This window comes from Strongylocentrotus purpuratus, unplaced genomic scaffold (assembly GCF_000002235.5).
Source record: "Strongylocentrotus purpuratus isolate Spur 01 unplaced genomic scaffold, Spur_5.0 spur5_scaffold_21, whole genome shotgun sequence".
Classification (NCBI taxonomy): Eukaryota; Metazoa; Echinodermata; class Echinoidea; order Camarodonta; family Strongylocentrotidae; genus Strongylocentrotus; species Strongylocentrotus purpuratus.
The window spans coordinates 25,928,691-26,039,720 of record NW_022145607.1 but is presented as its reverse complement, the minus strand read 5'-3'; the positions used below and the strand labels follow the sequence as shown (position 1 = coordinate 26,039,720).

Below are 111,030 nucleotides of genomic sequence, written 5' to 3'. Positions count from 1 at the left end.
TATTACTTCGGTCATTGGATTCAATTGCTAATCTGCCTATGAGCGTGCACACGCTCCACTCCCTGGGGAGCATTCCGGCCAGGCTTTATTTAACAAGCGCACACATGCCAATCCATTCACATTTACTTTCACATCCTATCGGGTACTCATTTAACTCCTGGGTGGTGAGTGGCGAATATAGATTAACCTTTTTTTTAAAGCAAATTTGTTTTATTTCTCCAGATGTATAATAGAAACCATAACATACAATTGAATAAAATAAACGTGTTCAATATTGATTGCTTTTAAATAAACATAAGTAAACAAAAACTTATTTGCAGCATATATAACTTAGCAAGAAAGTAAACGTATAAGTACCTAAACATAATATATATGCCAATTGTAAATGTTATTCACCTACACTGTTGGTCAAAATGGTGGAATAATTATTTTTACCCCAATTTATTGAATGATTTTGACAATGATTCATTCCTAATAGGTGTCGTGGATGAGTGGATACGTCGCCGAAATCGGCAGCCTAGCATAGCCGGGTAATGTTGGAGCGCCTTGAGGACCTTGTAAGGTCGATACGTGCGCTATATAAGAATCAAATATTATTATTATTATTATTAATAGTTCTAAATAACAGTGTACATTCTCAGATTTTATTGAATGACAATTGGGGAGTGTTTATTTTGCAGGACTGCTAAAGCATGTGGATGCTACAATGCTTATCAACTAGGGGACATACGTCCTTAAGTCATAACTGAAAGTAATGGGGATTAATACCTCATAAAAGGGCACTATTATAGTTCATCGACACGTTTTTGATCCTGGGGGCTCACAGTAACGAGGCTATTGCTTAGCCAACGAATCATGACTGTGCGCAGCGGGCGCTAGGGTACGTCGACGCCCCCGCAAAAACCAAAAAAACAAAGAAAATGCAATAATTTTTCAATAATTCATTGCATTTTGACCCGACCCCAACATTAAAAAAATCTTCTTGGTGGGCATGCCTTGAACCATAATGCATGGCCCTACAGAGCAATTTTCCTGTTGGGGACTGGGGGAAATGAAATGAATTATTGGAAATTTATTGCATTTTCTTTGTTTTTTTGTTTTTGTGGGGGCGTCGACGTACCCTAGCGCCCGCTGCGTAGAGTCATGATTTATTGGCTAAGCAATGGCATCGTTAATGTGAACCCCCAGGATCAAAACCGTGTCGATGTGGTATATAAGTGCCCTTTTATGAGGCATTAATCCCCTTTTATGAGGCATTAATCCCCATTACTGTCAGTTATGAATTAAGGACGTAGGTCCCCTAGTTGATTGGCATATTAGCACACACATGCTTAAGCAGTCACGCAAAACAAACACTCCCCAATTGTCATTCAATAAAATCTGAGAATTCATACTGTTATGTAGATCTATTAGGAATAAATCGTTGTCAAAATCATTCAATTAATTAGGGTAAAAATAATTATTCTACCATTATGACCAACAGTGTATATAAAAACAAAACTTAAACAAATCTGGAGGTAATTTTAACTAAAACAATGCCTGCTCCTCCCTGCCCCCTTCCTGCCCCCCCCCCCTCCCTCACACAAACACCCCCACCCACCAACACACATACTCACCCCCCACCCCCCCCCCCCCCACACACACACACACACTACTCACTCAGTGGATGTCTGCTAACATTCTCAACTCAAGAAAAATATACTAAATAAGTAAGTTATACGGGCCGCAAAATAGAGTTACACTTTTAACAGGCTCACGGTGGAGAAGAAAACAAATCTTAATCAATCTTAAGCTGCTCCCACGTTAAGAAATGTGATCCCAGCTTTCCCATTCTAATTGCTATTTTCTTTTCTCCTCATCCCTATACTTTAAAAAAAAAAAAAAAAAATCATCTTTTCTAAAGTTGGTACTCGCCCCCTCCCCCCGATCTTCACATAAATGTAACATACTCTACCATGAAAATGATAGTATTACACATTTTTATTCTATATGAACTTCCTGCCAATCCAAGAAATATATCCATTCTAAATCTTTAATTTCATCTAACCCAAAAAGTTGAACTAAAGCCTGCCATATCGTTTGAACGCTCTCGCAAGATAAAAATATTTGTTTGTATGTTTCTATTTCCTGCTTACAAAACGAACATAAATTATCACCAACAAAACCAAATCTATGAAGAAACTCATTAGTATATATGGCTCCATGCAATAATTTAAATTGAAATTCTCGTTGTTTTCTAATGAGTATAGTATTTTTTGGTCAAACAAATATTTCTTTTAATTCTTTATCTATAAAATCATAATCATTTTGCCCATCCCTTACCTGCAAATCATACGTTTGATGCAGTGCTTTGATAAAATAATCATAAATTGTTCTTGAACCAACATCCAAAAACTGTATTTTTTTCCTGAAATATGGAAATAAGTATTAAAGCTTATAAAATCAACTTCGAGGAATTGTATTAACCCTGAATCATTCTTCCATAACCTGGGTATCGCATCGTAAATATCAATAATCATAAGCAAATTATTACCTTTCATACCGAGGTTCATAAAATAACAGACTTAACATGGCCTTTCTCAACCAAGTGATTCAGTTGAACGATCCCTCTTTCAAACAAGTATCTATCAAATATACTTTTTCCATTTATACATATATTCTGATTATTAAAAATAATTGGATTAATATAACCCTCCAAATATCTTGAATTACTTGTCTCTTGCCATGCTTGCAACATTTCCATATAGTATGGTGGAATATCTAAAACGAGTTTAATCTTTTTAAAATCATAATCACATACAAAAATTAATCTACCACCCACAAACTGTAAGCAATGATCAAAAAACAATTTCCATCCCAAATTTTTCTCTCTATATAAAAGACGTTTTATTCACATTATGCGCTGTATTTTAACAGACATTTCAAAATTAATCATTCTTAATCCTCCAAAGTCATAATCCTGATACATTATTGCCCGTTTAATTCTATCTTTCCCCCTCCATATAAATTCAAAAGACATTTTTGCAACTTCTTTGTATACACACATACACACAATCGCACACATACACACACACACACTCTCTCAGTTAGAGAGGATTTTTGTGACAAGTAAACCAGCATATTTTCTAAAGCAGTCACTATTGTGACAAGTTTGATGAAGGAGGTCAAAGTCAATATAAAAAAACGAAGGAGAGTTACGTGCAAACAACCAGACAGTGTACAAGGTCAGTAACATGCACTTTTTTAATTCATTGGGCGGGCAAAAGGGCGCTGTCTTGCGATTAAAGGAAAATCCAACATTAAAGACCTTGTCGGGAGTAAAAATTGAAATAGATGAAGTATATATCAACTGAAAGCTTATGAGTCATAGATTACTATAACATAAATTAGATACTATTTTATTATCTGTCAGAGGAGTAGCAGCTCTCTGAAAATTCGAAATCAAAAGCTTTTGAAATCGGAATTTGTCGACTTAATAACCAGCTATCGACTTCTTGACATCATCATCGTGGTCCGATGACATATCCACTAGGCCACGACACCTCTACGTTATGTCAATTATGCTGGTTAACTTCCCACGAATTTTTTACCTATATCAATTATTATTCAAGGATTACATTTGAACAATTCTTATTCATCAATTTTAATTTTCCATAACCGTCATTAAAATCTACTTTACCAGTTAGACCAGTACAGACCAGTTTTGAAAACACCCCCCCCCCCCCCCCTCTCAAAAGAATGAAATGGAAGCTCTTATTACTAATCAAGTGAAGAATATGTTTTGACTAATACGTGATGATACAAATTTTGCCGGGAAACCGCAAACTAATTTATACATTTGATAATTAAAATTATCATATCGATCCGGCCTGGATAGATGTCGCGAATGCACTTCAACATTGAACATTTGGGCATATTTTTCTGCTTTTTTGTGAATTTATGTTGTAGTACTGTCATCTAAACAACCGAAGGCAATATCTTAACAATATTGAATGGATATTCTGCAACCCAAAACCTTTCAACCGCCATTTTACCACTACCGGTCTATATCTTTAACAAAATTAAGTATCACAGTGCATACACAGTGGATAAGATATTAAAAAATATTGTCCACAAGAATAAAGCTATCCTGTAGTTCCTTTTTCCAATTACGTATATGTGTATCAAAAAAAAAAAAAAATGTTCTATTCATTTTTGTTCCATCATACCAAGATGCTGGCGTCATTGACAACCAGTCCGTTCGCCAGCGCGGCTACACTTAAATTTTCTACAACATCGTACTTTACCGGTACTTAGCCAGCGACACTCCCTGTCAATTGATGCAGACATCTTGGTATGCTCCTATGGGAATTGCCATTGCGTACGGGTAGTGAAAATGTTATACAAATATTGCTAAGTGTATGAATATTTTTTTTTTTTTCATAATAAGTTTCAATTTAATTAAATTACGTTTTTTTAATATACACAAGACTATTTCATTGTGTTAACTTCCGGAGCCTATGACCTACAAGCATTGCTTTCTCTTCAGGCTCCATCATATTTCTTCCCTTATTCAACTTAGTCTTATGTATCATTCTTCTTTTTTTTTTGTATAAACGCATGCTAAAATGAGTTCAAAATGTAACATGCTATATGTAATGATGTACTATACAACATGTGAGAAATATGAAAATAAACTGAAACTGAAACTGAAACTGAAACGTAAAGCGCTGATATCATCTTATTCCGGTATTGAATTTTAATCGAATGCCTTACCCGAGTGAATTTTCATGAAAATATAATCAATTCTGGATTATTATTAAAAAATTAAGAAGAAAAAAACATAAATTATAAATTATATTAGTAAACCCTTCGTATTGTGGTCCCGTGGCGCCAATGTGACGTTATCTATTTTTGGTAAATTCATCTTCCCATGCTCCCACCTCCCCCCCCCCCCTCCCTACACACATACACATTCTACTCTCTCTCTCTCTCTCTCTCTCTCTCACGCAAACGCACACACGCACACACTCACTTCACTTCCTTCTCTCACTCTCGTATCTCTTCATGTCTTGGAGACATCTGAAATCTGAGATCCAATGGCGACGTCTGAAATTTGATTTTGTCTGGATTTCGGTAAGAGAGGATTTTCGTGACAAATCAACCATCATATTTTTTAAAGGAGTCACTTATAATGACAAGTTTGATGAAGAAGGTCGAAGTCAATTTAAAAGTGAATGGGAATTTCGTGCAAACAACATGAGCAGTGCAAGGTCAGTTACATGCACTTTTGTAATTCTATTGGCCGGCAAAAGGGCGCTGTCTTGCGATTAAAGAAAAATCCAACAGTAAAGACCTTGTCGGGAGTAAAAATTGAAATAGGCATAAATGAAGTACGGTGTGCATATATCAACTGAAAGTTTATGAGTCATTGATTACATTGAATCAATTATATACTATTTTAGTATCTGTTAGAGGAGTCACAGCTGTCTGAAAATCGAAATCAAAAGCTTTTAAAATCGAATGTTGTCGACCTAAAAACCAGCTATCGACTTCATGACATCATCATCATCATCCATGGTCCTGCGACATACCCACTAGGCCACGGCACCTGTACGTTATTGTATTATGCTGGGTAAATCCCACGATTTTTCACCTATCCGATATCAACTCTTATTCAAGGATTACATTTTAACAATTCTTATTCATCAATTTTCCATGACCGTCATTAAAATCTACTCAAAATAAATTTTTGAAAGATATTTAAAGTTGATATATTTGAAAGTATAGACCAGTTTTGGAAACGCCCCTCTCAAACAATGAAATTTAAGCTCTTATTACCAATCATGTGAAAGAATATGTTTTGACTAATACGTGATGATACGAATTTTGCCGGGAAACCGCCTACTAATTGATATATTTGGTAAATTATCATATCGATCCGGCCTGGATAGATATCGCGAATGCAATGCAACATTAAACATTTGGGCATATATTTCTGCTCTTTTGCGAATTTAGGTTGAAGTACTGCCATCTAAACCTCTGAAGGTAATATTTAAATAATATTGAGTGTATACTTTGCACCCAAAACCCGTGGCCCGCAATTTTACCACTACCGGTCTATATCTTTAACAAAATTAAGTACCAGAATGTATACATACTGTAGTGGATAAGGTATTACAATATTGTCCACAAGAATTTAGCTAATTCCTTTATCCAATTACATATAGCGTTGACATCATGTTATTCTTGCATTGAATTTTAATCGAATGTATTACCCGAGATAATTTTCACGAAAATATAAAGCTCTGGATCATTATCAAAAATTAAGGAAAACAAAAATCTAAATAATATTAGTAAACCTTTCGTATTCTGGTCCCGTCGCGCAAAAATGACATTATCTATTTTTTGGTAAATTTGTTTTGTCGTCCCATGCTCCCACCCCCCCCCCCCCCCCACACACACACACACACACACACACACACATACACATTCTACTCTATCTCTCTCTCCCGCTCTCTCTCTCTCTCACCCGCTCTCTCTGTGTCTCTCTCTATCTCTCTCGCTTCCTCTCTCTCTCACACAAACACACACACATACACACGCACACACTCTCACTTCACTTTCTCTCACTCTCTCATTTCTTCATGTCTTGGGGAGATCTGTAATCTGAGATCCGATGGCAACGTTTGAAGTTTTATTTGGATTTCAGTTACAGAGGATTTTCGTGACAAATCAACCACCATATTTGTTGAAGCAGTCATTAATATGACAAGTTTGATGAAAAAGGTCGAAGTCAATTTAAAAGTGAAGGAGTGTTTCGTGCAAACAACCAGACATTATACAGGGTCAGAAACATGCACTTTTTTAATTCTTGGGGCGGGAAAAAGGGCAATCAGTCGCGCTTAGAGGAAAATCCAACATTAAAGACCATGTCGGGATTAAAAGTTGAAATAGATGAATTATATATCAACTAAAAGCGTATAAGCCATATATTACAATACTATCAATTACATACTATGTTGACATCTGTCAGGGGAGAAACAGCCCTCCAAAAACTCAAAATAAAAAATTTTGAAAAACGGAAGTTGTCGACCTAAAAAAACAACTATCGACTTCATGACACCATCTCACCTGGAGTATGCATATTCACAATGACTGTGCACTAATTAACTACGGCTCATCACCTCAGCTATATAGACTTGTCGATTGGGTCCACATGTTATGACGGCAATTCCGACCCCTGTTGATCCTTCTTTTGGAGGGGTGCAGAAAATGAGGTTTGTTGGCAATATGGGGAGGCAGTCATAGTTATTCGTTTATATTTGTATTCTACTTTGAATCAGGTCTCCATTGATATAAAATTGTTTTTTTTTTCATCGGATAGGGTCTTTGATAGACAACTACTCTTAGAGTAGACTAAAAGAAAACAAGAAAATCAGATAAACAGACTGGTGAAAGCTTAAACGAAATTGGACTAAAATCAGAAAGTAAAATAGTTAAAAGTGGTCATCACTATGGGCACTTTAAATTTACAAAATCGGTAAAATAATCGTCATGTAGTGCCGGACAGCGTTCCCCTTTTTTTGTCGTAACACAAATATAACTAAAGTGTAATTTTTTTTCAAAACGTAGGACTCAGGGGGATCTTTTCTTTTTATAATACCTATAAGCACGATAAGAATATGTTATTCATAATGTTTTTTAAAGAATTGCCAGAAGGGTGAAGGCACTTAGGATAAAAAAGAAAAAGCTATATATTTTGCACACGACGTCAAGTAAACGACTTATCCATCTACAGGTAATTTATTTTAAAAAAGAATAATGATTTCCACGGTGTAGTTATCATCAATGTCCAAGTGCAAATCATATTTCTCACATCTCTCTGAAAATCATGGATTAGGATAGCGAACAATTTTTGTGATCTGATTTCTAAGTTAACACTACCCCCCCCCCCCCCCTTCTAGAATTATTTTGTCTGCCAGCATATCGTACTAAGATGGTCTCGAGATGATCTGACAAGGTTACACACATCAAAAACTGTTTTAAACTCCTCTTCACTCATATCTCTTGACTTCCTTTTCAGGGTGAAGTTCTATGAGTGACACGCATGCAGTTTTAAACTAGTGAAGATCATGAAGATTATTATTTTGTAGTTCATAAATTATCCAGGTCAGCTAACCTTTGCAAATGTATTTTGTGAATAAGGGTGACTCGCCCTTTAGGATGCCGATTTGAAACTATTTATTTAATTTTTTATATTTTTTGATTGATATGATAAATAGGATTTTTTTTCTTCATTTATTTCGTCATAAAATTAGCATGATTCATCTCAAAGGCTGCGTCAAAAGAGTTTCGCAATCGGCCCTCTATAAAAACAATTTGAAGAGGTAACAAGCTTATTTTCAGCTCGTCTGCCCTAATATGAATGAAGGCTAGAAGTGTAGATGACATTTACATTACTATTAATAATGTTAATGGTAATTATAATAATAATAATAATGATGATGATAATAATAATAATGATGATAATATTGATAATAATGGATAATTTTACAGAGCGCATATTCACCATGCAAGGTGCTCAAACTGCTCCGGCTCTGTTAGGCTACCGATATCGGTTATCGCAGCATTCACCTACCGGTGTTTATTTAATACATGGGTGAAGAGTGGCAACTGTTGATTAATATTATGGCAAAGGACACTTATGCTGAACATGGGCTCGAACCCTCGACCTTCTCATCTCCAGTCCAGGGTTATAACAACTCGACGTTGACACCTTTACAGTGTTAAATTGGCGTGCATGTGTAATTAAAATCAAGCGATTTGAATCGTGATAGGGAATGTGACAACTTAATTCCATAATTCGATGAAACATTAAACATTTTGGTAAGATATTTTATGAATAAAAAAGCAAAAACAAAACAAAACACTGAGCAACAACAACAACAACAGTATTAACATTTTATAAATATCGACATTAATGCTAGGACATGGGTTTACAGTTGCCTGAATATTTGTCAATATCGAACCAATACAAAATCAGAGAAGCAGGCTGGTTAAATTTTGAATGATAACGGACAAAGAATAAGAAAGTAATGAATTTTTGACAGATGTAATCCCTGTAGTACGTTTAGGCACATCAAATTGGCTGAATCATTAATGTCACTGTGACGTATTGTCGGACAACTTTCCCATTTGTTTCATTACACAAAATTATTAAAATGTAAATTATCTTAACATTTTTGCCTCAGGATGGTCTTTTCCTTTTAGAGGACATATTGAAATAAGGTAGGCTTATCCATAATATGCCTACACTAGTGCCCCTAATGAGAAGGCACTAAAGAGAAAAACATAAATTAATTTTGTTTGTCTATACAAACGGGTGATCATGACTACGTCACAGTCGACTGACCAAACTGCCAATTTGAGATTCGCATAGATTTAGTTATCTCTTATTTCAAATATTCACAACTCAATTCGAATTATTTCAAATTTTTCGCCATTTCGTTTCCATTCTTCTTCTGCGTTTTGGCAAAAGAACTTGGCCATGACCGTAATAGTACTTTAAACCTTAGAAGTAGATTCGAGATATTAGTGGTTCTCTCTCTCAAGAGAAATGCGAATCCCTCTTATATTTTGAAGGCTGGTAAAATAACCTCGAGATCTTCTTTGTTCATCGATTGACACGTTGGAGGACATTGTACTTTCTATTTTTTTAATATTTGCTGGCAAAGAACTTGTTTTCAAGGATAGGATTGATGATACTGAAATCAACACAAAGTAACGTTTTCTAATGATTTTCCAGAGAAATTTTGAGATTTCTGGTTTTTTATTATTATCAGCATCATCATTTTTTTGTTTAATCATCATTATCAATATCACTATTATAACTCTTATAGTTACTATCATTATAATTGTTAGTATTATCAGAATCTTCATTATTATAATTAGCATATTCTCGTTATTGTTATCATTATCATTATTATTACTATTAATATTTTTATCACTTTTTCAATATAATTAATATTATTAATAATATTGTTATTATAGTTTATTCAGTGAGATCTGGTGCTGATACACATCTTCTAACAGGCTGATAGTGGTGAGCTTAGAAGTTTCTAGTTAATCTTAAAGGTATTACAAAGTTTTGGTAAATTTCGAAAAACGGGTGGATAGTGAATCTTTACTATTTTGATGTATTTGGATGCCCCTGTGGATGTATTAAAAGCACTAGAAATGTGAGCCCCTAAAACACTTCTGCTTTCGAGAAATATTGAATATAAAGATTTACAGGTGCTTACCGGTAAATTTTGATAAATTTCAAATAGCTCCTACGTATGAGGCGCCGTTTGTAAAACAATTATATAGACAAATTATATGTTATATAATCATTATTTAACAAATAATAACCATTATTTACATATAATGCAAGAAAATGTACATTTTTATTTGTATATAATTCTTAACACATTTTTATTATTTATAAATAATGACAAAGAACGTTTCATTATTTATATATAATTGCCATTATTTATAAATAATTACAATTCACACTTTCATTATTTATATAATAAAAAGCGTATTTCAATTATATAATATATAATGAAAAACACATTTCCATTATATAATATATAATGAAAAGTCATTTCCATTATATAATATATAATGAAAAGCGTATTTCCATTATTTAATATATAATGAAACGCACATGTCCATTATATAATATATAATGAAAAGCGTATTTCCATTATATAATATATAATGAAAAGCATATTTCCATTATATAATATATAATGAAAAGCACATTCCATTATATAATATATAATGAAAAGCACATTTCAATTATATAATATATAATGAGAGGCGTATTTCCATTATATAATATATAATGAAAAGCACATTTCCATTATATAATATATAATGAACAGCGCATTTCCATTATATAATATATAATGAAAAGCGCATTTCCATTATATATTAAATAACGATTGTGTATGCAAATGTCAATGGTTGGTAACGCCCATAATATGAATATTCATGAGCTTGACTGATATTATTATCCTCTATTCCAGGCACCTTTCCATTTTGTGTTCTTTGTGCATTCTTATCAGAAATCCTACGTGCGGTAAATAAGTCTCTGTATCCCCATTCTCCTTCTTATTTGTATGCAGATTTGGTTATAATGATTGATAACTGTAATCATCCTCATTATTTTAATAAGAATTTTTTTCTATCTGTGATGGAAGTTTTTATGTACGATTGCCTGATCTGAAGACAAGACTTTCGCTGCATGCATATTTAATGTATGACGTCACCCACACAGAGTGAGAGCTCGAGGTTTTCTTTGAAAGGTTGATGGTGAGTACAGCTGTAATTACGTTCAAATCTCGTAAATTGAATCATATTTATAAACATATCTGCTGTAGGTATGAATCTGCTTATTTGTCTGTACATTGTGAAGTGGTTTAAAATGGTTATATCTGATGAATTTAGGAGTAATCTACACTCGAACTTTTGATTCGTTAATTATTGTCGTGAGAATATTTCAGCTCGATTGCCATCGTCACTCCTTGATCCTTGGCCCAAACTATCGGGCGAGACCCTCTCTGAAAATTAGATACGAGTAGGCCTATAGGGTCTATAGGCAGATCACTTCACTAGCGCGAGCTGCATCAATGATCCAAGCTTTTTGTTACTTTTAGGTCCAACTGTTGAAAAACTACTTTCATAGTTGGGTCAGAAGAAAGTTAATAGCTAACACTAAAAAGCATGGTCACAGTTGACATGAGTTGTGAACAAGCGCCAAAATTTGGACCAGATACCGAGATAGTTAATAGACGAGTACGAGAGTAGAAAATTTGAGGCCTAGTCCTACAGACCAGTAAATAATTGGACTACCTGTGAACGGGCGCGGATCCAGGATTTCTTAGGGGGAGCCCAAATTTGAAAAAAATCTGCACCACCCCACTCTTTCATGCAGGTTCCGCTAAACGTTTCTCTAAGTGAAATTGGCGTGGTGTCTAAGGGCGAAGAACCTGCGGGGGTCAAGGGGTGGAACCCCCAGAAGCTCAGGGGTATAGGCATTTGATTGCGGTCAGATGAGCATATCAGCTGCATACCTTATTTGTGACACTGGCAGGACACTAATTGGCGTCACTATTCTTTCTTTCTTTATGAATTTGCCATTGTCCCACAAACGCATTACAAAGTATAATTTATTAAACATTAAGGAAAAATCTCGGAAAATTATGTCATTTCAGCAACATTTGTAAATCACCGGTATCGAATTAGAAATAAACCACGTTTGAATTATATTTGGGGGGCATCTGTCAACCCCCCCCCCCCCAAGTCCCCTTCCCCATCAGTACGCCAGTGCCCCTCCCCCCCCCCCCCCCCCCCCGATCTACACGTAACTGATCTCCCCTACCTTTCTTCTTTCTCTTTTTTTCTTTCCCTTTCTCTCCTATTTCCCTTTCCTTTCCCTTCCTACTCTCTGTTTTAGGTTTGCTAGGGGGAGGCAAGGGCCTTTTGGCCTCCCCCCCCCCTCCCCGATCCACACATTGTTGGCGGGATTAATCGCAACTGTTCTCCCCTTCTTATCTCTCTTTTCTTTTCTTTTTCCTCTTTTTTGTTCCCTTTTAGCTCTCCTCTATCCCTTTCCCGTTCCCTTCCTTCTCCTTTTTTTTTTAGGGGGGGGGGGAGGGAGGAGGAGGCAAGGGCCTTTGCCCCCCCCCCCCCCCCCCGAACTACAACTTGTTGGCGGGAAAATTGCAACTGATTTCCCCCTTCTTTTCTTCTTCCTCTTTTTTCCTTCTCTTTATCCCCTCTTTACTTTTTTTCTTTCCCTTTCCTTCCTTCTCTTTTATTTTTTGATGGGGGGAGGGGGAGAGGTTACAGCTGGGAGGCAAGGCCCTTTCGGCCCCCCGATCTCCTTTTCCCCATTTTCTTTTCTTCTTCCTCTTCTTTCTTTCCCTTTCTCTCCTTTTTTCCTTCTTTTCCTTCTCTCTCTCTCTCTCTCTCTTTTTTTCTCTGTCATATATAGATCTAGGTCCATATCTATTTTGCGTTTTTTCAATTTGATAGAATGAACAGTTACAAGACATGCATCTAGATCATCTAGAGACTGTAGATCAACTAGATCTGGATCAAGGAATTGAATAAAAATTTCAATGTTAGATAATGAAGGAGGGCTTTTTTGGTAAAGAGAAAATCCAAATTAAAATAGAACAGTTAATTCTGCAAATGCTCATCAATGTTTAAATGATCATGCTCATTTCCTTTTATTCTAAGAATTAAATCCCCCCCCCCCCCCCTCTCTTTTACAGGAAAATGTACAGAGACACTAGTCTTGTCGCAGTTAATGCATGCAGTACCAAATGCTTGCTTTCTTGGAGTATGTGCTTGAAACAAGAATGTCCTGGAGAAAACAGACCACCACAAGAGAAGGTAAACATTTTTACTTTTGATCTAACTTGATCTGTTTATTTTTTTCAAGTAAAACAACATTTTGAAATGAGTGAGGTCAAGGCCAAGCTGGAGGGGATGCGAAGGGCTGGTTTGAGAAGTATGTATTAATGGGATGGCTATGTATGATTCCACATGAAAAAATTTGAGGCCTAGGCCTACAATGTACATGCAAGACATTTTTATGTTACAACAGAGATACATGTATGATGTAGGTATCAATGTTTAACTTTCATTCTCTTCTCTTTTCATTCAACAGACATACATGTACAGTATGGACTATGAAGTTCTACTTAGCCTCTTCAATGAACTGCTGTAGCTGCGACTGGGTATCAAAACCTTGGTATTATAAACTTCATAACCAGTGGCGGAGATATGTTGTTAGCCAGGGGGGAGGGGTCAGTGCCCCCCCCCCCCCACTTTTTCAAGTACCCCCAGTATGCCCCTTTTATGGCCTTTTCACATAGGTAAAGTGCCATATTACTTTGACAAGTTCCCCTATTAATTTGTAAAATTGCCCCTTCCCCATTTCACCTCTGATAAGTGCCCCTTATCCTTCGACAAGTTCCCATTATTCTATGCAATAAGTGTTCATTTTCCATTCTCATAACTGCCCTTTTTAATCTCTAGTAAGTGCCCCTTTTCAACTACGAGAAATGCCCCTTTTCACTTTTGATAAGTGCCCCCTCCATCTCCTGATTAGTGCTCTTTTCATCTCTGATGAGTGTCCCATTTTGTCTCTAATAACTGCCACTTTTATTTGACACGCCCCCTTTTCCTTCCTAATAAATGCTCTTTTTTCTGATCATAAGTACCCCTTACCCTTCTCATAATTACCCCTTTTCATCTCTCATAAGTGCCTTGTTTACTTTAACATGTGCCTCTTTTTCTTTTTAATAAGAGCCACTTCCCCATTCTCATAATAGCCCCCTTTCACCTCCAATAAATGCCCCTATTAAAATCTAATCTGCACCTCCCTTTTTGTCTCACCTACGAGCAAAAAGTGAGACATAGGCGCTGCTTTTCCGGTGACGGCGGCGACGGCGTCAACATCAAAAACTTAACCTAAGGTTAAGTTTTTGAATTTTTGATATAATTTTCAAAGTTTAAGTTTTTAGTCAATGAAACTAAGACTATAGGGTTATCAAGTATTCCCAATCACGTGAGAATTCCCATTCTGATAAGTGCCTTTTTTCATTCCTGGTGAGTGCCTCTTTCTGTAGGTCTAAGAAGTGCCCTATTTTCACCTCTGATAATTACCCTTTTTACCTGACACATGCTCCTTTTCCCCTTATCCCTGTAGTGTCCCCTTTTCCTCTCATCATTAAACGCGCCCCTAATTTCAAGCGACTAAGAGTAAGTTCCCCCAAAGCTCGCTCGCATTTATAGATGATATAATTACGTTACTTATTAAAGGTCTTTTCAGTCTTCCATTGTGAGAATGTGCTTATAACCCCATCAGGATTGGGTTTTTCCCTCTTAATAAGATGCAATTTTTTGTACTGCGACCTCACAAAACTTAAAATTTTCCTCGCTCGCAAATCAATTTGCATACCATCACTCCAAACTGATACTTAAGCAATATCTTGTATGGTGTATAAAGAGAAACAAATGTTGAAATCGTCCCTGAAAATGTAATCACAATGTAGGGGTATATACCATTGTCTAAAAAAATGGATATTTTCGCTTTGAGATTCCCTTTTTTTCCAGAAAGTGTCCTATTTTGTTGGTGCCCCCCCCCACTTTGGAAGACGCTCCGCCACTCCTGGGGGGACACATCAGTCAAAAGCGCGCACAGGGGGGGGGGGGGGGGGGGGTTGAGGGGTAATGCCCCCCTCCGAAGCTGAAATTTTTGAACCTGGATTTGGTCAAACTCCCAATAGATAAATATCATTCACAATTCTCTTCAAGCAGTACGTGTAACTTCACCTTGCAAGCAGTATGTTTAATTTTTTAATCACCTTGTATATAAGGCCCTGTATTTCAGCTCAAATTGTTTAGTGATTGTGGACAGGCGAAGCAGGAAAGTAGAAAATTTGGCCTTCATACACACAACCACACCAGTGACACCATGAAACAGAAACACTATTACAATGATTACCGGTACTGAAACATAGTTTTCAAACTACCAAGGAGAGGTAACCAGGAACCAAGGTATAATACAATGATGCAATTTTACCCATGTTGTAGTAGTACATGGTAGTAGTAACTATGGATATCCCGCCTCTTCTTTTATGCACATCCTTTCCACTGCTATCGCAAGTTTTAAAAAAAGGGCCCAATGTCTGCATAACTAAGCAAGGTAGGAGTTCATTAAAAACATGATGTAAAACATTAAGTATATCACACCAAAGCATCTCAATCTGACAGCACGATGTGGAGAAAAGTTAATGGTGTAGATAAATACACAAGAAATATGTTCATCGGCAGTCTAAGTCAATCATTTATAAAACTGAGGCTTTGCCAAGGCATCCATTTTAAGTATGTGTCTATAGGGCAAATAAGATGTAGTCAAGTACTCAAGTTACCATCTGTCAGACAAGATCAAACTTTTGGAATATAAGAGTTTTGGGGAGGGGTCATCTTTTATCAATTTCTGTTTATTGATAATAATTATAACATTTGGGAATGGGCCTATGAGTATGATTTATATATTGTATAAAACAAGCAACTGTTAATAAAAGGTCTGATATACCTTTGTGCGTGTGTGGACCACGGAGTAACCATCACACTAAAGGATGTTATATACTATTGTACAGTATTATTGTTTCTCTGGAAAAAATTGCAATCATTGAGTCATAGGTATTTTTTTTTTTTTTTTAAAGAAATCAGCATGTTTTTATAATGTGTTTTATAATAAGGGTGCAGGTCATGATACAATACATTCCCTGGAGAAAAAAACAGTGCTCAGATTTAGCCTAAGTATGCTTTGTTAAATTTTTAAAGAAAAAAGTAATCTACAAATGGAAGTAGCAGATGAGGTCATTTGTGCTTAATATTTGACCATCGATGTTATAATCTGTAAACATATTAGTTTGTTGTAATAAAATGAATAAATTAAACATGTTTATTATCTTATATACAGTATTCCCTTCATATCTTTTCTTTTTAGTGTGCATATATGGTTGGATAAATGGAATCATATGTGGAAAAAATCTGGAAACAGAACGTGAGAGTTCAGAGAGAGAGAGAGAGCAAAAGAGAAAGGAAAGGAAATGAGAGAACTGTTTAATGGTGAGAGATGTTGATGTCGTGAAAATGAAAAATTTATAATGCAGTGAGACAGCGAGAGAGAAAAAAATTTAAAAATCCATCTTATAAATGCGTTAATCGCCTCGCCGCTATGCGGCTCGTGGGCGATGCTCTGCATCGTCATAGGGACAACCCCCCCCCCCCCCTTAGCAAAAAGCTAGATCCGCCCCCCCCCCCCCCTAATAGGCCCTGACAATGAAATCTGGAGAACATACAGATTCACAAGGGCTGGACTACTCGGTCTCGTGGATCAAATAAAGAAATAATGGAAGTTATTATAAAAGTATGTTTTTCTCTCTTGTTATGATAATTGGAGAAAAAAACCCTGTTAATTAGATTATATTAGTTTTAGCTTCAACTGTTTGATATCAATATGCATGTGGGCACAAATAGCAGCAACTACGGTAAGTGATATCTACGGTATTCCTTGAGCTGCGGTAAATGATCTTATTGTATATGCCACTTACTGGTTTTCCATAGACCTGTGCACAAATGTTATCATATAATGCTATTTTAAAAAAATTCAATAGGATGGTGTACAAATCGAATATATTATGCCATTCTTTCCACTTAACTTCATGTTATTCAATATCCGTGTCATTCAAACAATACAGGCAAACATTCCCTGATGTCATTAAGTTTACATCAATCTATCTTGCTTCTCTCCTTACAAACAAGCCATCTTCATTGGAATTCACATCCTGAATTCCAATGAAGATAGACATCTCTCTTGCATTGTACATGAAATATCCATTCACTGATCTCCGCACGAAGTACCCTCAATTTTACGCACAGAAAGCTCACACTAACCCGTAACCAAAACCACCCTGAAATGATGACAATATTCAAAAGATCAATTCATTTGTAATCAAGTGTGGATTTTAATTCATTTGATCCCTTGATAGTCTGGGTTCGGTATACCGAAACAGGGGAGGGAGCAGCTTGTGGCGTGGAACCATAAGGACCAATGAGGTTCTTTTGGGACATAGTTTATATAAAATTACCAAGCTGAATCCTACCCTAATACCAGTCACATAAATCAATGCTCAACTGAGTATTTGTTGCATTTTCCTCAATCATGACTTGTTGAGTTTTGTGCAGAAGTGCTACAATCCATTGTTTGAGAATGTATATAGCGAGTAGTCCAAATCAGGAGGGTCGCAAACTCCTTCTCAACCTCCATTGTTACATCTTGATTCCTGAAGAGCCTTGTGATTTGAGATGAACTTGGGAGAAGTTCCCACGTTGTTTTGGAGGCACACGCTCCTTGTGCTGACTGCTCCTCTTCAGCAACTACTACAGACAAGTCCACTTGTATCTTTGTAACCAATTCCAATAAGCCAGCTGTTCATGAATAAAATGTTAATTGAAAGAAGAAAAAAAAATCCAATATTGTTACAAGCACTTTAAGATCTAAAGCTGACATCACAAGTATATTTCTTTTTCTTCTTTCTTGTTGTTTTTCTTCTTCTAGTAATCTTCAAAGGGCTATTAGTTTTATATAAATTCACTGTTTGCTCAACAGGAGTACATTCCTTATTTTCCGTGCCAACGAGAGATCCCAGATCTCATTATGGTCTGAAATGAAATACCATATTGCCAAACATGTATTTTATTACTAATATACTACATGTCTGAGTAAAAGATCTAATCAAACATTCCGATCATTGTTTTAAAGACCGTCAATACTACTGGGCCAGAAGGGATTAGACCACCCAGCCAGGTCACTGACAGGTGGCTATCTCATCAACTCAGTTCTCAACTAACATAAGAAAGAGAGGATCATGGGGGACCAACAGACACCGATTGGGGAAGTTTTCTATATAGAGAGAGCAAGTAGGACAGTGGGGCTTTAAGAATAGCAATTAGCATTCATAGAAATGACATAGAATTTACATCCTTAAACTTTAAGCTTTGAAAACCTCGTTTTGATTTGAGTGTAACTTTTGAGTTATTAACAACCAAAAGTTTCCAGTGATTTGTTTTTGTTTCACTTTTAGTACACAAACATATTTTTCTTTATCACACTTGCAGGATATAATCATATAAGATAATTTGATCTTGTACTGCTAGGCTGCCCCCCCCCCTCCCCCTCTATTATACGAGTGTGAAAAAAGAATACAATTCTTTGTAGCCTTTCTTAATCACTATTCAAAATTTTGAACTTCAGTTAATGTTGTTTAAAGAATATATTATGAAAGTGAGATGGATTGCAGGTGGCAAGGGTGTATTGGTTGAGAATTGCAGGTAATAATTCATGCTCTACTATGAGCCAACTTACTTCACACACTATCATCTTGCAGCAGGGTAAGGTTTTTACAGAAATTTTAGAACTTGCAATGGGATGTACTTAAATATCAACTTTGTACAATAGCAGTATGTAGAAAGGAATTTAGGATAACCTGACTTTGGGTCTGCCAATGCTTAACACAAGCTTTATTTCATCAAGATATATGGTTATTGCTCAAGTTGTGATAGGGTTTTAGATTAGCTTTAGGGTTAATATTACGTTTAGCTATGGATCCAGGATTAAGATTAAGAATTCATTTTGTGTTACAACATAACCACTAAACAATAGAGCAGGTCGTAAAAATCAGATACACGTTTCACAAACTGGGGATCAGCGTATTTTTAGTTTACTAATACAAAGGAAGATTTTTAAACTGCCAATGATGAGTATCAATACATACAGCTCCACCAGCACCTGGAAAATCTGATTGTACGACACTTGTTCCTCAAGACATTTGCTTAACATCAATTTCCTACACTATTATCCAAATACTGAACTTCATCCCGGGATCCAACACTAGACCTTACCCTACACCTAACCTCAATCCCAATTGCAACCCTCGGCCTAACCCTACACATTTGACAAATAAAGCCTTGAGCAGTCGTTGCAGGAGCAAATGTTTGGTCACTCGAAATGCCATGACAGGCTCAGTTGCTATGACTTTATCTGTTTCTTTACCAGATTTTAAAAAAACCATTGTAATATTCATTATTAATTACCAGTCCATTGTGCTTTGCTCCTAATATGTCAGGCACAAGAGGCCATCGCTTTCAGGTAAGGGGCAGAACATCAAGAGTGGAACCTCAAGGCACCCCCTGATCTGTCAACAGGAAGCCCTCCTTCTCAATCCCTGGAACAGAATTATAAACAATTCAATAAATATTAACCAAATTTGAAATAAATAGCACTATTTAATATTTTAGTTGTCTTTAACAATTACTTTTTCAGCAAAATTTGAAGGTCAATTGTTTTTGTTTTTTTGCTTGTCGTTCCTTTTCATGTATTGGACCCCCCCCCCCTTTTCCCCCTGCACATGAGCTTAAAATGTTAATTCTAAAAAGAGAAACACTTCAGCAACGTGTTAGTAGACATGTGGATTCATACATAGCCATCCCATGAATACATACTTCTCAAACCAGCCCTTTGCATCCCCTTCAGTTTGACCTTGACCTCACCTATTCAAAATTTTGTTTTACTTGAAAAAACTAAACAGATCAAGTTAGATCAAAAGTAAATATGTTTACCTTCTCTTGTGGTGGTCTATTTTCTCCAGGACATTCTTGTTTCAAGCACATACTCCAAGAAAGCAAGCATTTGGTACTGCATTAACTGCGACAAGTCTCTGCATACATTTTCCTGTAAAAGAGAGGGGGGGGATTTAATTCTTAGAATAAAAGGAAATGAGCATGATCATTAAAACATTGATGAGCATTTGCAGAATTAACTGTTCTCTTTTGGATTTTCTCTTTACCAAAAAAGCCCTCCTTCATTATCTAACATTGAAATTTATATTCAATTCCTTGATCCAGATCTAGTTGATCTACAGTCTCTAGATGATCTAGATGCATGTCTCGTAACTGTTCATTCTATCAAATTGAAAAAACGCAAAATAGATATGGACCTAGATCTATATATGACAGAGAAAACTTAATCGTGTTTACAGCAAACAAAAATTCAAAGATAGAGCCTAGAGCAGAGGCAAATTAGGCTAAGCCAACAAAGAGTTTAAGAAACACACAGGCACCACTATACGTACCCCTGTATACAGTGTAGTCTAATTTGGGGGGATCGTGTTTTAATTTGTTAGACAGCTATGAGACTCTGTACGACTAAGAGTATCACATTCACAGGCAGGCACGGATCCAGGGGGCCGCCCCCCCCCCCCCCCCCACCCGCAAAAAATAAAAAGAGAGAGAGAGATAGAAGGAAAAGAAGGGAAACAGGAGAGAAAGGGAAAGAAAGAAGAGGAAGAGGAAAAGAAAAGGGGGAAAAGAAGGAGATCGGGGGCCGAAAGAGCCTTGCCTCCCAGCTGTAACCTCTCCCCCTCAAAAAATAAAAGAGAAGGAAGGAAAGGGAAAGAAAAAAAGTAAAGAGGGGATAAAGAGAAGGAAAAAAGAGGAAGAAGAAAAGAAGGGGGAAATCAGTTGTAATTTTCCCGCCAACAAGTTGTAGTTCGGGGGGGGGGGGCAAAGGCCCTTGCCTCCTCCTCCCTCTCCCCCCCCCCCCCCAAAAAAAAAAAAAAGGAGAAGGAAGGGAAAGGGATAGAGGAGAGCTAACGGGGAACAAAAAAGAGGAAGAAGAAAAGAAAAGGGTGATAAGAAGGGGAGAACAGTTGCGATTAATCCCGCCAACAATGTGTGGATCGGGGAGGGGGGGGCCAAAAGGCCCTTGCCTCCCCCTAGCAAACCTAAAACAGAGAGTAGGAAGGGAAAGGAAAGGAGGAAAGGAAAATAGGAGAGAAAGGGAAAGAAAAGAGAGAAAGAAGAAAGGTAGGGGAGATCAGTTACGTGTAGATCGGGGGGAGGGGCACTGGCGTACTGATGGGGAAGGGGACTTGGGGGGGGGGGAGGGGTGACAGATGCCCCCCAAATATAATTCGAACATGGTTTATTTCTAATTCGATACCGGTGATTACCGGTGATTTACAAATGTTGCTGAAATGACATAATTTCCGAGATTTTTCCTCAATGTTTAATAAATCATACTTTTTAATGCGTTTGTGGGACAATGGCAAATTCATTCATAAAGAAAGAAAGAATGGTGATGCCAATTAGTGTCCTGCCAGTGTCACAAATAAGGTATGCAGCTGATATGCTCATCTGACCGCAATCAAATGCCTATACCCCTGAGCTTCTGGGGGTTCCACCCCTTGACCCCCGCAGGTTCTTCGCCCTTAGACACCACGCCAATTTCACAACGCTCTACTTGATCGTAAATACCTCCCCCCCCCCCCACCTACTTAGAGAAACGTTTAGCGGAACCTGCATGTAAGAGTGGGGTGGTGCAGATTTTTTTGTCTACCCCCCCCCCCCCCCCCCCGGTTTTTGCTCATTTCGCCACTGCCGGTGTCACTATTAGTATTACGTACTAATATTTGGCTTGCATAATTTCAAATTTGGGCCCCCCCCCCTAAGAAATCCTGGATCCGCGCCTGTTCACAGGTAGTCCAATTATTTACTGGTCTGTAGGCCTAGATCTAGGCCTCAAATTTTCTACTCTCGTACTCGTCTAACTGTCTCGGTATCTGGTCCAATTTTGGCGCTTGTTCACAACTCATGTCAACTGTGACCATGCTTTTTAGTGTTAGCTATTAACTTTCTTCTGACCCAACTATGAAAGTAGTTTTTCAACAGTTGGACCTAAAAGTAACAAAAAGCTTGGATCATTGATGCAGCTAGCGCTAGTGAAGTGATCTGCCTATAGACCCTATACTCGTATCTTATTTTCAGAGAGGGTCTCGCCCGAAAGTTTGGGCCAAGGATCAAGGAGTGACGATGGCAATCGAGCTGAAATATTCTCACGACGATAAATAACGAATCAAAAGTTCGAGTGTAGATTACTCCTAAATTCATCAGATATAACCATTTTAAACCACTTCACAATGTACAGACAAATCAGCAGATTCATACCTACAGCAGATATGTTTATAAATATGATTCAATTTACGAGATTTGAACGTAATTACAGCTGTACTCACCATCAACCTTTCAAAGAAAACCTCGAGCTCTCACTCTGTGTGGGTGACGTCATACATTAAATATGCATGCAGCGAAAGTCTTGTCTTCAGATCAGGCAATCGTACATAAAAACTTCCATCACAGATAGAAAAATTTCTTATTAAAATAATGAGGATGATTACAGTTATCAATCATTATAACCAAATCTGCATACAAATAAGAAGGAGAATGGTGATACAGAGACTTATTTACCGCACGTAGGATTTCTGATAAGAATGCACAAAGAACACAAAATGGAAAGGTGCCTGGAATAGAGGATAATAATATCAGTCAAGCTCATGAATATTCATATTATGGGCGTTACCAACCATTGACATTTGCATACACAATCGTTATTTAATATATAATGGAAATGCGCTTTTCATTATATATTATATAATGGAAATGCGCTGTTCATTATATATTATATAATGGAAATGTGCTTTTCATTATATATTATATAATGGAAATACGCCTCTCATTATATATTATATAATTGAAATGTGCTTTTCATTATATATTATATAATGGAATGTGCTTTTCATTATATATTATATAATGGAAATACGCTTTTCATTATATATTATATAATGGAAATGTGCTTTTCATTATTTATTATATAATGGAAATACGCTTTTCATTATATATTATATAATGGACATGTGCGTTTCATTATATATTATATAATGGAAATACGCTTTTCATTATATATTATATAATGGAAATGACTTTTCATTATATATTATATAATGGAAATGTGCTTTTCATTATATATTATATAATTGAAATACGCTTTTTATTATATATAAATAATGAAAGTGTGAATTGTAATTATTTATAAATAATGGCAATTATATATAAATAATGAAACGTTCTTTGTCATTATTTATAAATAATAAAAATGTGTTAAGAATTATATACAAATAAAAATGTACATTTTCTTGCATTATATGTAAATAATGGTTATTATTTGTTAAATAATGATTATATAACATATAATTTGTCTATATAATTGTTTTACAAACGGCGCCTCATACCTACGGCCGTACAATGGTAGCTGCGACCATGAAAATCTCAGAATATGTAGTTGTGCTTTATAATTTCCGAACGGGAATATATAATCGGTCGATTTTAGTCAAGAAACATTGTTTTATAGGTTGGTTGGTTGGTTCTTCGTTTAGATGGCGCTCTTCAATCTCAAAGATTATTTGCGCCAGTCAATTTCGTGTATAGCTTTGGCGTGGGCTTCGGAAATCAAGCCGACGAGCGACTTTCCTTGGTGAAATGAAATTAATAGTGATATGGTTTTATATAATAAAAAAAAAAAAAAAAAAAAAAGCTGCAATATTAAAATTGCATAAAATGCACATAAAAGGCGAGATGGGAGTTAGTTGCAATTGTTCATGGAAAAACCGCAAATACTTCATTTTATATATTATTACAGGATCGACATAAGTTAAGGGGGTCCCTGATAGCTTTAAAAGCTATCTAAAACGATTAGTATCGTATATGTAACCCAATAATTCACGAGTAAAAATTGGGTTAGACATCAATAATTGTTTCAGATTGGGGTTGTTCAATTTAATCCTTTCTTTTAAGAGACGTCTATCTTTGTCGTATTTTGTACAATAGAAAATAAAATGTTTAATTGTTTCATCTTCCTGACAAACTTCACAAAGACCAGTATATCGTGTTGGTTAATTTGAAAAAGGTAATAATTTAAACTACAGTTACCTACTCTTAGTTGTTGTATCAAGCATTCTTCTCTGCGAGATAGGCCTTGTCTATGTATGGGCTTTGAAACGTCGCTATGCAAAGCATATAAAAATCTACCGTGTTCTGCATTGTCCCATTCTGCTTGCCATAATTTGTTATAATGGATCAAACGAGAGGCTGCCAATTCACTTCTTGTATTAGCTTAATTAGCTTGTATTAGCTATAGCTTAATTAATATCTTGACCTCGAGAGGGAGCTATACAACATGATGTGTTTATTATTTACAATTTCATAAATTTAGAGTCCATTTAGACCTCGACAACGATAACTGAATATTGTAGGATCGCATATGCATCCAATATGTTCATTTGAACCAAATTCATGACCCCATACCAAAACAATGAAACAAGAGAAACACGCCTGAAATATAGGAGGGGAAAGAGAGAGAGGAAGAGAGACAGAGAGAGAGGGGGTGGAGAGAGACATAGAGAGATAGATAGACAGATAGATTCTCTTTCGCTCCCTCTCTCTCTATCTGATAGAGAGAGAGAGAGGGAGCGAAAGAGACAGAGAGAGGGAGTGCCAGAGAGAGAGACAGAGGGGACGAGAGAGACAGAGGGAGAGACAGAGACAGAGGGAGCGAAAGACAGAGAGAGAGAGAGGGAGTGAAAGACAGAGAGAGACAGAGAGAGAGACAGGGAAAGAGAGCGAGAGAGAGAGAGAGGGTTGGCATAAGGGCAGATTTGGCAGATACACACATGTCAACTTTCCAGTTTCAATGTTTCAATGTTGCAAACTATCACTAATAAAATATTGTTAGGCAATTCATCAATATTTAAAGACTTGAAATAGGTATATTGGGCACATGAAAAATTATAATAGAGTCGAGATGTGCATGCTTTGTCTTGATATATTAACTGTAACTTGCCGGTTCGGCCCAGTCACGTACATCAAGCCTAGCTAAAAGACTGTGATATTAACTTAGCCACATAAACTCCCCCAAAAAGATTAGGAACTCGATAAATATAACGGGAAAATGTAGAAAAATATTGCATTGTATATTGCATTCTATGAAAACGTAATAAAAAAAAACGAAGGTAGATGGGAGGATCCTGATTTTAAGTGTTTTCGATTTAGGTAAGTCCATGGTCTGTATAATAAAGGCCTTTATACATTTACTGTGGATGCACGTACATACCTGGCCAAAGCGATATAGATCACAACCAAGTTGGCTGACCTGGATAAGTATAGACTTTCGGGTTGTACGTGCGTACTATGTTTGCATGAACGTGTTACCATCGGGGGGGGGGGGGGGGGGGGGGTCAGTGGCGGATCCAGTGGGGAGGGTTTGGGTGGGTTGGCGGGGGCCCGTGCCGAATTATTGGCCGGCGCGATTTTCAAATTTTCGGGAGCTGACTAAAGACTGCAACACATTTTTAGGCTCTGGAGGGCCAAACAGTGCAGCGTTTAGAATAATAAAATGCACCCCCCCCCCCCCCCCCCCCCCCCCAAAAAAAAAAAAAAAAAAAAATATCGCTCCTTCGCATAGTATTCTTCAATATGTACTAGAAAATATTGTAGAAAATCTGAATTCCTTTAGTACCCCGTGATTCAAACAAAATACAGATTTTCCCTCGTTTTTCGTCTCCCCCCCCCCCCCCCGTCATGAAAAGAATTCCCCCCCCCCTCCCCACCCCCTGGACATTACCGATTAAGTGAATTTGAAGTTCACCCGTAGGCCTTAGTATTATTGTGATTTTAACTTTTACAATTTCATGGCTTTTTTTATTTTCAAACTGTTGACAGTCCGATTTTCTAATTTTGTTTCTGTTTTCTTTGAAAATTGTTTGCTAGGTTGGATTTCCCATATTAACTTTGGTGATTCTTGATGAAAATGATAATAATAATGATCATGATAATAATTATAGTTTGTATAGGCCTATATAGCAAAAAAAACTTTATAAGAAAGAAGGGAGTGGGGAGAGAGAGAGCGTGCATGGAGGAGAGAGGATATACTGGGGATATGGGACAGGGGGTAGAGAGATCAAGAAAGAGAGAAAGAGAGAGGGAGAGAATGAGAGGAATAATAATTATTGGTACATAGGGATTACGGCAAAAGGAACCCCTTTTCCAATAAAATGAGCATAACCCAAAATGTCCTTTTGGGCCTCCCTCAAGATATTAAAAAAAAAAAATATTGGAAAACAAACACGACGATAATAAGTTTGTTCAACGGAGCGGAACATTACGTAATCATTTCAGAAGGTAGAACAATCTCCCTTTCTAGGGACGTCGAGGCCTAGTCATAAATAAATAAATAAGCATTACACGTGTGAAAGAAATGCTTTTATCCTTTTAGGGAAATTAGGCTACAAAGGCTGTTCATATTATCGGGCGGGAGGGGAATGAGGTGGCCAGGTAGGGGTGGCGAGGTTTTCTGCAAAGTAGGTTTAATAGGGGGAATGAACTCCTATCATTCTAGGCCGTTAACAATCTGTCTTAGAAAATAATATAAAACAGTTTGTTTCCTCTCAAAACAAAAGTATTGATCTACACATTACTGTAATTTCATTTCTAAAATGAAAAGCTTTATAATGTACTTCTTTTGCACATGTTTTCCTTTTTTTTGTTGCATTGTAATAGTTATTGTTTAGTTTTGGAAAGATTTTATTATGCGGAAAATTGTGAATGATTTGTATCTTCTGTTTTGAGTGGAAAAATAACAAGAATACGTGGTTTTAAAATTTAAAAAAGTATCTATATACAACGCACCGCGCTAGCTATAATTGTTACAGGGGGGTGCAACTCCGCTTCTGCATCCGTCTAGCCATGGGGAGATTTTGGAGGGTCAAAAGTGCACACTGCTTCCATTTATCGTGTATTAGCCTATGAAGACGACAAATGTTTAGTGCACCAGCGAAATGGGGATTTTGGACTGCGCGCAGCGCGCAAAATATTTAAATTAAAATTTTGAATATTCATGAGCTCTTTTCCACTTATTAGCATATTATCGCAATGAAAAAAGACAATGCGCATGCGTTAATATCGACAGAATCCTAATTGGGCCGGATAAATGTAGAACAAAGGTCAGAGTTGGGGAGGTGTGTGGGGAGGGGGGGGGGGGGGGGAGACTTTTAAATGGTTGACTTAGTTGGGGCCACAAACTTCACTGTCACCAGGATGGAAAGTACATTTTTTTTAAATTCAGTTCAGTTAAAAGGCAAAAATAATGACCCCATTTCACTCAATTCATTTTTTACCTCTTTTTTTTTCTTTCGTTTATTAACTTAGATATTTTTAAAATCAGACAAATTGCACTGATCATTTAGCCCACTTAACAAGTGATATTTTCATATTTTTAGTGTCCAATTAATGAATCATTCTCACCTCGACTTCAATGATCTTCATATTGTGCCCCATCCCCAATGAAATTTCAATGTTGTCTCGTTCTTTTCATTCTTGCATTCGTCGCCACTGATTTTTTTTTTAAATCCCCCCCCCCCCCCAACAGTAACATTTTCAATACAGGGACCCCTTCTAATAGTGACATTTCCATAGGCTCTATTACCCAAATTACCTATGCTTTCATCATTTCGGCATCGACTTATTCTTTATTTAACCCCCCCCCCCCCTCATCTTTATTGTAAACCATTTTTTATACTGCATTTATTCATTAGTCTTGCCCACTCTCTTGTTACATTTCCGCTTTCTCTCTCATTAGGAAAGATGGTTAAATCTATCTCGCTGATGCAAGATAAAAACAAACATCAAAAGGTTGAACACCATACTCGATTCTACACAAGACTGCATCAGCCCCCATCTCACCTCAGTCATACAGCATTATCATTACAGAGTGCCTACATCATCATAATCACCAGCATCATCACATTTCACAAAATAAGAAAATGAAAAGAACAGAATGAGCAGTATTAACTCATTTATCAACATATTTTGTTTCTATAAAGTCTTTTTAAATCCAACATGACATCAACAAAAGGATGAAAATGGATGGGGGGGGGGGATGCTGTCTCTTGAATTCAAATCTTTCAGTTGTAAAAATTTACTGTCGATTTTGAAGAAAAAAATATTCAATAATATCAACATGCGATTTTATTATGTAAAGCACAGGTATATACTGAGTTTTATGAGTACTTTATCTAACATTGGACATTATTATTGTTGTTTTTACTACTACCTGTATTATCATTATTTTTACTGCTATTATCATGATCATTGTCATTATTGTTACTATTTTTAATATTGTTATTATTATTAATATTAATTATATTAATACAGTCTTACTATTGAACTACATCATTTTACCCCCCCCCCCTTCAATTTACTATCCAGTTCAGCATATCCCTCATATTGCTGTCAGAACTTGACTTAAGATTAAATATCAAAAAACTATGTTACATGTACACGCATTTAAAAGAACAAATGATTACTTTCATGATCCTCGATATATCTTCTTCTTCTTCTTCTGGTAATCTTCAAAAGGCGTTGTAGCCTATCACGAAGATGAACTAATACTAAAGATTACAAGTGGTGTGAGGAAGACAGATTGTTTCTAAGTGGAATAAGGAGAGTAGATGCCTCAGAAGTAGTCCCTGGCAGTTCTCTGGACTGTCAGCATGCACTATATTTGCTGGAAGTCAGTTCCATTAACTTTGGGACAGAGTGTTGGGCAAATGCAAACTTGTCTACCTATGTCGCTTCTGGCTTGGTGCAACTGGAGGGTCATGTCATGGTACTTCCTGCTCGTGATTTGTTAAAGCCTGTCTGTACTAGTTTGGCCAGGGGGATAAGACCACCCTGCAAGGTCACTGACAGGTGGTTATCTCATCAAATCAGCTCTCAATTAATATAAGAAAAAGAGGATCATGGGGGACCAACAGGCACAGATTAGGCATTGTTTGCTATATAGAGGGCGCAAATAGCTATAAGTAGTGCAGTGGGAAAATTTTCAAGGAAGAGCGGAGAGACCATTGACTATCTTGCGCACCATTCCCAGTCTTCCTGCAGAGTGCCTTGTAGTTGTAGATATAGTAGGCAACTAAAAGGTGCTGATCATCTCAGTCAAACTGCTGCTTCTCTTGTGGTCCCCATTGTGAAGAAGCGTCCTGGACATCTGAGATGTTGTAGGGATCCCAGACACCGGAACAGTTCTCAAGATGAGGGTGGACTAGGGACTTGTACAAAAGAAGCCTGGGTATCAAATCTTCTGGACAACCTGAATAATCAAAACAAAAAGAGAGAAATCAAATAAGATTAAAACTGCTGCATTATATTGGATTTTCAAAAATAGTACCTCGATCCCCACTTTTTTTAGGTCTTGCATTTTAATTTTACTAAAAAATGATAAACGTATGTCTATTTGAGTGATAGGGCCTTTTTTTAAAGAGAAGAGTAAAGGTTTAGATGTATTTCCAATTATTCTAAAAGTAATTTCCAATTTATTTTAAGTTATTATTTGCTAGACTTTTGTGAACAAAAGTTTGTTAGATATAATGTAATATTTAGAAAAAAATGCCTTTGAGTGTGTCTTTTAATATGCTGAGAGAATTAAACTGTAGCAACACCATAGTTTGTCACCTAAATACAGCTAGAGAATAAATGAGAATTACAAGATAATAATGCAACACAAGATGACAGTTCCCCAAATCTTTGTATATAGTCCAAGTCGAGTGCGGTGTTCGCATGGGCTTAGATTATACAGCCTGAATATTTTCGAACTTCATACAAACATACCTTGCCAGAGTTCAACTTAGGTGTCTTGTTCCTGATTAGATCTACACCATAACATTTGATGATCAGGTCCTGGTGCTCTTTGTTGCACTTCTGTGATCATTATCTGCTTCTTTGTTCCATAGGATCTACAATTAAAAGAAAACAGAAACTTAGTAAGGTTCCTGCTAATATCAAATGCATGCATTAGTTATCAGTTTATTAACTTTGTTCATGTCCTTAAGAGAAAGAAATATCCATGTCATATGTAGGGTTGGATCCAGAATTCTCACCAACATAAAAGGGGTGGCATAAAATCCTGAAAATAAACCAATTATTGAATTATTTCAAACAAGGCACAATGACATAACTAAGAGCGAAATCAGGGGAGGTGGGGGGGGGGGGGGAGAGATACCTTTTTTGTTTTGTTTTTGTTGTTGTTGGTAGATCTAGCCTAGATCTACATTCAAACTAGTCTAAGCTGAATCTGGACCTGGATCACAATAATGACACATGCGCAGGACTAGTCTAGTAGTGGAGCAAAACGAGCCTAGACCCATGGCTATGGAAGTCTTTGCTAGGCTTTGGCATAACACAAGCTTAGATATAATTGCCCATTTTTAATATTATTAGTAGATCTAGACCCTACTAGGGGGCTTTTAGACCTAGATCTAGACCCGTCCCTAGGCCACATCTGAATAAGGGGGCACAGAATGATTGTGCACCCCCCCCCCCCTCCATAACTTCCACATTGACCCACCTAAACCAGGCATTTATTTAGTCTTTTTTTTTTTATTAGAATGCATTAGGCCTAGGCCTAGAATCTAGCCCTAGATCTAGGCCTAGATCTAGTAGATGCGGGGTTAAATGCTGTTTATACTTAGTTAAGTGCTAGATCTAGACTAGACGGTAGACCTAGCCTAGCCTAGATCTAGGCTCTGCTTAGCCTTAGCCCGAATTTTTCTGTCTCTTTCGTTCGTTAGCCTCCGATTTGGGTAGGGTCGGCTAAAGAGAGGAGCCGACCCTACCCAAATCAGAGGCTAACGAACGAAAGAGACAGAAAAATTCAGGCTAGACTAGGCTATGACTTTTTATGTATACTAGGCTTTACAGTAACACACTGTAAAGTTATAGCCACGCCAGCTCAGGAAACGCAGTCGCTTCTTGGTGGAGTGTTACAGCCGGCTAGCACCGGCGAATTGAAAATCATAAACCGCTCGACGAGATCTCGTCGGCTTGGACTAGCAATGAGCCATTTGCGCAGTCAACAACAGGTCCACATCTACGACCGATTACTATCGGTAATCAAGCTATGAACTGAACTTAAAACTAGAAATTTAATTCGTCATGGGGACGAATTAGGTGGTCTGTCTTCAAGTCTTATGATAGATTATAATATTTACTATATTGAGAAAGGGAGAAGTTATATAGACATGTAAACAATGATGATCATCATGATGATCATGATGATGATGATCTTGATAGTAATGGTGATGATGATGATGATCATCATCATGATGATGTTGATGAGTATCATCAACAGACTACGATGACAGACTGAAAAAAATGAGAGAACATTTAGATAGTATTTAGTCTCAGCTTTAACATACTCAAAAATCAACAAAAATCAAGCCGAAATAACGGCGATATTGCTCGCAAAAGACAAGAATGTAGAATCCAGATTTGAGAAAAAGTCATCTTCCTTAAGGATTACACATTCAAAAAGTAATGGATCTAGTGATAATAGGGTAATGATAAAGTAAATATGGTTGTTTATTACATTATTTGCGATTCTACGTGTTTTAATATTTAAAGGAGATGGTACAGTGAAAGGTCAAAAAGAAAAAAAGTGAAGAAAAAAAATTGTTGGAGACGCCCGGACTCGAACCAGGGACCTCGAGGTCGGAAGTCAAGTGCGTTACCGATATACCAAAACATTTCCCATAGAGATTACACGTAAACGGAAAATGGAATTATCAAATCCCACTTTGTAAGTGAAATATGAGCATGATCCCGGCATCTGATCGAAAAATAAAGGGCACACTTGTGATAGCTTATTGTCTCAGCTACAACATACTCAAAGCTCAGCGTAAACAAAGATAAAACGACGGAGATATTGCTCGCGAAAGACGAGAATGTAGAATCCAGTTTTGAGAAAAAGTCATGTCCCATAGAGAATACACGCAAAATGTGAAAAATTGACATCCCTCCTTTAATCGCAAAAATACGCCATGATATTGTTGTCAAAATGAATTATTGTGTTAACTGCATTTGTAGAGAATATTCTAAGGTAGAACATATCAAAATTTGAAAGAAAAGTGATTAATATTTACAGAGATACAATCAATTTTCCAAAAATCTGCTGACGTCATAATATGCAAATTGATATTTTGAGTTCGGAGGCCATTATGATGACGTCATGAGTTAATTGAGGGTCAAATGAGACATGAAATCATATCTCCAACTCATGGTTTTTCCAACCATGATATAAAAATTGGGGTCAATTGACTATCTGAAGAGCTATTTTGATTTTTAAAATGGGATGTTTTTGATCAAATTTGCATTATATTGCCCATAGCAGCACGCGCGGATTTTGAACTTTGACGCGCGCTCACGGCCTTATGAAAGGTCAAGAGTGACTGAAATTAATGTAAATTGTCATTTACGGTAAGAGGAATCTAAATCATGTAAACAATTTGAATTTGACCTTTTCCGCGCGTTATGAGCGCGCGTAACGCGCGCGGTGACACTTACGGACGGAAAATTTTGAAATGCTTAAAATGACCTGATTCGTACTCTCCTTTAATAGTTAAGTGATTTTGAGCATATTAAAATTTTGACGCGCGCGTACGTGCGCGTCATGACCTTTATGTGACCTTTGATGACATGACTTGTTGATCCTTGACCTGAAGTATATGTGATATGAATATGAATGACCTTTGCTTATGCATCATGAAGATATGATGGATAACGTGATTTCACAAAATGGCGCCTGGATGACGTCACGATGACCTGATGACCTTGAAAAGGTTACTGTCACGTCTCATGACAATGACCTATGACTGTGTCAAAATTGAAAGAAATTAACACAACCGATCTTGAGTTAACCGATGAACAAAAAACGGGGAGAAATAAAAATAAACTAGAATTTAATTCGTCACGAAGACGAATAAGGTGGTCTGTCTTCAAGTCTTATGATAGATTAAAATAGTTACTGTATTGAGAAAGGGAGAAGTTATAAAGACATGTAAACAATGATCATCATGATGATGATGATCTTGATAGTAATGGTGATGACGATAATGATGATGATGATGATCATGATGATGTTGATGATTATCATCAACAGACCATGATGACATCAGACTGAACAAAATGAGAGAACATTTAGATAGTATATAGTCTCAGCTACAACATACTCAAAAATCAACAAAAATCAAGCTGAAATAACGGCGATATTGCTCGCAAAAGACAAGAATGTAGAATCCAGATTTGAGAAAAAGTCATCTCCCATAAGGATTACACGCAAAAAGTAATGGATCAAGTGATGATAGGGTAATAATAAAGTAAATATGGTTGTTTATTACATTATTTGCGATTGTACGTGTTTTAATATTCAAAGGAGATGGTAGAGTGAAAGGTCAAAAAGAAAAAAAGTGAAGAAAAAAAATTGTTGGAGACGCCCGGACTCGAACCAGGGACCTTGAGGTCTGAAGTCAAGTGCGTAATACCGATATACCAAAACATTTACCATAGAGATTACACGTAAACGGAAAATGGAATTATCAAATCCCACTTTGTAAGTGAAATATGAGCATGATCCCGGCATCTGATCGAAAAATAAAGGGCACACTAGTGATAGCTTATTTTCTCAGCTACAACATACTCAAAGCTCAGCGTAAACAAAGATAAAACGACGGAGATATTGCTCGCGAAAGACGAGAATGTAGAATCCAGTTTTGAGAAAAAGTCATGTCCCATAGAGAATACACGCAAAATGTGAAAAAATGACATGCCTCCTTTAATCGCAAAAAAACGCCATGATACCTTTGTCAAAATGAAATTTTGTGGTGACTGATTTGTAGAGAATATTCTCAGGTAGAACATATCAAAATTCGAAAGAAAATTGATCAATATTTACAGAGATACAATCAATTTTCCAAAAATCTGCTGACGTCATAATATGCAAATTGAAATTTTGAGTTTGGAGGCCATTATGATGACGTCTTGAGTTAATTGAGGGTCAAATGACACATGAAATCATATCTCCAACTCATGCTTCTTCCAACCATGATATAAAAAATGGGATCAATTGATTATCTGAAGAGCTATTTTGATTTTTAAAATGTCATGTTTTTGATCAAATTTGCATTATATTGCCCATAGCAGCACGCGCGGATTTTGAACTTTGACGCGCGCTCACGGCCTTTTGAAAGGTCAAGGGTGACTGAAATTAATGTAAATTGTCATTTACGGTAAGAGGAATCTAAATCATGTAAACAATTTGAATTTGACCTTTTCCGCGCGTTATGAGCGCGCGCAACGCGCGCGGTGACACTTACGGACGGAAAATTTTGAAATGCTTAAAATGACCTGATTCGTACTCACCTTAAATAGTTAAGTGATTTTGAGCATTTTTAAATTTTGACGCGCGCGTACGTGCGCGTCATGACCTTTTTGTGACCTTTGATGACATGACTTGTTGACCCTTAACCTGAAGTATATGTGATATGAATATGAATGACCTTTGCTTATGCATCATGAAGATATGATGGATAACGTGATTTCACAAAATGGCGCCTGGATGACGTCATGATGACCTGATGACCTTGAAAAGGTTACTGTCACGTCTCATGACAATGACCTATGACTGTGTCAAAATTGAAAGAAATTGACACAACCGATCTTGAGTTAACCGATGAACAAAAAACGGGGAGAAATAAAAATAAATAATAAATAAATAAATAAATAAATAAATAAAGAAAGAAAATTCTGACGAAAACAGGTGATCTGTCGTTGACAGACCACCTAATAATAAATAAATAAATAAATAAATAAATAAAGAAAGAAAATTCTGACGAAAACAATAGGTGATCTGTCGTTGACAGACCACCTAATTATGAGATGTGCTCTAATGAAATAACCTACGGTAAAATCCTGATTGTTTTAAAAAATATTACCGTCGATGACTTATATTAGAGTTCATTCAATCAGTTAATATTCTTTGGTCAGAAGAAAGAAAAGAGGATGGGGTAGGGGGTTAACCGGGTAATACGTTGTGACAATGCGGAGAGCCCCTCACTGCAATGACGAACACATCACAATCATTTCAGAGACCTTCACACAAAATGGATCTTTACTTAGAGTCTACTTTTCTTGATATCATAGGGTATCACTTCGATGTCAATGTTCGCCTGAAGATTTTCTGCTTCACTGAGATGTACTTGACAAACTTCTATTATAATAGAAATTCACTTAAAAGAAAAATGTTTCATTGTTCGTAATTGAATAACTTGAAAGTTGCAGTTCATACAACCGCCATTTTCGTGGTCAAATCGTAGGGAATTCTGGGAATGCAAGAAATGTTTTATGCATGTCCTAATACATAAAACATTTTGTCGATGGCCAATCAACAAACAGTAGTTGGCGTATTTTTTACGTCATTGCTCATGAATATTCATTGACCCTCCAAAACCGTCGTTCAAATCGGACAAAACCCCCATAATGCATCCAATGCAAAACCTATGGAATGTCAAAGGTCACGATTTTAGTTGGCCCTCTAGTCCTCCTACGGAGGACATACTGTGTATGATCCATAGAGATATATACTTAATAGTATATATCTCTATGGTATGATCGAATCTCTTTGAATTGTTACTAATAGAGCGCCCTCTACAGGTTATTTTACGAGAATGGCAGAATCTCTGAACTCAGGCGCTTCGAATACCGAGGTTTGTGATTCATTTTGTTCTGTTAGAAATAGTCTACTTGTAATAATTCGTTACCTTAATAGTATTTAAGAATTTAGTTGATGTTTACGGTATGAAATCATGTAGTGATGTTGCTTTGAAAGGTTAGTAATGCCTCTCTCAATATGGTCCTGGGTTTCTGTATGCCCCATCTATTGCAAGATATGTTGGCATTAACAAGTTATTTATGATTGATAATTCTGACACTTCAGAAACAGATCCAGCAAACCATAGTAGTCAATGCTTGTTTCGCAATTTAACCATTTATTTATGTCCATTCCTGCGCCAGTTCAGAAGTCGATCCACAGTCAGTAAGGACGCTGGTCTGAGAATAAGGATCGTCTTCATAAACGCGGACCGATATTCATCCTCAAAAATAAGGATCGCAGACGTTTCATATTTTTGATCGGCACATTGGCAATGCAAAAAATGGATTCCATGATGATTTTCTTGGTGCATTTTACACTGACTTTGTACAGAGACCTTCACATTATGAGCAATAAAATCCTTGGGAAGACGGACAACCCATGAAAGTAAATGGTGAACTAGGGTTATTTTCCCCCAGGGAATCCATTTTTGGCATTGCAAGTGTTTAATATTTTTTTTGGCTCCCGAAAATTTGAAAACCGCAGCCCCCCCCCCCCCCCCCCCCCCCCCTGGAGCACCAGGGGAGGGGGCCCGTCTCCAAAAAATGGTAAAATTAACTCTTTTTTTTCCCAGTCGCCCTGACTTTATTACACTAAACTAATTACATTTATCATTCTCCCCAAATATGTTAATGAATTATCATCTTCTCTTGAAATAGGAAACTGAAGATACTCAGGACTTTGATGGGCAGGAAGCTGATCAAGATATTCCAGTCGAGAGTGCTGATAAGAGAAAGAGATTCTTCAACAAAGAGTGTAAGACATCAATTCTTTACAATTGCATTTTGAATATGTTCATGTACCGTTTGGATGTTGTAATATTCCATTAAGATTTGGTTTATTTGAAGTTCGAAGTTTTATTCATTCCACATTTTACATAGAAAAAACAGTTTATATTCTTTCTTTTTTTGTACAGGCGTATATTAATATAAGAGTAGATTTCACACAAGAAAAAAAAACAGAAAAAAAAGAAAGAATTCAAATTAAATATAATGTACAGAAAATAAGTACGAAATTTCGAAATATGTATATATAACAGGCTAGGTAGAACAATGTAAAATGTGGGGAGCTTAAATAAAAGGCATAGCTTGTATGTGAATAGGCTCCTGTACTGAGTAACACAATATAGTAGGTCTGGATTTAAAAGGTATTATAGGAGGCGAAAACGAGGAGTAGTATAGCATGAGATTCTAGAGACGTACAAGGAGAGTGAATTTGAGAAGAAACGAAAAAAAGAAATAAAGAGTAAAGAGAATAATATAATAATGATAAGTAGAAGAAGGTGAAGAAGGAAAGAAAGAGGAAGACGAAAAAGAAGTGGAAGAAGAAGAATAAGAGAAAGCAAATTTGACGAAATCAATGGCATTGTAAAATAACAAAAACAAAGTCTGTATAACCACCTGTACGATCCAGCGCGACATTAACATTACTTTTATACATACTTACTCAAAAGAAAAACCTGAGCTTTCGTTTAAATGAATTAGTGGAGGGGCTTTCAACTAGTTTGTTATTCAGGCTGTTCCAGAATTTGGGTCCAGTAAAACTAAATGTTTGTTTTGTTAGCAAAAACGGTGCGAGTTCGAGTTAGATGAAAATGACTCAAAGTTCAAGGTTGTGTGATATAGATCTACTCACTTTTTTTGTCTTTTATGTCTTTTGTCTTTTCACTTTACAGTGAGATGTATGATGTATGGATTTGGAGATGATCAGAATCCGTATGCTGAGACCGTAGATCTACTCGAAGATTTGGTACTGGATTTCATTACAGATACAGTAAGTCTTTTTATGTATTATAAATAGACAATCTGAGTTTGCATACTGGTATTATGCATTTTCTAGTAGAGTAAATGCTAGATTTTATTACAGTTATATATTTAACACCATGATGTAGAAGTATTTAAACATTTGCATTGAAATGAAGATAATCTTTAAAGATATGCTCACGCCTCTTATGGCACATGAAAGTATGTGTGGTTTTTCTTTCCTCAAACACACATAAGGCCTATTGTAGTGACAGAATAATCTTATCTGCATCTGGTATATTTCATCAAGGCTTTGCAAAGTGAAAAAATAAATTTCCTTATAATTTACTTCAGTCTTTGAAACACAGAATGTAAGCTCATTATGAATGTTGAGATCTTTGAATCTACCTAACTCTTAACTGGAATTAAGGAGAAGAAATTAGAATATCAGTCTTGATTATTAAACAGTCACACACACTAATACCACAATCAAGCTATAGCATGTACATGTGTAACTTTACCTCCAATGACGATCAGGCAAATGAAAATGTTGGATACACTTTTTATTTCATGCAAAACAATGTTTCTCAAAATATAGAGTAATGTTAAGTAAGTCACATGTAAAATAAGTGAAGTAGCTGTAGGGGACAGGGGGGAGGCAAAATGAAAGTAAATGCAAAGGAAAAAACGAAAAAGACAAACGGAGGAAAAAAAGGAGAGGAGGAAGGAAGAAAGGAAGAAAAGGATCCCTTTCCCCGGCCTGATCCAGCAACTTGCAGCAAGTACTGGTGCCTATCAACCAGGGCACCCCACCAACTTTTTTGGAAGGGGGTCCAGATTCAAATTTGTGGCGCCCATGTGTCCCAGGTACCTATGACTGTCGAGCGCTGCTCCTAACCCCCTCCTGCCCTGACTGCTCTATGTCTGGCCCCGTGTTACACCCTGGTTAAAGTACTTGTAAATTAGATTCTTTTCTTTCTATTCTTTTTTTCGAAACAGACCCTTAAGGCCACCCACGTCGGCAGGCAAGGCAGAGTTCAGGTAGAGGATATCATCTTCCTGATCAGAAAGGACCCTCGCAAGTACTCCAGGATCAAGCAGCTTCTACTTATGAATGAGGAACTCAAGAAAGCAAGGAAGGCTTTTGACGAAGCCAATTACTAGCCCAGAGGCATTGTTTGTTAATCAGGGTCAGTAGGGGACATCGATGCTTCAAAGGAAATTCCACTACTTCAAGAGACTTGACATTGACAAAGTACATCAGTATCCATCGTTTGATTCTTGGTGAATTCACAGTATTCTGAATCAAGTGTAGAATTACTTAGTGAGTCATTAGGTTAGATTTCTGACAATTCAATATTTGTGAAATCGATGGATTTAAGCAATGCCAATAGTTTGATTGCTGTGTTCTTGTAGAAACGACAGGAAACCGTATCAAGGTTAGAACAACTTTGTGACTTCTTGTGTAAGGTTCTTGGTGAATTACTTCAGCACATCTGCAGGTCAGGGTCAACTCTGCTTAAGATGGTCAAATGTGGCAAAGGAGACATTGGTCACCAGCGAATGAACTTCCTGTACCAGGCGGCCCACTGCAGCCTGGCACAGAACCCTGGGAACACCCAGCTGGCCAGGTTCTACATAGAAACCATGAAGAACGTAGCGGCAAAGCTCGTGCTGCGACTCGCACCTCACATCAAGCGCACGATATGCAAAAAGTGCAGCGCCCTGTTGGTCCCAGGAGTTACAGCTACGGTCAGGGTCAAGGGTCGACGGCAGAAGCACGTCGTGGTCAGGTGTATGGACTGTAAGCAGGTGAAGAGGTTTAACACAGATGAAAAGCATGTCCTGTGGGTGCATAAACCAGAAGCTGTTCAATGAAAGAGCTGACAAACTTTGACTAGACAAAGTAGTGACTTGAGGACCTGTCTGCACTCGTTCAACAAGACTAAAGGCTCATTCAGACACGACGTAAACCACCGCAAAAAAAACGCCAGAATTTGTTTAACATGTAAATGAATGGCAACTGTGGCAACAAAGGTCCTGGGCATATTCACTAAGCTTTGTGTATTACATAAATGTACACTTCACATCATTGATAAAATTGTCTTAGTTTTGTCACTTTATATCTGACCGAGGCTTACCAACTCCCTTAGCCTGCGTACCTCAAATTTATAATGATTGAGATATTTGGAAGAAGTGGCAGAGAAATGTATGCCAAAGTCCATTTTCTTAATGTTTTTTCACAGTGTATTGTTCTGTATATTCAGTTTAGTTAATATCAGAGAGCTGTAATTTCCCCTCCCCCCCCCCCCCCCCCCAGCAAAACGATTGTTATAAAAACAAATTAAAATGTAATAATGATAATGAATAAAAGAAGAAAAAAAGGAGGTGTCACTTTTGATAGCAGAATAAGGGGAAGATAAAAAAAGGGCAAAAACAGAAAGGGTTGTTAATACCTTACTTTAGGAAAATATGTGGGTAAAGCACATTTGCCCCCCCCCCCCCCTGATAAAAAATAAATTAAAATTAAAAAAATTGAAAAAGAAAGAAATAGAGGACAGAAACAGAAAGGGGCATTAAAAGATAAAGGGTGGGAAGTCAATGTGAAAAGAAGGTAATATGCAACACCACCTCTCCCCCCCCCCCCTTAAAAAAATAAAAAATAATGAATTAAGAATAGCTTTTCATACTCTATGGATTTGTTTTTCTTTTTTTCTTCTCCATTTTATCTACCTAATATTGGTGGTGATTGTCCTTAACATTTTGTTAAGTACGGAGTACCCATTTTTTCTATGCATTTTTTCAAAAGCAAAATTCATATGTACATCATGTATGCATGGATGGTCAGAAATTGTCAGAATGAATTTACATATTCTATTTGATGTATTAAAATAAGATCTGGAATGTACATACTGTATATCAATGAAAAATAGTTGTGCATTGTCATGAATTTCTCCTCTCAAAGCACTGTATAACATCGTTTGGAGTCGGTTGGGTGTTAACTCGTGTCTTTTAACAGAGTTAACGCCCATTTGGTTCTGAACAGGTGATATGTAAATACACCGAATACTGCTTGATCTGAGAATACCCCTCTGCAACTGTTCATAAACTCTCTAAAGTTGTTATCATGTTATTTAGCAATACTAGGATTTTTGGAAGTGTAAAATTACTATATATTCATGAAGGTTGCATGGGGCTTTCCATTTTTCACACGTACAGCAAAAGCACTAGTTGTCAATAGTTACAAACATCTCTTTTTTGTTCATTTCCGAGCATACAGTGAAAACGGACTTATGAACAATTACACGTCACAAGAAATGAACATTATTTATAACAAAAATAGTTAGTGTATAGAGAGAGAGAGAGAGAGAGAGAGAGGGAGATACAGACGGACAGAGACCGAGAGATGAACAGACATGTGTCGAGAAAGAGTTGGACACAGAACATTTAGTAATGATACAAGAATGAGAAAGGGGGAAAATGGAAGAAAGAGAAAGTATTACATTTTGGATGCGATACAAGATCGAGATACGCTCTTACTTGTAAAGGTTATAGAATACTAATAATAAAAAATCAGATGAAAGGGGGGATTACACATGAAAAGGACTTGCTCCAGCATACATCAATGGACTCCTTTCACCAAAGGTGCAAACCTCCTCCATCAGGCTCCGCTCATCATCATCTGTTCATCTTCAACTATCACCTGGTCCTCGAACTCACACCCACTATGGAGATTGTGCCTTCTCTGTATGTGCTCCTAAACTCTGGAATAATCTCCCCGTCTCTGTCCGTGAATCCCCAACTCTTGACACTTTTAAACGTAGACTTAAGACCTATCTATTCAACACAAAGTAATAGCCCATCATCATACCGTATTTATAACCACATGTCCTATATTCTTGTAATTTATTTATTGTCTAATGTACATAATTATTGCAGTTTCATTAATGTTACTTAATTATTTTATTTACATTTTCATTTTTCATTATCATGTTATTGTTATACATTGTTAGTTAAGTAATTGGTCTAAATTAAGCGCATTGTTCATTTCACGTTTCTAGTTGATCCTTATTACATATTTAGTTTAACCGTACTTCTCATTTCACTTGTTTTGTAAAGCGCTTAGAAACTGTATTTGTATACCAGCGCTATATAAATCTTAAATATTATATTCTTTTTATATTATAAAAGATAACAAATATCTACCCAAAACTAATAGTGCACAAAGGGGAACTAAGGGTCTGCGCACATAATTTGGGGCCTGTCACCACGAAATGAGTCCAGTTGGTCAAAAATTTTATTCCTGTTTTTAAGTATTATATGAATCTACATTAAGTAAGCTTTAAATTAAGGGGTCACACATTGAAATTGATAAATTATATCCACAAATATGAACAAAAACCTAATTGGACTTTATAGCAATGGGATTACCCAGTTTTGAGATAATTAGGTGTAAAGTTAATGATGCGTAACATATTATAGTCTGGTCAACAACAACATAGCAACAACACACTTCCCATCATTCGATTTCAATGAAACTTTCAACAAACGAAGAAATAATAAGTCGATTTTTGGAAAAATCTTAAATGTGGTAGGTGGGTCAATTTTCAGTACATACACACTATACATCGCTATTACTACGATTGTGCCTAATGCGACACTGGACTCATTTCGTGGTGACTGGCCCCATTTGACTTGAAAGTGACAATGATTTTCTTTTATGTTCCTCTAATGCTTAATCCCATATCATTCTTTATATTTTGAAGTGTGCCAAAATGATAGTGAAAACGATGTCATGTTGAAATTGCAAAAGTACAGGTTCCCATGTATGCACACTCATTCATTTTCAAAGTTAAAGGTAAAGACCAGTATTGGAAACGCCCCAATTTCAAAAAATGAAATGGAAGCTCTCATTACCAATCATGTGAAAGAATATGTTTTGACTAATACATGATGATACAAAATTTGCCGGGAAACCGCCTACTAATTCATATATTTGGTAAATTTGTTTCTCTCATGGTCTGTGAGAGATATAGGGTAGTCCCATATACATCTTTCTGTGTATAGTGCTTGTAACTTTACGAAGAATGGGCCAAATTTCTTATCATTTTGATGATTCCAGAACCTTGCAGATGCTAGATGATCAACCTTTTCTGATTGATTCCACAACGTTTCTTTCACAATGCAATCGCATGACCATAACTGGTCTTTACCTTTAAGGATTTTTAAAGTGAAAGATAGCATTTTGGGACTTGTGAATGATATCACCAAAATCAGACATTTTACAATATATTTTACATGTTTATTGCATGAATACATATTGCTACAATAGACATATATTTGGTGTCATTTATCACTTGTTTTGATTTATCACGATCGCACAGCTCCATGTAAGCTCAGACGTAGGCACTCAAATTATACATGAACTACATTCATTTGCAGAGGTCTATTGAAAAGGAAAGCCAGTTCACACAAGATTCATTCTTTATAATAATATTTTATTAAGCAATTTACAACATGGATAAGTATAATATACATTTGTATATGAATTTTGATTGAATATTGGAAGATAGTTAGTTTCTTATAATAGACTATATAAATAATTATGTACATGGATCACTTCTCATATCGTGATAGTATGAGTAAGATTAAACTTCAGTATAGCTTATTCAAAGATTCATTTGGTAAAGATTAGCTACCGATTCCTTTTTGCTTTTGGTAAAGTGTCAACAAATATTCCTAAAATGTGTACAAGTTAAAAATACAAACGCACTTTCTTTCTGCTTTGGTAGATAATAAATACTGTACATAAATACATTCTGTAAAAAAAGCAATCTGGAAGTTGATTAGAATCTATCACACAAATGCTATTTGGTGGGTGAGAAATGGACGGTTTTGCTTACCAGTAAACTACACATACTTGTGCTTTCCTAATGTTTGAAGTGCCCCTAATTCAATTCAATAAAAGTTGCATGCACTGTACACCGAAATGAGTATATGGGACTACACACACATGTGCAATGAAAGTAGAAAGATAGCATAGTAATGACCAATAAAAAATACTAGCATGAAAGTTTAATTGTCTGTATATTTTAGTGAAGCATGTTTGAGAGTTATCAAGACTTTTAATCTCAATATGAATTCTTCACCTCATAAATTTTCAGGTCTTTAAGCTACAGTCTTTGTCCGTGATGACGCCCAACTTGACCTTTCTAATATAATGGGCATGATAACCAAGAATAGATACATGTAGTTGAAGATTGAGCTACTCATCTCAACATGAGTGCATACACCTGTCACCTGTCACCTGTCGTAAGTTGAAACATGAGTTCGGTTGGAAATAGATTTGGATGCGATTTCAAGTATTGATCATATTACAGTGCATGGCGCAATATGGCTCAGTAGTGGTCCCTGGTTCGAAACCAAGGTGATGCGCTGGTGTCCATTGGTAAGGCATTAACCCTCGGAGAAGAATTTAAAGCCATCGGTCCCCTGGTTGCTTACTTAATACAAGCATAGACATGCCTTTTTAGCAGTCAATAAAACAATCATCAATCATCATCATCATCAGTATCATATACATTGCTGATCCAATAACCGATCCACTGCGGTTTAATAAACAACGCAGAAGTACCTCCAGCCACTTCCCTAAGGATTGAAGCCTTTAACCACAACTCACAATTAAATTGAACCCTTCTGTGTCACCAAGTTTATGAAACACTTGCAATTGTATCTACACTGTACAGTGCCCTACTTCATTACTTAATTGGGCATAAAATAAAATCTTCTCTGATAATAAAATTCACGGTGTATTTCTGTTTGAGGAAGGAGAGCGTAACCATTCTTAGTTCCAGCACAATAGCTCAACACTCAATTCTTGATATCCTAGTCACACAATTGGCATTGTTTAACGAAACAGTCATAAGTATACAAGTTCACCGACATCCCATTGAAACGTGTGTGTGAAATCGATGGGTTGTTGGCAAACTTGTACTTATGATGGTTTCATGAAACACTACCCAGGCCAACAACAGACCAAACAAAGTACTAAATTACCCCCAAATGACCAAGAATTGGCCAGTTTGGAGGCCAGATTTACTGCCCATAGATTTTCAATGTTCAATTCAGCTATCATCCATAAACCAAGAAAAAATGTTCCTTGTATACAAACACCACACTGGCCATAGTAGGATCCATATTTACTGGCAAGCTCCTAGTATACTCCTGGAAATGTCATGGCACCTATAGTGTTGATACTCTTCCAAATGGCTCTGAAAAATGAAAAGAAAAAAAAATGATCAGAGATGAAATTTTTTTTTAAAACAAATTACTCCCACACCCATATTCTTGTGTTTCGAAATGCTAAATACTGGTACAGATTCTATTTTTCATTTCATTAATTATTTGCAGAAATTATTTGCAATATTCCTAGAATTTACAAATCATTCTTTGGTCCTTTTAGACCATCTACTCAGATGCTGCAAGGCCAGGGGTCTGTTGCACAAAACAGTTGCTTTATCCCATAATTATAAACAAAACACAATTATGAAGACATGAGCATGTGTCCCTTCCCAATATCATTTCGGTTTTGTGAGAGGAACCTGCAATATAAGATGTCAATTCTCAAAAGAATAATCTAACAGTGCCCATAAGCCAGCAGCATAACAGAATGGTGCTGATGTAACAAGTTGTCAATATATAACCAGGTAAATTCCTTGGTTCCAAGAAATTTGTTATAAAAAGGTCAGATATACTTTCAAAATACCAGTTCCAGATAAAACCCTCCTGCTTCAGTGCTACTTCACAATGTTATTGACCTACCTGATATCTGTATCGGGTGCATCATACCTCTCGAGAAGTTTGTCCACATCCACACTCAGACCCTGGAAACGAACCAAAACAAATAATTATTGATAAATGAGAATAAATCTTGAACAAATCGTATGCAAAGTACACAAACTTACACACAAAATTGTAATTACAGGAGATCTTTTCAGATCAGATATCAATCAAATATTATTTTATCATAGTAATTGTTATGCACTTTATTCATTGTGCTTTTTTTTTTAATCACAGCCCTTATTTTTCTTTAGTGTGCTTGTTTACCAAAGCTCATTTTTTTTCTCCCTTATTGGGCTTTTTTTTTCCAAAGCTAAACGGCTCACAGCTCCAGGGATATTTTTACATCACCACTCAAAGGGCACAACTCAAAATCCAACCAGTATTCACAGAGAAGGAGAGAGAGAGAGAGCATGCTTGTTTTGATCATTCAAGACTCAAGTCAACAGTTTATACTCAGAGGGGTCAAATCCCTCTCAGCTTTAAAGCCCCACTGCACTACTTATGGCTACTTGCGCCCTCTATATAGCTAACAATGTCTAATCGGTGCCTGTTGGTCCCCCATGATGAGATAACCACCTGTCAGATAATCCCCCTGGCCAAACTAGTACCGACAGGCTTAAGAAGAAACTTTTACCTGTATTGTCTTCGCCAAGTACTCATTAGTGGAGAGGAGTTTGAGCACCTCTGCCTCCGTATCCCTCAGACAGCCTTCCATATGGTCACAGATAGACCGAGGCACATGGTGCTCGTGAAGGTCCTCTGTCAGGGCTTCTATCTCACCCTGCAGGTCTAGGATCTTATTATGGTGTTCCAGAACCTGGTCCCCCTGGCCCAGGACTATCTCCTCTTCCTTGGCCTTGACCCTCGCGGCGATGGGGTCGGGGAGGCCGATGAGAGGCGGAAGCTTGGCAACCCCATGTTCTTCTTTGCGCAGTGTCTCTCGTAACCTGTGCAGCATGAGTTCATGAAAAGGCATTGTCAGAAGAAGAAAAAAAATCGAAATCAAAAGATCGTTTAAAACATAAACACATTACCATAATCAGAACAAAGAATAAAAAAGTTTAAAGATGCTTAGTTTGTACACTGTTTGACAAGGGGGTCAGATATACCAATTCAGCCTGTGACGAAATACTTATTAGTCTATCAAGGAGACCAGGACCTTATCTTATAAAGAGTTGCGATAGATCCAAATCAATCCCAAGTCCTACAATCAATAGCAAGTTAGAAGTCACCTGTCTCTTATGTATAGTTGCAATTATATCAATCACAAATAAGTTGCAATCAATATCAACTCTTTGTACGATGGACTTCATTATTCCTAGAGTTTATGAATCGTGTACACTCCATAAGGAGTCAATAGTCAAACAAAATAAGAGTTCTTGCTTACCTGTCATTTTCTTCAAGCAGATTCTTAGTCTCCTGTTCCATTTTCTTGACCACGTCCTGACCAATAGCCAGTTCTCCAGGCAGGACCACACCACTAGCAGTCAGTCCCCTGACCTGCTGGCTCAGGATCTCACCATGCTTGTGAGGCTGTGTGTCCAGTAGTAACCCCATGTAAAGGTCAAACTCACCCTATAAATCAAAAGTGACAGGTAAAAATTTGTGAGAAGTTTCTAAATTGACCCTAACGCAAATACCATGTCTGCCTGTAGATGGCGACCTTCCTCCTTTACTGCGCAGTTCGGCACATGTGCAGATACTATACTGGGGAAGACGCCAAGACAAGCTTTCATCCGTTTTTTTGGCTTCCGTAGAGAATGTACAGCGGTTTCAACTAATTCCTTATTAAACTAAACCATTGTTCAGGTTTCATGAACTCCCCCCAATGATTTAATGAGATCTGTAGGCACCATCATAATGGGTTCTAGTTTATTGGTTCCGAAACTATAATTTCTATCTGAAGTTCAGTCCTGTTCGTAGTCCATAGTCGTATTATACCCGATTGGCCCCGACTCAGGCCACGGGAAAGACACTTAGTCTCGTCAGGCTACACTCCCTTTAATCTATTGAGGATCTCACCTTGACTTCCAGCAGGACCTTGGCAAAGGTTGGGGTTTCTTCGATGAGTTCATCCCAGATATCACTGTAGATCTGCAACCGGTGAAAGTTTGGCGCACTGAATCTAGCCTCCACATTCAGCTCCTGAAGTTTCTACAAATTGGATATTCAATGAAATAAAAGGTTTAAAAATAGTGTCGCTCGTTTGCAGGAGACACCTAAATAGCAGAGAATTATTTTAACATCAACAAGATTTTAGTGTCTTTCGCATGGCTTATACACTTACTTGGGAAGTACTGAAGTCTGAAATAACATTAAAATTTCATATGCAACCCACCAAATATCACTGTAGACATACTTGCACTAGGTAGTCTGTGGGAATGTGTGTATTAAATACATCAAAATCAATTGGTAGCCAATGTGAAGGGAGCGATAGCACCAGGCATTTGTTTTTTGTGGGACATCTTGATATCTTACTCACTTAAGACTACTATTGTTTTTGTTTCATGAGTACATGTACAGTATATAGTGCATATTATCCCAGGAATTTCCAAAAGGAATCAACATTCTCGCCCATGTATATTGCCTCAGAGACATTACATTTCATCTGAACAATGTAGCAATAAAAGAAAACTATCATTGCTACCAATTTGAAGAACAGTATGGGATCAATTTAGCTCTAAAAAGAAATCCTGTCCTGAAATGGAAAAAAATGTAAGTCCCTATTGATGTTTCTGAACTCTGTCTGCTGTTCCCTACCTCATATAATTTCCTTTCCAAATGTGCCACTGCTTTCCTCCCTGTTAAGACCCCTTTCTCATACATCTCCTCTTTCCTCAGTACGTTCTTCTGAAAGTCCAGAAACCTATTGAGCTGGTCTCTTTTCGTAATCCCAGCCAGGTGGCTTTGCACAAATTGTTGCTTGTGCAAGTCCCTCCCTCCAGCACTCCTGTCCTCCCTCTTATCAAATGGAGGCAACCGGTGGGGGGGAGACTGGGTCCGTGAGATCCCCCGAGTTGTTTTCTGACGAGAAACAGGGAGCATGATTTCGGGCAGGGACAGCTCTTCAACGCAAACGCCATCGTCAATGTACGAAGCTGGGGAATCCATCCGAGCATCCAAATTAGACGCTCTCTGGGGTTGGGCTCTGCTACCATGGTGACTACCTGCGGATGCTTTGGTAGTTCTCTGGTCCGTCCTTAGGTCTGCTGGGGTAGGGTGAGGCAAACTCCCAGCTGTACCTGTGCTGAAGTGATACAAGGCCTGCACCATTTCTTCTTCTTTACTCTGAAAGTGGAGGAAAGCAAAAAGGCCTTTAAAATTATTAGGTTTACAAGACTAGATTACATTGTAGCATATTGCCTATAACAAAAATTAATAGTATTGGTATTGAAGCTTTATGTCTTGCACTACTCAAAGTCTCAAACTGTGTGTCTCTCTCTCTCTATTCAGTGATATTCTTTGATTTTCTTTTTTTTTAAGTATCTATAATTATCTTCTCTTTAGTTAAATGGAAATAAGCCATATGACATAAAGGACTAAGACATGTCTCATTTGACAAATATTCTTTGTTTTCCCACTGACAAATGACAAGTCACTCTATTGAGACCATCGATCAATAATATAATGATCGGGGGATGGGTGTGCAGACACATGACTAACATAAAGACTTATCTTTTGCATTCGGATTTAACAGAAAATATTCATCAAATAGCACTAACCATCATGAATTTTTGTCCTTTATAATATTGTCCAGCATAAGTCTTAGAAGATATATGAAATATTTATGTAAACTTCTTTGAATGGCTATTTTAAATTAAATGTAAGGATAATACACAACCTGTCCGGAAACACAACATCTGGGTATACGTTATGATGGGCACAAACAAGACTTCCATGTATTGCAGCTATAATGGTTATAAATAAGGCTTTACTATGTCAAAATGTCATATTTCAATCTAGTATGGAATCACACTTTTTGCTGTTTCTTTGATCACATATTATGATAATTTCTTTACCTGTGCACGTCTCGGCGAGGGCAGCTTGCTTGGGGCAAGCAGCAGGGGTACCTCCTTGCCCGAACTCTCCCAAGGCTTGTGGGTTGCCATCTCAGGGGGCTTTGAGAGCCGGTTGTGATTCAAGTGACCCTTGGTCCTCAGTAAGATGTCATACTTCTGCTCCTGAAAGAGACCCTCCATGACATCCCGCAGGGGGCGAGAACTAACCCCTGGTGGAGGGAGGGGCCCGTCTGGACCCTTTTCTTCTGAAGCCATAGCCAATATGAAGACTACTGCGAGGTTATAGTAATGCCCTCTAGGTTTTTGAACAGTCCATAGAATGTGTTGGAGAAGTGTCTATAGAAGATAAACATACAGAAATTTAAGATGTACTGAACAATGAATTGGAGAAGGAAAAAAGTGCTAGGAGTGGGCGAACCACCAACATAAAAAAAAATGGGTCCTAACACTCAGAATATCATTAATCAATAAGACGCAAAAACAAAATTGGTTCTGACATACGAAGCTCATGGCAAGAACCCATTAAATTTTGATTGATGACTTTAAAAGATTTGTTTTTGTTTTATCCATTTTATCACCTTTATTTTTATCTTGTCATATGGTGAGAGACATGCAGACAGACCCCCCCCCCCCCCAGCCCCCCCCCCAAAAAAAAACAACAACACTGGATTAGATGACTTTTGGCATTTCAAAATAAAACAAACCCCAAAAGTGAATGGTGGTAATCACACCAAGCTGCCTCTGCCTACATCATACCTGTATCTTACTAACTTTCCTTTTTCTCATTCTTCTCCTTCTTTCTTCACTAGACTATCTCTCTTCAATTTTCTTCTATTTCTTCATTTTCCTCATACCAGTACTCCCCCTTCTCTTCTTTAATCTCCCATCCATCACTTTCTTCTCTTCCTCTCCTTCCTTTTCTCCTATTTTTATCCTCCTATTTTAATTCCTCTTGTACCATATTCAGAAATCCTGAATTTTCTGAATACCGATTACTGCACGATACTCCCCTCCTCTCCCCCTCCCCAACTCTCTCTCTCTCTCTCTCTCTATTGTTCTTCTCATCTTCTTCTTCTAGATCTAGACTAGAACTACATCTTCTTTCTTTCTTTTTTGTTGTCTTCTTCTTCTTCTTCTCATCCTCTCTTTTGTTTTCTACTTCTTTTTATCCTCCTTCTTAATTGCAATTCCTCTCTAAACCCGAGTCTTGTATTTAAAAATCCTGAATTTCCCTTATAGGGTTTACTGCTGTCACTGATTAAAGTACTCCCCTCCTCTGTCTCTCTCTGTCTCTCTCGCTTCTTCGTCTTTTTCTCTTCTTCTTCTTCTCCTTCTTCTTCTAGCTCCCCCTCCTCCTCCTTCTCCTTGAAATTCTTCTTCTTCCCCTTCTTCTTCCTCTTCCTCTTCCTCTTCCTCTTCCCCTTCCCCTTCCCCTTCCTCTTCCTCTAGCCTCTTCTGCTTGTGCTAGTGCTACAATTTTACAAATAAAAAAAAACAAATAAATGCACGCATGGGACTGGTTCGTATTACCAACTGGATATAGACTCTTTTGTGCAGCGTCACCCTGAGATCAAGAGCTTTGTCAATTACACTAAACTATGCAGAGATTAAAATAATATCAGAAAAATATTTTCAAATCTTTTCTTATCAAGAAAGTATTCATATTTACCGTGAAGCCTGCAACTGAAAAATGGTCAAAGAATTTCTTAATTTTGTTTACGCTGGCCAAGTTGCTATGCTAGTCAACTGTAGATGGCGCTCGTTAAATGTGAGTAATTTTTTTTGTTCACGTTCGTTCGAGATATACATGCTGGCGACGTCGACTGTCTTCATTTCAACATTTCACCTTGTTTTCTACATTTGTGTGTTTGCCTAAGTCGCCACATATTTGAAAATGTCCGCTGCGGATAGATCCGTCCGTTCTGTCTTTGGTAAGAAACTCCAGATATTAAGATTTGTAGAAAAACAAGCATGATTAGTTGATTATAGACGAGACCTAAGTAAGTTCTTCTCTCAAGTCAAGTCAAGTCAAGCGTTTACCCGCCACTGCACCGGTACTACATGGGGGTTCCGTTTCACTAGCACTGCAGCTCATGCAGTGCACTGTCTTGTCTGTTTGACCATAGACGTAATAGAAATGGACTTTTGACGGCAAGAGTAGTAAAAGTAATGATAGCTACCACCTGTTCTTATGTCTTACTTTCTTCTATGTTTTAAGTCTGACCGCAACGCTGCGGGCATGTTTTGATAAGCTCCGATAAGGGTCCTTTGGTCCTATGAGATCCACCGGGATTTTGCCGACCTCTATCGGCCAAGTCGCTTCGCACTGACCAATGCTTCCCACGATTTGCGCTTCTCATTTCATGAATGAATCGTGACAGGAGAGCCTTCTGCCCATGCGCAGCTAAATACTACGTCAATAGTGCCCCGGATGTAAACATGAGGTTTACGTCCTGTTCATGCTCGCCAATCTGTAAAAAAAGCCGTTGAAATCGGTGATTTCTTCGATTTTTTACGAATTTGTGTTGGTGTGTAGCAAACTCATCATATAAGCAAGGAAAGTCACCACAAGAGCTTACAAAATACAGTTTAAAAAGTGTTTTTTTTCTCCTGTTTCCGTTAATTTCTCTGTGAAACCAACGACGTTGTGGTGATCACAAATCCTTCGTTTGTCGAATACAATCATTCGTTATTTGTTGCGTTTGCGTGCGTTTTTTTTATAGGCATTGGAAGAATGGGGTTGTTTTCGTGAGTGCTCAGAAAATCTGTGGTAATGCGTGACTTCTTCGCATCATGACCACTAAATTGCCGTGCCTTTGTCTAATCCAAATTGCACACGTAGTCCCATTGATAGAGATCGGCGGGTGCATGTTTTTTTCAAGTTATATTTTGGACTTGTTAATCCGAGAGTGACTGCTTTTTTTTTTCTTCCCTCAGATTTTATCTTATTTCATCTTGATGTAGGCCTACTATATGTGTACGTTTTTTTTTTGAGAATCTAGGAATTAGGATAAATATCTGTGTCCGTAAATTTGGGAATTGACCATTGCAAAATATTCAACATTTCCGTCGTCTGCTATGTCGATATATGGACTGCCCATCATAATCATAAAGTTCTTCCTTATTTATGTCATCTAATGATAATCCTGCCCTTCTAATTACTTTATAAACAACACATGACTCATGAGTACGAGAAAAATATGTATTATGGAACAATACACACATCGAAATAAATAATAATTGTTAGTATAAATACAACGCTGAAAACAATAACAATAATATCGTCAGGCACAAAGACGAAAACATGTTCGCTACGACCGCATGGCGGAGAGCGCTCGTACTATTTAACACTAGGTTCTCAACGATTTGAAGGAGCAGCGAACAACCCCAAATCGCGAGCTTGCTGTTGCGATTATGAAAGATTGCGCAAGTGATCGCATCCAGCTGTCGGGTTGCGGTGGGACCACCGCTGGGTTTTTGCATCGGCGCGAAATTTAAACCTTGCCGGTGGAACTCATAGGATCAAAGAAACTGCTTCGTCGATAGTCCATTCTATTACGTCTATGGTTTGACTATGTGAGACTGTGAGACTGGGAGAATGTGTAGCCTAAGGCTTATTAAGGGCGAGGTTGTAATAAAAAAAAGTATTAATTATGATGATGGGCTGCCTGATCGATGCTGTGCTCAGGCACAAATCATGGTCATGGAGAGAGAGAGAGAAAGAAGAAAAAGAGGAGAGCTAGAGTCAGAGAAAGGCAAAGAGAAAGAAAGAAGAGGAAGAAGAAAATAAAGGGTAAAGAAGAAGATCAGGGGAAGGCGATAAGGCCCTCCCCCCATCAAAAAAATAAGAGAGAAGGAACGAAAATGAAATGAAGGGAGAAATCAGTTGAAATTTTCCTGCCATCAAGTTGTGGATCGGGGGGGGGGGGGAGGCCCTTGCTTCTCCCCCACCTGCCCTCGCCCCCAAAAAAGAGAAAGAAGACTAGAGAAGAGGAGAGCAAAAAGGGAACAAAAAGAGGAAGAAGAAAAGAAAAGATGGGGAGATCATTTGCGTTTAATCCAGTGAAACGAAGCATCAGGGGGGGGGGGGGGGGGGGGGGGGGGGGGGGGGGGGCGAAAGGCACTTGCTTCCCTCCCCGCAAACCTTAATGAGAGAGAAGGAAGGGATTGTGGGTAAGAGAAAGAGGAGAAAAAGGGGGAAATAGAGAAAGAAGAAACTAAGAAGGAAGGAAGGAAAGAGAAAGAAAAAAGGGAAGGAAAAAAAGAGGAAAACGAAAAAGAAATGAAGGGAGAAATCAGTTGAGATTTTCCTGCCATCAAGTTGTGGATCAGGCCCTTGCTTCTCCCCCACCCGCCCTCGCCCCAAAAAAAGAAAAGAAGACTAGAGAAGAGGAGAGCAAAAAGGGAGCAAAAAGGGAACAAAAAAGAGGAAGAAGAAAAAAAAGAAGGGGAGATCATTTGCGTTTAATCCAGTGAAACAAAGCATTGGGGGGGGGGGCGAAAGGCACTTGCTTCCCTCCCCGCAAACCTAAATGAGAGAGAAGGAAGGGATTGTGGGTAAGAGAAAGAGGAGAAAAAGGGGGAAAAAGAGAAAGAAGAAACCAAGGCCATAATGTAGGGGAGATCAGTTGCGAATTTCCCTGCCAACAAGGTGTAGATGGGGGGGGGGGGGGGGGGGTATTTCTAAATTGATACCGGTGATTTACCAATGTTGCTGAAATGACATAATTTTCCAAGATTTTTCCTCACATTTTAATAAATTATAATTTTGTATGCGTTTGTTGGAAAATGACAAATTCCTAATGTTACAGTCAGGAACGAAATATGCCATTAGAGGCCTACATTTAAGGCCTACATTTAAGGCCTAAACAAAAAAGATGTTTTATTGCCCTTTCCGACCGACCCAAAAGTCTTGAAATCTATTGACGACTTTTTAAAAGAGGTTTTGTTTTTTTAAACCTTTTTTTTTAGCATTCAAAAAGAAGATAAAATTATTTTTAAAAATAAAGATTTCTGACCGACGGACCGACCCATGTTTTGGCATCGAAAGGGCAATACAACCAGTGAAAAAAATACACGAGGGCTCCGGGCGAATTAGCCCCCGAAATGCCCAAAAGAGCCCCCGAAAAATCAGAAAAGAGCCCCCATGAATTTGCATAGAGTTCAATGCAAAACAAATTTTAGAATGTTATTTTCATGTAGGCAAGCTTGAAAAGTAGCCTGCGAAAAATAAATACTAATTTTTTCCCTGAATACAACACCTTTTTTTTGTAGGCCTAATGTGATTTACTTGCATAAATTTAATGAAGATCCGAGATCGAGATTAGAGTCGCTAACTTCACGCAGGCACGTGTGACAATGTGAAAATAAATGTGTTCACATACATTTGCAGCAAAACCAAGATTTCGCAATCTCGTCAGAGGTCAGCGTTTTTGTAAAGTAAGGAGTATGTTGTGTTATGAAAATAAAATATTATCAACATAATCATGTTATAGGTGCCTGGTGCCAAGGTGTACTGGCGACAATGCTGTGAGTTTGTGTGTTTAGAGTCGTAATTTAAACCTTTAGGCCTGAACAGAACACTCACACAAAAAAATGCTAAAATTTCAAATCTTAATCTGAGAGTCCTAAAATGCTGCTTAGTGTTTGGAACCATAATTATTGCCTTACGTCAATATGGACATGCTTAACAGGGGTGATAGTGAGCACTAAAAAAAAATAGGTTTTTTGTTTTTCCGTTAACCACGCCCCCCCCCCCCCCCCCCCCCTTGAGTAAAAAAAAATGAAGAGGATTCGCGGGGAAAAAATGGCATCTAACAACATTCCCCCCTTTCGAGTAAGAAAATTGGGGAAAAATAGGGCAAAATAGGGAAGAATAGAGAAAATAAGGGGGAATCGGAAAAATCAGGATAAAATAGGGAAGAAAAAAAAAATCAGGTAAAAAAAAAAAAAAAAAAATCTGGGTTTGTTTTGTTTTTGTTTTTGTTTTTGTTTTTTTAAATCGGGGAAAAAATTGGGAAACCGATTTAAATCGGGTTTTTATCAGGCCTGGCTTAAGAGCTTAAGTTTTAATGCTTTTTTTCTCAACATCTTTTGACCACAGTGGGGAACATTCCCTATGAGATAACAGAAGAGAAACTGAAGGATATCTTCTCCGAGGTCGGCCCTGTGATCAGCTTCCGTCTCGTCTTCGATCGGGACACTGGCAAACCCAAGGGATATGGGTTCTGCGAGTACCAGGACCAAGAGACGGCGCTCTCAGCTATGCGAAACCTGAACGGCTATGAGCTGAGTGGGAGGAGTCTCAGGGTTGATAATGCTACCAGTGAGAAGAACAGGGAGGAGCTTAAAAGTGAGTTTTGCTGAATCACTTTTAGAAAGAACATTTTTATCACCACTGTCCTTTGATTACATGCTTTAGTGAGTTAGTACATTTATTTCTGATCTAGGGGAAAATGCCAGCAAAACACAATGTTTCATTTCAAATAATTGAGGCCCAAAATTGAAAATGATACAATTAATTAAAAAGAGTTACACAGATTAAACAGGATGTATTTCGATTCACAAGAGCATCAGCTTTTACATGTATACTTTAACACAAAGTTACTGCCCTTGTGACTGTAAACCTCCAAACAGACGATACGTTTATAGTCTAGATACTTGTCTTTTGATGTCTGTTTCACAGCTGCTTTAATTCAATTTGATTTGAATTATTTTTTGTATACATTTTTGAAGGATTATTTCTGTGATTGTCAAAGATTTATATTATTTTCCTCAGACGTATTTAAAACATATTTAGTCATGGAAATACATGTACTACCTAGTACCTACTGTACATGTTGTCCAGATTTTGTCATATGCCGTTGTTTGAGCTCTCTGTACAATGTAGGTGTTGAAAAATAGGTGTTAGTAGACTCGCTACAATAATGCATACCGTAGTATTTATCATTGAAAGAAAAAAGAAAATTTATTTTACTTCGACCATGTTTCCTCTTTCCATTCTATTTTAGCTGCATTACAGCAGAGTCAGCCACCTCCTGAAGTAAGTACACATTCTGTGATCGGTTTTCATCACCTTATTTATTTATTAAGGTTCAAAGATTTTATTGATTTTTTCTTAGTCCTGCTCACTCAATAAATAATAAATGAGGATTCCTATTTTATGATCAATTGTTCAGAATAGTTTAAAGATTTAATCTCTTCGGATTGATTTATTACCCGAGTGAGGTAATATGAAATGGATGCAAGTAAAGTCTCATTTATGAGGGCTACAGAGTGTGTTCAGAGACCTTGCATTGTATGCAATATATGATTGCCAGAAAGCTTGTTGAAGGTAGCTCTTTCAGTGAAATTCAATGGCACGTGTGGACTGAATCTGACTTATTAACTCTTGCAGTACCAGAGGTGCAAATATGCACAAAGTAATACACACAATGTCCATAGACCTCCAATCTCTTTGGCACCGTAAGAGTTAAACATTGTCCTTGTCCTATCTGGGATCTTGCTAGCTAGGGCAGTCGTACATTAGCAGGAGTAATTCATACACTTACATATATTGTGTAATCATGGTGCTGTCGTCCCAGCTTTTATTTTGTGTAAGGACATTGCTTCACTTTATGGCTGCTGGGACAACAGCACCACAGCGCCTAGAAACAATGTATTAGACGCGTTATAAATGTGATCTACCGGTTATTATTATTATTATTACAGAACCACAAAATAATTGACTATTTATTACCTAGAAACACTTCTTAGCTGGAAAAACTCCCATGGTTTTACATGTCATTTTAATTCGCTAAGTTGCTCTTAGGTACCCTCTTTTACGGGTGGCTCGAGTTAGGGACGGACACAGTTTTTATTTTATATTGCTGCTGAGAACTTGTGTTTACCCGAATTTGTAATTGCCTGTCTTTCAACTGGACAGTCCCCCTACGGTGATTCTGTAGCACCCCAGGAAGCCCCAGAAGCCATCTCAAGAGCGGTGGCCAGCCTGCCTCCTGAACAGATGTACGAGGTCATGAAACAAATGAAGGTAACCAAACAAGAAAGCTACATAGTTTGTAAAGGGTTTTTAGTTGTATCTAGTGATCTTTGATGTTTCAACGATTCTTGAATTTCTCATACATGTATTTTATTTTGATACTTTGTTAAAATTTTCCTGGGGAAAGGCATCCTGTTGAGTTAACAAAAGAGTACTACTGTAAAAACCATATATTTTTGCAAAATGAGACTTCTTAAAAAGAGGCCTCTTTCAAGGCAACCATCTAAATTTCGCAAATTACAACAATTTAGTTTCATGTAAAACCTTGATTTAATCATATTAATAATAGTTATAAGATATTTCCATACCGCAAATTGCATAATGCCTATAAGTGGTTTAGACAGAAAATAGTTGATGAGTAAAGAAACAGAATTTGCATTTCAAATTACATCAAATTAATTAACATTAAAAGCTTTGCAAATGAAAATAGTACATTTAGTTAGTTAGTATCGTGACAGGAAAGAGTAATGAATCAGATCCACTTGTGAAATTCGCAAGTGTTTCATGCTCACTAAAGTCTGCTGTTTCATAGTAAATGACAAGATTAATTGTGCACATAGGCTTGATTAAAAGTCAGCTGTTTTACAGTAAATGACAAGATAGATTGTGCATGGCAACATCGTACAAAGGGTTGATTGCTTGCTGTTTTAATTTGGTAATATAGTATAATAAAACCTACCTGTGATGAATAACAGTCACATTATTATTATTTGTGTCTTCTTTGCATTGTAGATTGTGATTCAGAACAACCCTGTGGAAGCCCGTAACATGTTACTGCAGAATCCTCAACTGGCTTATGCCTTGCTTCAGGCTCAGGTCGTCATGCGCATTGTTGACCCTAACGTTGCCATGGTGAGAGAAAGTTCTGTGACATTCAATTGTTTTCATAGTTCAACACACGATAATTGACTCTAGAATCACAAGATAGTGATGATGATGATGATGTAACTGATTGTGTTAATGATGATGATAACTGTTGATGATGAATATAATTCATTTTGGTGTATATTTAATTATTGAATGACATGTTGTATTTTTGCACTGTGGGGAAAACCCTGGATTCAGTTTCTGCTGTGACTATCGGCTCACAGTGCATAGCAGGTTCCCAACTGCTTGAACGTGGGTTGGAAAAGGTACAATGTAGATACAACAGTGCCATGTCTAGTGATATTGATGGCAAATATTAAAAAGGCATTGTAATTTTGAATTTTAGTTGATTTCAAAGAATTGGTTTTAATTAGGAGGATTATTGTGTTCATGTTGGAAGGAGCCTTTGTGTCTAGTAATTTGTTTCAATTTTATAGCATCTTTTATTATCAGTGTTGTAGAAATTGACAGGTTTAGTGACCCTGTCAATTGAGAGATCAATGTTGATCACCAATCACCGATATTTTTTTTTGTCGTTTGTTTCAGACTCTGCTTCACAGGCAGACAGATGCACCACAACCTCTGATTCCCCCTGAAATGAATCAAGGTCCTGGTCCTCACCCTGGGCAGCACCAAGGCCCAGGACCCCAGGGAAACCAAGGCATGGGTATGGGTGGACCAAGACCGGATCATCAGATGGGCCCGGGTGGTATGAACCAGAGGGGTATGAATCCTAACATGGGTCCAGGAATGAACCAGGGCTCCATGGGACCAAGAGGGATGGGTCCACAGGGCATGGGACACCAGGACATGGGTAGGGGCGGTATGGGCCCTCAGGATAGGAACATGCAGGGAGGTATGCAGAGGGGTGGAATGGGGCCTGGAGATATGAACAGGGGCGGTATGGGCCAAGGAGATATGAACAGGGGCGGTATGGGCCAAGGAGATATGAACAGGGGTGGAATGGGCCCAGGGGATAATATGAACAGGGGTGGTATGGGACCCGGGGATAATATGAGCAGGGGCGGTATGGGCCAGGGAGAAACAAACAGGGGTGGCATGGGACCAGGGGAAATGAACAGGGGTGGTATGGGCCAGGGAGAAGCAAACAGGGGTGGTATGGGCCCAGGAGAAGGTAATCGGGGCAATATGGGCCAAAGCGATATGAATCGTGGCGGTATGGGCCCGGGGGACATGGGCCGTGGGGGAATGGGGCCCGGAGATATGAACCGTAGTGGCATGGGCCCAGGGGATATGAGCAGGGGTGGTATGGGCCCAGGGGATATGGGCAGGGGCGGCATGGGGCCAGGTGATATGAATCGGGGTGGTATGGGGCCAGGTGATATGAATCGGGGCGGTATGGGCCAGCAAGATACAGGCATGGGAGGTATGGGTCAAGGTCGAGGGCCAGGGATGGGTATGAATGAGATGGGTCGAGGGGGAGGTCCAGACATGAACAGGGGTATGGGTTCCGGACAGCAGGGTCCACAGGGCAGGGTACATGGAGGTATGGACCAGGGCCGAATGAACATGGGTCAAGGAGGAGGAGGACCAGCTGGACCAGGAGGACCTGGAATGAGCCCAAACATGATGAATCAAGGTAAGCTACAGATGCGCTATTGCTTCTCTATTCTCATGGAATCTGTACATCATATACCTAGCAATGGTGGAGAGGATTTATGAGGTTCCAAACAATTCTGCTATTTATCCTATTAAATGAACACTTTTCTTTCTCAAAAAGAAAAGAAACACGAATATTTTGTTGTCGTAGAGATAGATTTGAAGTAGTGGGGGGCTCCTTCGCTATCATCTAAGTTTTAAAATTCCTTGAAATGTCTTAGTCCATTTAATCTGGACCACTTTTTCATCTTCCAAATAGTTCCACCAGGGGTGGTATTCAGAAAGCTCACCTAGCACTCAATTAGCAAATTGGTGTTCTGGTAGTTCACTTAAGTGCCCTTTTCCAGTTGGCTGGAGGTGCATTGCATGTATGCTTTCATACATGCATATGGTGTGCACGCAGTAGCTAGATAAGGAGTTTAATAATTTTGGTATTCTGAAAACTCTATTATTTGCCAGTTAATTTTTACAATACGAAAGACCTTATAGGTCTCCAAGGCCCTCAGGTACCATTTGGTTCCCGAAGACAAAGTATTAAAAGAGACCTATCTCTTTATTTTGTTTTTCAGACATGCAGATGAACCGTGGCGGTATGGGAGCCGGCCCAAGAGGTGGACCTCCGGACAGCATGGTCCATGATCCCCGCAGACAGGACCCCAGAGGACCAGGGGCAGCAGGTGGGCCAGGAGGAGGAGGGGTAGGAGGGGGCTTTGAGAGGGGTGAACCTCATGGTATGGGGGGCATGAGGCCCAGTGGAATGGGTGCCGGTGACCCACGCATGACTGACCCAAGAGCAGCGGAAAGGTCACCCATCACAGCATCAACCGTAAGTTGAACCTGCCAGATCAGAGTTGTACAGTCAAACCTGTCTATAGTGACTGCCCAAGGGAAACACAAAAGTGGTCTTTGTAGACAGGTTCCTTTAGTACATGATTCAATGAGAAATCATTTTCAAATGAAACAAAAAAATGTGGTCTTTGTAGACAGGTGGTTACTAAAGCAGGTTTGACTGTATCTGTGTTGAATGTTCTGATGCACATTGATAAATATTCCTGTTACTCTGTACGCACAAACCTCACAGATAAAAGACGGTGAAATCAAATAAAATAAGAGGTGGCATTGGTGCAAAATAAGATGCCAGTTGGCACCTCTTAAAAGAACATTGGGGATTAACGAAAACTCCCTAATCGTGTTTTGTGTCATCATCACTTCATCACTGCCATCACTGATCTCAATCATCAATACATTGGTCGTAAAAATGGATTCACACTTCGTAATTTATTTCTCCTCTTACTGAGCTTGATGATTAGGTTACATTAATCTTTTCCCTCCCAATATGATATTTTCCATTGCTATTACATAGCCTCAATGTCATAGCTGAGTAATCTACAGTAATGTTTATTAATTCTCATGTACATGTACTGCTTTCCTTTTCCAGAATCTTTCGCAGCTTGCCCAGAATATCAACCTGTCACAGACTCAGCCTACACAACAAGATCAAGAAAAGGTACAAGTTTTACAGCATTTCAGAATATCCAAAGAATGTTAGATAGAGTTTTTTTTTTTTAGAGGGGGGGGGGGGTATTTTGAATAATAACTTTCTAAATTTGCGAGTAAGCAAGACAAATTCCGACACTTGGTTGTAGTGAAAAGGTAATTTTCAACTAATTATATCTGGTTAGGAAGATTAAAGTAAACGACACCCAGTAAACCATCTCACTGCCTGCATTCTAGGTGGTGGTTGCCCAAATACCGGTAATTTAAAAATTTCAGGGGCTCCCCCCTCACCCACCCCTCCATCTTGTATGCATGCCTCTGTAGTACCCAATGCAAAAATATGCTGAATGAAAATGAAGCCAGGCATATTTGTTGGTCTATTTATATTTACATGGAATGTAAGCAAGAGATACATCGCAATATTTTCTAGATGCATTTACATGTAGATAGCATTTCAAACTGTATAATGCTGTGAATTCAGATTTTTCATAAGCCTGAAGCAGGGTTTTTTTATTGCTAAAGATAGCCATTTTTGAGGCAATGAATTGCAAAAGAATTCAATGTCCGCCGAAAATTGTCAGCGCTGACTAAATTTGACCAATCAGAGGCCTGGAAAATAGTCGATGACAATAAGATTGTCGGTGAAAATAATATTAGTCGGTGAAAATAATATTAAGCTATGGTCACAAATCAGAGCAGCGACCGATCGATCAGTAGCCTGCTCGGTCGCTGCTCTAATTAGGCATCGCCCAGCGATTAGGTCGGTGCCCGGCCGGCGACCGCCCAGGCACCGAGCGTATTTTGGGCGGCGAGTGAAAAGTGAGCAGGCGCCGCCCAAATTTTAACTCCGCGCTAAAACTTCAGCGGCGACCGAGCGATGCCCTAAAAACGAGCGGTGCCTGGGCGGCCGCCGCTCGGTGGCCGGGCAGCCGCCGGGCAGAATTGGTTAAAAACTCGCCGCTCGGCCGCCGAGCAGTCTACTTTTGGGTAATGTGACCATAGCATTAGTCGGTGAAACGCCCCCCTTGGACCACTGACGAAATATGCATAAGTTTCTAGTTTTTAAGTGTACTAACATCTTTCTTGTGTGTTTACTTGCAGGCTGCTCTGATCATGCAAGTGTTACAGCTGTCGCCTGAGCAGATCAACCTCCTTCCCGCCGAGCAGAGAGCTAGCATCATGGTTCTCAAGGAGCAGATCTCTCGCAGTCAGGGAGGGGCGCCATCTTAGATCAAACCATCCCTGCTTTACTCACTCAATGTCTGAAGTTGTTTTCATTATTAGGAGTAATAAATAAATAATAATGGGCATTTTAGTAGCGCCGTCTTTCTTGACAATTCTATTCCAAGGCGCACATGAAAAATAGAAAGAGTAAGAGGGTTGGGATGAGTATTAAGGTATTGTTATGATTTTATGCAGCTTTTGGAGGGTGGGGAATGTTATTGATGTAACACTGTTCAAACACAGAAAAAATGTGTACCAACTTGTACGGTACACTTTGTATTGAATGAAGGTTGGGAATTACCTACGCCCACTTTGTTTTAGGTATATCATACATTTTTGACACATACAATATGTTTCTTTTTTATAGGAAAACATTTCATATGGGTACACTTTTTGTTTAATTTGTTGCTTTTCAGTAGTTGAGTAATTATAAACATGAAGAAGAAAAAAAATATTGCACGTTGTGTGTCAGCAGATAGATTCATAAGTTTGAATTTGAATTCACCTCGAGCAGTCTTGTATGTTTATGTTGCAAATATTTTGATGTGGGAAGTCAAAATTTCTGTAATACGTTTTTTGTATTTTTTGCTTGTTTCAGCATACATGTATGCATTGCTTTAAAAATAAAGTTGAGTTCTGGTCATGTGATTGCATTGTGGAAGGAACGGTGTGGAATCTATCAGAAAAGGTTGATCATCTAGTATATAAGTATTCATGTGTATTGCAAGGTTCTGGAATCATCAAAATGATAAGAAATGTGGCCAAATCTGGGCAAAGTTACAAGCACTGTACAAAGAATGATGTATATGGGACTACACAAGCATGTGACGAAAAAAACCTACCCCCCCCCCCCCCCCCCCCCCGATTTTTACGATGTTCATGTCATATTTATATTTAGAATATGAAGGCATTTGAAGAGCCATGCTTTTCAGGGAACATGATTAATCTGATGTTCTTCCACCCTTGCATAATAACGATGATAACGCTCACAAATTATCTTTTTACCTCTTCCCAGAACTCGACCTTCTCTTTAAGGTAGTGTTTGTAAAGAAAGAAGGATCATCCCCAAACTGGCAGTACCATTTTTGCTTCATTCGTAATACACTGTAGTACATCTTGATTTGCTTTTACAGAGTTACCATTGCACTACTACTGAAAATATGATAAAATTACAGATTAATGAATTTGTTAACAATGTCCCAATTTAACAAGGCATTGCAAGTCAAAAGACAACTCTCAAAATTGCATCTACAAGTTTGTTTGAAAAAAACGTAGCAGAGAAAACAATTACATTCTAAATACTGATTAAGATGTGTAGGCCTATTGTGATCAGCGGAGTTAAACCATGTCACTTTCTATGATGAATTTGTCAACTTCTGTTCTTGTCATTCCATACTCTGATTGTTAATCTTGAATAAAGGCATCATATTTTTCTCCTTTAAATTCAACAGCCTTCTGTGTCTATCATTTCAAGAACATATGTGCAGGTGTCCACTTCACTTGACCATTTAAAAAATTACATGTACAGGTATGTGAACACAAGGTCTTTACCCTTATATATAACTTGAATTGAGGCGAAGAGATGTTGCTTTTGTATCCCGTGTTCAAACTTTGTTATTGTTTTTGCTGGTTGTGACGGTGGCGTCTTCATCACCATCATAGTCATCTTTCCAGTCATTATCATCATTATCATCATCATTACCTGTACAGTCTCCATTATCACCAGTGTTGTGACAATCTTCAGCATTTTCAACACCACTCCACCAACATCATTACTATCATCATAGCATGTTGATGCATTCTCCAGACTTTCATGTGCCTCTTGACAAACTCGCAATATTCCCCTTGTCCAGCATTAAAGATACTATGTCCCTTTTGCCAACATCAAATTCTGTAGAACTTTGCAGGAATTATGAATATGTCATGTATTTCCTATCTGGAAAATTTAAACATTAGCAGTGTTCCAGTATTCAAATTATGCAAGGAAACCCGTTTACTTTCTAGATTCCACTGTTAGACACTATCGAGTGACTAACTGACTGACATCTTTTTTTCTTTGGTACTTGTAATAACATACATAAAATGAGCATGAGCATTTGTCTACGTCAATAACCCACTACTTGAAATGGCCCAAATTCAACTGATTTAATCTTTGTGCAGCACAAAATCAAGGTGACTGCAATAACTCAAGTCAATTTGATAACTAATTGTCTTTCAAATGCTGTTGGAATTCAACCTTTTCATTTTTTGGGCCTGCAAATGGGACATAGTACCTTTAAAGGGAGAATGTTGTCAAGAAGCATTTGGGGAAAGATTTATTTGTAACTTTGAAAATTATATGAGAATATTGAGAGAGAGAGAGACAGAGAGGGGGATAGAGAGAGGGTTTTGGATAAATGGGGAAAGAGACCCTGGAGAAAGAGACCCTGAAGGGTCAGGTTCAAAGTGCTGATTTACTCTATAGAGAAGGTTCAAAGAAATGCAAATATATGTATGATGGGATTGAAATGCATTAGAGATGTTTGCAATAAATTTATTTCAGATGCTTGTATTTACACAAGTTTAAAGATTATCTGATTACAATAAAAACTTTTGTTTGCCATTAAATCTCTTAATTGCAATACAATGTATATTGCCTTTAATAGTGTGCTTCCTGGCACCATTGAGACAAAATTTTAAGTGAAGAGTTCTTTAACAAATGTTTACTCCCCCCCCCCCCCCCCCCCCCCCTCCCTCTTTTATGCCAGCAGTAGTTGTACATGTACAGTGATACAGAACTTGTATTGCAAATGTTTAATAGTTGGTTTGTTAGAACAGAAGCTTAGAATAGCCACATGTGTATACATGTACATGTATTTTATATCACCTCTGTATCCAGCTTGATCGACTAGGTGGTGGTTTTGACCCATAATTTTAATGTTGTCTCTCGGCTCGCTTGTCTACTTCCTCTGTAGTTTTCCACTAGGTTTTGACAAATAAAATCTTGAAAAATAAGCCCTTGATGAGGTTCTTCAGTCTCTGTACAGAATAATCCTTAGCTTCTACTTCATCCCTAGTGAGCCCAACTAACTCTGTGCACTCCACATGAAACCATCGTGGGCAGCCTTTCTATACATCCTTTCTATACATCCTGAATAATTTCATGACAGTAGCCCCAGATTGCCAAATGCTCATGACGGTCTTGTCTGACCCTTGGAACGTCGCCTGTAAATGTGTGCTCTTCTGCAGTTCTTGCAAGACGCCTGTACTATGTGGCCATTTAAAATGGAAGCTTTTCTAAATGCAACAACATAGATCTCCAGCTAACGATCACTTGTTCATTTTTGCCTCTATAGAAATCTAATATCTATACTGACAGGTGCTTACTCCTCCCAACTGAACCTTGATAAACGAAGTCCAAATGTAAAGATGTTCTCTTCTGCAGTTCTTCTAAGACTCCTTCACGAGCATCTTGAAAAGGATGCTCGTGATATGTAGGTCTCTGTATACTCATTGGCCACTAGCATAAAACTGAACTCATTTTTACCAGAGTACAACAGAACTCTTTTATCATCGGTGGATGTTTACTCGACTGAATCTTGGGGCCTGTTGTCCAAGTTGAGGTGTTCTCTTCTGCAGTTTCTGAAAGACTCCTTTAAGGACATCCTATGGGTCTCCATTCAATTTTTAGACACTTTCATTTAACCCAACTCATTTCCGCCAGAGTAGACCCCTGATTTTCATGACTGGCGGATGTTTACTAGTCCTGGCTGGACCTACGGGAAGGGAGTCCAACTGAAGGTGGTCCAGGACCAGTTTGACTAGTCTGTCCAGCTGGTCCTGTGATGGTTTCTCATGCCATGTCTTGAGGAAGAAGCTCCTGAGGCTGTCTGGGAGGTTCTCAAGGACACGCTGGAAGGACTCAAATGGTCGGTTCTGCTCCACGATGTTGAGAAACCAGTGGGAGTAGGCTTGCCATCTCATGGGTTCCTGATGTCATAAATCAACAAAACACGCAGTCAAAAAATGCTTCAATCATCTCAGTTTCGACATATTGTCACTGTTTTGGTTAAATTTTGGTTGTTCCAATGCTAAAAAAGGAATAGAAGTCCTTTTCATCTGAAATCAGATCAAAATTTTGTTGACTTAAAGGTAATACAAAGTTTTGGTATGGGGTCATGAATTTGGGTCAAATGAACATATTGGAAGCATATGCGATCCTACAATATTCAGTGATCGTTGTCGCGGTTGAAATTGAGTCTTAAGTTATGGAATTGTAAATAATAAACTCTTTATGTTGTATAGCTCCCTCTCAAGGTCAAGATATTAGTTAAGCCATAAAACAATGTTTCTTGAATAAAATCGACCGATTGGCTATTTCCGTTTGGAAATTAAATATCACAACTACATATTCTGAGATTTTCATGGTCCCAGCTACAACTGTATCATGTAAGCGCTATTTGAAATTTATCAAAATTTATTGGGAGCACCGGTAAATTTTTATATTAAATTTTAATCGAAAGCAGAAGTGTTTTAGGGGCTAAATTTTCTAGTGCTTATAATACATCCACAGAGGCTTCCAAATATATCAAAATTGTAAAGAATCACTATCCAACCAATTTTCAAAATTTCCTAAAAGTTTGTATTACCTTTAAAGGGAAAGTCCACCCCCAAAATAAGTTTGTTTCGATAGAGGCAGAATAATAAGAAAATCAGGTGAGTGAAAGTTTGAGCAAATTCTGAATGAAAATAAAAAAAGTTATGAATTATTGAAGTTGTAATCAATCAAATACAAATTGGCAACTCTGTGATTTATCATACGAGCTCTCCTTCATTTGCTTTGTGCATAATATTCCATAAAATCATGTTTTCTTCGTTATTGATGACGGAATATATATTTGTTCCTTGCAGGGGGGAGTATAGAAACATATTTGCAATTATTATATTTAGGGTGCATGTATGGTTGAAATTTTTCTTGAGGGAAAATGAAAATTTTAGATTTTTTTAGTACTGAACAAATGGAAGTTGAGCTCGCATGATACGTCATAGAGTTGCCAATTTGTGTTTGATTGATCACAACTTCAAAATCCTAACTTCCTTATTTTTAATCGGAATTTGTTCAAACTTTCACTGACTTGTTTCTCTCATTTTTCTACTCCTATTAAAACTAACTTAATTTCAGGGTGGACTTTCCCTTTAAGAAGAAAATAAATGACTTGAGAGATTCCCATAGACTTTACACAGGACCCACTTGGGTTGACAGAGTGAACCTTATTGAATCATATGTAATATTATAATTCAATCTTAGAACCTTGCACGTTTCAGGTTTCAGTTTCAGTTTAATTAAAATCTAAAACATCTCACGTTTTAAGCTCTTAAATTCTCAAAATGAATAAACAGTTTGAGTCAAGTCATGAAATGAAAATGAGAAATTAATGTCATGACACAACTTTTGTTTATGAATTTTCTTTTTTATTAACTCATATCTTGCCATGAGACTGCTAGCGCGCTATTGTTATAGTGCCGTGTGCACGCGAGCGCGCTATCGATTGATTGCTACCAGGGCTCAAATTAATTTTTTGTCCACGGGGGCTCTTCCCCCCAACGGGGGCTCTTTTTTATACAAATTTCCATTGAATTGGTACCTACAGCTGTATGATACTCCTCAATTATTTGCTATTTCATCATTATCATTTTAATCAGCATTTTCCCTCTTACAAATTTACAAGCTACATAGCTGTTACTGACTTTCATCCCGTGATGACATTCTCTCGATTTCTTCCCGTTCTGCACATTATTTCCTCATTATTCGGAGCGGCGAGGCGATTCTGTTTTTGGTGCTTTTTTTTACAGGCGCAGATCATCAGGTCGATTCTAACGGCCCGGCCCCCCTAGCCTCCCAAACCGGTAAAAAATAGGATAATAACGTAAATTTAACCTTAACATAAAAAAAAAATTTAAAAAAAAAAAGCCCCCCCCCCCCTGACCTGCCAGTGACATAAATGCGGCATCAAAATATGTGTGCTTCTCTGACCGTAATTAAATGTCTAAAACCCCTGAGCTTCCGGGGGCTCCACCCCCTGAACCCCCCACACCAATTTACGCTCGCTACCCTCTACCTGATCGTAAATACTTTAATCCCCCCCCCCTACTTTGATAAACGTTCCGCGGGGCCTGTGTATATAATATATATGCATACAACACTGATCTTTATGATGTAGTGTGGTATGGTATGTAATCCCGTATGATTTTGTGCCAAAATAGGTTTTTGTTTGCTGTTTTGGCTTCAAAAGGGTCCCAATTGGCCAAAAATGATGGGTTTCAAATTTTCAGACCCCTCCTTCATTTCCTGGGGGGTCCATATTGGCGCCAAAATGGCTTATATATAATTCCATCAGTTTCTGATAGCTTGGACCCCAATGAATCCACACCAAAAAACAAAAAACAAAAAAACAAAAATTGGCACAAAAGTCCTACGGGAGCTGTTTCAGTGACAAACCGTATCACACTATCTTCTTCTCCCCTAGCAAACGAGAAAGAAAACAAGGTCATTAAAAGGGATTAAGCAACAAATAATGATTGTGATTCAAATTGATGCAAATATTTGTTTGAATAAGCACTGCTATTCACCAGAATCTTCCTTGTAAAAACAACTTTTACAAATCTCAGCCATGCCTACTGAGTTGAGACGTTCCATTCAATTTAAAATACTCATTAAAGAATACATTTCTCCTAATGTGAAAGTGATCTTACAACACAGTGGCAGAATTGCATGGCTGAGATTCTTAAAAGTCGTTTTTACAAAGAAGATTCTGGTGAAAAGCATTGCTTTTTCAAAAAAATCCTTGCATCAATTTGAATCACAATGATCATTTTGTCCCAAGATCCTTTTATTAAATAACCTTGTTTTATTTTTTGTTTGCAGGGGGAGAAGATTAGAAGCTATGTCACGTTAAGAATTCACAAAGATCAGTTGTATTATGCGTATATACATATGATAACAGAACAAAATCAGAATGTCATTTTGGAATACCTCTATACAAATACCCGATCTTACTGTGCTGATACCACATTGTCTTTAGCCCATATCAGTATTAGTATTAGCCATTATAAAGTTATTATTCTTTATTCAGTTCAGTATAATGCTTTTTCTCAAAAATACTTTCGCTATTTTTTTAGGGTTGATACGGTAAGAAATGGTTTCAAATGTACATTACACAAACCCTGAACCATTGCATAATGATGGTGGTTCTCTCTCTCTCTCTCTCTCTCTCTATCTATTGTAATCATGCATTATCATCTACAAAGCAGCAACACAAAACTTAGGGTTACCTGGGACAGGTGAAAGTGAGAGTTTAAAAAAAAAAAAATTAGTGGTCCTCCTCTCCAGCATCCCCCCGCTTTCATATTCACCGGCCGCCTGAGTCGGCGCAAAAATGTTAAACCTTAAAAGGAGGTCACACGTTGCAGTCCACGTTCTCGTCGTGCAAATCTAAGAGTCCCTAATATTGATGTACTGGTCGAGGTTCACTATTTGCTGGTCATTTGAAATCACCAGATTTCAGCGGGTTTACGCTTTTCACGACGAAAAATTTCTCCATGACCATGTTTCTGCCCTTGCGCGATCGCCTCCAGCTCCAGCAGATATGGAGCGGGAGCGTGAACACGTACCGTTATTAACGGCGCAGTAGGCCTATAACCACTGCTGACGGCGGCACTGCACTGCGAGCTGAATTGGTAATAATACTCATAGAACGAGAAATCTTGCACGCTAATCTAAGTTCCATTTCATTGGTTTAAGGTTTGAAAATTGAAACTCAATATTGTGTTAAAGTTATAACAGAAAAAATAATCTTTATTTTATAATTCCACGGGGGCGATTTTTAATTTTGCAATCGCCCCCGTGAGCAATCTGACGGGGGCGATTATGTAGCTCACGGGGGCGAATTGCCCATCGCCCCTGTGTATTTTGAGCGCTGATTGCTAGCGAGCTACCGCTTGTCTGCTTTGTGCACGCTAGCACGCACATGTAATAACAGTTATTGTTCATGCCCATTGCACCGTGCTGAGTGCCTTTGCAGCGCTATTGAAAGTACCATCGCGTGCATCAGATTATCGGCTTTCGATTACGTCTACAACAGTCAGATTGGATTTTCTCGAGTAATTTAGCGATTTGTTTTTGATATCATATATCATCATTATGCCTCCCCATCGCAAGAAACGGGTATGCTACATTGACCCGGATCTGGTGCGAGAGATGCTTATTTACCTCAGCAAAATTACAAATTCATGAAATGATATTGGTATAAATGAAAAGAGGGTGCAATTTCCTACAACTTTCATGTACAATGTTTGTTTATACAACATACGAATGAGAAGTTAGCGTGGATCAAACATAGTAAAGATTTAAAAAACACGCACTTGAACCAACACTAAAATTAACTTGGCACACAGGGGGATTTGTGGCTGGCACAATAGGGATTAGCACTGTGGCACTGGGTGCATTGTATGGGTGGTAGCTTAAGAGTTAATGGAGAATTTTTATTTTATTTTATTTCAAAACAGTGAACTAACTTTATGCAACTTGCAAGATTTTCTTAAAACCTGGGCTAGCCTGAGAATTTGAACACTTTTATGAATATAAAAGACATCAAAATAAAATATCTCACCATGATCTTAGTAAGGTACGTATTATCTCCAGCATCTCCGTAGAAGAAATTGATTGAGATAGTCATCTCTAAAGCTGTTACCTGATGCCACCAGAAAGCAGGGATGAATAACCTAAGGAAACACAAAAATATTTCTATTTATGGATACATTGAGGCTTGAGAAGTTTGATTTGCAGCTAATGTTTTAGTTTTAGCACTTGCCTACTTGCTGTTGGGCAGGTAGATCTATTTGAAAAAGTAATGGGAGTACCTTGAGAGTCAATATGTAGAAAGGACTGAAATTATTTTAGAAGACAACTTGATTTCAATATTGAAAAAGGACTGCATGCCTTGAAGCATACTCACAAATATATTACTTACTCTTGTTTATGTAATACACAAGGGTTCACTATTAACTTTCCCCACATGACATAATACAAGTTTCCTTTTAATCTGAAATGTTTCTAATGACCTCAAAAGTTTAAAATGTTGAAAAACGTTTTAAGAACAATTTTAAGATCCACATCATTTTAAGACACACATTGTTTAGATGTTCAGGTTTTGTAACAAAACAAGTAAAACAATTAAAAACAAGTACATTTCCATACAATAAGTATCTATTCTAACCAAATAACTTGGCAAAGCCATTTTCATTAAACTTTTAAGTAAAATGTCTGATTGTTTTTAACATATTAATATCTTTTGTGAATGTTATGGATTATGCCAACATTGCGAGGCAACATACATGTTCCAGCTTTGGATGCTTTTCATGGAAAATGATTTGTACAAACATGTTTTGATTGCCTTTTAAATAAAATTAACCATTATTGAAAATTAAAATTGAAAATACATGTACTTACATTTCCCCAGCATTCAGTACACACTCGTGACACTGCGCTCCTTTAAACTTTGGGAAGGTTTCTAGATCAGGTGCATCACAGTTGACCTGTGCTTGGATGGTGCGACCTCTTGACCCCAGAGGATTAGGGTACAAAGGTTGAATGTCACAACCATATAGTTTGACCCTCTTAGAACCAGATAAGATGACTAGGAGACCATCGTCTGGATCGAAGTGGCAGAATTCTGTGAGGAATTTGGGGGTAATTCATCATACATGCAGTAAGTCATATTTTATTCAGCTTTATAAACAAAATAAACCAATGTGCTTACATTAATTACATCTTGATATTCAGTAAATGGCAAATGGCAATATTGAGAATAGTTGTGATCTTGCATTAACATAGTCACAGTAGCATTATTTCTGCATAAATAACCTTCATATTGGTCAGTTGTTGGTTCCAAAATTATCAATTTTATGCATCTTGTGCGAATGTAAAATGTTGGTTGCTTATGGTTTATTGAAAAGCAGATAACTATCAATAGAATACGGTAGGTGTTAAATGGGTACCCGGTAGGATGCCAAAGCTAATTTGGTTAGATTAGCAAGTGTGCGCTTGTAAAAATGATGCCTGGCTGGAATGCTCCCCATGGAGTGGAGAATGTGCATACATTGTGTGCGGGTAAGCCTGAATCCGGTGATCGGGGTAATAATATACATCTGTATAAAGCGCTTTGAGAAGGCCTTCACTCCTGAAAAGCGCTTTATAAGAACTACCGGTAGCTATTATTATTATTATTATTTACAAGTTTATCAATCAATCGATTGATAGTTTGGTTGATTGTCAGTTAGTTTGTTGATTGAAGGACTGCTGAATTGATTGAAAGCATGATTTTTTCATTGACTGGAATATCAACAACAAAAAAGCAGTAGGGAAGTACGTTTACCATAATGCCCTTTCATTGCGATCCAGAGATAAGGTCCTCCATGTAGCTTTTCAACATATCCTGGTACATTGATATCAGCCTGGTAAAAAATAAGCAAAGAAGAGAAATTAAGAGCAGAAAAACAAACAAAACTTAAGAAATTATCACTCTTGACCAGGGGTGCTAGTGAGCACTAAATATATACAAAAAATCTGGGGGGGGGGGGAATGGCATCTAACAACATTCCCCCTTCTGAGTAAGAAAATTGGGGGGAAATATGGAAAAATAGAGAAAATAAGGGGAAATCATGAAATAGTGATAAAATCTGGAAGGGAAAAAGAATTTGGGAAACCAATTAAAATTTGGTAATTATCAGGCCTGATCTTGACATAAGAATTATTTGAAGCTCATATTTTCAATTCAAGTAATGATAGATACCAGCCTGAAACCCAGAATATACAAAAGTTCATAGAACATTTTCAGTTAAGGAGATTGGTCCACTTTAAAGTTACCTCTAACTCTGGAAATGTACTGCGAATATTCTGTACTGCCAGGTAAGAACTCCTTGCTCTGCTGTTGTCAGCTCTGATGTCATCGATGTATTCCTTCAGGGGGCTTTCTCTTATGCTGTAGGATTTACCAACCTATCATAAAATGTACACAATGTATATATTAGAACAGAATATTATTTCATAAGTTTGACTTCCGGTACAAGTCTGTAATCACTTACGATATACCTGATTGTTTCTTTGTCAGATTGTAGTATGCCAATCAGTAGGCAATAATACAAGCCATACTTGGTTTTGGCCAGAACAGTGCACCCCCCCCCCCCCCCCCCATTAAATCCTCTACTGCTATAAACCTTAAAAGTTACACAATTGTTTGTCAGTTTGTTGCCTAATAAATGTCTTGATGTAGTACAATTTGATGCCACAATTGGTGTGTAGTAATGTATGCCAATTGGTTTGTTCATGGCCCCTCCCCCCACATGAATCCTTTACTAGTACATACCTTATATGATTCCTTGTCAGTTTGTTGCCTAATAAATGCCTTGTTGTGTCCTGCCTTCCTGGTCAGTTCATCCAGCGTCCACTCTGCTGCAGGCCATTTGTCTGCTACATCTGTTATAACGACAGGGACACCTGCAGAGTAGATGTAATGCACAAAGTTAAGTGGTGGAAATCAAGAGTGAAATATCGTGGAAGAGGTAAGAGAGACAGAGAGAGAGAGCAGGCAGTGGAGATTCATAAATAAGAAGTTATGGCTTATATTATAAACAGCAATAATGTCATTACAAGTCTAAGATATTCAAAGATCACAGTAGCTGATGAAGCTGACAAACCCACATCAATGACAAAATTACTGAAAACCCTGCAGAATACAGTAATCGGCAATTCAGAAATACATACAGAGATTGGAGAGCATATGAAGAAGGAAAAACAAGGACAAAAATTAGGAAAGAGAAGAGGATAGATCAAAGGAGAAAAAAAAGTCCATAACGAAGGAGGAAAGGAAAGTTTTAAGGAAAAACAAAGAAATATATGACGAAAGAGAAGATGGATTAAAGGTGAAAAAAAAAAACATAACGAAAGAGAAGAGGATAGATTGAAGAAGAAGAAGAAAAAAACGAAAGAAAAGATAGATTGAAAGAAAAACAAATAAATTCAAGACGAAAAAGAAGAAGATAGATTGAAAGAAAAACAAAGAAATACATAACGAAAGAGAAGTGGATAGATTTAAGGAAAAACAAAGAAATACATAACAAAAGAGAAAAGATAGATCATTGAAGGAGAAACAAAGGGAAAGACAAAGAAATACATAATGAAAGAAAAGAGGATGGGGAAAAACAAAGCAATATATAACGCGAGTATGTACCGCTCCAGGGGCCAGTTCCTCGAAACCGTCATAAGTCTTACTTCTTGACTAAATCAACGTTAGTGAGCTACTTGTCCGCTACATGTTTCACTAAGCCCTCTTTGCCAAGATCAACGACAACATCCTGATTAAGTAGCTATGACGCCTCCGACCCCATCATATCTCTGTCATAAATTTTTAGTCGATGGGCAGTGCCATCACATGTTATTTATTGGGTAGACTAGATTTATTTTGCTATGGCTAGCAAAAAAGGACAAGAAATCCTCCAGCTATGATTTTTCTACACATTTACTATTAAAAACAGAAAGTTATCATTTCTTTATATTAGAAAATCTTTTGAAAATATGCCATGTTTATATCTGAAGCTTTTCCCACTTTTACAAACTGATTATACGCGTTTATTTCCGTATCGTAAAATTCTCGGAGGGATGGGTATAATCTGCCACGGCAGGCAAGCCATAGTTTGAAGTGTATTCTTTAGTTTTCAGACCCCATATACTGAGTGGTGTAGCTTTCGAGATAAATTCTATCTTCAAATGTGTAAAATGAATAGTTTAAAACATATGTTTTAACGTCTGGAATGTTGTAGTTTTGTCATTTGAATATTGTACTGACGCCTAAAACATTGTACAAAACTTTCATAACTTTGTATTTTTACTAATAATAATAAACGGGTGAATTTTTATAAACTATCAAATGAAAATATCCGGGGGGTACCCATCTCAAAACAAACTGATTCACCGGTCATGAAATGAAATACTCATAATTACATTTTACAAGTAATTCTATGGTATAATTTACTCAAATTTTGAAGTATATTATATCTGTTATTTTCTGGTACCATTTTTAATATTTTTAAATCTGAATTCATTTAAATAATAGCAGTTTTCCTAAAATTACTTTTAATCCGGTGGAATTGTGACAAAGGCTATGTCATTGCTCCTCATCTCACTAATAGTATCGATTTCACGAGACGTCTAGCTAGTAAGCTCTTCGTGAAACGGTTTAGAAAGACATCTCCGTAGTTGGCGGATAAAGTTATGATTGTCTTGTCGTTGGTTTCAAGGTAAAGGCACCCATCAATCCAAAAATACCATGAAGATTAACGTTACTTGTTAGACTACGTCTCCTCTCGTTCGTACAGTATTTTTGACTGACCTGGCAAAACAGTTGTGTAAAAAAAATATGCGCAGCCCAGCCACATTTTTTAAAATCCTAACCTAGCCATCCTACCGCTGCATTTGATTGGCTCAATATACATGTACATCATGCGCTTGTCATCAATATTCATGATACGCACACACACAGAATCTGATCCGATAATTAATCAAATATGAGATTTCATACAAAAATTACAAGTGCAAAGCTAAGTTTACTTAAAACAAATGACATTGCGAGAAAATTGGGAGGCTAGGCTTACCATAAAGCTTACACGAATGACTAGGCCTAACCCAGTTACCCAGATTACGTCGTACATGTACTTGTCCATAAATTATAGTCATTGCGACATAGTCTAGTCTAGATCTAGTCTAGACCAGTACCAGAATCTGTCCGATTTAATTTTGATCTCCACCACACCGTACCAAGGCAAATATTCATTTATTCAAATATTAATATGCGGCGTAGGATGGCTAGGTTACGTTTAAAAAAAGACGCTAGGCGTACGCGTACAATACAGCAAAACATTGGATCAGACTCAACACGAATATGCGTGATTGGGACTAGCATGACAAGAAATACACGCTAAATGAACTTTAATAATATTAATAACTAACCTTTTCGTAAATGGTTTGCTCTGAAGTTATGATCAGATGGTGCTGATATTCGTGGAATTTGAAAAGTTTCAGAAGCCATGACTATGACTCTACCGTATTTTGATAGATTCATGTAAGATTCATGACGTTTTATGATAGAATTCTCTTGCTGATAATCTGTTATTAGTCTTCTCCCAGGCGTAAATTTCTATGCTTTACTGGAGTCCCGCATCTTAATTGCCCTAGCTTAATTGCTTGAGTAAAGTGAGTGTGCATAGCTTCATATAGCCTCCGGCAGGAGAGGGGGCCAAAGAGGTGGCCCAATTCGTGAGAAAACAGCCAGCCGATGAATAAGCGGAGGGGGGGGGGGGGGGGACTCTCGAAAATTTGAACAATCGCACCCCCCCCCCCCCCCCCCCCAATTGAGCGCCAGGGGAGGAGGTCCATCTATTAAAAAAAAAAAAAAAAAAAAAAAAAAAAGCAAAATTAACGTGTTTGTACCTGTTTTTATTCTCAGGGGAGGGGGCTGGGTCCCCCTCCTGGACCCGCCACTGGCCTACGGCTACATGCCTAAACAGATGTAGGTAAATTACGGTTTCCAGCTCTTGTGGGTTTTTTAAGGAATTAGAGCCCGACTCAGTATGCCCAGATCGACTTCGATCAGGAGACATAATTCTTCAGCTAGCAGTGGTGGGGGAGGGGGCAGGGGCGGATCCAGCCGGCGGCAGAGGAGGGGGCCCAATTCGTGCCAGAAATGTTTATTCCCCTGGGTACGCCACTGGGGGGGGGGGGGCGCTGAAGAATTGTGTGTCTAGATATTCATGAGCGAGCGCGAGCGCCCATAAAAAAATCCAGACAATTTCGTATCGTCATAAAATGTTTTTTTAAATCAAATATTCGGGTACCTCGGCTACCCGAACGACACAGTCTCGTTTCTAAACTTTGCAAGTGAAGTTGAAGCGGGACAGCTATAGCAAAACTCCGAGAGTTATATCGGCCGGGGCACTTCGATTGCTGCCCACTAATAGGAGCTAGCAAATGATGGTTTTACATTATTCATTTATATTTTAATCCGCATCCGCCTATGCTCTATAGCTCTCTTCTATACTTTCTCTCTCTCTCTCTCTCTCTCTCTCTCATTCAATCTCTTCGTTTATCTTACTTCTAATTTCCTCATTTCTCGCAACATATGAATCCCTCTCGCTATCTCTAATTGTGTATACCCTATTCTTCCTCTATAGGGTATGGGGGGGGGCTGGGGCCGATTGAGGTAATAAACTGGTAAAATATATATATATAGTAGCATCCCGGGGATTAAAAACGTCTAATTGCAAGATTGAGCCATTCCAGGCCAAACAGAGTTGTTAAATTAAAGTCACAGATGGGCACAGTTTGGATTCCTTCTTGACCAAAAATGCCAATCGAATAATACAGAGACGGCTGTGCCTAATTTTTATCCATTTCTCTTGCATTTGGGGAACTCGATTCCTTCCTCTCCTCGTGAGTTTGGCATTTTTATAACGTTATTTCAAATAAAAAAAATGTCAAACTATTGATTTCATGGAAGCAGCCTGCGCCTCGGAAATGTTTTTAACAGAAATAAGGCGCCATTATAAAAGGATGCATGTGAATGATCGTCGTTATTATCATCATCCTCATCATCACCACCACCATCATCATTATTCTACCAAATATTACACATAACGACGATGTTTCAAAACGAATAACTCGCAACACAGATAAGAAGATGTTACTTGACTCCATTACCATACAATGCTTACCCGCCCAGCCCCCCCCCCCATCCCCCCCCCCCCTGGGGAAAAAAAAGAAGGGGAAAAAGAGAGAGAGAGAGAGAGAGAAGGAAAAGAAGGGAAAGAGTAGAGAAAGGGAAAGAAGGAAGAGGAAGAAGAAAAGAAAAGGGGGAAGAAGTGATCGGGGGGACGAAAGAGCCTCGCCTCCCAGGCTGTCGCCCCCCCCCCTCCCCTAATCAAAAAAAATAAGAGAGAAGGAAGGAAATATTTTTGTATGCGTTTGTAAATTAACAGCCAGGCAAGAAAATAAGATGCTTCTTGAGATGCCTACATGTCAGGGCCCGCGGAACGGCGGGGATCGGAGCCTCCAGCTCCCCCCCCCCCCCCCCAATTTTTTTTTGGAAAAGCAGAAAAATAGAAAGAAAGAGAGCAAGAAAGAAAGAATAGTTAACTTCCAGTGTCACAACAAAATAAGGTGTCAAAATTACTCATCTGACCGTTATTAAACGCCTAAAACCCTTAAGCTTCTGGGGGGTCCGCCCCCTGAACCCCACTGGATGCTAATCTGACGGTAATGTAATGCCTAAAACCCCTGAGCTTCTGGGGGCTCCGCCCGCTGGACCTCACGCCAATAAGTGTCCTGCCAGTGTCACAAATAAGGTATAAAAATATGTTCATCAGACCGTAATCAATTGCCTGAAACCCCTGAGATTCAGGGTTTCCGCACCCTCGACCACACCAGGTGCCCTGAGGCGGGCCCCTGAATGCTTATCTGACCGTAATTTGCCTTCAACCGGGGGCGGACAAGGTATCAAAATATGTTCATCTGACCGCAGGCGCGTACCCAGGGGGGGGGGGGGGGGGGCAGTGGGGGCGGTCCAACCCCCCCCCCCCAAAAAAAAGCAGGCCAAAAAAGAGAGGAGAGAAAAGGAAAAGGACGTATGAAGAAAAAGGAGCAGACAAAAAACATTTTTGAAATTCAGACAAGGATTAAGAGTCGAAAACGGTACAACGAGTCGCCTTCTTTCTCAAATGATTTAATGAAACGTAAAAGCTTCCGCGCTTCGCGCGAGAGGGGGAAAACTACCCTCCCCCCTTCGTTTTTTTTTATGTGTGTATTTTGGAGCGACACCCCTCCCCCTTTTGTGATTTTTTTTTTTTTTTTTTTTTTTTTTTAATTAAAAAAAAATTATGCCAATGGCTGACCTAATAAAAGGTGATCCCCCCAACGGAACAAAATGTCAAATTTTCAAATTACGAGACCAAAAAACAAAAACAAATGTCCTCTTACCCCCCCCCCCCCCGCTTATTCAGCGGCTGGCTGAGTCGTTTTTTTGGGGGGACCCCCCAAAAAAGTGGGCCCCCCCCCCCCCCCTAAGAAATCCTGGATCCGCGCCTGGTGCCTTGCATACCCCGCAAGCGTATTTTTTATTTACACGGTATCGAGGGGAGTTTCTTGATTAATTCCAATGAAACCGCTCGCGAAGAGTCTAGGACTGGATCGGAGAGCTCGCGAGTGCTACACGCTAGTGTGAATTTACATCGAAGACAAAGTTTGCTTAACTTTGTCTTGAAACACTTGAATGGTTATGGAACCTGTTTGTGTGTTTCTAATCTTCAAATATAACAAACACATCAACATATTACCTAGACATCTCATAACCATAGCCATTGTAAAACCATATATTAATCCATGTAAAATATAGATTGAAGCAATTCTCGTCAATTGGCCGTATCCTGAATGTGATTTATATAATGGATTTTGAGTAATATTTGCATTGATATACCCGAAATTGAAGAATATATAGATACAGTGCATAAACTGGAATATATGGAGATGTGGAGAAATCAATTAAGTTGGAGATCAATTGGAAGGAAGTAACGAGGAATATAAAAGCAAGGGAGACTGGGAGATGAGGAAAGCAAGAAGTTATTGACATTGAGAGATGACTCGCCAAATAGCCTTGCATTAATGAATCCTTTATAAAAATATAATGTTGTCTTGAGAGAAAGTAAACCATTTTTGTTTTAGTTGGAGATTAGTGTGAGTATTAGAAATATCGCAAATATAATTAATGAGAATTTTTTTTTTTAAATCGAGATCAATACATATAATTCGACGGAGAATCTCCGACTGGCATTTATGTGCGATGTCACACGTGGGGGTAACGCATGTCACACACATAAATATGAGAAGAGAGAGAATAATGTAAAAGAGAAGAAAAGGAGAGAGACAGAGAGAGAGGGAGAAATAGAGAGAAAGAAAGAAAGAAAGAAAGAAAAAAGGAAGAACATGAAACTTAAATTTACACTTAGGCTGAGTTGGCTCGACATGTGCCTAAAGCAAAACAATACGAAAACAGAAGTGATATATAATTGTCTTAAGAGAGAAGATAGGTTATTTCTAAAATGAAATGAAAGGGGCTATGTGACTTTCAAGGAGGAAAATACAATTTCTATTGCTCGTAACGACTATTTTGAATTTCCTATTTTTTTTTTTAATTCAAGACCTTCCTGGGGCTCCGCCCCAAGACTCCCGGCAAAGGCAAATTATTTACACAATTTCTTGCTGTCTGCTGCCTCGAGATCACTGGACTCTGACAGGAGCGAAGAAAGGTAACAATGTATACGGCAAGAATCCCTATTCAGTGAAGAATTTATCCTTTGTATTATTAAAGACTCCCGGCAAAGGCTCTCCCCCTGCACCCCATCCGTAAAGATAGAAGTGGTTCCCAAGACAACCTTTTGTGGTATAAAATTGGAGAGAGTGTGAGTTTTGTGTAGTTTAAGCTTCTAACAACCACTCCCGTGGACCTTTTATTATTCATACGTCTTGCTGTCTGCTGCCTCGAGAATCGAGATCACTGGAGCGAAGAAAGGTAACAATGTATAGCAAGAATCACTATTCAGTGAAGGATTTACCCTTTTTATGCAGATGCATTATTCCAGGCGCGGATCCAGGATTTCTTAGGGGGGGGGGCCCAAATTTGAAATTATGCGAGCCAAATATTGGTACGTAATGGTGACCAACAGTGACGTGATGCGGGGGGGGGGGGGGGTCGGTGCAGGGAGGGGCGAATTTCCCCCTCCCTCCTCCGCGAAACGCGGAAGCTTTGACGTTTCATTTAATTATTAGAAAAAGAAGACGGTTCGTTGTACCGTTCTCGAAAATAAATCTCGTCTGAATTGAGTTTTTCCCCTCTCGCGCGAAGCGCAGAAAATTTTAGGGTTTATTAAATTATTAGAGAAAGAAAACGATTCGTTGTAGAGTTCTCAACTCTAAATTTTCGTCTGAATTCAGGTTTCCCCCCCCCCCCCCCTATCGCGCGAAGCGCGGAAGCTTTTAAGTTTCCTTAAATCATTAGAGAAACAAAACGATTCGTTGTACCGTTTTCGAAAATAATCCTCGTCTGAATTTAGATTCTCCCCCCCCCCTCCCGCGCGAAGCGCGGAAGCTGTTACGTTTCATTGAATCATTAGAGAAACAAAACGATTCGTTGTACAGTTCTCGAAAATAATTCTCGTCTGAATTTAGTTTTTTCCCCTCTCGCGCGACGCGCGGAAAATTTTAGGATTTATTAAATTATTAGAGAAAGAAAACGATTCGTTGTAGAGTTCTCAACTCTAAATTCTCGTCTGAATTCAGGTTCCCTCCCTCGCTTATCGCGCGAAGCGCGGAAGCTTTTAAGTTTCCTTAAATCATTAGAGAAACAAAACGATTCGTTGTACCGTTTTCGAAAATAATCCTCGTCTGAATTTAGATTCTCCCCCCCCCCCTCCCGCGCGAAGCGCGGAAGCTGTTACGTTTCATTGAATCATTAGAGAAACAAAACGATTCGTTGTACAGTTCTCGAAAATAATTCTCGTCTGAATTTAGTTTTTCCCCTCTCGCGCGACGCGCGGAAAATTTTAGGATTTATAAAATTATTAGAGAAAGAAAACGATTCGTTGTAGAGTTCTCAACTCTAAGTTCTCGTCTGAATTCAGGTCCCCCCCCCCCTTGCTTATCGCGCGAAGCGCGGAAGCTTTTAAGTTTCCTTAAATCATTAGAGAAACAAAACGATTCGTTGTACCGTTTTCGAAAATAATCCTCGTCTGAATTGAGATTCTCCCCCCCTCCCACGCGAAGCGCGGAAGCTTTTACGTTTCATTAAATCATTAGAGAAACAAAACGATTCGTTGTACAGTTCTCGACTCTTAATCCTCGTCTGAATTCAGTTTACCCCTTCCGCGCGAAGCGTAGAAGCTTTTACGATTCATTAAATTATAAGAGAAAGAAGACGATTCGTTGTACCGTTCTCGACTCTTAATCCTTGTCTGAATTCAGGTTCCCCCCCCCCCCCCACTTTAAGTTTCCTTAAATCATTAGAGAAAATAGACGATTCGTTGTACCGTTTTCGAAAATAATCCTCGTCTGAATTTAGATTCTCCCCCCCCCCCCCCCTCCCGCGCGAAGCGCGGAAGCTTTTATGTTTCATTAAATCATTAGAGAAACAAAACGATTCGTTGTACAGTTCTCGACTCTTAATCCTCGTCTGAATTCAGTTTACCCCTTCCGCGCGAAGCGTAGAAGCTTTTACGATTCATTAAATCATAAGAGAAAGAAGACGATTCGTTGTACCGTTCTCGACTCTTAATCCTTGTCTAGATTCAGTTCCCTCCCCCTCTCCCCCTCTCCCCCTCCTGCGCGAAGCGCGGAAGCTTTGACGTTTCATTAAACTATAAAAGAAAGAAGACGGTTCGTTGTACCGTTCTCGAATCTTAATCCTCCTCTGAATTCAGTTCCCTCCCCCCCCCCCTCCCCGCGAAGCGCGGAAGCTTTTACGTTTCATTAAATCATTAGAGAAAGAAGACGATTCGCTGTACAGTTCTCGACTCTTAATCCTCGTCTGAATTCAGGCCCCCCCCCCCCCTCTCGCGCGAAGCGCGGAAGCATTTAAGTTTCATAAGATTATGAGAGAAAGAAGACGATTGGCTGAACAGTTCTCGACTCTTAATCCTCGTCTAAATTTAGATTCTCCCCCTCCCGCGCGAAGCGCGGAAGCTTTTACGTTTTATTAAATCATTAGAGAAACAAGACGATTCGTTGTACAGTTCTCGAAAATAATTCTCGTCTGAATTTAGTTTTTCCCCTCCCCCTCCTGCGCGATTTGCGGAAGCTTTGACGTTTCATTAAACTATTGAAGAAAGAAGGTGATTCGTTGTACTGTTCTCGACTCTTAATCCTCGTCTGAATTCAGGTCCCCCCCCCCCCCCCCTCCCGCGCGAAGCGCTGAAGCTTTAAAGTTTCATAAGATTATGAGAGAGAAAAGACGATTTGCTGTTCAGTTCTCGACTCTTAATCCTCGTCTGAATTCAGGTTCCCCCCCTCCCGCGCGAAGCGCGGAAGCTTTTAATTTTCATTAAATCATCAGAGAAAGAAGACGATTCGTTGTACCGCTCTCGAAAATAATCCTCGTCTGAATTAAGTTTCCCCCCCCCCCCCCCCCATCCCGCGCGAAGCGCGGAAGCTTTTACGTTTTATTACATCATAAAAGGTTGGTATTACCGTTCTCGCCTCTGAATCCTAGTCTGAATTCAGGTTCCCCCTCCCGCGCTAAGCGCGGAAGCTTCACGTTTCATAAGATTATGAGAGAAAAAGACGATTCGCTGTACCGTTCTCGATTGTTAATCCTTGTCTGGGGCGGCGGCGAAGCCGGCCCCGGAAACTCAGAGGTTTTAGGCGTTTAATTAAGGTCATATGAGCATTTTTTTTTTTGTATACCTTATTATTTCGTGACACAGGCAGGTGACTATTTGGCGTTGGGTCCGGGGGCGGAGCCCCCCAAAATCAGGGGTTTTAGGCATTAAATTACCGTCAGATGAGCATCTAAGGGCCCGCCGTAGGACCCTTGGTAGGATCCAGGGGGCAGAGCCCACGGAAGCTTAGGGGTTTTAGGTATTTAATCACGGTCAGATGAGCATATTTTGATGCCTCATTATTTGTCAACACTGGCAGTTAACTATTCTTTCTTTCTTGCTCTCATTCTATTTTATTTCTCTTTAATTTACTTTTTCAAAAAAAATGCTGAGGGGGGGGGGGGGGAGCTCGAGGCTCCCGATCCCCACCGTACCTCGGGCCCTGACGTGTAGGAATCTCAAGAATCATATTTCTTGCCTGGCTGCAAATTTAGGAATTTGTCATTTTCCAACAAACACATACAAACGTATAATTTACTAAAAAGTGTGGAAAAATCTCGGAAATGATGTCATTTCAGCATTATTTGTAATCCACCGTTGTGGAATTAGAAATAAACCACGTTTGAATTTGATTTCCACTACCCCTACCCCCCCCCCCCCTACCCGTCAGTACGCCAGTATCTCCTCTTTTCCTTTCCCTTTCCTTCCTTCTCTCTTATTTGTTTTTTTAGGGGGGGGGGGGGGTCAACAGCCTGGGAGGCAAAGCCCTTTCGGCCCCCCGATCTCCTTCTTCCCCCTTTTCTTTTCTTCTTCCTCTTCTTTCTTTCTCTTTCTCTCCTCTTTCCCTTTCTCTTCTTTTCCTTTTTTCTCTCTCTTTTTTTTTTTTTTTTTTTGCGGGGGGGGGGGGGGGCCAAGGCCCGCTCGGCCCCCCCCTGGATCCGCGCCTGCATTATTCTACCATTCTTGACCAGAAGTGCGTTTCAAACTCATTGACATGGGCATCATCCCATTGAATGTTGTGTCCATAAGGGCGTGCGATATGTTCAGCTATTTGCTGCCTAATCTGAGGGCTTAAAAAGAGCACACAATAGGGGCAGTGCAATTAAAAGGGATGGATTAGAGTTTATTTCTAAATGAAATGAAGGGTCTATTTGACTTTCAAGAGCGATAAAAACTCTAATCCATCCCTTGAAATGTAAATTTCATTGCCCCCATTGTGTGCTATTTTCAAAGAGCACGTACAGCTTTCAGATTGAACATTCCATCTCATAAAATTGTCTGAGAGAAAGAAATAAACTCACTTTCTCCCTTCAAGACAATTTTCTCTCTTGAAAGTCAAATAAACTCGAGAGCATCCTGGGGCTGTGCCAGGCCCCTCAAGCTCTGCCATGTACGGATCCATTAGAAGGCAAAATAAGCCCACTAAATAATTAATATATATTCAAACGTCATAGCGATTCATCCAAATAAAAAATCTACGTAAGAGGCATTTTGAAAGTTTTAAGAAAATTCCTTAAAAATCCAGGAAATTGGGTTTTCTTTTCGGAAACTCTATTTAAACGAGTGGAAGCACTGACGGCTCTGTTTTTTAAACTGTAACAATTCTCCTTGGATCAGATATTTGACCAAAAACAAGCCTCATTATCTTTAGTATGGCAAGTGACATTTCGGACCTTACAGCTTTCATAGAAATCACTTCCGGACCGTCAAAGAAAAAGTTTGAGAACCCCTGGCCTCAGGCGCGTACGCAGGATTTTTTCAAGGGGGGGGGTTTAACATTTATAAATCGGTCCGAAAATTTCGCAACGACTCAGCCAGCCGCTGAATAAGCGGGGGGGGGGGGGGGTAAGAGGACACATTTTTTTTTTTTTTTGGTCTCGAAATTTGGAAATTTGACATTTTGCTCCGTTGGGGGGGGGGGTAAGGTCACCTTTTTTAGGTCGGCCATGGGAATAATTTATTTATTTTATTTTTTTTTTTAATAATTAAAAAAAAAAAAAAAAAAAAAAAAAAAAAAAAATCCAAAAGGGGGGGGTTTTAGGTTTTTTTTGGGGGGTTTACACACAAAAAATTTCCAAAGGGGGGGGTTTAACCCCCAAACCCCCCCCCCCCCCCCCTGCGTACACGCCTGCCTGGCCTACACATTATACACATCAGGACCAACTTGACAAGGAGAAAGTTATCGATCTCGAGTGTCAATTTTCATGACTTTCTTCTTTGTTCGATTTCTATAATCTCCCCTCCCTGGATTTGTTTGTTTCCACTAAGACCAACTTTTTTTTTTACAAAGGGGTGCCAAAAAGTACGCGTGAAAGGAGAGAGACGGAGAGAGAGAGAGAGAGAGAGAACGATAGAGGAGATACAAATTATAAGGTCAAGAAAGAGACTAGAGAAAAAACGGGAAAAGGTGAATTAAAGGGAACATTTTGCCAAACACATATAGAGAAGGAAATGAAGAAAGACATCAAAAGGAAAACAAAGCAAAAGAAGAAAAATAAAACAGATTGGGAAATAAAGACATACACGTTAAAGCTGGGGGGGGGGGGGCTTTTCATTAATTACTTTATTTCCTTCTTATAGAGGCCGCGCTTTCCCTTTTTCATCTTGTCAAGTCGACTTAATATCCATATCATGTCGACATGTAAATATATTTAACTTACCATGTCGACTTATCAACTTTTATTAGTCGACATGGCGAAATAAATTATCTTGCCAAGTCGACTTCACAAAAAGTTCATGTCGTCATGGCGATATGTATCTTGCCAAGTCGACTTCACAAAAAGTTCATCATGACGACATACTTTCTGAGAAATCGACTTGGCAAGATAATTTATTTCGCCATGACGACAGATAATTTTTGGGAAGTCGACTTGGTAAGATAATTTATGTCGCCATGACGACATGAACTTTATGCGAAATCAACTTGGCAAGATAACTTGTGTCGCCATGACGACCTGAACTTTTTGTGAAGTCGACTTGGCAACATAATTTATTTCGCCATGTCGACTAATAACTGTTGATAAGTCGACATAGTAAGTTAAATATTTTTACATGTCGACATGATATGAATATTAAGTCAACTTGACAAGATGGAATATCTCGTCATGTCGTCAAGTAGAATGGCACTTTAACGCTTCCGTAGAAAACATCAAGGAAAAGCACGACCAGGCGCGTACACAGAGGGGGGGGGGGGGGGGGGGGGGGGGGGGGGGGGGGGGGGGGAAAAAAAAAGAAAAAAAAATTATTCCCATGGTTGACCTAAAAAAGGCTTACTTACCCCCCCCCCCCCCCCCCCCCCCGACCCCCCCCCCCCCCCCCCCCCCCCCCACGAAGCAAAATGTCAAATTTTCAAACTTCGAGACCCAAAAAAAAAAAGTGTCCTCTTACCCCCCGCTTATTCATCGGCTGGCTGAGTCGTTGCGAAATTTTCGGCCCGATTTATAAATGTTAAACCCCCCCCCCCCTTGAAAAAATCCTGCGTACGCGCCTGATCGGAGCACGACATAAAAGGTCCTTGGCCTTTTCAGGTGTTTAATGAATTTCCCGGCCCATCCCTTTGGAGGAGGATTTTCTTCAAATGAATGTCTCATATATACAAGTATATTTATTTATTTTTGGTTAAGTGGAAGCTTTTGCATACTGACATTTATCTTTCATTTCACATTTCTCATCCAGTAAATGGTTCTTCACACATAAATGTAGTTGGGCATTCCGTTCATCAACAAAACGAACTATAATAACATCGCATGATTTCAAAATCCAGACGACCTAAAATTATACATCATCATTCTGTACACTTCACATATATACCTCAGCATGTATTTGTTATCAATTTTTAAGCCAGTGAATGCAGTGTAATTTTGAATTAACATTGTCATATTTCTTCCTTCAGGAAGAAAAATAACCCACATCCCCGTATACCCTATTATTAAGCGAGTACTCTCTCCCCCCCCCCCCCAAAAAAAAGTAAATAAATAAATAAATAAATAAATAAATAAATAAATGAAAAAAATCAAACATTTGAAAACATGTCAATACTAATTCAGCACTGGAAAAAAAAAAAGACATATATCTTTTTTTTTATCATTACAATGAATATTAGGGACTCTAATTCTGTAGGCATATTCTTAAACTACCATTGCATTGCTAATACAAGAAATGTTTCATAAAAAGTTCTAATTACACAAAAATTACTCGAGTCTTGTCGGTACGGAGCCACTGATCTCTACATAGATCAGTGTACATTGTACGTAAATTCAAGAGAATTGCATACGATCCTTACAATAATATCAAATTGGCAACGCTCAAGGGGGGGGGGGGTGCAAATTGAAATTTTGTGAGGATCAAAAAAAAAAAATGTGCTCCGCCCCATGCAAGACTCCCGGCAACAGCAAATTATTTACACAATTTCTTGCTTTTTTATTTTTAAATTGGAGATTAGTGCAAGTATTAGATATATTGGAAATAGAATTAATGAGAAAGTTATTTTTTCAAGATCAATACATGGGGGGGGGCACCATAAAAATAGGGCACTTTCTGGAATATAAGGTGCACCTACAAAGGGAAACATCAAAATGTAAATCTACCATATTGAGACATTGATAGACGTACGCGTAACGCATGTCACACGCAAAATAAATGAGAAGAAAAGAAAGAATAATGTTTTTAAAAAAGAAGATAGAGGAAAAGGAGAGAGACAGAGAGAGGGAGAGAAAGAAAGAAAGAAAGAAAAAAGGAAGAACATGAACACTTAGGCCTACATATTACAGTTGGCTCGACATGTGCTTAAGTAGTCTGCGGACGAAAGTACAACAATACGAAAACAGAAGTTATATGAAATTGTCTTTAAGAGAGAAAGAGAGGTTAAATTCTAAAATGAAATGAAAGGGGTTATGTGACGCTCAAGGAGGAAATTACAATTTCTATCGCTCATGACGACTATTTGGAATTTCCTAAAAAATTTAAAGTTCAAGAAATTCTTGGGGCTCCGCCCCATGCAAGACTCCCGGCAACAGCAAATTATTTACACAATTTCTTGCTGTCTGCTGCCTCGAGATCACTGGAGCGAAAAAAGGTAACATAGCAAGAATCCCTATTCAGTGAAGGATTTATCCCTTTTATTATTAAAGATTCCCGACAAAGGCTCTCCCCTGCAAAATTGGAGAGTTTTATGTAGTTTAAGCTTCTAACAACCACGCCCGTGGACCTTTTATTATTTACACAAAGGTAAAAGTGTATAGCAAGAATCCCTATTCAGTGAAGGATTCATCCTTTTTATGCAGATGCTTCTTCTACCATTCCTGACCAGAAGTGCGTTTCAAACTCAATGATATGGGCATCATCCCATTGAATGTTGTGTCCAGTGTTACGGGTTTGTTTTGCTACTTGCTGCCTAATCTGAGGGCTCTGTTGTGCTCTTTAAAAAGAGGACACAATAGGGGCAGCGCAATTTAAATATCAAGGAATGTATTAGAGTTTACTTCTAAAATGAAATGAAAGGGATATTTGACTTTTAAGAGCAATAAAAACTCTAATCCATCCCTTGGAATTTAAATAGCACTGCCCCCATTCAGTGTGCCATTTTCAAAGAGCACAAAAAGGCTTCAGATTGAAGATTCCATTTCATAAAATTGTCTATAAGAGAGAAAGAGAGCCTTATTTCGAGAGAAAAAATGAAATGAAAGGGCTATTTGACTAGAGCCCTTTATTTCATTTTAGAAATAACCTCTCTTCCTCTCTTATAGACAATTTTCTCTCTTGAAAGTCAATAACCCTTTCATTTCGATTTAGAAATAACCTCTTTTTCTCCTAAAGACAATTTCTCTCTTGAAAAGGCTCTGCCAGGCCCCTCAAGCTCTGCCATGTTGTATGGATCCATTAGAAAGCAAAATAAGCCCACTCAATAATTAATACATATATTAAAACGTCATAGCGATTCATCCAAATAAGAAATCCACGTAAGAGGCATTTGAAAGTTTTAAGAAAATTCCTTCAAATTCCAGGATATTGGATATTATTTTCAGGAAACTCTATTTAAACGAGTGGAAGCACTGGCGGTTCTGTTTTTTTTTATTATCTTCAGTATACAAGTGTCATTTCGGACCTTACAGCTTTCATATAAATCGCTTCTGGACCGTCAAAGAAAAAGTTTGAGAACCCCTGGTCTACGCATTATACACATCAGGACCAACTTGACAACTTGACAAAAATTGAGGGGGGTTCGACCCCCCTCCTTTTAACGACTCCCAAGCCATCAAGAATGACCCCATAATTTATAGATTACCATTCTGCCGTTCTTTGGAGGGGCCGGGCGCGGCCTTTTCGGAAGTGTTTCTACACTAACCTTTTCATGCACTACGGCTTAACATAAACAAGCATGCTAAGATTTTTTTGAAAAGAAGCATAATTTCGACTCAGTTTCGCATAACCTAAAAATAAGAATACGGCCAGTCACCCCTCCCCTCCCCCCTCAATGCATCCGCCTTTACGCACCCCCCCCCCCCCTCCCCTTGTCTTTCCCTTATTCGTCGTTACTGTCACTAATTTTTAGTGCCATTTCGTTGTCTTTCTTTCTACCCGGCTCCTCTCTTCTTTTTCTTTCCTCTTTTTTGAACTCTCTCTCTCTCTTTTCTTTACTTTTTGTTCTCTTTTCTTTTATCTTCTCCTTTCCCCCCCCCTTTTTTCCTTTTTTTTTTTTCCTCTTTTTTCTTTCTCAATTTTTTTGCGCCGCCAATAGGGGGGGGGGGGGGGGGCCGCGGCCGTTTCGGCCCACCCTGGATCCGCCACTGGAAAGTGTGCGTAAAAGAACTTCAATCGAATTTCGCATTCTAAACGGTTTTCTATTCACTCAATTGATGCTCAAAACTATCTAAAACCCATTATTGAGCTATTTAGTAAGGCAGCCAAAAGTTAGGATTTCCTTTCGCTTAATATTGTAAAACCAAGGTTTGTCGACAAACCTCCTTTGTGAATTCGGGCCTAATTGTTCTCTGGCATGCGTGACGGAATTATTCAATTCCGTTGCGTCGAAGGTGTTTCATTGAATATGAAAAGAGAGGATGCGAGATAAGGGTGTGGTGTGTGGAGGGAATTAAGTCATTCTAGCTTTCCAAGGACCGCACACAGCACTTTTTTTTTTATATGGAGTTCTTTTTAAAGAGTGTGTAGGAATAAATGCTGTGGATGAAACTAAAATCTGATTTGCGATAGAGTCCTAAAAAAAACGATGCTGATGAAAACTCACTATTAATGTGAAAACCAATGAAATAACGCTTGTTGTATAATCCGAACTCTTCCTATACAAACGCGTCCGAGTGTCGAAACTGAAGACAGGAGAAGTTAGTAAAATTCGTGTGTGGAGACTTTTCCAAGTGCGCTAAAAGTGTGTTGATTGGCTTATTAAAACAATAAGGTGCGGTCCGATTGGAGTAACTAAAATAACACTCTGCTTGTTGCTGGGTGGTTCCATGGATGAAATTAACTAAGAGAATGTTTAGAATGTGCAGCTGTAGATTGTTATTGTTATTGAAGTTGGCTGAACGGAAAGTACTAACGAAAGGAATGCTTAAAATGCTGAGTATTTACAATGTTGATAAACATTTGTGACCTTAGAAAAGTTCAAGTCACTACAATTGAACTAAAAAATGATAATAGGTAGGAGACGTTGTTGCATCAAAGTTTAGGTTGTGGTGGCTATAGGGTCTTTTCAGAGTTTAGTGCTGATTCAGTTTTTCTCTGTTTTTTTAAACCCGGGCATAATTAGGGTTAGGGCATAACAGTTTAATTAGTTATGATTTCACATGATTAAATGTTAAGAGGTATAAAAAACATTATATATGTATGATTCTCAGACAGAATTTGTTGGAAGTTGTTTTCATACTTTGAAAAATGAAAGTGTTGATAATTTATGTGAAATAAATGCTGTATCTACTGCTAGTAGCTCGGCAGGCTATATCCCAAAATATTGTATATTCCGTTATTTTGTCAGAGTGACATCTGGATGTGATGGTTGCTATGGGTGATATTATGTGATAAACGATGTTAGGACAGGCGGTGCGGAGCATGCCAATTATCTCACTGATAACACCGAAATCGTTTTGAATATTCAACGGTCATCGAAGCACTCACGTTGCCAAGCTCACTTTTTCACCGAAATTCTCTCTCTCATATCTTCTTTGTTCGTCGGCGGATTTCGCTCAGACTCTCAGGAATGATGTAAAATGGTCATATCGAACTATATATGAAAAATTGTATTAAGTGATGATCTATTTATCATTTTATCAAACATTTCATGTTCAGTCGTCTCCGAAAACTACCCTCAGATTATTATCAGACACATCTGGTCATATGGCTATTTATTCATGAAACTTAATATGCATATTCATGAGACCTTTACGGTGCTGGTGACGAAATTTTCGCTGGGACCATCACTTATTTTCGGAGATACAATGGAAAATGAATGGGGTATTTTTCAGAAATCGAGAAGCAGCAAACTTACGAGAAAATCGACGTCACCGCTAGATCAAAGACTCGCGCATGCGCATTGACACGAAATTACCTAAACCTACGGAGACAGCTGATCGTGAGCACACGTAGCTGCATTACTATCCTGGCTGTGTATTAAAATCTGTGCTATTGATTCTCAACATTTCAAACACCACTGTACAATACTCAACTGATTCCACTCAAAACAGATATACCAGCGACAATTGATGACACCTAAATAGTAGTAAAATATAATATTTTTTTTAACTTAATGATGTTAAAAAGAATAATTAAAAAAATTAAACCGCGAGTCTACTGTCAAACTTGCCGATCAACCGCATCGTATTTATTGTGTACGTTCGTTTGTAATTTGTGTATAGACTATTCATGTGTGCGATTGCTGCCTCCTAGCACGTAGTGCTGCGCTAGAGGTCTACACGCATTAGCATTGATTGCATGCAGTGACCGAGAGGTATTGTTTTGATTTCAGCCGAGCCGAGTGGATCTTTGACTTTGTAAAACCCTCTAAAGAAACAAAGGTAAGGGCGCATTTCAATTGTAATGAAGTATTTTTTTTCCATAAATCGATGTTTGATATTCCTTTTCCATGAAAAATAGGTATTCATAGGTAAAAAAAAAAAAAAAGCAGGCGAATCTGCTACGCATATGTGCCATTCATAATGCCCGACTGATAGTGGCTTAGTGCTACTGCTCTGCAGCGCAGCTGCATTAGCTTCATTGACCGTAACTCCAGGGAGCTCCGCCGCCAAGCCGTCGGCGGCGGCAGAGCTCATGAGTTACAGTGACCGTAATATAAATGGCAATGATTCATATTCACGGGTCTCGGCAATATTAATGAACGAATCTTGGAGCCAATGAATTGTCGACCCAATTTCAAGTGCATATAATCCATGTGCATGCAGCTGTATTACACACGACACCTCATCCTACTTACTAAACTCTAAACTAAAGTCAAACTTTATCAATGGCAATGTTGTAGAGTCTAGTATTTAACCTGTTTTACCTTCAAATCTCTACAAAAAAAAATTAATAATTTCTTCACCTTCTTTCTTATAGAATATGTAGGCAGGGCCATGAAACCTTCATGTAGCCTTACCTTCAAGTAACCTCCAGCTCCCCTTCTCAACTTCATGACTTGGCAGATGTCCTAATGCATGATACACATTGGTCGAGCATTGAAGAACGGCCGACACTGCTGGCGGCCGCTGCCGAGCCTGGCCAGGCTTACGTGATGTGACCTCGTACTTGGGTAAATATGCAAGAACATGTGTGTATTTTTCATGTGGAAATTCTTGAATACCAAATTGTTTTTTGCTATAAGTCTACCATGGTAAGACATGGCTGTCAACCCTCCCACATTTGGTTGGAGTCTCAAGCCACGGCACTGATTTTCCTGCCGTTCCGACAACGTCACGTCAAGCACTAGACTTGTAATTATGTATATTCATACATGTTAACTCTCATTATTCACTTACAATATTTTTCCTTTCTTCCATTCAGTGTTGAAGCTGTCTGGTCATTCCCTCAGAGCGATCACAGATTCTACATCCCACCATGGCTCTGTGGAGTGTTCACCAACCCTAGTGCCCAAGCAGATTTGTCTTCATGCAACTAGGTAAGATATGTACTGTTAAGTAGAGTTGGCATTTTTTCATCACCATGAAGTCATTAAAGGCAATGTTCCTTGGTTATGTCAAATCATTCTGAGAAACAACATGTACCATTTGTTTATAAATTTCTCTAACAGTGCCTGGTGACACTAGTCTTTTTCAATCCAGTGTCTAATTATCAAGATAAATGAGAGTCTTGTTTTATTTAAAATTTAAGAAGTACTCATCAGGAGCTTTAGATCTTAATATTCCTAAAGTAATTTTTTGTTCACTCTGATGAATGTGGAAACTATGATTTCGAGATCTTAATACTTTGCTTTTACTGACCTTGACCTAATTGTACACTTAAACACCCCCAATTTTTCACGAAAAGGGTATTTTTTGGTTAAATCCTCATTGTATTTTTCAACATTACAATTTGCATCTAAATTCTTCTAATATCTGCCTCTTTTTCCTTTTTAGAATTAGACAAAGAAAAATCAAATTATCTACCAAAAATTCTGTGACAGAATTATTTTTTTTTAAATTAGAAAATGTAGATTTTTTTTTCTCGCTTGCTCTTTTAAAAAAAAAAAAAAAAAAATCATGCACCATTTCCAAAACTTTAGCTCCGTTATTCCCCCTCCAATTTTTTTGGCTCATTACGCCACTGCTGAAAAACACAATGTCTTGAAGGTTATTATCATGCATGTAGACCAAATCTGACCCAATTATCATTTATGAATATCATGCCTAACTGAGCTGTGAGATCCATTTCAGGTATTTTTTGAAGTTCTTTCCATAATCTGGCTCTTGATCATATAATACTTTGGTAATGTCTGTTATAGAGTAGTGTATGTAAGTTATGCTGTCTAATGTTAGAGTTAATATATAACCATATGAATGTGAAATATAAATCATGTTAAATTCCCCTTTTTTTCTTTATTTGCTGTAATATAATTGAATTTCAATTCATTAATTGTTTTTCTATTTTATTGCAGAATGGCGCTCCCTTAAATATGTCAACATTGGCTACCAGTGTTCTTCAGTTTGGATGGTGATTTCATAGTGAAGGAGTCAGGAAGCCCGAAAGTAGTGTAAAACTAGCACTCTGGTTACAATATGGTACACACGATAGGGTTAACTTGTACTTAGTACATTAATTCCTGGTGTTCCAGAGAATAGTGCTTTCAATGCTTAGACAATTTAAAGTATATGTTTTAGAAGTTGTGAATAAGTGAAAAGTTCAGATAATTGGCAATAGACCTGTTTCCTTACATATTCAAATTTATATGCATACTTTTTTAATTACATTTGATGTTGCATAGTACAACATTACATGTATCATTGCAACATTACCTGCATATTTTGTGCCTATTTTCGACTTGGTTAGTCCATGTCATACGTGCATCTTCATCATTATTATGCAAGTTATGAACTCCATGTAGATTTTCACATTTCACTTGTTTCCAATAATGTTCATTCATGTACACATTTGAACAATTGCGTGTTATTGGCGCATGATTGAACCAAAGATGACAGTAAACATAAAGTAATGGCTTTCAAAACAGATTGTTTTATTATTTATACAAAGCTTTATATTTATTGAAGAAGTATTAGATGTACAATGAAAAGTATGTGAGACATGGATATAAGTATTTATTTGAGTCTTTCGTTTTTGTATACATGTTAAGTTAAGTATACAAGTACATTTAACACACAAATATACAGTGTTATTGCATTGAAGAAAAAAAAGAAGCATTCCTGTTTTGTATGCAAGTTACATAATGGAAGTATCTTGCCTATTGTATCTGAAGTGAAGTGGCAATTATAATATGCAGATTGAGAATTGTTTTTAAAATGAAATTGCTGTTTTGTGTTATTCATTGGTCGAGTGGTTAATGTTTTGCAGTAAATGATGAAATGATATTCAGAGATATATATATATAATCGGAGAGTGATTTACATGAAGGTGGTACATGGATCATTGTGAGAAAGGTAAATGCAAGTGTGCATGTGGTATGTGGATTTTTGTGCCAGAATTTAAAGTGAGTGTTTATAATGGCGTGGATGTGTAGACAAAGGCTCCGGGTTTCTTCTCAGTTGGTTCCAGAATTTATTTCACAAAACAAAGACTTGGGTTAATTCATTAAAAAAAAAAAAAAATTAAATCACAAAGTGATGTTAGACAATCATCGCTTGAGTCAACTTAACATTTTAAAAAAGCAAGCAATAAAGGGTTAATGCTATTGCAATAAATGGTGGCCTACAACTAGGTATCTAGCTACCTATATATTTCTTGCATGGTCATTCATTGTTGGGATATTTTTCCTTGACTTCTTCCTACCCGAAGTATTATTATAACCATTATAATGAATAATAATAATAATAATAACAATCATTAAAATATAAGCAGGGTAAAACACCTCCCTGTTATAAGTACTATTACTTTTTAATTATCATTATTACCATTATTAATCTAAGCAGCAGCATCATTATAATCATGAAGTAAATCTATTATTTTGATATATTACCCAGGGGGTTGCTATTGGGGGTGGGGGGATCTTCATTTATTTTAAATTGGATGAAGAGTGGCGAATTACGCATAACCCCCCCCCCCCCCCCCCCCCCCCTTCTGCCGGGAAATACCCTGCTATTCCCCTACAAATACTATTTATTATTATTATGATTGTTATTAATATTATTATTACTATCATTATTATTACATCTACGACTGCTACTACTTATACAACTACTACTATTTTAAAGTAGTATTGGTGGAGTACACCTCCTGCTCCTACGATGGACACAGGCTACAGCTAGGCATATATGGGCTCGCGGTGCACTGCTGGTGCAGACGATATTCACGACAATGTACGGGCAATGTACATGTTTGACGCCACGTTATTCCGTCTTATTTACAGTAAAGCTAAGATAATCAGTGTAATTTAGCTTTATTTCCGTAATATACATTTGTTATTAATGTTGGAGAAATTTGGGGGTTAATTCAAACATTGCAACAATTACAATCTATGCCACGAAATCATGTTGAAAGCCGTTTTTACCGATCAACGCCAACACAAACTAGAGTGTGTGGGACTGTGCTATTGAGCATGACGTCATCACCCGCGATGTAATGTGGGGACGACTCGGTAGATCGGTGCTCGTATTGAAGGTATGAAAATGCATTATGTTGGATCATTACCAGACACATCCGGCCGAATTGGTTTATGAAATTGATATTTCACAGAAATTTTCTTTAATAGTTATTCAATAACATATTCGAAAATCGTTATCGTCCAAATATTAAAAATGTGTAATTTTAGGCATTATTTCGGACTCTTTTTTTTTTTTTTTCATACAAAGTTTCTTGTCCTTTTGCCCCCATTTTTTCTTCGTTATTACAATAAAAAATGTAATGTATAGTTTAAATGATTATTCCTCTTTTCAAAAATGTAAAGATCTTTAAGATTCATTGTCATATGCCAAAGTTATGGCAGGTTTGCTGCGACACTTTCCCAGCGGTTTCACGTAAACAACGTGTTTATTCAATAGGAAAGCAAGGTCAAATCAAAACGAAATCGTGAGTTAATTGCACCCGAGCGCACCGCCTGAGGATGAACCTATCGTGCCCCATTGCGCCCTTCGCGCCTGAATGCGTCTAAACGCGACCTATATATTTATCGTGCCACGTACGCGTCGGGGCGCAGTCGCAACTTTGGAAAGCTCCCCTAACATGGCTGTTAATGTATCTGGTGTGATTTCTACCAGCCTAACCTGGTTTTATCTTCTTGTAATGTTCGTATCATGTTGTGTGTCCGGTAGTAATGTCTTGATATCATCAATGCATGGGGAAGGGAGTCACTTCTTCCTTGGTGCCGCCATTGGTGAAGGCCTAGTCCAACGAGGACACAACGCCACACTTCTCATCAGCAGGGCATATGAACGTCGTACCAGGGAACCAATGTACTCCAATCTATCCTTCGAAGTGTTTGACCATCACAAGAGGTCCCTTCAAGAGATCCGAGATTTCTGGAAGAACTTCGGTGTTCTTTCGCTTGGGAAAGGTGATGATGGTCTCATTAAGACTGTGTACTACTTGATCGAATCGATGGCAGATGACTGCGAGGATCTCCTTCTCGATATCGAGCTCATGAAGCGCCTGGAGGACGTCGACGCTATCGTTGTCGATATGACTTGGATATGTGGAATAATGATCAGAGCCGCGCTGGAACGCAACCTGAACTACTCGAAGAAGATAGCCCTGGTGACTCTGACACCTTTAACACCTCATCTTATGGCGTTGTTTTCGTACGGTTCCTCGTACAATCCAGCCTACCAACCAGAACTCAACACGGGCTTTACCAACAGGATGAGTTTCTTAGAGAGGACAGCCAATCTCCTGCAGTCTGTTGTATACGCGGTGCTTGGTGCTACTCTGATACCGCTCTACATGCGCGTAGGGGAGAACACAGGACTTGAAGATGTCATGAGCATAAAGATGTCTCTCATGAACGATCTTGCCGACTTACACCTTCAAAACTTTGATTTCGCCATCGAGTTCCCGTTCCCGATATCACCAAATGTGATTCCAGTCGGAGGTGGGCTGACAGCATGGCCACCTACACAACTTGACCAGGTGAGCAACTTTATAATTACTGGTCTATATTCCTTCTACGTACTAGACGATTTTTGTTTGTTTTAATCTATTGTTAAAGATGAAGTTGAGTTCTGGTCATGCGATTGCATTGTGAAAGAAACGGTGTGGAACCGACCAGAAAAGGTTGATCATCTAGCATATAAGTATTTGTGTGTATTGCAAGGTTCTGGAATCATCAAAATGATAAGAAATTTGGCCAAGTCTTGGTAAAGTTACAAACACTGTACACAGAAAGATGTATATGGGACTACACGAACACGTGGCGTAAAAAGCCGGCCCCCGATTTTTACGATGTTACATGCATATTTAGAATATGAAGGCATTTGAAGAGCCATGCTTTTCAGGGAACATGTCTTAATTATCTGATGTTCTTCCACACTTGCATAATAAGAATGAGTAACGCTCACAAATTATTTTTCACCTCTTCCCAGAACTCAACCTTCTCTTTAAATCCAGTAATGTCTTCGCCATTATTTAAATGTCTAGGACCTTTCACGCAGTAAGAGCAATTTTGTTGGGCTTGTTTTGTTGTTATTATTTTGTTTGCTTGATGAAAAATTGATTGGTCAACAAACTTGTCAGCATCTTTTTTTTTTATATAATAAACGATTTGCGCAGGTCCCGTGGCAGTTGCAAATTTACAGATAGGGGGGGGGGGGGGGTGCCCCGCCCCCCACCCACTCAGTGTTATTTAGGGTACGCTTATGCTCGTTCCCTCTTTTTGAAAGCACCCCCTATCTGAGGATTGCCAACATTTCCGAACCCCCCTTTCGCGGGCTTTTCGCGGGCTTTTCCTGCCTTGGAGACCACCCTAAATACGTAAAAATGCTCAATGTACCCCCTAAATTTATTTATTTATTTATTTATTTATTCATTTATTTTGTTTTATTTACCCAGGGTAACCCCACCAGTGAGTAAAACACTGTTATACTCGGGGGCCCTGCAATAGTAGAACACAAATTACAAACATGTAAATGAATACAAAACAACAAATATTACTATGACATCAGACCTGCACGAAATATTAAACTTTTAAGAAAAAAAGAAGAAAAAAAAAAACTATAAGGCTCTCACAATGCCTCCGCTTGCCGGAACCAACTGGACAGCAGGGTCTGAGGCACGTACTACCTCCAAACACTACTCTCCCTCGCCACGCCATATTGAATTTTTATTTTTTGTTTGTTTGTTGATGTGTTTGTGTTCATACCAAACCATCTACTGATTTCTAATTCTCCAATATGAGGTAGCAAAGGACTGACTAGAAACAGCGCCCCGAATACCGCTATCCAGCCGATTCCAGAGAACGGAAGCACAACGGGAAAAGGCTTTTTTACCAGCCTGTGTGCGGACAAGTGGCACCACAACACCATTGTGCACTGCATTTCTTGTCCGGTGTGAATGATACTTCCTGAACGTATAAAAAGTTCAATGAGGTAAACTGGTGTTTCCCCGCGGAGTACACTATGCACTGTTTTGCATTTATGGAATTGCCACCTTTCTTCAATTGAAACCCATTTTAATTTGTTATATGCCTGTTCAATGGGAGTAGAATAATTGACTTTTAAGATCAACCGGGCCATTTTCCTGTGTTGTCTTATTAAACCGTCTTTCAAATATTGTGCACATGTGGACCATGAATTGCTACAGTAGTCAAAGTAAGGTAATATAAGTGAGTTAGCTAAGACTTTAGAGCTGTCAACGTGAGGTATTTTCGGAGTCTACCAAAGAGTGCAAGTCGGGAAGCAATCTTTTTCATTGTTTCTTCAATATGTTTTTGCCAGGTTAATGTCTCATCCATCCAAACTCCAAGATATTTATAGGTGTTTACTCTTTCTAGCTCATGGTTGTCAACAGCCAGATTTATATCACCACAAAAACCATATATTGAGTTTTTGATAAATTCAACCTAAGATGATTTTGTGTCAGCCATTTATTGACTATCTCAAGCTCCTTATTCAGTACAGATTCAATGTCTTTAATTATCTTTCCCACTGTAGTACAATATTGTATCGTCGGCGTACATCATAATGTGGCACTTTTCAACAATCCCTGGTAAAGCATTTACCATTACCGAAAAAAGAAGGGGCCTGATGATCGAGCCTTGCGGAACGCCAGTTCTGACATTAGTAATGTCAGACAATTCGGAATAATTTCTCAGGAGTTCAAAGAGATGAGAGAAAAAAATGAGAGAAAAAAAAAAGAAAAACACTCCCTTTTTAAAGAAATCTCCGGGTGAAAAGTCAAATACACCCCTTTTTTTTTTTACAATTCTCGGGCCGGACTTTGTCGCACGAAAGGTACCCCTTTACCGGACATTTTGGTAACACGCATGCGGTCATTCCGACCCCGGAGTGGGGGCCGGGGGGGGGGGGTGGGGGCGTGCATGACAAGGTTATACTAAAATTGGCTGAGGGTGCTTTTTTTCTCGAAAGTCTTAGCGTTTTTATTTCATATCCTAATTGATACGTGACCAATGTTTACGTCATCAGGAACTGGAAGATTTCATGGAGAGTTCAGGCGACCATGGTGTCATTCTCTTCACCCTTGGCACGTACTTCGGTGAGATAACGATCATTCAACCGGGATTTGCTGAGCAGTTTGCCAAAGCTTTCCGAAGATTGCCGCAGAAGGTGATCTGGCAGATGAAGGATCCACTCGGCGAAATCGACGTTTCTCCAAACGTGAAGGTCAAGCCCTGGGTACCTCAGAATGATCTACTGGGTGAGTTTCGGGAATATAATACCTTGTGGTGCATGTACGTGGTGGTGGTGTTGGTGGGAAGTGGGGGGGGGGGTGGGGGGCAATGAGCCGAAGTCATACGATATTGCATATCAAAGTAAAAAAAAACAACAACACATTTCAGTGCTTCAAATGAGGCAGAATAATCGGTATGTTGTAGGTTTTGAGTCAGTTTGGCTGTGTGACCAGATTAAAAGTGAAAAGCCCCTGGTGTGAGCGAGGTGTAGGCAGTGTACACCATTCAAATCGACGATATACGGACTCGAGACCAAAAACAAATCACATTACACAGAGTTCGCGTCGGTTGGTGGTGCGTATTAACCGTCAGTCCCTTTTAAAGACCTCTTAATTATTGTTTTAAAAAAAGATGACGTCGAAATATATATAGTGATATTGCACTTTCCAATCCAATATCGAAAGATTGTTTGGAAATACCATCTGAAAGTTAGCTTAGATCAATACATTCCAAAAACAAGCACAAAACAAACTATTCTATATCCAATATCATACATCTATCTTATTTTTTCCGTATCTTATATAGTTATCCATCTAAACAAAATATTTCTATCCCTTCTACTCAAAGGTCATCCAAAGACCCGAGTATTTCTTTATCAGGGAGGCAACAACGGGTTCCAGGAAGCCTGCTATCACGGTGTACCCATAGTCGTCGTCCCGCTCCACGCGGACCAGTTCGACGTCGCCGCCAGGGTCGTAGCTCGAGGGATGGGCAAGAAGATCGACAAGATGGCTGCCAGTGCTGATGTTATCTATGATACCTTACAGGACGTCATCAGTGATCCAAAGTGAGTTTGTAGAGCAGAAAGTGGGAGTTATGTCGAGGTGTCGTATAGTCGAGTGGTTAATTAAGCACTTGACTGGAAATGCAAAATCAAAAGAAAGAAAGAACAAATTTTAACTAATAACATTTTCCTCTTCATACAGGTACACTGCAGTGGCTAAAGAGGTTTCTACCATCATCAGAGAAAGGCCCATGCAGGCACGAGAACGCGCAGCATTCTGGATTGAACACGTGATCAAATATGGCGGACAGTATCTCAAAACATCTGCAAGGGATCTTTCCCTCATTGAGTTTTTCATGATCGACGTCCTCGCATTTCTTCTACTGCTTGCCACAGCGTTTCTTCTTATAGTTATATTTGGGGTTCGTTTATGTTGTCGAATGGTTTGTGGAAAGAGGAAAGCAAAATTAGACTGAGATCATATAGGGTGCCTCTAGATGGAGGGCGTGTTGCGGGGTATGCATGCCCTCCCCCCCCCCCCCCCATAATGGACGTACGAGGTGGGATGAGGGCCTGCTGATCGTAAGCTCCTCAAGATTGGGTAATTAAAAACACCCTTGCAATCATATTTCGGCACCAGTTGCCTCATATCAATGGCACCTATAGGTAGTCTATTAGAATATGTTAAAATCTCCTTTATAATTAGTACATTGTTATACAAAAAATGAATCTACAATACAATAAGTGTCAATTTCGCTCACTTCCATACTCACAAATTTAATAAAAAGGGGAGAGGGGGATCGAATATTCGACATTGTGACACCCCTCCCCTTGTATATTTTCTGTTGGTAAATCTTCAAGAGAAAAAAAATGTATTTAGCATTATATCGATAAATCCTCTAATAATTTGATTATTAATTTATTTATCCTTGCATGTGGAAGATAAAATGATCCGATGTGTTTCAAATTTTAGATTCTGATATAGTGTTGTTGTTGGTGCTTTTTTTTAATTTGTCCGAAAATTCAGGTTTAGGTTGATGGTCTTTGCCACCTTTCTGGAAATAATGGCTTTTCTGTATCCTGAATCGTATAATGAAGCCATTGAAAATAAAGCCACATAATGTAAGCTTTTTTATGCATCGGTCCAAAAATGCATAATATGTTAGAGTTGAAGATCAGAGCGATTGTAACTATGGCAAAGACGAAGACTATATAGAAGTATTCGAAAATATGAACAGGGGGGGGGGGGGCGGAGCCGTTCATTGTGTGTTTTGTGAGATGGGAGTCGCAATTTATCACAGTAGCCCTTTGCCATCAGTATATAGAAATTTGTTTAGGGCTAATAATTAAATTCCTACATGTCTATGCACAATTACCAAGCGATTCAATATTTCTTTTCCCAAATAAACATGAATTTCTAAAGGAAATAACTTTTCTACTTATGCTGCTGGATTCGAAGATTTTTCAGCAACTCCCAGGTAAAATTCATAGGCCAAATTGTTGATATCATTAACAGTTATTACGACCGATGTTATTCGACATTTCAATAGCCTATTCTGCAAGGCATGATTAAAATATTACCATATAGTCTAGAGTGTTTTTGTTGTAAATCAAATTAAGAAATATGCTATATATACAGGTAGATGCAAATGTTACTCAAAATCCATTATATAAATCACACTCAGGATACAGCCAACTGACGAGAATTGCTTCAATCTATATTTTACATGTATCATTAATATATGGTTTTACAATGGCTATGGTGATGAGTTGTCTAGGTAACATGTTGATGTGTTTGTTAAAATGTATTACCATGGTGCACCTTCTTGGTTACAAACAAAAATATGTGTATGTATTAACGTAAGTTCGTGCCTTTACATATCACAGTAGAAATCAGTGTTTTATATTTGATGCAGAATAATATTAATATTTGGAGATTAGAAACACAAACAGTTTCCATAACCGTTCAAGTGTTTCAAGCAAAAGTTAAGCAAACTTTCTCCTGGATGTAAATTCACACTAGCGTATGGCACTAGCGAGCTCTCCGATCTAGGCTAGACTCTTCGCGAGCGGTTTCATTGGAATTTAAGCGGTTTCATTGGAATTAATCGAGAAATTCCCCTCGCTAGCGTATAAATAAAAAATACGCCTGCACGGAACAAATCGCCTATGACACCGGCCGGCCATACGTAAATAGGGACTTTTAGATTCGCACGAAGACAATGGGGATGGCTACGATCGACGTCCTTTTAATGCACTGCCTTGAATGGACGTCACACGTATCAGTCCACGCAAATCTAAAAGTCCCTATTGGCAGTGACGGTAACGACGGATTAGGAGGAAGGGGTGCATACGTGAACTACAAGCGTATTGGGATGATCATACTATCATTTTAGAGTGTGCAATCTGGGTCGGAATCCAGCATAATATATTTATAAAAAAGAGGTTCACATAAAAGCACTCATGATAAAGCCGCGCACGGCCCCTACAACATCATTTTGGATTTTCAGATGATGGGCCGGGTGGCAGGGGTAGGGGGCAAAGTTCGCCCCACTCTTAAAGTACCCCCCCCCCCAAAGGGCCACTTTTACTTTGTAAACAAGTGCCCTTCCCCTTTTAAACTCGGATAAGCGCACATTTCATCAACACATGTGCCCCCTTTCCTATCTGATAAAGGCTATTTAGAAAAATGAGGCCCTTAATAAATAAAAAGTGTCCCTTTTCATCTCTGGTAAATGACCATTTTCATATAATTATGAGAAGTTAATTCTTGTCACTTCAGTGCGCTCTTCACCTCCGATAATTGCCCCTATACAAATCTGAGATGCTCGTTTTACTTTGAAAATTACCCCTTCCCCTCCTGATAAGTACTCTTTTCATCTATGATGGGTGCCCATTTTCACCTTTGCTAACTGCCCTTTTATTTAGAATCGTGCCCCTTTTCCTTTCTAATAAGGGACCCATCCCCTTTTCATAAATGCCCCTTTTCACCTCTGATAAATCAATTTCTGATGGATGCCCCTTTTCCGTCAACAAATGCCCATTTCCCATACCCATAAGTGCCCTATCTCATTTCTGGTGAGTGCCTCCTTTCAGGTGTAAGAAGTGCCCCGTTTGAACCTTTGATAATTACTCTTTGTACCTTGACACATGCTCCTTTTCTTTTCTAATAAGTGTCTTTATCCCTTTCGCACTTAGGCACAGGGGGGGGGGCACGTGCCCCTAACCTGCTCATCATTAGTCTTGCACCTAATTTAAAGCGACTAAGAGTAATTTCCCCTAAAGGTCGCTCGCTCGCTCGCATTTATAGATGATATGTCACTTTAAAACAAATGTTTTTTCAGTCTTCCGTGATGCTTATAACCCCATCATGATTTGGTTTTTTCCTCTTTATAAGATGTAATTTTTCACTCTGCGACCTCACAGATCTTACATTTTTTCTCGCTCGCTTTGCTCGCTCGCAAATGAATATTCAGACAATCACACCCAGCCGAAAGTGTGATGCTTAAGCAATATCTTGTATGATATATAAAGAAAAACAAATATTGAAATCGTCCCTGATAATGGAATCACAATGAAAGAATATATACCAATGTCTAAACAAACGTATGTTTTTGCTTTAAGATTTCGCTTTGTAGGTGCCCTTTTTTGTTGGTGCTTTCCACTTTGGAAATAGCTCCGCCGCCCCTGCTTACGCATTAGCGCCAGCGTTAATTTCACGCTTGCGCGCACAGGGAGTGTCTGTGTGTGTGTGGGGGGGGGGGGGGGGGAGGATTCCTCTCTAGCTCTGAAGCTGATTTTTTTTGTTTTACCTGGATTCGTGCGATTCGGTTAATACTTTTAGAGGGAGTCTGAGGGGTGATGTGCCCCCCTCTGAAGCTGACATTTTTTGGATTTTTGAAACAGGATTCGTGCGTTTTGGTTAATACCTTTTGGGGGAGTCTGATTTGATTTCAAAACACCTGCATTTAATGCGGGATGGGGTTGCAGCCTCTCTTTCCCCGAAAATTTAAAAATTACCAATATGCATTTGTTATATCTTATCTCTTATATTTTGGTGACAATTAACACTTTTCACAACATACATAAGCTCAAATTTCCGCTCACTCGCCAAATTATTAATCCAGGAAATAGATATTGGGGCAAGAGGCTTCAGCCCCCACTGAGGGAAATGTCAAAAACATTGCGCGCGAGCATAACTTGAAAACGGGGAATGTTGATATCGGACAAGAGATGTGACGTGAGCATGTCCCCTTTCCAAAATAATTGTGTCCGCTTGTAGGTACCAGTACACTATTAAAGTACAGTGCTTCTAATATGACCTTGTCAGTATTGGTAAGTTTAAATAACGGTCTGCGCGAATTTCGAATTTCCGGCCCCCCTATTGGAAAATCCTGGATCCGTGCCTGCTTTCCCCGTGAAATGCATAAGAAATTCGTTTTCGAGGATTGGCAATGAAAATAGATTAAACAGTAGAAACAGACCCTAAATAAAGAAATAAACAGCTTGGTCGATTTGTTTTTAAGCATTATCTTCAAAACCCCGGACAGCTTAAACTGTATATCCTTAAACATAACGTCTATAATCACTCTGAGATTGAAGATAATACCAATACGAATTGCATTATGCAACGTCTATTATTCTTATTCTTCTTTTACATTTCGAAGTGCAAATCTAAATGGTCCCTAATGTCCCCACTTAAGCATACTTAGAATCTGGTCACACTTCGAATAGTTCGTGGCCTATAGAATTTTGTTTCTGTTGATGCTACTTTTTAGGTGATTTCAATCTAAACTTACTGGATCTACACTCTGACCAACATGTCAACTCTTTTTTGGAAATGGTTTTTTCTCACTCTTATGCCCCTCTCATAACAAAGGCAACAAGAATAGTTCAGTCAAGTTCAACTCTTATTGACAATATTTTTGTCAATGACACAAGTCTAGTGTTAAAAAGCGGTATTTTACTGGCAGACATTTCAGACCACCTTCCAATTTTGTTTTCAATCGGTCAAAACGTAGTGATTGGCTTAAGCGCGATCAATGCAATAAAACTTATACAAGAGACATGTCTCGCTCAAACTTTGAAAAATTTAGGGTTGCCCTGACTGAACACCCTTGGGAATATGTGATGCATGAAGAGTCATGTGACAGAGCTTATGAAGTATTTCTCAGTGAATTTAATATCATACAGAATTCTTGTTTTCCTTTGAAAGAAAGGCGTTGCCGAAAAAGGGAATCTAAACCATGGATTACAATAGCAATATTGAAATCATGTAAGAAAAAGATAGAGCTATACAAAACGTATTTGAAGAACCCTTCTGCATACAGGAAAAAAGTATACCGACAGTATCGAAATACTTTAACTTCAATTATTCGAAGGTCAAAAGAATCTTACTATGCAAAGCAGTTTGAAGAAAGTAATTGTAGTAAACGAACTTGGAATATTATTAACAATATGTTGAATAGGGGAATCAAAAGAAAGAACCAAGACTGTTTTCGTGATGAAAATAATAAGAAACTTACAGATCCTGTTGATATTGCAAACAAATTCAATGAATATTTCATAGGCATTGGGACAATGTTCACAGATACAAGTAATATTGACATGCTGAAGTGTAGATCTTACATGAATGGTCAATATCAACAGTCAATGTTTCTGAAACCAATAGAAGGTCATGAAATTATAGATATAGTGAAGGCACTGAAAATAGGTAAAAGTCCTGGAGGGTGTTTCACAAAGATCCTAAGTTGAACTTATCTCTAAGTTGGACTTAACAATTATGGAAAGCCATTAGCATCCTTGAAAATATTTTGTAAAAGTTATTTTAAAGGCATAAATGTTGATTCAAATCATTCATAGTTCCTACTACCCTGGGAGATTTCATGTTCTTGGCGTGGAATTTATGAAAAGTCTAAATTACTTGAATTTTTGCTTTTGAATATATTTCATTATGAGGCTACAAATGGCTCTCCATAATATTTAAGTCCAACTTAGAGTTAAGTTCGACTTAGAATCTTTGTGAAACACCCCCCTGGTCATGATAATATAACTGTTTCTGTCATTAAAGAATCAATCTATTTCATTCTTGCTCCACTGGTACATATTTTTAACCTTTCCCTCTCCACTGGTAAATTCCCTCACAGTATGAAGCTGGCGAGGGTGACTCCGATCTATAAGAAAGGCTCCCTCGAGCAGTTTTGTAATTATAGACCGGTGTCACTCTTGCCCGTTTTCTCCAAAATCTTGGAAAAATTATTTTACTCTCGATTATTGTCTTACATTGAGAAACGAGAGATTTTGTCGAATTTTCAATATGGCTTCAGATCTGGTCATTCAACTATATTGGCCTTGACTTATTTTTTGGACCAAATACTTACTTCCCTTGATGATAGCAAACATTCACTCTGTTTGTCATTGGATATCTCAAAAGCTTTTGATTCCATTAATCATCAAGCCTTATTATCCAAATTGGAGTACTATGGTGTGAGAGGTTTGCCATTACAGTGGATAAAGGATTATTTGAAGGAAAGAAAACAATATGTTGTTTATGATAATGCAACTTCATTTGAAAAAGAAGTTATATGCGGAGTGCCCCAAGGGTCAATAATTGGGCCACTGTTGTTTATTCTATATATAAATGATTTGCCGAATGTTTCCTCAACTTTGTCATACATTATTTTTGCAGACGACACCAATGTCTCTTTAAGCGAGAAGAAACTAGATACTCTTGTCCATAATATGAATAAAGAAATACAAAAGGTTAATATTTGGTACAAAGTGAATGGGTTAAGGATAAACATTGAGAAAACAAATTTTATGCATTTTGCACCATTGAATAAACAATATGATAAGAACTTACTTACTCTTAAGTTTGTTGATTCAGTGGAGCCCTTAAAGCAAGTACATAGTGCCCGCCTTTTGGGAGTTAATATTGATGACAAGTTATCATGGTCTTTACATATTAATGATATTGCATTAAAGATCTCGAGAATTACTGGAGTTATGTCAAAACTAAAATTTGTATTACCGTCAAAGGTACTGCTTTTGCTATACAATTCATTAATTCTCCCTCATTTACAATATGGTAATATGCTATGGATAAATGCATCAAATACATTGTTAAATCGTTTACATTTGTTGCAAAAACGTGTAATACGCATAATTGCCAAGTCTCATTATTTGGCCCATACCAACAATATCTTTAAACAATTAAGGGTTTTGACTGTATATGAATTAGGTAGGTTACAACTGGGAGAATTTATGTACAAGTCTGAAAAGGGACTATTACCAAACTCACTTCAAAACTGGTTTAGATGCAACAGTGATGTACATTGTTATAACACTCGAAACTCCAAGAATTTGCATAGCATTTATTACAGAACTGCTACTGGCCAAAGAAGTGTTAAGTATCAGGGTTACCTTACATGGTCTACTTTAGATAACAGTCTCAAACAATCTGCATCATTACGACAATTAAGTATAAATATAAACAATATCTCTGCAATTCTAAATAGTCAAATCAATTTAAAAACAATTATTATTATGTTTCAAATCGCAATTATGTTATCATCGGGTCAATTTAATCTAATTATAAAACCAGACATTTGAAGGGAGATTCCACCCTGAGGATGGGTTTACTCCGCCTTTACTTGGCCACACACATTCTCAGGGTGGACTTACCCTTCATTGCTACCGGGGCTAGACTCGACAAGCTTCGCTTTTTCTAGCCCCATCTACATTACTCACCTTTTTATGTTTTAATGTTGATGTTTTTGTTAACTGATGTAGATTTTCATTGTTCTTTTATGCTTATGTATCTGTTTTCTTTTGCTCTATGTGTCAAATGTGTATAATGAAATCTTTTACCTTGTATATTTATCTGGTTTTTAATGTGGAAAATAAATGAAATGAAATGAAATAAAGAAAGCACCCTTTATAGATCAGGGAGAGTGTGAACAAAAGCTCACAGTAGGAGCAGTGCAATTTAAATATCAAGGGATGGATTAGAGTTTATTTCTGAAATGAAATGAAAGGGCTATTTTACTTTCAAGAGTCCTTTCATTTCATTTTAGAGATAACCTCTCGTTCTCTCTTACATTGTTATGTAACTCTAGTTTGGCCCCAATGATTTATAACATTAAATTAATCATTAAGAATCATTAAAAATAATCATTGAATAAAAAAGACATATTTTGATATTTGCACTAACCTAGACAATTTTGATTGAATT

General features: G+C 38.3%; 6 protein-coding genes and 4 long non-coding RNA genes across 11 annotated transcripts; 6 read left to right on the top strand and 4 right to left on the bottom strand.

Annotated features, from left to right (window-relative positions):
- Positions 1–11,218: 11,218 nt before the first annotated feature.
- LOC115928350 lies at positions 11,219–13,875 on the top strand. The gene is made up of 3 exons (XR_004066030.1): positions 11,219–11,340; positions 13,308–13,428; positions 13,706–13,875. It is a non-coding gene; the product is annotated as an uncharacterized LOC115928350 (long non-coding RNA).
- Positions 13,876–17,555: 3,680 nt separating this feature from the next.
- LOC115928349 lies at positions 17,556–23,050 on the bottom strand. Its single transcript, XR_004066029.1, has 4 exons — positions 22,686–23,050; positions 20,233–20,344; positions 19,708–19,838; positions 17,556–18,042 (listed from the first exon to the last, which is right to left on the bottom strand). It is a non-coding gene; the product is annotated as an uncharacterized LOC115928349 (long non-coding RNA).
- Positions 23,051–29,279: 6,229 nt separating this feature from the next.
- LOC115928348 lies at positions 29,280–35,568 on the bottom strand. Its single transcript, XR_004066028.1, has 3 exons — positions 35,519–35,568; positions 30,172–30,296; positions 29,280–29,653 (listed from the first exon to the last, which is right to left on the bottom strand). It is a non-coding gene; the product is annotated as an uncharacterized LOC115928348 (long non-coding RNA).
- Positions 35,569–36,022: 454 nt separating this feature from the next.
- LOC115928346 (transcription initiation factor TFIID subunit 13-like) lies at positions 36,023–39,366 on the top strand. The gene is made up of 4 exons (XM_030995509.1): positions 36,023–36,098; positions 36,922–37,018; positions 37,938–38,035; positions 39,004–39,366. Exons 1-4 carry the CDS (start codon positions 36,060–36,062, stop codon positions 39,166–39,168), a joined length of 399 nt encoding a protein of 132 aa, XP_030851369.1. The 5' UTR covers positions 36,023–36,059; the 3' UTR covers positions 39,169–39,366.
- A 51-nt stretch (positions 39,367–39,417) lies between these two features.
- On the top strand, positions 39,418–40,934 carry LOC115928347 (ribonuclease P protein subunit p21-like). Its single transcript, XM_030995510.1, has one exon. The coding sequence runs from the start codon at positions 39,529–39,531 to the stop codon at positions 39,880–39,882; it is 354 nt and encodes a 117-aa protein (XP_030851370.1). The 5' UTR covers positions 39,418–39,528; the 3' UTR covers positions 39,883–40,934.
- Positions 40,935–45,097: 4,163 nt separating this feature from the next.
- Positions 45,098–51,618, bottom strand: LOC100892484 (uncharacterized protein C6orf118). Its single transcript, XM_030995508.1, has 8 exons — positions 51,535–51,618; positions 49,866–50,201; positions 48,607–49,134; positions 47,869–48,000; positions 47,234–47,421; positions 46,481–46,793; positions 45,826–45,887; positions 45,098–45,275 (listed from the first exon to the last, which is right to left on the bottom strand). Exons 2-8 carry the CDS (start codon positions 50,118–50,120, stop codon positions 45,218–45,220), a joined length of 1,536 nt encoding a protein of 511 aa, XP_030851368.1. The 5' UTR covers positions 50,121–50,201; positions 51,535–51,618; the 3' UTR covers positions 45,098–45,217.
- A 42-nt stretch (positions 51,619–51,660) lies between these two features.
- Positions 51,661–63,785, top strand: LOC753333 (cleavage stimulation factor subunit 2). Its single transcript, XM_030995507.1, has 9 exons — positions 51,661–51,796; positions 55,969–56,217; positions 56,876–56,907; positions 57,790–57,897; positions 58,639–58,758; positions 59,320–60,373; positions 60,963–61,219; positions 61,832–61,900; positions 62,992–63,785. The coding sequence occupies exons 1-9, from the start codon at positions 51,760–51,762 to the stop codon at positions 63,118–63,120; spliced, it is 2,055 nt and encodes a 684-aa protein (XP_030851367.1). The 5' UTR covers positions 51,661–51,759; the 3' UTR covers positions 63,121–63,785.
- Positions 63,786–65,616: 1,831 nt separating this feature from the next.
- LOC115928344 (bifunctional peptidase and arginyl-hydroxylase JMJD5-like) lies at positions 65,617–77,346 on the bottom strand. Its single transcript, XM_030995506.1, has 7 exons — positions 77,156–77,346; positions 74,517–74,647; positions 74,018–74,149; positions 73,527–73,605; positions 72,602–72,824; positions 71,763–71,874; positions 65,617–67,083 (listed from the first exon to the last, which is right to left on the bottom strand). Exons 1-7 carry the CDS (start codon positions 77,265–77,267, stop codon positions 66,805–66,807), a joined length of 1,068 nt encoding a protein of 355 aa, XP_030851366.1. The 5' UTR covers positions 77,268–77,346; the 3' UTR covers positions 65,617–66,804.
- Positions 77,347–93,352: 16,006 nt separating this feature from the next.
- Positions 93,353–96,524, top strand: LOC115928343. 2 transcript variants are annotated; one of them, XR_004066026.1, is made up of 4 exons: positions 93,353–93,587; positions 94,126–94,318; positions 94,578–94,684; positions 95,660–96,524. It is a non-coding gene; the product is annotated as an uncharacterized LOC115928343 (long non-coding RNA). The 2 variants fall into 2 exon arrangements; XR_004066025.1 differs by having other exon boundaries at positions 93,354–93,587; positions 94,570–94,684.
- A 1,809-nt stretch (positions 96,525–98,333) lies between these two features.
- Positions 98,334–104,389, top strand: LOC115918951 (UDP-glucuronosyltransferase 2B1-like). Its single transcript, XM_030995505.1, has 4 exons — positions 98,334–99,297; positions 101,808–102,039; positions 102,641–102,860; positions 103,000–104,389. Exons 1-4 carry the CDS (start codon positions 98,395–98,397, stop codon positions 103,271–103,273), a joined length of 1,629 nt encoding a protein of 542 aa, XP_030851365.1. The 5' UTR covers positions 98,334–98,394; the 3' UTR covers positions 103,274–104,389.
- Positions 104,390–111,030: the final 6,641 nt, after the last annotated feature.

Excerpts from the sequence above, each read along its gene's own strand:
- LOC115928344 (XM_030995506.1), bottom strand. The coding sequence starts at position 77,267 with ATGAATCTATCAAAATACGGTAGAGTCATAGTCATGGCTTCTGAAACT. Across the intron at positions 74,150-74,516 it reads CTGACAAGGAATCATATAAG|GTTGGTAAATCCTACAGCAT; the intron begins GTATGTACTAGT and ends ATTTTATGATAG. Across the intron at positions 67,084-71,762 it reads CGTACCTTACTAAGATCATG|GAACCCATGAGATGGCAAGC; the intron begins GTGAGATATTTT and ends TTATGACATCAG.
- LOC753333 (XM_030995507.1), top strand. The coding sequence starts at position 51,760 with ATGTCCGCTGCGGATAGATCCGTCCGTTCTGTCTTTG. Across the intron at positions 56,218-56,875 it reads GAACAGGGAGGAGCTTAAAA|CTGCATTACAGCAGAGTCAG; the intron begins GTGAGTTTTGCT and ends ATTCTATTTTAG. Across the intron at positions 56,908-57,789 it reads AGAGTCAGCCACCTCCTGAA|TCCCCCTACGGTGATTCTGT; the intron begins GTAAGTACACAT and ends TCAACTGGACAG.
- LOC115928347 (XM_030995510.1), top strand. The coding sequence starts at position 39,529 with ATGGTCAAATGTGGCAAAGGAGACATTGGTCACCAGCGAATGAACTTC.
- LOC100892484 (XM_030995508.1), bottom strand. The coding sequence starts at position 50,120 with ATGGCTTCAGAAGAAAAGGGTCCAGACGGGCCCCTCCCTCCACCAGGG. Across the intron at positions 45,888-46,480 it reads ACTTGGCGAAGACAATACAG|GGTCTGAGTGTGGATGTGGA; the intron begins GTAAAAGTTTCT and ends GTTCGTTTCCAG. Across the intron at positions 45,276-45,825 it reads GCACCCGATACAGATATCAG|AGCCATTTGGAAGAGTATCA; the intron begins GTAGGTCAATAA and ends TTCATTTTTCAG.
- LOC115918951 (XM_030995505.1), top strand. The coding sequence starts at position 98,395 with ATGGCTGTTAATGTATCTGGTGTGATTTCTACCAGCCTAACCTGGTTT. Across the intron at positions 102,040-102,640 it reads ACCTCAGAATGATCTACTGG|GTCATCCAAAGACCCGAGTA; the intron begins GTGAGTTTCGGG and ends TTCTACTCAAAG. Across the intron at positions 102,861-102,999 it reads GACGTCATCAGTGATCCAAA|GTACACTGCAGTGGCTAAAG; the intron begins GTGAGTTTGTAG and ends CTCTTCATACAG.
- LOC115928346 (XM_030995509.1), top strand. The coding sequence starts at position 36,060 with ATGGCAGAATCTCTGAACTCAGGCGCTTCGAATACCGAG. Across the intron at positions 36,099-36,921 it reads CAGGCGCTTCGAATACCGAG|GAAACTGAAGATACTCAGGA; the intron begins GTTTGTGATTCA and ends CTCTTGAAATAG. Across the intron at positions 37,019-37,937 it reads GAGATTCTTCAACAAAGAGT|TGAGATGTATGATGTATGGA; the intron begins GTAAGACATCAA and ends TTCACTTTACAG.